This window comes from Cyclopterus lumpus, chromosome 3, assembly GCF_009769545.1.
Source record: "Cyclopterus lumpus isolate fCycLum1 chromosome 3, fCycLum1.pri, whole genome shotgun sequence".
NCBI classification, from domain to species: Eukaryota; Metazoa; Chordata; class Actinopteri; order Perciformes; family Cyclopteridae; genus Cyclopterus; species Cyclopterus lumpus.
Window position 1 is genome coordinate 581274 of NC_046968.1, and position 144179 is coordinate 725452.

At 43.2% G+C, this 144179-nt stretch overlaps 7 protein-coding genes across 11 annotated transcripts in view; 4 read left to right on the top strand and 3 right to left on the bottom strand.

Moving 5' to 3' along the window:
• Positions 1 to 811: 811 nt before the first annotated feature.
• chsy1 (chondroitin sulfate synthase 1) lies at positions 812 to 49509 on the bottom strand. 5 transcript variants are annotated; one of them, XM_034563071.1, is made up of 4 exons: positions 49240 to 49497; positions 48750 to 49102; positions 44915 to 45410; positions 812 to 3841 (listed from the first exon to the last, which is right to left on the bottom strand). In XM_034563071.1, the coding sequence occupies exons 2-4, from the start codon at positions 49058 to 49060 to the stop codon at positions 2252 to 2254; spliced, it is 2397 nt and encodes a 798-aa protein (XP_034418962.1). In that variant the 5' UTR covers positions 49061 to 49102; positions 49240 to 49497; the 3' UTR covers positions 812 to 2251. The 5 variants fall into 5 exon arrangements, with proteins under 5 accessions (XP_034418962.1, XP_034418952.1, XP_034418937.1 ...); XM_034563061.1 differs by having other exon boundaries at positions 49198 to 49497; XM_034563046.1 differs by having other exon boundaries at positions 49194 to 49497.
• Positions 49510 to 52984: 3475 nt separating this feature from the next.
• On the bottom strand, positions 52985 to 62416 carry selenos (selenoprotein S). The gene is made up of 6 exons (XM_034528380.1): positions 62150 to 62416; positions 57901 to 58032; positions 56575 to 56681; positions 56408 to 56497; positions 54371 to 54443; positions 52985 to 53605 (listed from the first exon to the last, which is right to left on the bottom strand). The coding sequence occupies exons 1-6, from the start codon at positions 62250 to 62252 to the stop codon at positions 53526 to 53528; spliced, it is 585 nt and encodes a 194-aa protein (XP_034384271.1). The 5' UTR covers positions 62253 to 62416; the 3' UTR covers positions 52985 to 53525.
• Positions 62417 to 63154: 738 nt separating this feature from the next.
• snrpa1 (small nuclear ribonucleoprotein polypeptide A') lies at positions 63155 to 70237 on the bottom strand. The gene is made up of 9 exons (XM_034563256.1): positions 70028 to 70237; positions 68873 to 69020; positions 67881 to 67959; positions 67458 to 67504; positions 66917 to 67019; positions 66578 to 66657; positions 66132 to 66207; positions 64652 to 64745; positions 63155 to 63825 (listed from the first exon to the last, which is right to left on the bottom strand). The coding sequence occupies exons 1-9, from the start codon at positions 70107 to 70109 to the stop codon at positions 63686 to 63688; spliced, it is 849 nt and encodes a 282-aa protein (XP_034419147.1). The 5' UTR covers positions 70110 to 70237; the 3' UTR covers positions 63155 to 63685.
• A 28200-nt stretch (positions 70238 to 98437) lies between these two features.
• LOC117750945 (mucin-5AC-like) lies at positions 98438 to 116509 on the top strand. Its single transcript, XM_034562412.1, has 31 exons — positions 98438 to 98633; positions 98793 to 98852; positions 98979 to 99240; positions 99635 to 99749; positions 99980 to 100070; positions 100151 to 100257; positions 100789 to 101017; positions 101767 to 101892; positions 101990 to 102107; positions 103790 to 103928; positions 104421 to 104525; positions 104974 to 105043; positions 106288 to 106425; positions 107307 to 107471; positions 107555 to 107649; positions 107756 to 107882; positions 108386 to 108641; positions 108882 to 108934; positions 109327 to 109430; positions 109583 to 109734; positions 110828 to 110966; positions 111629 to 111739; positions 112125 to 112304; positions 112428 to 112667; positions 113147 to 113303; positions 114002 to 114130; positions 114396 to 114546; positions 114660 to 114703; positions 114793 to 114929; positions 115021 to 115031; positions 116455 to 116509. The coding sequence occupies exons 1-31, from the start codon at positions 98438 to 98440 to the stop codon at positions 116507 to 116509; spliced, it is 4062 nt and encodes a 1353-aa protein (XP_034418303.1).
• A 1359-nt stretch (positions 116510 to 117868) lies between these two features.
• On the top strand, positions 117869 to 125660 carry LOC117750952 (mucin-2). The gene is made up of 4 exons (XM_034562426.1): positions 117869 to 121131; positions 122013 to 122083; positions 123107 to 123290; positions 125644 to 125660. The coding sequence occupies exons 1-4, from the start codon at positions 117891 to 117893 to the stop codon at positions 125658 to 125660; spliced, it is 3513 nt and encodes a 1170-aa protein (XP_034418317.1). The 5' UTR covers positions 117869 to 117890.
• Positions 125661 to 127599: 1939 nt separating this feature from the next.
• On the top strand, positions 127600 to 132343 carry LOC117750960 (intestinal mucin-like protein). Its single transcript, XM_034562436.1, has 8 exons — positions 127600 to 127690; positions 127803 to 127846; positions 128540 to 128662; positions 129465 to 129560; positions 130500 to 130628; positions 130784 to 130823; positions 131501 to 131624; positions 132130 to 132343. The coding sequence occupies exons 1-8, from the start codon at positions 127660 to 127662 to the stop codon at positions 132341 to 132343; spliced, it is 801 nt and encodes a 266-aa protein (XP_034418327.1). The 5' UTR covers positions 127600 to 127659.
• A 9524-nt stretch (positions 132344 to 141867) lies between these two features.
• Positions 141868 to 144179, top strand: part of LOC117750967 (mucin-5AC-like) — a 19495-nt gene continuing 17183 nt past the window's right edge. Inside the window, exons 1-3 of the mRNA XM_034562451.1 lie at positions 141868 to 141950; positions 142624 to 142665; positions 142754 to 143012. Of these exons, the coding sequence (XP_034418342.1) occupies positions 141875 to 141950; positions 142624 to 142665; positions 142754 to 143012 (377 nt within the window). The 5' untranslated portion in view covers positions 141868 to 141874. The remainder of the gene's footprint in view (positions 141951 to 142623; positions 142666 to 142753; positions 143013 to 144179) is intronic.

Genomic DNA, 144179 nt, shown 5'->3' on the forward strand with positions numbered 1-144179 from the left:
ACAGGACCAGGCGAGGTTCACATCACAGCTCAAAGGAATCAGCACGGGAGCCACACCCCTGTAGGCCGGGACCAGCCACAACACTTTGTCAACATAAAAGAAAGTCCTTTATAAAAAGAGACAGTGATGTCTGACTTTAGCTGGCCGACCAGAGTGCTGCTCCCATTTCAACCCACTGGAATTAAAGGCCAGTTCCCACTTCACCCATCACAAAGGCCTGGGATAGATCCAGCTTTTGTGTTTACTCTCCTTTATACAGTCACACACACAGTCACACACACAGTCACACATACAGTCACACACACAGTCACACACACAGTCACACACACACAGTCACACACACAGTCACACACGCAAAACACACCGTCACACAGTCACACACAGTCACACACACAAACACACCGTCACACACAGTCACAAACACACACACACCGTCACACAGTCACACACAGTCACACACACAAACACACCGTCACACACAGTCACAAACACACACACACCGTCACACAGTCACACACAGTCACACACACAAACACACCGTCACACACAGTCACAAACACACACACACCGTCACAGTCACACACAGTCACACACACAAACACACCGTCACACAGTCACACACAGTCACACACACAGTCACACACACACAAACACACCGTCACACAGTCAGTCACACACAGAGTCACACACACAGTCACACACAAACACACAGTCACACACACAAACACACCGTCACACACAGACACACACAGTCACACACAGTCACAAACACACAGTCACACACGCAAACACACCGTCACACAGTCACACACACAAACACACCGTCACATAGTCACACACACCGTCACACACAGTCACACACCGTCACACAGTCACACACAGACACACACAGTCACACACACACACAGACACGACTGTGCAAAACTCTTTGGTGATAATGAGTTTGAGAAAAGCAACACGGTAAAACACCATCCAACAACTGACATGGTTATACAATCTTTTCAGACAGTAGAAGTGGAGCCTGCAAATTCAATAAATAAGACAGCAAAATATCAATTGCAGATATAAAATCCAGCAGTTGGGTTCACAGAAATAAAAAAATAAAATAAAAAAGATCCAGGAGAAACAACAGGGTTGCGTCATATTACCAAACCCATACAAGCAAATGGAAGAAAACCATTGTAAATGAAATGATGTACTGACACGGCCCTTAGAAGTCATCGGCTGTGGTTACACTCGTCTTATCAATGTGACTTTTGTCAGGTCAACTCAGCCGTGACACTTCAGTGTGACTGCCCCGACAGGGATACGTTGTGTGGTCAAAGGGGTGGCTGTAGAACGATGGATAAAGACATTTCATTTTCTGCAAATGTTTCACAATAAAAGTCCCGTTATTTTTGCTATTTACTCTTCCTCCTTGCCGCATTAGGAGACTTGTTTTATTGAAGAATAGTTGCCAACAAAGCTCCCCTAATTCAGTAATAAATACATTTTCTCATAAATTCTTCTAAGAAAAATCTCCTGTGTTTTGTTATTTAAAAGCAGCAAAATCAGAAATCAAAATGTAGGTTAACAGGACTCAAGACAGCAGGTCTCAGCAGGGCTCCGGCCTGGATCTCCTCCTCTGCTCTCCTCAGGAGAGGAACTCTGGTGTGGGGGGGAAGACGATGGAGACCTACGTTTGATAAACTTTCTGGATCCACATGCTGTCCACACTCACTGAGACCTGAATGCAAAGCCAGGCCACCTCGGCATCCTGATGGGATTCCAATACGAGCAAGGGAAACATTGAAAAGACAAGTGGAACCACGGCCACTGAGATAGCTGTGATCTGAGTCATTTATGAAATGTTGTTGACAATCAGTCTTTTGTAAACATTCACAATCAAGAGTTGAGTTATATTTGGAGCACTGATGGCCTGAGTATGGACCACCAGTCTGTTTTCTGCAAGACAAATGGGATATTCAAGGGCCATGACGGTGTACTTCATGTCACAGGCAAGAGGGGCCTCGTGACCTTGCTGGAATCAGGCTCACAAAATATTTCATTGATCATTAATCAATTATGTAATTCCATACTAGAACGCAGACCTTTTTTTTTTTTTTTTTTAAGACATATTTTCAAAATATATCCATGTGAAGTCTTTCGTTTCAGTAAAAAATAAATTAGGTAGTGAAAACACCACGCAGTGAGAAGTAAGCACAGACCGGGTTAACTTTTCAGTTTATGACAGTCTGCAGCCCGGCTTTTCTCACGCTGTCCTAACTGAGCCGTTATTGCTGGCCAGTCTCCTGAAGCCGTGGTCGTTCTTCTCCAGCCAGAGCTCGGCTAGCTGCTGGGTGGAGCCGTGCGACGAGGCCTTGGACCCCAGACACATCTTATATTGCTTTGCCTCCAGGTTTGGGTCACATATGACGGGGTGGTGAACGTGCACTATCCCTGTGTCTGTGCTTCTGAACAACTTAATCCCAGACTGGACAAATTTATTAAAAAGGTCCACGTCCTCCAAACCCCACCCCTGTATAGAGGTATCAAAGCCTCCAGCTCGAACTAAGTCCCCCTTGTAGACACAGACTATCCCGAAGCCGTAGTTCCTCCACAGACCCGTCTTTGCGGTGAAGACGTAGTGGTTGTTGCTAGGGACCTTACCAGCATACACCACCTTGGGGTCATACTGGCTGAAGATGATGGGGAAGTAGGTCTGCTCCCCCAAGGCTGTATTGGTCCGACAACGCTTGAGGAAGTCACTGGTGAAAAGCAGATCCACATCACAATAGAAGAGCAGTGAATCATTGGAGAAGTGCAAGGAACCCACTTCCAAAGCCAGAGCCCTGGAGAAGGAGCCGGTGACGGGCTTTATCTCCATCTCGGCCCGAGGATACTTCATGTGATACTCCCTCATCAGCTCCACCTGCTTGACCCGCTCTGTGTTGTCTGTGCTGAAGAGCAGGATCAGCAGCTTGACGTTCTGGTTTGGGATCAGACAAACTCGTTCAAAGTTAGCCATGAAACGCACAAAGATGTCATAGCGCCCCGACAGGGGTACCAAGATGTTGACTTTCTTCTCTTTTGGTTCCCTCTGGTCCTGGCCAGAGGTGGCCAGCTTGAAAGGCACCAGCATCTTGAGAGAGTTGGACAGAAATGAGAGTGAGTCTGAATCCTTGTTGATATGGCTGGCAAGAGCTCTAGCATCCATCTCCCCCTCCTCTCTGAACTGGATCTGGCTGAAGGTCTGCTGCAGGTAGGCATGCCTCCTCACAGGAACTGTCATGGTCTTTCCTTTGTGCTTCTTGTACAGCAGTAGCAGATCGAGCACATACTCTGCCCCGTATAAGGGATTGACTCTCCGGTAGCCATACTGGATTTCTTTGAAGTCAATGACCCGCCCTCGCGTCTTGGCATTGGCATTGATCATCTCCATCACTTGCATGATGATGTCATCCAGGGCTTGCCTTTGGGAGGAATCCATCCCGCGGCGGGGCGGCTGACTGTCAGAGGATGAGAACAGGTACTTCCCTGTCAGGAACTCCCACTCCAAGACCTCCTCTCTCTGCCGTGGATGGAAGCGCATAAAGGAAGGCGGCATGCCAAGCTGGAGGTCCTCTCGACTGGGCTCATTTGCTCCGTAGCGTCCCATCTGAACGATCTCCCGGTGGAGCTGAATGGTTCGGTGGCGCAGGTCTGCAATCTTCCGGCTGAGCATGTAGCTGTGTAGGCGATATTGGTAAGGAGGGTTCTTGTTGGGGTGGAGGGTGATGGCTCTATGGATCTTGCTGTTGTGGAGGTCTCGTATGTAGCCCTTCTTATTTGGTTCATAGTTCTCATAGAAGAGCTGCTGCATCTGTGGAGACAAGGCATGGGTAGTGTTAGTGCCACTGAGACCATGTTCATTTGGAACACTGGATGCTCATTCAAATGGACAAACATCACTGTTGCGATGTCTGCACCGAACCACACAGCTTAGTAATGACAGATGAAGGTGCAGGTATGACCAGCAATTTCTGTTCCCAGCTGCACTCAAAACCCATGATGTTGCAAGAACATGATAAGCCCCTTGCTGTAAGTACCAGTCTGTTGAGCTACAGGGCTTCAATAAAAGTGCTTCTACAGGATATCCGGCAGCCCACCCAAAAAGTGTGCTCAGAGCCGAGAGAATAGAACAGGCACATGGTTGTATTTCACTCAATCATCAATGCAACAAAACATGCCAGTAAGGAAGACAGTATGAGCAATTTATCAAAAGCCACTTGAACAACTGGAACATAAATGTGTACGGATTGTAAAGTCCTCTGAGGCAAATTTGTGATTCAGGGATATACTAAATAAACTGAAATAAACTTGCCAAAAGACTTTGACCGATACGTCTGCACTCAACTCCCTCAGTGGTGTTTTTTGGTGGATAAAATGTTTTTGATGGATCAAAAACTACTTTGCACAGATACAAAACCAGAAGAAATAATGAACAACAATTCACATTTCCAACACAGTTTAACACAGGTGATCATCCTTTCAGAAAGATGTTTAGGAACCTGAAAGCCTGTTCTTGACCAGGTAACATCCTCTCTGAATAATAACACCCACAGGAAGAAGAAAGTGTCTTCTCGTAGAACCACTCCACCAGAAATGAAATTATTTTGACCAGGTTTGGTTTATAACAATTTCCCTCAGCTGCTGGGCACCGAGGTGTTTGATCTTGTGTTTTTCTTCAAAAGGGCAAACTCCAATATGTGCTGTTGAAGATAATCATAATGACTACAGTTATTGTTTTCTGGAAAACAAATATGACGACGACTGCCAAACAAATTGAAATGGAGCAACAGGTAATCACATTTGTGCCACTCACTTTTATTGGGTATCGATTGTTCCTCACACTCGGGGACCTTGACATTGTGAGCGTGGGACAAGCTTTCATGCAAACTATTTCACAACTTTTCTATCAGTTACAGTCCTCAAATTGAACATCAATCTAGATTTATATTAATTTCTAATTTACTTAGTACCTGTAAAGACACACATCTTTCTGCAGCGAGCAGGTGGCCCACATGACCCGTTTCCTCTACATATGGAGCATGTTGTGCTAGTTGTGAACTGCTGCGTGAGAGCTAAACCATCTTAATTGCATATTACATACAAATGACATACATACTTAATTGCATACAATTGAGCCTAATTAGCAATGTTTCTTAAAATAAGTTGAATTCTTGTGTAGCAGCCGGCCTGTCTGCAGTTAGTCTTCACATCAGCAGCAGACGAGGAGGATGAGTGTGATTCAGCTTATTGTCCAAGGACACTATTGACAATGTAGTCAATAGGAGCTTAAGGAAAAACAACAGTATGTAAACCTAGTCAAAGGGTTATGTAGCTTTTATACTAATGTTAAAAATGATTATCGATCATCATGTTTGGCCGATCTGAGTGTGTTAAACAACAACAACAACAACAGCAGCTGCACAGTCCATTGCTGGCAACAACTGAGTGAGTGAGTGTTGACTGGATACCTGCTGGAGCTTTACGAACCTACTGTTCCTCAAATCGCAAGAGGCTGAATGTGTAAACTTGCTTTGGAGCTGCTGGCAGGATCTCACGTGGCCAAACGGCGTTGAAAGTCTAATTTGAGAAGACGCTCTGGAGGCAGCCACAATCCCAAGGGAAAGCGTTACAGGGAATAGGACAGGACAGGTCTGAGAGCGAGGGAACCTGAATGCTATAACATTTAGAATTTGGTGGGTGCCATGCCATTTTCATCCTTCTGATAGATAGTCCAAAGAATATTCTATTGAACAAAATCCCATATGTCCGATTGGCCATGACCAAGAAAATAAATGCTCATTGTTTCAAAGGCCCACTGCCCTTTGAATGTGACAAATATGTCAGTGTCCCAGCATGTGGACACGGTCGGGTGAAACTCGGGAGCACAGTGTGGTCACAATCATTCAGCGACTGTAAACACTACGACTGTATCGAATGTCATTCAAGCCTTAAGTGAGGGTTTTGAATGACAATTTGAATGTCTATCTTCATATTTTCTGACACACTAAGTAATTTATGGTGCTGTTAGAAATGTTACATTGTAACGTTAGTATATCCAGCAAGGGACCTGCAGCCTGTATAGTCTGCAGAGCCGTGAAGCTCTCACTGTTACAGAGAGCGCAGTTTGTTACTTTATTCAAAAAGCACCAAATTAAACACAGAGCACTCTATGGGTCCAATACACCAGCACATCAGTGGGAGGAACAGGTCTTGAGGTATGTGAAGGACACACAGACAGACATAGATTCCTTAAAGTCAGATAAGCTTCTAGTTACTGCCCCAGGCTTTTGCCTGCATTTGTTTTATTGGGACAGAGAGAGTGGTTTCCCTCCCCACAGTATTTGCTCAGCCTAGTTCATGTGTTGGCTCAGACGGTCTCCAGCAGGGTAACACCAGCCGGTCCTCAGCTGACAGCCAACGGGTCAGGATGTTTATGGCTCTCTCCTGTGGTTTCACCATCATTAGGACACGTCCTAATTACATGACCTCTACTTTTGTGGTCACCGTTGCCACTTATGATTCCTTAGTGCAATTTGTTCACAGTCATTAACCTCACAAAATCCCTGCCCCAACTCCAATGGTTCTCTAACAAAGGCAAAGGTAAGTCAGCTGAAGCCGTTGTGCTTCATTTCAGACACTTCAGTGAAATAGATCTGCGAGCTGATGAGGCGGAATGGCTGCCCTAAGATTGCATCATGCTATTTAGGTTGCGTTCGATTTAGAATTTCGGAAGATCAACGTGTTAGTTCCAAATTGGCTTGAGGTCGACTGTTTGATACAGTAACTGCAGTTTCAGCGTACATCTCCACTACTGTAAGCCAAACAAGTCAACACAAACACAACAGCACCGTAATATTAGGTTATCTGAAGGAGACGCTAACCCAATGACCACAACGCAAGTCCATGAGAAGGATCTGTGCTGTGGTTACAGACCCTAAATACACACTGCTACGTGCCATCCATCCTGGCAACCCTTAAGACGCACTAAGGACATCCAGCTGGAAGAAAGGTCTTTATAAACCAACTACGCCGTTCACCATTCAACACATACTAAAACACAGGAAAGGTGATCTGGGATTACTGTTGGTTCCTCAATTTATTACCCAAAATCACAAACTGTGACTATCAGGATTCACAGTGTTCAGTCAGCTGTTTAAAGCAGTGTAGTAGTTTAAATGATGCTCCAGGCACACAGTGAAGGACATGCACGTCAGCCATCAGCTCAACACACTGCGATGTTTGGATGCACAAGGAACCATGAACCATGGACATGCAGGCAGAGGAAGTGAGCCTGAGGCTCAGTCCGAGCAGCATGCCGGCTGCGCTGCCTGGGTTTAATCTGCAGGACAATGGGCCCTGGCTGCCTCGGAGCGGGCCATGCAAATCTAATTGAAGACGGCATTATGCGGCTGTAATTGTCTCTTTTTTAAGCGAGGGTTGTCTGTCCAAACTCAATTCTAAACTCAGGAAAAAGCTTGTCACACCTAAGACAGCTCCACAACAGGTCTGTGCTGATGTGTGTGGTGGGAGGAGGTTTTACCATCAACAGCATCGCGACAACAGACGACTTCATCAATGATAGCCATCTAAGTAGTTGACCTTTGAAGACGGAATATAATGTAACGAGTGGACATCGGGCAAGACACGGTCCATCCCCAGAGGACTGGGAAGAAGATCTGGGCTGACGGGCCTCATTCTCACTGCCCACAACTAAACACGGCGGGTAACACTTCCTGTATCCTTTCAAATCAAAAGCCCTGTAGCATTTCAGTGGACAGGGTCCCTTCTTTTCCTAACGAGGCTTTCATTGTGAAATGTGTTGAGGACGATTCAGTGCCAGTTTTCATATACTACGACTGGCTCTTGTATGTTACTGCAAAATACAGCTTGGCGGGGAAATTACCACACATGCATGAAATAGGACAATAACACATTAGAGGATTCAACCAGAACAATGAGTTGTTGAAAATGTTTCAAATTAAAGCAAAAGATATACATATTATGCTTAGTTTGCATGCACATTGTATGACAGGCCCCAAGAATGTATCTTCATAATAGGTTTTATTATTTATCCTTTAGTTAAGTGGGGTCTTTATTGTATTACAGGGTCTGTAATGGAATAAAATATTGGTTTCTTAACTTCATGTGAGGTGGTTCCAGTATGTTTAAGCACCATTTTCAGCACATTGATGATTATTGTTATAATATTGTCAATGTTTGTATTGTCCCATGCCAATTTGCAGCTGACAATGCCCATTCTTTTTTGAAAATACAGTAAGAAATTAAAAGTATTAAGTGTTCGTTAAACCTTGATGGACACAGAGGGGCCATGGAATGAGGGAGGGACAGGTGAGGAGAAAAAAGAGAGGAGGCAAGTAGAGGAAAGAGAGAAAGACCCAGATCTGCCTGAAACACCAAGGTTCAGTTCTTGGTTGTACTGTACTTCAAATGGTTTCACATTTTATTTTTGTAGGCACTATTCCTTTAAAAAGGTCATGGAATTTAATACAAATGTCATCTTCAATCACCCACATACAAGAATTACAAACAAACCGTGAAACGTGGAAAGGGTGCTGATATACTGTGAAGGAGCACTTCAGAATGAAGACACAGCAGTGTGATATGAACAGTGTGGCTGCAGCACAAACCATCCCATCCATCCATTTTCAATACCGCTTATCCTCATTAGGGTCGCGGGGGCGCTGGAGCCTATCCCAGCTGACATAGGGCGAAGGCAGGGGACACCCTGGACAGGCCGCCAGTCCATCGAGGGCACATGTAGGGACATACAACCATTCACTCTCACATTCACACCTATGGGACATTTAGAGATCAATTAACCTGCAGCATGTCTTTGGACTGTGGGAGGAAGCCGGAGAGCCCGGAGAGAACCCACGCTGCCACGGGGAGAACAGCACAAACCAATTAGACTTAATTTACAATGAACTTCTCCAGCTTTTATTTCATGTCTGTTTGTGTTTCAACTATAAAATGTATTTATGTTTCCATCTGAAACCTTTCCAGTAACATTCTGCGAGGCCAACAATAGTCTGGCCTGCACACCCCTGGGAATGTGTAGACATGCCTTAGTCCAGTCATTTCAATGATAAGCAAACAAGGAGGGTGAGATTAGTTTAAAGGAGAGAATATAATGCCCAATAATAATAATAATAATAATAATAATAATAATAATGCATTTTATTTGTAAAGCACTACAGAGCCAGTAGATAGTTAAAAACAAACTATAATAGAAAAGAAAATAGCTGGCAGTGATTTAACACAGTCAAAAACGCCTTCCTGAATAAAAAGGTTTTTAGGCCGGTCTTAAAGAGTCCAGGGTCTGTGTTCCTCTCACGTGGTCAGGGAGACTGTCCCATAAGCAAAAGGCCGGTCTTAAAGAGTCCAGGGTCTGTGTTCCTCTCACGTGGTCAGGGAGACTGTCCCATAAGCAAAAGGCCGGTCTTAAAGAGTCCAGGGTCTGTGTTCCCCTCACATGGTCAGGGAGACTGTCCCATAAGCAAAAGGTCTTAAAGAGTCCAGGGTCTGTGTTCCCCTCACATGGTCAGGGAGACTGTCCCATAAGCAAAAGGTCTTAAAGAGTCCAGGGTCTGTGTTCCCCTCACATGGTCAGGGAGACTGTCCCATAAGCAAAAGGTCTTAAAGAGTCCAGGGTCTGTGTTCCCCTCACATGGTCAGGGAGACTGTCCCATAAGCAAAAGGTCTTAAAGAGTCCAGGGTCTGTGTTCCCCTCACATGGTCAGGGAGACTGTCCCATAAGCAAAAGGCCGGTCTTAAAGAGTCCAGGGTCTGTGTTCCCCTCACATGGTCAGGGAGACAGTCCCATAAGCAAAAGGTCTTAAAGAGTCCAGGGTCTGTGTTCCCCTCACGTGGTCAGGGAGACTGTCCCATAAGCAAAAGGTCTTAAAGAGTCCAGGGTCTGTGTTCCTCTCACATGGTCAGGGAGACTGTCCCATAAGCAAAAGGTCTTAAAGAGTCCAGGGTCTGTGTTCCCCTCACGTGGTCAGGGAGACTGTCCATAAGCAAAAGGTCTTAAAGAGTCCAGGGTCTGTGTTCCCCTCACGTGGTCAGGGAGACTGTCCATAAGCAAAAGGTCTTAAAGAGTCCAGGGTCTGTGTTCCCCTCACGTGGTCAGGGAGACTGTCCCATAAGCAAAAGGTCTTAAAGAGTCCAGGGTCTGTGTTCCTCTCACGTGGTCAGGGAGACTGTCCCATAAGCAAAAGGTCTTAAAGAGTCCAGGGTCTGTGTTCCCCTCACATGGTCAGGGAGACTGTCCATAAGCAAAAGGTCTTAAAGAGTCCAGGGTCTGTGTTCCCCTCACGTGGTCAGGGAGACTGTCCCATAAGCAAAAGGTCTTAAAGAGTCCAGGGTCTGTGTTCCTCTCACATGGTCAGGGAGACTGTCCCATAAGCAAAAGGTCTTAAAGAGTCCAGGGTCTGTGTTCCCCTCACATGGTCAGGGAGACTGTCCCATAAGCAAAAGGTCTTAAAGAGTCCAGGGTCTGTGTTCCCCTCACATGGTCAGGGAGACTGTCCCATAAGCAAAAGGTCTTAAAGAGTCCAGGGTCTGTGTTCCCCTCACGTGGTCAGGGAGACTGTCCCATAAGCAAAAGGTCTTAAAGAGTCCAGGGTCTGTGTTCCTCTCACATGGTCAGGGAGACTGTCCCATAAGCAAAAGGTCTTAAAGAGTCCAGGGTCTGTGTTCCCCTCACGTGGTCAGGGAGACTGTCCCATAAGCAAAAGGTCTTAAAGAGTCCAGGGTCTGTGTTCCCCTCACGTGGTCAGGGAGACTGTCCCATAAGCAAAAGGTCTTAAAGAGTCCAGGGTCTGTGTTCCCCTCACATGGTCAGGGAGACTGTCCATAAGCAAAAGGTCTTAAAGAGTCCAGGGTCTGTGTTCCCCTCACGTGGTCAGGGAGACTGTCCCATAAGCAAAAGGTCTTAAAGAGTCCAGGGTCTGTGTTCCTCTCACATGGTCAGGGAGACTGTCCCATAAGCAAAAGGTCTTAAAGAGTCCAGGGTCTGTGTTCCCCTCACGTGGTCAGGGAGACTGTCCCATAAGCAAAAGGCCGGTCTTAAAGAGTCCAGGGTCTGTGTTCCCCTCACGTGGTCAGGGAGACTGTCCCATAAGCAAAAGGTCTTAAAAGAGTCCAGGGTCTGTGTTCCTCTCACATGGTCAGGGAGACTGTCCCATAAGCAAAAGGTCTTAAAGAGTCCAGGGTCTGTGTTCCCCTCACGTGGTCAGGGAGACTGTCCCATAAGCAAAAGGCCGGTCTTAAAGAGTCCAGGGTCTGTGTTCCCCTCACGTGGTCAGGGAGACTGTCCCATAAGCAAAAGGTCTTAAAGAGTCCAGAGTCTGTGTTCCTCTCACATGGTCAGGGAGACTGTCCCATAAGCAAAAGGTCTTAAAGAGTCCAGGATCTGTGTTCCCCTCACGTGGTCAGGGAGACTGTCCCATAAGCAAAAGGCCGGTCTTAAAGAGTCCAGGGTCTGTGTTCCCCTCACGTGGTCAGGGAGACTGTCCCATAAGCAAAAGGTCTTAAAGAGTCCAGGGTCTGTGTTCCTCTCACATGGTCAGGGAGACTGTCCCATAAGCAAAAGGTCTTAAAGAGTCCAGGGTCTGTGTTCCTCTCACATGGTCAGGGAGACTGTCCCATAAGCAAAAGGTCTTAAAGAGTCCAGGGTCTGTGTTCCCCTCACGTGGTCAGGGAGACTGTCCATAAGCAAAAGGTCTTAAAGAGTCCAGGGTCTGTGTTCCCCTCACGTGGTCAGGGAGACTGTCCCATAAGCAAAAGGTCTTAAAGAGTCCAGGGTCTGTGTTCCCCTCACATGGTCAGGGAGACTGTTCCATAAGCAAAAGGCCTTAAAGAGTCCAGGGTCTGTGTTCCCCTCACATGGTCAGGGAGACTGTTCCATAAGCAAAAGTCCGGTCTAAAGCGTCCAGGGTCTGTGTTCCCCTCACATGGTCAGGGAGACTGTTCCATAAGCAAAAGGCCGGTCTAAAGCGTCCAGGGTCTGTTGAGTCCAAGGTTGTGTGGCCTGAATTGATTTGATGAGGCACCAAACAAAGACACGGTGCACCTTGAACAGGGCCAGGTCAGAGGTCGGCTGTACTCATGGGTCGTCCTGTAACCACAAGGTACCCGGTTCCATCCCCGCTCTTCCCATAGTTCATGTTGAAGTGTCCTTGACCCTGAACCCCCAGGTGCTCCCCGGATGCTTCACTGCAGCCCACTGCTCCTTAATAACTAAGGAGGGGTCAATGCAGAGAAGAAGTTACCCACGGGGATCAATACAAGTGTACATTTCTATTTCTTTCTTTTCATGATTTTAGAAAGACAGCAGCAGGATACGAGAACAGAACAGGCTCAGTGTTCCCAAACAGAGAGGAGATCAGACTCACTCCATTCTGGGCTCATACTTCAAATTCAACTGGTCACGACACAAATGGCTCTTTCTACTTGTAGGCAGGGGAGAAAGAGCATTTCATCAACTCTTTTCCTCCATGAGCAAGAGAAATGGAAATATAAAATGAAAAACCTGATTAAAATAACATAACGATTCTGTCTACAATATCAGACTGAATCCTTTCCCTGCCAACAGATGAAATCAAAATGAATCAAAGGAAATGTTTTCCTTGTTAAAGTTATTACCAGCTGACATATCATTGCTAGTTGCTGTGCTGGTTGGCAAATGCAATATTTTCCTTTATTGTATCATAGAACATATTCACTTGGCTACAAACTGCTAAAAAGAGACATTTCAGGTCCAAATTTATATTCCGGTTTCCTTCGTTGGAAATTGACCAAATAGAAAAACAATCATGCTGAAAGATGGCGGACTTTCCCAAGCCTCCTTCCTTGTGAGTAAGCAGGCTGTGTTGTTCTGGTGGAGAATGCCCACAGGGTTCTGACACACGCACAGACATGTTCCAGAAGTATCCCACTTATGCAAATCACAATCACTTCATGCTACCTTGCCGGATCCATCCTCCCAGTTCCCTACTGAGCTGTCTGAGCAGCAGCCTGATCAGAGAGCAAATCAAATCAGAATGTCAAGGAGAACAAGTTCAAAAGGGAAAACATTTGAAGTCACTATATCAGATCTTTGGCAGTTGGATGCACTATTGATCTCCATTACTCCACAGTCAAGTTCCAGTTAGGTTATTGCTGGACTCAACACATTGGCAGGAATCCCAGTTCACAGACCAGCTGGTTGAAATGTGACCGAGTAACACTAGCCCCTCCTCCAGCTACTTCCCTCCACTGTTTCCATGACAGCATTACCTCTGAGCCCGTATCCACCAAACCCAAACCGTTACAGTAAAGGATCATCATTTTTATCTGCCTATACATTTATTACACTGCAGTACGTGATGGGAAGTAGAGGAAGACATTAAGGCTGGATTAATTAAACCTGATTAAATCATAGTTTAACTTTATGTTTAAATAATTTTGCGCCAACCTTTCAACTATATAAGATTAAATGTAAGCCTCTTTAAAAGCCACTTTAGTTTTGACTCGTAGATTACATTTAATTGTTTAAACTTTAAACTCCAATTCAAGCTGTGATCCAGTGTCACCTGTAAACGTCCACCTGAGGAGGGTTGGCTTTTGAAACAACCTGCAGTGCATGATGCTGCTGAATGTCTCTCTGGATGTGGGTTCAGCAGGAAACTGAACAGGAAGATGAGACCACGCCCCTGTGCTGTTGTCTGACATGCATCTTCTACTGAGAAAAGAGAGCTTCTCTGCTGAGTCATCATGAGTAACGCTAACCAGCGGACCTTTTAGCAAACAAAGTAACGTTTTGTTCAAGAACAGAGCGGCCACGGTAGAGCCTGCTTACCGGGCCCGACAGCGCACACATGGATGTGTTTTTAATATTGATTAAACCAACTTGAATTTACTAAATGTAGTCGTATACATCCGAGTGGGACGGACCCTCCGGTCAGACATCATGTGTTGCACATCACATAAAAAGTTGATGACTTTGATAAGTGCCATTATCTGAATATGAGCTCTTATTACTTCAGCATGCTTAGAGCTGAAGGGGGAGTTTGTGTGACAGGACTGGTGACAGGGAGCAGAAAGGGCCCTTTGTTCCCTCTATCCAGATGTCTTCTTTAGCTCAGGCTCCAGGGAGAGATGGGAGATATGCACTGTTACGACTCAATTACAGAAGAGAGTTGAGACAGCGTTGAAAAATAAAGAAAGATGTCTCACAGTTCTCAGAAAGAGAAAGACAACTGGAATTCTGACAGTAAAGTCTGGATTGAGAAAATGTATGAATTGACAAAAAAGTGACTTCACTAGAAGAGTTGTGCACCCCTTCATCACCTCTTCAACAGCATGCTCATCCCATTAAACATAGCATCACGACGTGTTTCATGGCTTCAGAGACATTCATCACATCACCACTGCTGCCATATGATTATCTATCGTCGCCCTTTCATTTTTATTATCTGTCTTCTATCTATGTGTTTGACATCGTCTAGCCTGAAACGGAGACACAGGGACACCGGGCCTTTTTGAAAAGTTTAGAGAAGTTCAACTTGAAACGTACACTTTCTTTTTGTTGGGGCCAATTGAAAAAACAACAACAACCCTCAGACATCTCATCTTGATCCTCATGACACAGTACAGCCCAAACATCCCACTACCTGGGGGACTCAGGGGACCCACTGGGTTTCTGATCTGACGTCAGCCTCTAATGGACATGGACTCTCTTGATATCCCTGTGCCAAAATAGAGGATATCAGGCCTGAGTCAAATCCCAGGTAATGATGACGTAATAACATCTTCTGTGTAAGTAAAGAATACCAGGTGGATGTTTTCAATGTACAATATGAATACAATGATGCTGAAGTTGTTGGGTTGGGGGTGGGGGGACTTCCAAAACCAATAATCTTACATCCACGCCCACTTTAAGCCGTGATTAATCAACTGTGAGGAGGTCAGGAGGGAGCCAGTGTTTGAACTACTTCTGTCACTTTTCATGTGAACAGAGTGCAACAGTACAAATGTCTTCAAGGAGAGCCTGTCGGAACACGTGTGTCATTATTCCCACAATCAAACAATTCCTCTTTCCTTAAGTCTGCCCTGAGGAGGAAATACAGCCAAGCACCTCGAAGGTGTCAAGATCAAGAGCATCCCGAAACACATGATACAGGCTTTTCTGCATGTCAGCATGAACCCAAAAGACCTGCCCCAGTCATCCTATTGGGGACAATCCATTCTTCAAAGGGAGGCAGTGGTTGCTCTGAGTGTCACCAGCACCAAAAGGACAGTATACACCGTTAGGGCTGTCACAATAACTGCAATATTGCAATACACAAGCTGCAGGGGATGGCAACCGACCATCACACCTGATCTTAGTTTATGAATGCTTTGCTACAAACGGCAGCAGTGTGATGAGGTGCACATTATCAGCTGGACAGAATATTTTCATATACAGAACATAGCAGAAGATGTGTCAAGCTGCTAGGTGGACACTATTCACAACATTACTCTGTACTCGACCACAAAAGCAGAACTAAATGCTTGCTTCACTTCCGTTTCAATGGAACTGCACTGGAACCGTTACAATCCGTCAGCTACCGGAGCATTCACCGCCACTAACAGACGTCTTCATCACCCTGTATTGGTCCGATGGGCCCCCTGCTACTACTCCCAATACATCCCATTGTTCATGTTTCTGAATCTTTTTTTTAGCGATGCCAGCATATTCCCAGGACTTGTGACTACAATGATAGACCAAACTGAATTAACTTCAACTCTCCTTTACCACTCAGCGTTTGGATGTTTTAGTAGCCAACTGCACAGTTCCAACAAAATGATGCTGATATGAAATCAATTCAATGAAATAATGAGGGTTTTAGAGAATTACTGCTGCTGGGGCACTGTGGTGTACAATCTGGACGCATTTCAATTATCTTGATACTGGGCAAACACAGAAGTTATGATATAACATCCTATGAAGAAAGACAAAAAGCAGAAAGAACACAGGCAATCCTCATTACTGAGCCCGGCCTGTTGTCAATTTGATAAATACAATAACGACTGTTACCAGTAAAGTGCCACCACGTCAGTCCTCTGCCTGGCCGACAGAAGTGGTTACTCAGCACTACAAGCTGGACTTTAATCCAGCGTGAAATGGATGAGGTCCCACAGCAGCTCCTCGTCATTCTGAGAGCAGCTGCTTCATTACCATCTTCATCACTACCCTAACCCTGCCTCCAGACGGACGGAGCATGGGCGGATCACAAACTGCTTCTACCATCAAGGCACAGGCCTAAATTAAAACCTTCCAAAAGGGAAAAAACTACCCAATCCTGGTCAATTTCAATGTTTTATTGTTGGAGGTAATTATAGCTGTGCAGTGGGCAGCAGCATACTTGTGGAGTCCTGGTGGTCCATGGAGCTAGCATTTAGTGAGTGCCGCCCAAGGAAGCTGGAGGAACAACAGGAACTGGGACGTGGGTGTAGGAAAGCTCAGAGACAAGTGTTTCTACACAAAGTCCTCCACTGAAAGTGAATATCTTCAAGCAAACCTCTAATCTGCCTCCCAGTCCCTGCCCTAAACAATCCCCCCATTCCAAAAGAAAATCTCCCTTCCAAGTCTAATTTCTCCCTCTGCCTAATTAGAGCTCTTATCACAGTGTGTGTCAACGAAGAGAGGAAGTGCATGAAACAGCATCTGCTACACAACAGGGCCTCAGTGTGGCAGCAGGCAGCTCCATCCTGTCAGAAGATTAACATCTTGTTGGTTCTGGACTTCTGATAGTCTGTATTGGGTCTCCTATTTGAATCCTGATCTGAAGTGTCTGGCAGAGGCAATAGAGAGAGAGGGACACATTCACAACACATGAATGAAGACACACATGAAGCGGTGTCAACGCAATGACTTCACAGGGTTACTCTCACTTTTCCAGGTTTTTCAGGACTGTGTACATCCTAGACTTTGTAATGTAAAGTACTAGCTGATCTAAGTAAATATGTCATGTCCCAGGTCATTTGATATAGAAGCTACATGAGAGGGTTGCCTATAAGCTTGATTAAGGTTGGGGAGCTGTAGAACTGTGTCAAATGACATCTGGGAATAACATCTTTCAAATTCTAAATATATTTTCCTAAAATGTCTCACTGTTTTCTGAGCTACACCACCCACTGTAAGCAATGCACATCCAAAACCTGTTAAGGGGGGACCAATAGAAGACAGACTGCAATGACTTAAGACATAGTCTTGTAGTTGGACTAATAAATGGGACATATGGGAGCTAGTGTTTTTAGTGTGAAACCCACTATCCACTATGCAACAAATGGATTGCAGATTAATTCTGCAGATCAATCCATCGTTCAACCAAGACCTCCTGCTGTAAACGCAGGTGTCTACAGTAAGAATTCCACATCTATCTCACTGTTCCTCATGATGTCCCATCAACGCTGTGGATGATGTGCTAACACATTCACAGCTGAGGTGAGGCTGATGGTGAGAGACATGTGTTTGTGCCCTGAGGTCCATACAGCACCATGCTCAGTACCCAGCAGGAAAGAACGTCGAAGTGGAGCAAGCTCTCCAGTTCTAGGAGTGTTCGGGGGGAATTCAGCTGGAGTCCCTCCCAACAACCCTGTGGCCGGCCCAGGGGGGACGGCGGGAGTGGAGCCCTAATTACAACCCTGTACCTGTTTGATCCCACCGAGAGCATGGCCGCCCGACCCCCAGGTACACGGAGCAACAGCTGTACGCTGATGGTTACAGCTCATGGTCCAGATGTCACCACTGACACATGCAGCAGGTCTGGGAAACCTCCCAGCAGCCATGTGACGGCCACTGCCACCACCACGGACAGTTTCACGAGCGCCTTCTCACTAACATGTGAATCTGGAGAAGAGCTTTGGTTTTGATGACCGGAAGTTTTGTTATTCTGTTTAGTTTCATGTCACATGGCAACACAGAGATCGTTTCCCCCAAAACTGACTTCAATGTCGATCTGTAAAGAGTTTACCAACTATTCAATTTCCCCACAAACTGAGGTGAGAAACTCAGATAAAACTAAAGCTGATCAAGCCCGATCCACTTTGGTTCATGCAGAAATGTTAAGCTCCCTCTGTAATAACTGGCACCCAATCTGAAACACGTGCACACGGGACCCGAGTGTGCTCAAATGAGCTAGCCTCTTGTGGCTGTGTGCAGTTCTAGCAGGTGAATAATCCTGACAGTGAGGGGCGAACCCCACTAGCACTTGGACCTAAAAGATGAACCAGACATGCTGTTGGAATTTCAAGATATATACTGATTATTGAACCAATACATGAACCAATACATGGAGAGACTGGATCAGTCGATTGGCATTTCAGGTACCGCACTAAGTTGGTTTAAATCCTATTTATCAGATCGATCTCAATTTGTATTTGTAAACGATGAAGCCTCAATGACCACCAACGTTAATCACGGAGTTCCACAAGGTTCTGTGCTTGGACCAATTTTATTTACCTTATATATGCTTCCTTTGGGCAATATTATCAGGAAACACTGCATAAACTTTCATTGCTATGCAGACGATACTCAATTATATCTATGTATCAAACCAGAGGAGACCAACCAGCTCGCTAAACTTCAAGAATGTCTTAAAGACATAAAAACATGGATGACCTGCAACTTCCTGATGTTAAACTCAGACAAAACTGAAGTTATTTTACTGGCCCTGAACACCTCAGAGATCAATTATCTGGTGATGTGGTTTCTGTAGATGGCATTGCCCTGGCATCCAACACCACTGTAAAGAATCTCTAGTTATCTTTGATCAGGACTTGTCCTTTAACTCCCACATTAAGCAAATCTCAAGGACTGCATTTATTCATCTACGTAACATTTAAAAAATCATCTTGTCTCAAAAAGATGCAGAAAAGCTGGTTCACGCGTTTGTTACTTCCAGACTAGATTACTGTAACTCCTTATTATCAGGCTGCTCTAATAAGTCTCTTAAATCCCTCCAGTTGATCCAGAATGCTGCAGCTCGTGTACTCACAAAAACTAAGAAAAGAGATCACATTACTCCTGTATTAGCTGCTCTGCACTGGCTCCCTGTAAAATCAAGAATCACATTTAAAATTCTTCTCCTCACCTACAAAGCCTTGATTGGTGATGCACCATCATATCTTAAGGAGCTTGTAGTACCATATTGCCCCACTAGAGAGCTGCGCTCACTAAATGCGGGGCTACTTGTGGTTCCTAGAGTCCTAAAAAGTAGGATGGGAGCCAGAGCCTTCAGTTATCAAGCTCCTCTTTTATGGAACCAGCTTCCACTTTCAGTCCTGGAGGCAGACACAGTCACCTCATTCAAGAATAGACTTAAGACTTTCCTCTTTAATAGTGCTTATAGTTAGGGCTGAATCAGGTTTGCCCTGGTCCAGCCCCTTGATATGCTGCTATAGGCTTATAGGCTGCTGGGGGATGTTTTAGGATACACTGAGCACCTATCTCCTCTTCTCTCTCTCCTTATGGATGAATTTACATCTCTCCATTGCACCTTATTAACTCTGCTTCCTCCCCGGAGTCGTTGTGACTTCACGTCTCATAGGGTCCATTGGACCTGGAGGTGTCTGATGCTGGTGAGCCGGCCTCCTGCCCTGGCCCTGCTGATGCCCCGCCCCCCCTCCTCTCTACCTCCTTCTGTTTCATGGATTGGAGTTCCATTCATACATTGTCATATTCATGTAATGTGTTTATATAACTCTGTAACTCTGTTCATTTTGTACACATGACATCTATTGCTTCTGTCCATCCAGGGAGAGGGATCCTCCTCTGTTGCTCTCCTGAAGGTTTCTTCACTTTTTTCCCTGTAAAACGTTATTTTTTTGGGAGTTTTTCCTGATCCGATGTGAGGTCAAAGGTCAGGGATGTCGTATGTGTACAGATTGTAAAGCCCTCTGAGGCAAATTCGTAATTTGTGATATTGGGCTATACAAAATAAACTGCATTGAACTACTAAAGCTGGAGTGGAAAGTGTGCCGCTCTATATACTGGTTTTCCTTTTGGTCTCTCTCTCCCCACAGTTATTAGTAGTAGTATTTTTGCTTGAAATGTTCATCCCTATTGGCTTCTAGCGGGAGGTTAGTAAGCAAACAGAAGAAAAAGACTAAGTAATCACAGCTTGGCAGCATATCTACAAGCGTGTGTGTGTGTGTGTGAGAGTGTGTGTGTGTGTGTGTGTGTGTGTGTGTGTGAGGGAGGCTTACTGGAACCAAAACAACACAAATTTGGCTGAGGGTTAGCTGATGGGGAAAAGAAGAATAAGGAGACGGTGTGATTCCCGTGATGAGTCCAGCTGACACACAGACCTGCTGTGACTCCCTTGTTGCCCTGACTCACTGTGACTTAGTCTCCCTCTAAGTGTGGTTACACTTTTCAAATCTCCGCACAGACAACGCTCGCTGCAGTATTTGTGATGCTTAATGCAGAGCCGGCCGGGGCAACACGTCTCACATGTGCTTCCTCCAGACACACACCACAGTGTTCTCACGCTATGCTGCGTTACTGCCGGGTAGGGTTTGGGAGCGGAGGTAGGGAGGGGTTGTATTTTGGACTTTGTGTGTGCAAAATGTTAAAAATATTAACAATGAATTGAACAGTTTGGAGACATTTTTAACAACTGAAATGATATTTGTGTGTTTAAAACAGAGTGAAGTAGTAAAAGTTTCCGGTATTGTTCTAATGTGAAGGGCAGCCACGCCTAACCCTGCTGACTGGCTTATATGAGCAGGAGAACATTGCTGCTGCTGCATGGATGCAGCTGACAAACAGCTATTGCATTATTAGGCGATATGAAACATTAACATTTTTACATTCGTCAACATGAAGCATACAAAACAGTAAATTAGTACAGTCATGTTGCAGTTCATCAAGTCCAAGTCTGTCCAAAATGTCATCACGTCGTCATTTTATTTGATTAGAAATCTGTGTGAAATTGTCATAATGACCAGAATAATGAGTGAATTATGACAAAAAGCTTGTTTTGTGGGTCACAGTGACCTTCATCTGTGAGCCCAAGTGCATCTTTGAGCGCTTGAAGAAATTCACTGTAGTCGTTCCAGACGGACAACCCCAAATCATAATTTTACACTTTACCACAGATAATCAAATAGGAGCAGGAAATAGCTGTACAGTATAGGTAACACTGTGAGATGCAATGTGACTGCACTAAAGTAACAAACGTATGTGGAAACTAAAGAGCTCCATGTTAGTGGATCACTGGCCCGTCTGCCTCATAAGCTTCATCCACACCTTCCCTTCAACTAGCCACGGTATGTTCAGAGGCACAGCTACTGCAGAGCACAATACACAAAGGCCCAGTGTAATGAGGTCTCCTACTTCCTAATGACATATTGTTGTAAGGAAGTGTGTGTGGTGCCAGAGAGTGCATTAGCTGGAGCTCAAGAGGAAGAAACCTCTCATTGTTCTGAGGAAACATCCAACAGCCACAGTAAATAAACTGCAACACCTCCGGTGCATGTTTGTATTAGCCTGGCTGTTGATCTCAACACGTGCAAACACGTCTCTTCCGTCTGAGCCAAATGTCTGAAATCAACATGATATGTAGTGTCAATGTTTGCCATTTTAACCGCCAGCAGTTAGTTACAGTTTGTTGTCCTCTCTCTGTAATGACCAGCATTACACCGAGTAGCAACAGAACAGAAATTGGTGGAAACGGCAATGAGAGTTGGAGAGAGGAGTGCAGGCCTCGTTACAGATTCTTATGTTGGAGTACAAAAAACATAGCTATGTGCCATCGTCTTAAAGATGTTCAATGTCACGGCTAATGCTAGGTATCCTTTAAAGCATGACAATGCCCGTGCCGCTATCCTTCAATGATTCCATACGTTTTATGGCCGACAGGCATGTTGCGGCCGATAGCTCCAATTCTGCTACATTTTTGTTTTAATTCGTGGGCTGCATTACTGGAGCATGCATGGCATTATGACAGAATACACTCATCAACATCAGAGAAAGGAGAGTGGGGATTGAAGTGATTCATGGGGAGCAGACCATGAGACGATCTCTGCCCAAAGCCCAACACCCAGCCTGACCCGTTGGACCAAACTCCAGAGTTTGGACATCTGGACCAAAGCGGACTCAACTGGCCCAGGAGATGCAGCAAAGCCAGGATGGAAGCAAAATTGCGCAACCCTGTGCTCTTTTTAGATTCACAAATTCCAAAAATATATATTTTTTAAATGTTTACTACTAAAGAACAGATCCTGCATTTACGTTTTTGTCATGTAAACAACCACGTACCTATCATCAGGGCACTGCGAGTGAGATCAGGCTGGAGATGTAATCACATAAAGTTGTACATACATCTGTCCTTTTTAGACAGAAAACACGTGTTACATTACGTCATACTTAGTGAAGCATGTCAGTAGCTCTCCCTTCAGCCAGCTGCCACCTTATTTGAACAAAAGAAGCACTTTTAGTGGACGTGGAGAATTGCTTGGACACATGATGATTGGTGGAAATGCATCAGTGATACATGGCTCTCAGGAGGAGAGACACGCAATGAGTCTCAGTATGTGATGAGCCAGTGAGTTGAGGTGTGGCATGTATACAAGGGTGGACTCCTGCTGAAAAAAGAGGGCTAACAACAACAGTCACTTATTCATTTCTGGACTGGAAGGGGTATTTGGGGGGGAAATGTCTCCAGCAGCATTCTAACCCGACATGTAACACTAAGCTAGTCGTAGCTAGAGGTAGAGCATTAGATGGAGATAATAATGCAATAAAGAGAAATGAGGGCATTGGCAAGTCATTAAAGGAAAGGTTTAGTCTGTACTTTAAAGGAGCAGCAGCATGAGGTTTCATTTGGAGTCCAAGTCGCAGTCTGAACACATCCTTCCACATGGATTAATAATAGTGTTGGGTTTTCTGCAGACATTCTGAGGCAGGGAGAAGTGCAGGCCCTACAAATTGTGGTGATGACTTAAGATTTCCTTTCAGTCAGTCGATTTCTTGCTCCCATCCTCTGAGAAGAGGCCACTTTTCCCATGACAATCCTATTGGTCTCCCGGCCTGACTAAAAGTGTCTAGTTTAGTTGCAGACTATCATGCCTTGCCTAAGGACAGACTGACTTCCATGTTGCTTCTCTAACCATGGACACAGAAAGTGACACTTCACAATCCAACACTGAATTCAATCCCTGCTCCATTTAAAGTGTGGGGTTTGAGGATTTACCTCGTTATAACCTTTTCTTTTTTTAAATAAACCTGTGGATTTGGTGACATGACTATTTCCGCTGAGGAGAGCAGAGCGGAGAGAAAAAGGAGTGAGAAGATGGAAAAAGTTGGAGCATTTCTAGACAGTCTGCACAGGTCAGAGAGGAAAAAGAGGGACAGTGAGGAAGCTGTAGATGGATTCATTTGTGGAGTGAGGAGAAACGTCACGATATATGTCATTATCAAGTGGTATAGGCTAGGAGAGAGGTTGCTCACTCCCTCTCCAGTGGAGCTGCAGCCCCCTCTAACCCCGGTCTGCAGGCTGTAATAAAACCACAACATTATTAAACCAGCTCATGCTGACATGTCAGTAACAAAGATGTTTCGTGTGGATACAATCTAGAGCTGTTGAAATGACTCATGCCTCAACTAAATGTCTCACTGCCTCAAAAAAAGGTAGAAGCCAATAGAGCTGGTGCCAGTTAAAGAGGTTTGCCCTGGTCCAGCCCCTAAATAGGCTGCTGGGGGATGTTTTAGGATACACTGAGCACCTATCTCCTCTTCTCTCTCTCCTTATGGATGAATTTACATCTCTCCATTGCACCTTATTAACTCTGCTTCCTCCCCGGAGTCTTTGTGACTTCACGTCTCATAGGGTCCATTGGACCTGGAGGTGTCTGATGCTGGTCAGCCGGCCTCCCATTGGCCCTGCTGATGCCCCGCCCCCCCTCCTCTCTACCTCCTTCTGTTTCATGAATTGGAGTTCCATTCATACATTGTCATATTCATGTAATGTGTTTATGTAACTCTGTAACTCTGTTCATCTGGTCACATGACATGTATTCATCTGTCCATCCGGGGAGAGGGATCCTCCTCTGTTGCTCTCCTGAAGGTTTCTTCCCTTTTTTCCCTGTGAAAGGTTATTTTTGGGGAGTTTTTCCTGATTCGATGTGAGGTCAAAGGTCAGGGATGTCGTATGTGTACAGATTGTAAAGCCCTCTGAGGACAATTTGTAATTTGTGATATTGGGCTATACAAAATAAACTGAATTGAATCATAGAAATGTCACAACAAATGAAAGCGTGCTGGCACTACACTGACAATGTACCATATCATCTGCCTGCTGGAGCATGCATCTCAGTCAACAGAGAGGGGGCTCATCAATCACATATTCAGGCCGAGTCAGACTGACAAAGTCAACATCAGGGACATAATTCAGTCAGCACAAAGTCAGCTCCATGCTTCACAAGGCCTAACAAGTTTCCAATGGCCTTCCATTTCTGTCCGACAGCCTCCCTCTGCAGCCTTGGGACTGCCAACCTTGCCCCTAAACGATTCATCGTCTAAGAATGAAATCACTCTGAGCTATGTCACACCTTCAAACTCCTCAGCCCCCTGCTGATGGAATCCTCCTTTGGTCGTATATGGTACAAAGGGGTGTTCTCTTTAAAAATGGCCTAAAAGATTAGGGTGCACTCTTTTGATACATAGGTCACATGTTCAGTCATGCTACGTTTCACAGTACTCAGGCATGAGATTGGCAAAGGTCCCAAAAGCAGCAGGATATGTGGAGGGTCAGTCCCTGAGAATACCGGAATTAACTGGTGGTTTACTGATAGATAAGCACTGATAAATGTCCTCCCACTAACTCAGTGTTAGTTATGTTATTGAGGTAGAAAAAGGTCAAATAAATACAATATCGTTTTGTTTTTAAAGCCACACACACACACACACACACACACACACACACACAACAAAGACAACAGCTCATAAACCGACCAAGTGAAGTCCAGAAATTAACTTAACACAGCCAACAGTGAGAGATGCTGCTCAAAGAGCTACCCAGTAGGGTTAGCACAAAGGCTAACCTAGTAGGGTTAGCACAAAGGCTAACCCAGTAACCTTAGCACAAAGGCTAACCCAGTAGGGTTAGCACAAAGGCTAACCCAGTAACCTTTGTGCAAGAGTTAACCAAGTAGCACAATGCACACCCATTGAGCCAGAGAAAGATGGCGACTTCTAACTTGTTGATATCCCAGCTGGAGATGCGAGGCTTACAACACTTCAGCGCTCCCAGCGGCGGTGCTAATAGGCACAGTAAAACAGCTAGAGGGTCCTTAGTTCTTGGGGAGTCCCCAGAACAGTTTGGTCCAAGAACGCCTCAAGTTACTAACTACTAGTGTTTTGCTATTGGTTTATTTTCCTGTGCAGCTTTCCTACCTTAGCAGACAAAGCACTCTACAAGTTGTCTCTTGTTCTACATCACTATGATGTGAATGAAGTAGGTTTTAGACTGTTGGACAAAACAAGACATTTTGAAGATGTCTCCCACTAAAATCCTAAAATGAACGAGTTACTGATTGATCGATGTGGAAATACTGCACACTGAAGCATGCCTGAGGACAATCGCCCCCCCTGTCTGGGCCCTGATCCCTTCCTCTCTCTTAGGCATCCTCACCTCTCCAACCATTCCTGTAGCAGCAACCTGAGCCCTCCACCCAACTCCAAGCTGCTGCAGCTCCCAGACAAAGACAGCCTTCTCATCCCACAGCCGCACACAGCACAAGGAGGAAGGAGTTCTTCTCCTTGCACTGCATATGCATGAGCGCACACAGTACACTCTTAACCCCTACATCTTACTTTTCTTCCTGTCACACTGAGGGATAACTGTGTTCTTTATATTATTAAACCTCAATCCGCAGATCTTCTTTATGCCCTCAACATGTGGGGAGGAGAGTAAGCTCCCTGCACACATAAACCATCACCAGACTAGGTTATCACCCACCAGCTTGGCTAAGACACTAGCTTGTCTAGAAGAACAATGGAAGAGAGCTACAACCCACATGTTTTCTGCTAATCCTCAGGGAGGAAACCAAGACAGGCCACAAGTAGCTGCACGGCCCATATACAGTAGGAGTTTAAACAAAGGCTGTTTCTGACAGCAACATGCTCACTTAAAACTCAGAGCCTCATGTAAGAACCACTCACTCCAACAAGAGCCCCACACATACAGGACGTTTGGGGCCGATTCAGACATTAGGGAATAAAAATAGTTCAGATAATGATATATCGTATGCGTTCTGTGAGGATCTATTGTTACGGGCGGGGCTTAAGTGTGTGTGTGTGTGTGTGTGTGTGTCCACACGGAGAGGAGACTGTTGGTTCTGAAAACGATGGTAACTCCTGAAGAGGTTAGCTTAGCTGCTGCAATATTATCAGTTCTATCAGAATTGGAGAGTATTTATTAATTGAAAGACCACTGAAGACTTTTCTACACAGAAAAGATGTTTCTCTCTTCTCCAGACTGGCTTCAGTAAGAGTTTGATTGACAGATGACAAGTATTTTCTGAAAGTGCCTGCCCTTTTCCAACAGTTTCCAACGACGACTTCTCAGACGGTGTAACAAACCATCCCGTCGGTCAGGTCAGAGTGTCGTAGGAGTCATGCGCAATTCGTTTTTCACTAATGTATTTTATTATTCTAAAGCAACTTTGAGTATGTAAGCCTTTAAAATGTACACTTCATATTTATGTTGACATCATCCTGTTTGATAATTCAATATTATATATTTCCGAATGCATTCACAGCCTAAAAATATAACAAATCTAAATTGGCTATTTATGCTGTTGTATAACACAACAATATATACAACAGCATAAATAGCCAATTTAGATTAACGTTCAATAATGAGTCAGTCATCAACCTTCTGTGACAAAACGTTTTTCCAATGAAATGGACATGTACTATAAAAGTCCATTTGAAACCAGTTCATCTCCAGTGATAATGCTGGGTCACCTGAGGGTCGCACTAACGGCCCACTGCTCCCTTAATTATGCTACTGTCTTTTATGGATGTCCTAAAGCTGGACTTCATGCTCATTTACAATTCTCATAGACAAGCTCATTGACACACAGGTGACATTTAGATAGTGATCTGAAGAGTTAAGACAAGAATACCAACATGTTCTTGCATGAAGTCCAGTCTTGAAGACAATACAACCATTTGTCTGTCTGGACAGATCTGCTCAGTCATGGTACAAGCTGATGACTTTTTTCCACCATGACCACTCTGACTTGACAGAACAGCATCTGGGTAATATGACCCTGAAAGCTGAGATAGTCTTATCTCCTCAGCCTGCAGCACAGCACTGGCAATATCCATCAAGGACGACATTTCTTCCAATGTGACCTTCACACATTGGCATCGCCGGGTCTACGCAAGACAAGCCTTCCAAAGCAGTTCAACTGGCCAGTGTGATTACAGGCTGCATGAATGAATGAGAGAGAATAAATAAATAAATAAATAATTATATATATATATATATATATACACACACACACACATACACATACACACATACATACACACACAGTGACTGACCCTGTTTCAATAAATTAAGTTATTGATACTGCTCCATCACTGTGGACATGTGCAGTGCACATATTGTTCCTCCTAGTGAATGACAACTACAGTTATTCAATATAGTCAAACCAGTATTGATGTTCCTGCAGACCCCGATTACATTCAGTACACAAACTGTGGCATTGGCCCTCTGTCATGTGCATGGACCAATGTTGACACTGAACTGTGGAGTCAAGTTGTCTGTAAGTGACTTCCCTTTCTGTCTGTATGCCTCATCGTGTGTCTGCGCCTGTAAATATTCAGATCCATGGACATCCCTTGGCTATTCAGGATATACCACTAACTGAACTCATTGACTGGTGAATCAAACACAAAATTCAGGAGCTGCTGCTGACATGTGAGGGTATGGTGCTTGTGATCTCGCTGCTGCATTACAGGCCGGTAAGATGAACCAAATCCAGTTTTCTCCTACATTCAAGAGTCCCTTCAAATTGTATCTGCATTAGACACTAGGTTTCACACTGGGGTTGTGATAGACTACCCTGTCAAGGACAGCTGCTGCCGTCTGTGTCCACGCACACGAGTAGCGCTAGATCGGTGCCGCCTCATGATCCAGGGTTGACATGCAGCCACGTGCAGAATGCACGCGATGGAGATGGAGACCAGCGGGCCGATTGGTGAGCGAGTTGGTCACTGGTCAGAAAGTTGACACTCATTCATTCAACGTGGATCGTTACTCGTACAGTCGTTAGCCTTGAAAGTAGAGTTCGGTACCCAAACATAAACCCAGGACAGCAGAAGAACGAGGAGAGAGAGAGGGACACCTGTAGAAAACAGAAAGCAAATGGAATCTCTGTTTGCTACAGTGAGGTTTCTTAAAAGAGCAAATGATTGTTACCATTTCAAAAGATATCTTTAAAATCATGTAGCATCATGTATTGAAGACGTGAAACTAGAGATTGAGACCATAAACCCATGTTTACTGAGGGAATACATTAAAAGAAAAGTAGAGTCATTTTCTATAGACTTCTATACAACCAGAGGAGTTGCCCCCTGATGGACATTTGAGAGAATGCAGCTTTTAACCAAGAAGCATTGCTCACACACACACACAGACACACACACACACACACACACACACGCACGCAAACTATAGAAGTACCAAAAAAGGATGATACAGATATCTAGATATTAGTCATGTAGATGTGTCCTTGGGCAAGGCACTTAACCCCACATGTCTCCTTTAGCTGTTCTACAGTGTGTGAATGTTAGTTAGTCCTGATGGACAGGTGGAACCTTAGCTCCTCCCATCAGTGTGTGAATGTTAGTTACTGCTGATGGACAGGTGGAACCTTAGCTCCTCCCATCAGTGTGTGAATGTTAGTTACTGCTGATGGACAGGTGGAACTTTAGCTCCTCCCATCAGTGTGTGAATGTTAGTTACTGCTGATGGACAAGTGGAACCTTAGCTCCTCCCATCAGTGTGTGAATGTTAGTTACTGCTGATGGACAAGTGGAACCTTAGCTCCTCCCATCAGTGTATGAATGTTAGTTACTGCTGATGGACAAGTGGAACCTTAGCTCCTCCCATCAGTGTGTGAATGTTAGTTACTGCTGATGGACAAGTGGAACCTTAGCTCCTCCCATCAGTGTGTGAATGTTAGTTACTGCTGATGGACAGGTGGAACCTTAGCTCCTCCCATCAGTGTGTGAATGTTAGTTACTGCTGATGGACAGGTGGAACCTTAGCTCCTCCCATCAGTGTGTGAATGTTTGTTACTGCTGATGGACAGGTGGAACCTTAGCTCCTCCCATCAGTGTGTGAATGTTAGTTACTGCTGATGGACAGGTGGAACCTTAGCTCCTCCCATCAGTGTGTGAATGTTAGTTAGTCCTGATGTGCAGGTGGATCCTTAGCTAAAAGTTGAGTGGTCGGTAGACTAGAAAAGTGCTTTACAAGTACAGTCCATTTAGACATGCCTTCTAACATCCGTGTTAAACCCTCTGCACACAACAACATGCAGCATGCAGGTAAAAGGCTGTGATGATGTGAACATGAAGTGGTATCAGTGCCAGCTCCTCTGTGATCCATCTCTGAGGAGGAAACACATGGAGGAGGACCTGTATGGTCATTGTAAGGCTCTTAGAAACTAATCTGCTCTAATTGGATGCTGGAGGCTTAGAACCACCACTGTGATCGGCTGTGATGGGTGTCATGGTGGATCGAGCACGCTGAGTGGAGCAGCCTCAGGGCTCCTGTTGCGGCTCTGCCAGGCCCGGCTGCCTGCTTACCGCCCATTATGTCATCTTAAAACTGGGAATGCAGCGAGCAATATTTTCATTATGAATTAATTTACTTGTCATTTACCGATTGAACAAAATCTGCTAAAGCATCTGAATGGGCTACACTAGTGACTGAATTGGAGATTAGGGCTGTTGTGCTAAATCAGCATCATTGATGAATACAAAGATGGAAATGCATCTACGTCAATATTCTTTTATACAAACAGTTTTTGCTGTCGTCCTTGGAGCTGCTAAGTGCACTCATTAAGTCATCAAGTGGTCTGCCCGCTCAGATTCCATTGAGTAAGTGTTTGCAGAACCGTAGGCCAAGTCATTGTATGATGCAGCACAAAACCAAACAAGATATGCAGCACGGGTGTGCTGCACCCGGACAACCTCCATGCCACCCTTTGAGGAAAATAAATGGTTCAAATGAAATGACTTATCAGTGCAATAGTTGGTAGATTAATAGATGGTCGTTAGTGACAGAAATGTTTTGAACTGATCTGAAAATCATACATTTTTAAAGTGATCCTTAAGGAACTGAGGGACAGTCAGACTCGGTCGCCATAAACCAGAGATTAGTTAGACCTAAGCAGAGAACAGCAGCACTGACACTGACACATCAAATAGATAAGTCAACTCACAGTTCAGATCTGCTTCTCAAAGCATTACACTTTAGTGGCAATAGGAGACCCTCCGGGGATCAGCTGGACTGTCATTTGTACCCAGTCTGACTGGTCTAGGGTCAAGTCTTGGTTACAAGGAACTGAGTGGACCTGTAAAGATAAACTGCTTTGGACTTCGACTAAAAGCCTTATCACTACGTATCTGTCTAACAACTTATTATGTCAGTGATGTAGCCAGATAACCATAATTCACATTTGGCAGGGCCTTATTATATAGTATCATATCTCCAAGCTGTGAGGGGGTCAGTGCAGCTGTTCCTGAGTAACACAACATCTGGAGGGGACGCTTGAGATGTCCTATGTGACACTGACATTTTGTCTCTATACACACACACGACATGAAGATTGAGAGAGAAATTATTATTTTACTTTAGTAACAATGCAGCAAAGACCAAGTAAAGTGACGTTGGGGAGATAAGGATATAGAAAAAGATCCTAGCTCAACCATTTCATACATGATGTTTGAGCAAACATGCACCCAGTGTTGTAAAGGGGGCCCCCAACCCTTAACGGCTCTTCCACTGTGCGTGCTGAAGGGGTGTGAAGATGGCAACTAACGTACAGCTAACAAATCCTCATTAAATGCATGGTGGGCTCCAGCAGAGGAGAAGAGTCATCAGGAGTGTAGTGAGCCAACACATACTACTCACACAGGCTCCAAACTCAAGTTGACAACATGGAACCGCAACAATAAGTGCATGTTTAGAGGATGTCGGCCGGCGGATCGACATAGACAACAAATACATCCTGGCATGGCTGGATAAAGATTAGGGCTTACTGGTCCAGGCGCTCCCCCAATGTAGGCCAACGTCAGCAGGAGAGCTTAACTCTGCTTCATCTGCTGGGTGGACGAGGAGCAGAGAGAGCTGCTCTGAGACAAGGGGGAAGAGCGCTGGGATAGTCATTTATTCATCCACGCAGTTACTGAATATACCAACATAGGCACAGACCGTTGGTTTGTGTTGAACTACAACAACCTACAACTGGCTCTTTCACAGTGTTTCACAGGCTATTCAATAGATGTCATGGTTATATTCATACACCACAGGAGGAGTACTAAACTACCCACAATCCTAACATCTTTATCATTGCTGCATGGAACTCGCAGTGACCATGGAATCGTTTACTGGTAACCGCTAGTGAGGGTCCGTGCTCGTACAAGCTGCTCTATGGTGACTGCTCCCAGAGTTCAAATCGCACCAACATTTTCCTAATATTATTATGTTGGAGAACCGGTCTTCATTTTAGATTTAAAAAGGTTCATTTCAAAGTTGTCATGAATTTCCAGAAGCGGTCGAATTACCAATCGCTGCCAACAAAATGGGTTTTAGACTGAATATTATTCAGAAAAACTTCATCTACTGCGACTCAAAACAAAACCTTAGTGGCATTAAATACCGTAAGTATATGACATGCAATAAGGACTAAGTGTCACAGAGCAGTGATGCACAGGCAGAGGGCTGTAGCAGAGGTGATAATGGTTGAACAGCAAAATGAACAAACAGGCAGGGAGGTATATTTCATGGACAGATCCAAACCTTCGTTCCTCACACAGAGGCACATCACAACTACCTGAGACGCCTGTGCTGGGACAACTAACATGTCTAACATTCCAGGCATGATGCATGCCCCTGGAAACCCTCCAAACAAACAGACGTTAAACTTGGAAGGTACAACCGCACAAAACAAAGTCCAAGAAAAGTATGCAAGAGTCAGAAACATGCAGGGGCAAAGGGCAAACAAGTCAAACACATAAAAGCAGAAATAAAACAACCACAGAATGTCAGAGTTCTCAGGTTGCCATTGGCAACCATTTTGAGAAATTGGCAACCGATTCTTGCCCTTCGGCATCCATTATCCTTTTTTCTGTGAAAAAATAGGGACAGCATACTGTAAAATGTGCCGCCCAGTTTCTTCAGCTGTGTGAGAGGATCCAGCTGAAGAGGATCCGGACTGGCTGGAGGTCATCTCAGAGTACCGATGATGGACACTTGAGGAACAAGACTTCAGTGCTGAAGGGACAACTGAGTCAGACACTTTTAGAAGTTGGTGTCCCGCAGAGGCCCTTAAAATCTCAGCGCAACCTTTATTTTTCCTTCTAAATAGAAGAGTATTATTTTTAATAGTGAAGAGTATAGTTTCCAGTATCTCAATTCCTCCAGTGTTACAATACAACTTCAAACAATTATATTGGAGCCTAAATTGTGCCAGAATCAATCCCTTTTCATTTGTGGCTAACACGCATTACAAAATCAGCACCTTTACACTTAAAATAGAAGTAACCGTATACATCAGTGTGTTATCAAAGGTAAGATAATACAACCCAAGATGCCACACAACAAGGAAACGAAACACGAGTAGAGGGGAGCAGCATCGTTTACTTCTCTTCCTCCAGTCAGAATACAAAGTGCAACTTCCCAGTGATGCTGCTGCTCCAGGCCTGAATACGAACTCTGACATCAGTTTGTATCCACCACTGTGAGGCTGTGCTTCTTTAATGCATGCGATATTGCCCTTCAGACCCTATTCCAAACAACAAGCCTGTATCATGAGTATCGTAGGGCGTCTACATTTCTGGAAAACTCTCCAAGAGAAGTAAAGCGTAGGAACTTGGAAAATGTTGCCCAATTTCAATATAAAATTGTACATTTAATAAGGGAAAATGGACAGGTGTTATGGCATGGGTTGGTTAAAAGTATGCCCATTACATTAATTGTATCATTGCATTCAGTCAGTCAGCAGTGCATCTGCTCCCTGTTCGGGAACACACACACACACACACACACACACACACACACACACACACACACACACACACACACACACACACACACTGATGGCCACGATAGGGTGCATCAGAATTCAATGCAACATTCTAATGTCAATATATCTAAACTGTCTGGGGTTGCATTTCGTTCGAATGCACATAGAAATGATTTCTGCAAAGTTTTGGGGAAATTCATTGAGATTTAGGAGGTGCAACACGGCATGTGAAATTTTGAAAATTTGCATTGTGGGGTGTATTCAGAACTCCAATTGACAACTGCACAAGGCTGACAAGAAAATGCCTCGAACCGTGACAAGGCTCCGATAGAACCGGGGCGCTTGGCATGCAGTCAGTCACACACGGATTACACGGCACTGCTGGTAACGTCCTGCAGTGGTAAAAGCTGATGTGCCGTTGCACCTCTAGATCACCATGGATTGCAACAATATTTTGCATGCGTTGTAACAACATGAAATGGAACACTGTTAGCACCCAGACAGATCAATATGCTGGAAATGTGTATTTTGATGCACCCTAGGCCATGTGACACAACCATCAACACAAGCTGATGATGTCACAGCCTCCTTCGACTCTGTGGAACAATGGAATGCTCTCTGCATGGAATACTAGGTAGAAGAGACAAGGTCACTAAGTGGGGTATTAGTATTACAGCAGAATTGCAGCCTTTAGGGTGCTGAACAGTCAAATTGTCCTTATTTCCTAAAATAATGCATGTGGTGAAATGAAAGCAAAGGGGCATCCTGCAAATGGAATGTCTCATGCTATATGTTATTTAGAGTCCTCCTGTTCAGAGGTGCAACACGTGAGTAGGGAATGAGAGGTCATCGTCTGATCTTTTGTTGTGCTCACAACATTAGGCTATTTAACATTATATTTAGCTTTATTTCATGCAAACCAGATCAACTGCTGCTGGGCTCCAATATCATCTCGAGTCTTCATAAATGCTCCACTCAACTTGCCGTGAGTAATGTGCTCCAGGTTTGGTAAATGTCTCCGAAAGTCTCCACTCTTCCTCGAGGAAGGAGAGATATTAGATTAGAAAAAGTTAAGATTGACTCAACAAAGGTACTGTGAACACCAATATTATCACTGCTGTAGAAGAATTGAAGAAGAACAGGCACACAGCACTATATGACCCCTGTGAATATCAGGCTACTGCCTGTGTTTCTGACCTTAACGATTACAGACTGTTGGAGGCCAATACTGCAGGATTCATAGCTGTGGTCATTTAACGACTCATTCATTTCATTTGACAACTGTCTGAACTTCCTTTTCCACTTCTCACATTTTGCAGCCCTACACAGAAAGCTGTGGGGCGTTCACACAGTTTTACCAGTGCAAGACCTCTGTGTGGCCTAACAGTAAATATGGACAAACCCTATTTGGCCATTTAGCACCCAAAGGCCTCACTTAGGCATTCAGTAAAATGACCCTCATGTAATGGCACAGAATAAATGTGTTAGTCGAGTTACAGAACCGAACGGTGGTGTAACGAGTAATACAGATAAATAAACGTGCAGGGATAGCAACTGCACTGTGTCTTCATTTGTAAAAGCCGAGCAGCTGAGGAAGGTTCTGGTTGATGCATCAGTTTGGGTTCAAGCTTTTAAAAGATGTGTTCTAGCTCACTGCGGATTCTCCATATTGCTTTAGGGCCCTTGACATTAAAAGATTGAAGCAGAAACACATAATGAGGGATAATGACACCAGGCAGGAAGCTGACAACCGCTCGGTCCAATTAAGCAAAGTGAAAACACCAAAAGCTGGAAGTCTATTTATTGCCTGCATGGCCAGTCCGAAAGCATTTCAACAAACAAGTATGTAGTGGCATTAACAAGAGAATAGGGGCCTTTCAAATCAAAAGCAAGAAACAAATTAGTCAGAGCGAATGTTCGGCCATTAAATTAGGGCTATTTAAAGTGAACAGATGAAGGCATCCCAGCCAGAATAGGAACGGGAGTGTCATACAGCCATATGGAGATCGTGGTTAAGTGAAAGGACATGCTCCATACTAAAGATGCGAGCCATATCAAACATCAGGCCAGCAGGATTACTACACACACACACACACACACACACACAATCAAAGGCAGGTCACAGTGCACGTTGGTTGCACCCCCGCTAGAAGTCTAGCCAGTTGGTAGAGAAACAGATGGCTACAGCATGTTGGAGCATCGTAGAGCTGGTTGTGTTAGGGTCGACAATGTGCATCCATAAACATTGATCTTTTTGGGCAGTTTCCTCATTCGTATTTATGACTTGGGTGGTGACGTGACTGGCATTTACAAGATGAAAACTGGTAGTTAAAGTAAATGTCTCAGTATGCTTTAAACCAATTAATTCATACAACATGTCTGATCATGTCCAAAACCTTTTTTTTGTGGTCTTTTTTTCAAAGCAAGCGCTCGACGTCTGCTTGAATAAGGGCTGGGTATTGTTTGAGTCAAGGACGATGCCAGCAGGGCCACAATATTCGACTATTCGTTCATTGGTATTCCGTTCTTTCAATTTTGGGATTTGGATATTTCCGTTGTCGTTTCTTAACCTCAGCGGAGCACGGAGAAACGTCGCTGTACTTGAGTCAGCGGGGACAGAGTACCCCTGGAATCCTCACTTCCAGATATAGTTTGACTGCAGAAGCTTACAGGCTACTTGGTACAGGGTTCTTCGGTAGTGCTGCATCTCCGTCTGATCGGAGCCTAGTGCTTCTTTCCACAACACTGAGCTCCACAAGGAACGCTTTCTGCTGGAATGTAGTCACGTTTAGCCTCGGCTGAAAGCTCACCATGGCAACAGAAATTGATGGCAAAAGCAAAACATTTAAGCCAAACTAATTTGCCAGAACCATAAAATACATGAAAAACACATTTATCAGACAAGAGGGCTGCTCATCCGACAGGAAAACAGTTTAATAATTGAGACTCTGGCCAGTAGAAACCAGCTGTTATACCGTAGCTCTGGACTCCTTAACAGCAATCATGAAAATCATTAAATTACACAGGAAATGATCTACATTTTGGAAATTAGACTTTCTTTGAATGACATCTCTCTCTATACACAAGGAGATAGAAAGGAGACTACACTGGACCTGGTTCTGGGCCGAGGCTGACTCTGCAGTCAGCAGATGGCACAAAGAGGCTGGCCCTCCCACTGGGATGCTGGCCAGGGTTTTAACGAGCCCACTTACCAGAATGGCTTGATCAACCCACTTCTGGGCTAAACTTGTTGGGATGTTGGGATGAGCAAACCCCAAACCACACCAGGCCTTAATGGTCCTGCAGGGTGTCCACTGTATCAGAATAACCTGGATCAGACAGGTTTGAAAAGTCTCTCCCATTATTACTACTCTTGGAATGAAGCTGTGGACTGTCCAGTGTCGGCACTTAGCCTCCTAAAATTGTCTGTTTTTATGTCCTCTATAATAACAGTCAGTGCTTACCCTGGGCTTTAATTCTAGACAGGACTTTGTCAGAGTTGAAAAAGGGGGAGAAAGAAACAGAAACTGGGCCGGGAGGAGGAGGAGTCCAGCCGCATGACTAAGGCCTATGGTGGCAGAGCTTTAGAGTGCCAGTAAAAGCCAGCAGCTTTGGCAGCAGACAGGCGAGAGGAAAAGGCTTCTGGGTACGAGAGAGGGAGAAGGCAGAAAGTCCAACTGGAAGAGAACAAAGTCTGAGGGACAAGAAGAGCTGTTCCCATACTACTGCACACGTTTCAAGACAATATCAGGTTTCACAGACGGGTCTCCTCGTGACAGAGCTGGACACAAAGACAGGCGCTCTCTTCACAGTGCAACACCCATTACCATCCCCCGGGTGTCATTTCAGATAGGATTTAATATGGATATGTAGCATGGGCGACTGTGGGTCAGTGGTTAGCAGGTCTGTCTTTCAATCAGGGGGTTGGCGGTTCAATCCCCAGCCTGGTTGTTGTGTCCTTGAGCAAGACACTTAACCCTGTAGCTGTGTCTACACTGTATGAATGTAAGTCGCTTTGGATAAAAGCGTCAGCTAAATGACATGTGATGTAGCCCAGTGGAAACAAGTTATATTAAATAACAAGTTGCGTTAAATAACTATTTATGTAAATAAGGTAACTTGTTAAAGTTATGTAAATAAACCATATCGAATGGGTTAAATTAAGTCTATAAAAAAGTCAAAACTGTGGCTTTCTGAATAGAGAAGAGAAAAGAAAAACGTCGGCATTCTGCTTGAAGAGTCCTGGCAGAGCTGGTAAGCATACAATTAGAGTGGAAAAAAGGGAAAGCAGGAGCATGAGTTGGCAGTGGGCTGGACACAAAGGAGGAGCCTGGCTTGCACTGCAGTGACAGGGCCAGGCCGGCCCAGCGGAGGGAGCCTCAGCCTGGGATGATGAAGGAACTGGTCCGGTGAAAAGCTTTCCAAAAGTCAGACACAAACGGCCTCATGCAGGAACATCGTCTTATTCTTATCCTGAAACTCATGTCGTACCAAGTCACATTCACCAAACGTACGTTTCAGCCTGATAACGTGGAAATGTGCACTCGGGACGTGACGGATGAAGACCATGAAAAAAATGCTAAATACTTGCCGGAGAATATTTGACATCAACACTATTCATATTGGCTTATTTGCAATCCTTTTTCAATAAACGGTTGGAATTGATCTGTGCAGGCAGAGGACCAACCGGGGTCCTACTGACCCAGAGCAGCGTCTGTCTGAGGTCAACTCTTATAAAGCCCAAACTAAGGAGTGAGATTTTGCCGGGTAAAGGTATGCAAATAAGAATCTGGCAGATGATGTTGAAATGGTCAAGATGGTGTGTGTGTGTGTGTGTGTGTGTGTGTGTGTGTGTGTGTGTGTGTGTGTGTTGTTCTGGGGGAGGCTGGACCTTTCTTGCTCCCTTCAGACAGTAATTCATACTGTTGGGGTGAACGCCTGCTGCAGAGGTCCCTGCTCCTGATGTCCCTACATTTCAGTGGATTCCAGAAAGCATATTGCCTCATGTTTGTCAGTGTTTGTCAAAGCTTGTCCCACTAGTGTGGAGAAGACAGCTGAACTGTGCTTTGACAACATAAAGGATGCATATAGATATATGCGATATAGATATTATAGGTGAAACAGATCACAGTGCTGTCCAACTTGTCCCCTCAAACAAGGAGTGGAGAAGCATCCAGATATGGAACGTCTCAGAGAGGGATGTCCCAACCAGTCCTTTGAAATAGGGCTTCCCTGATAATGAGTTAGATCGCATACTAATATTTACCTAAAAGGTGTGTGACACATTGATATGACAGCTGTAGGCTTTGAAATTGTTTTTTTACAAGTAACTTAATAAAAACACTCAAGACCTGGTTCAAAACTATAAAGTTGATAAGTATGAATTATTGATACCAGAAAGTTTAACTGGAAGAATGCAACCCCTAAAATTGACATGACGTGATTTACGAGACAGAAGATCACTCGGTTGGACTAAAACACTCATGAGGCCCTTCGGCTGTCAGGCTCAGGTGACAAACGACCACCGAGAGGAGGTTTGTGACACAAACATCACACCAACAGATGATCTGAGGTCAGTTTGAGGTTTATATTTAAATGGACATAATCTAAGCTACGACTAGTTAGAATTAGTTTGGAAAGGCCTTGATTAATGATCTTAAAAAGGATCATTTGCAGGAACCCTTTTAGGATCTCGGGAAGATTTGACCTGATGGTCACCAGCAGAAAGAATAGTGATTTACCTGGAGGACCTTCATATCCACTATGGACTGGTCTACAGGACCAGACAGCTATGGACTGGACTACAGGACCAGACAGCTATGGACTGGACTCCAGGACCAGACAGCTATGGACTGGTCAGCTATGGACTGGTCTACAGGACCAGACAGCTATGGACTGGACTACAGGACCAGACAGCTATGGACTGGTCTACAGGACCAGACAGCTATGGACTGGTCTACAGGACCAGACAGCTATGGACTGGACTACAGGACCAGACAGCTATGGACTGGTCTACAGGACCAGACAGCTATGGACGGGTCTACAGGACCAGACAGCTATGGACTGGACTACAGGACCAGACAGCTATGGACTGGTCTACAGGACCAGACAGCTATGGACTGGTCTACAGGACCAGACAGCTATGGACTGGACTACAGGACCAGACAGCTATGGACTGGTCTACAGGACCAGACAGCTATGGACTGGTCTACAGGACCAGACAGCTATGGACTGGACTACAGGACCAGACAGCTATGGACTGGTCTACAGGACCAGACAGCTATGGACTGGTCTACAGGACCAGACAGCTATGGACTGGACTACAGGACCAGACAGCTATGGACTGGTCTACAGGACCAGACAGCTATGGACGGGTCTACAGGACCAGACAGCTATGGACTGGTCTACAGGACCAGACAGCTATGGACTGGTCTACAGGACCAGACAGCTATGGACTGGACTACAGGACCAGACAGCTATGGACTGGTCTACAGGACCAGACAGCTATGGACTGGTCTACAGGACCAGACAGCTATGGACTGGACTACAGGACCAGACAGCTATGGACTGGTCTACAGGACCAGACAGCTATGGACGGGTCTACAGGACCAGACAGCTATGGACTGGTCTACAGGACCAGACAGCTATGGACTGGTCTACAGGACCAGACAGCTATGGACTGGTCTACAGGACCAGACAGCTATGGACTGGACTACAGGACCAGACAGCTATGGACTGGTCTACAGGACCAGACAGCTATGGACTGGTCTACAGGACCAGACAGCTATGGACTGGTCTACAGGACCAGACAGCTATGGACTGGTCTACGGGTGAAGGAGTACTAGTTAGTCCTCCTTCACGCGTTGTGATGACGTTTAGTTGAAGATGCATAAAATTCACTAGAGGGCTATTTTCTCATTTTTATTCCGTGAATCAAAAAGGTTAACATATCTTAAGCTTGTGTTAACCACAGACCTTATTTCAGACATCTAACACACATCCAAAAAACCCATTGACTTCGAAACGCAAGAACCAGAAGTGCAGAAAAGCTGACTGTTTTTGGACTAATTCCTGCAGCTCTCTATAGCGCTTCAGGGCGTCCACTCGGTGTGCTTCATCATGCTGCGTGTTGTGATCTCTTACACAGCTCCTGCCAGGGCATCAGAGCACACGGCGTAAATCGAAGCCGCTTAGGCCCGACGAATCAGGCAAGTTTCAACTGCAGCTGCAGATGTAGCATAATGCTTGGACAGACACACTGCTGATTTCATCGGGCTCTCACTCCATGCCGACCACCACAGGTTAAGTCTGAAACGTTAGTCAATCAGGGAACCGGAGTACGTCCACCAAGTCACTGGATGCCCAGTCAGAAAACACAACTATCGTTGGAAAAGCAGCTATAGTTATGAACTAATTAAATAAAAGGAAGTAAGAATAAGAGTGTTCAAACAACTGGTGAAGAAGCAAAAGGTGTTCTTCAGAATGGGGGTGTCAGCAGCTCTCAGTGCGTTTGGGGCTGGAGGCTAAATAGTTCTTCCACAGAGATGTAAAACCAGACACAATGGCCTGCGGGGTCATGACGTTAAGTGGTGGTAACGGCAGTTTGTGATCTCCTCTTCACGGCTGCAGGGGTTTAATGAATATTGTGCCTAATCCACTGAGGGCCTCTGGGCAGAAGCACAGACTGTGATTCATGCTGTGCTAATACTTTGTGTTGATTACAACAGAACATATTATTGCGTACCAATCATAGACTGTCAACAAGAAGAGGACGTAGTCGTCTAATGTCCCGGGTTCTGAAGCTTTGAGTTCAGAATTGTGTCCGTCACCATCTTGGAGTTTTGCAACCAGTGAAGAGAAGTGGCCACATGTGGACTGCAGGGGAGTGGTGTAGAGACGACGTATGAGGCTGTGGTAGCGGACATGAAACCTAGAGGCCTTCCTCTCGTGGCAGTATCATTGCATCAAACAGAAATATTCTCCATGTATCTGCTTTAGGCACATTTCTATTGTCATCTTTGAAATAAAGTTCTGTCAGAACAATACTGTAGAGTGCATGCACAACGTCAGTTTGTTCAAATGTAATACATATATATTTTTACAGTAAATTACCTAATTATTATACCTTTGCTTATTGTTACAACATTAAGAACATCATATATATATATATATATATATATGCGCACTGTGAGTACCGCTGCTTCCTCTTAAATGTTAGATACGCAAAGAGTGGAGGAAGCAGTAGATTAGGTATGACATCATGCGCAGCTGGCTGTCAAAGGAAGACCAGTGGTATTTGTACCAAAATGGACAAAGTGAGTTGAGATGGGAAGGGATAAATGTGAACGCAGTTAATCCTGAAGAAAAGAGGCAGTACGGTGAGAGCACAATGGTGCGGTTGTTGGCAGGAAGAATGTGCATGAAGCAGTGCAAAGGGAGAGGGCTTGGTCGGCCTGCAGGCCACTCAGGAGAAGTTAGGATTAGGAGGTGGCCTCAGCAGTGCAGCCTTGTGATTCCCATCATTAGCCGTGTTGGAGCTTGTTTGTGCGCTGGCATGCAGGATGGTGTTGGAATGGTCTCAGTGCTTCTGAAGAAAGCAGGTTACTGCTCCCCTCAAGCACGTTATGACCACATACAGTAAGCAGGCCACAGACCTGTGACATTCATTTAGTCTTTGTTCAGATATCATAAATCATATAAACCATTGTAACAAACCAGATCCTGAAATGAAAGGTGAGATTCTGAGCCATGAATGAGAGAGAAGTAAACGTTCTCATGGAAGTAGTTTAACATGTATAGCTACTGTACATCTTTTGAAAAAATTGGTTACAGTTGTACTTTGAAAATGCTGTGTCTATAGATTCCTTTTTTGTTTAATGAATTATAAAAAAGAATTTAACTTGGAGCAGTGTTTTTTAAACTGTGTTATACTGCATACAATACATTTCAGAGTCATCTGTACTTCTAGGCATGACTGTGCTGTTTCCATAGAGGTGCAAGACTTGTATATTGCAATGCGAAGTGTATTGTACCCAACTTCCTGCTGAATGCTGAGGCGCAGATACATGTGCCGTGTTGGTAGGGGGACACAAAGGCCTCAGGACTTTCATGTGAACGTGACTCAGCCGTTTGTGTCGGAGAGGGACTCCATAGTGTGCCACTAGCATGCAGATCAAACATGTCAACTAGAACAAGGGCTTACGTGGTAACTGAGGGGTGCAGCAGATTGAGATAGGACTAAGTATCAGAAAAAGCCCACCCGCAGTAATGAAGACGTTTACAGGTTTCGGCTACTAGACCAATACAATCTCCCAAAGAGTCCCCATCCTGCATACCAGTGGACTGCTGCAGCCACACAGCCTGCACTTCATGCTGCAGAGCTGGACTTCAGGCTAATTCAGCACTCTGGCCTTGCATTTCTGTTGATTTTTGAATCGTGAGTGTAAACATGGTGGGGCCTACTTTTAGAACCATGCAAAGGCCCTGCTGAGGAGAGACAGAGGAGAAGCACACATAGCTGAGAACATACCATACCGTACACAGATCATCATCATCATCATAATAACACAGGCATAATAAAAAGCAAAGCGCTCAGTGTGCAGAGACAGGAGGGGGAGGGTGTTGTTTAGCAGCAGCCAGATATAAGAGCATGTTGAGGCATCGCTCATGAGTGGGTGGCTGACTTCCTGTGTCCTCGTCTGGCATGAGCACCGTCTGCTGATTAGGCATGGGACGATGTGAAAGTCATGTCATGATTATTCCTAAATGAGTGGGATTCACGATATTTTTCTGATAATCAAAGTGCTTAAAACCCTTTGAATGGGACTACAACATACTGTTTCCCTTCACCTCACATTATAGAACTAATATTCGTAATACGTCACAGACACGTCTTTCTTTAGTCAACATCCCGAACAATCTTAAATCAGGTAATCATGAATCATAAGGTCCTCCTGCATTGATAAAAGGATATACAATTAGAACACTCTTTATTCCATGATAATTCCTGGAGTCTTTGAATCAGGCTCCATGTTACACAGCTTTTTAGAGTCACACATGTGAAATTCCTGACTATCCCCATAATGGAAAGTCTCCACCATCATCTTATTGTGAGCGATGACTGAGCGCTTCTCTAACAAAGGGATCAGGGGGCATTTATTATTAATGATGCAAGTCGGTGCATTGGGGCCATGATCTTAATCTATCTAAGGCACCAACTTTATCAGTATCAAATAAAACAGACTATATTTAACGCTGAAGGCAACCACAATGTACATCTGTCTTGACACCGACTGTCTTTACCATTACTTCAGTAGGAAAGGGTCAAAGACAGACACCGTCCTCCTGCTGGGGACTGACCTCTGGCCAATTATTGTCAGAATGAAAACCAGGATCCTTTCAAACACTTTACAATGTACGCACACTGAACAAACACTTTTCTAACAGCGGGCTGTGAAACTGAAAACCAGCTAGGTGTTGTGGTGGAACAGATGAGATCTCCTGTGATCCGTTCGTAGCAGAGGGCTGATTCATGTGAACATCGGCCACATGAGCAACAGGCCGATGTCACAGCCAAGTCTGGACATGTCAGAGAACACTCCTCTTTCGTTCTTCACCCTGCTGTGATCTCGGATCTGATTAGCATGTTTGCAGTGACAACACTCACACAAGTGACACGTCTCAACAATGACTAAATGCTGTCTGCTCAATCAATACCAGCGCTGAGCTGCTGTACCCCCACAGCCTAAACCAACACGTGACAGTTTTTTTCCACCCTTGACTTATATGGAGATTGATGAGAGTAGAATATTTGTGTTTGCGTGTCTCAGCAGTGACTATTGTGTGAGAGATTAATGCACAAGCAATCAAATCACTTGAAAGCTAACATACGTGAGTGTTCCACTATCTAGACTACACAACACCATGCTGCGTAAACATCACACAGCAGTGAAGGGAGAACAGTGAGTGTACCAGCCAATGGAACGCTATTCTGGGAGGCCCAGGTCAAAGGTCAGCCCACAGGTCAGGACCACCACGCTTCAGAAACAAGGATCAGTGTGACCATATGGCGATCATAATTCAATTACAAAGAGATCAAATCAAACAGACTTTGACCTCTTACTGTTCTAAAAAAACAACACATTTATCCAGCGAGAAAACAACAAGAGGTAAAGCTAGAGATGCACCTATCCGTCAGCTGATTGGCTGATCAGCGCCTTATAGACAATGTTTTGCTGGACAGAAGTGCTGCATGATGGTTTTATGTCAGCACAGACAGTGATGTCACAGTCCCACATGCTGTGTGTGTGTGTTCAGAGTCATGACGATGAAACAGTGTCAGAACTTTAAGGGATATTTAACGTTGCTTCAAATAATTGTTTAACACCAACATGCACCTGTGCCTCTCTTGTACCCCTGCCTCAGTGTGAAAACCTCTGGTGGGCACATTTCATAACTCAATACGTTTCTATGTTAGGGTCCTTAGGTCCTCAATCCAAAAGGGGTTCTGAGCCAACGACATAAAACAATATGAAATGGGAACCAAATTAAACTCCCTTACCTCATAGGACCAGACACACTGGACCCCGGCAAACCTCCTGACACACCGGCCCACCTCCACATCCTCATGGGTGGTGTACATCTCCTGTACACACTCTCGGATGTGGGGCACCATCCTCTTGAGGACCTCGCGGCTCATGATGACCCCTGGCCCCCCCATGCAGAAGTTCTCTCCGGGCTCCAGGGCCAGTTTCCCCAGCTCGTCTCGGGCTCCCATGCCCGTTTGGCCCAGGAAGATGGCCTCGCTACTGTTGAGGCTGCGCAGGAAGCCCTCCAGCTTCTCACTCTTGATGTAGACGTCGTCATCGGCCCTCATGAACCACTCGTACTTGTCCAGGTAATGGTCGTGCATGTACTTGAGCATCATGAAGGACTTTTTCTGCGGCGGGTACGAGTCATCCACATTCCTCAGGGCCACTATGGGAATGGGTATGGAGGTGTCAGAGCCCTCACTGGAGAAGAACTCCACACGACCTGGAACGGTCTGTGCCCATGTCCTGTAAAACACACAGAGAGAAACGGATGGAGTCAGAAAACATGCAGTGCAATTATGTGTAACATGTAATAACAGGAACATGTAATAACTGGAAAACACATGCATATCTATCTAGCATACTCATATCCGCTCTGCACTTAATGCTACTTCTCGTGACATGCCGAACTGCTTTAGGTTGTCTCCCTTCCTGGACTCTACACAAAGACATTTGAGCTGAATTCTGATCTAAATGGTAAAAGCTGAAAAACAGACGCAGTAACAGACGATTCTCTGTGTTTCTGTGCATACTATACTGGCTGTAAAGTACGCATGCAGGTGTGGTCCACATGTGCAGTCGGCCTCTTTCAAGAGCGTAAAGTCTGCAACATAGTCTCACATTCTGGACACTGATATGATCAGCTGATGAAATTCAAATTAGTTGTGGACAGCACAAATGAGGCTTAACAAATCTACTGTGCATGAAAGTTAGCTGTCAATGTGTTGAGTTTGAAGATTCTCTTCAAAAACATTTTGTCACATCCAGACAGCAAGAAATAAAATCACACACACACTCAGACTAATAAATGCAGATAATAATCTGTATCTGTTGCAGGACTGTATGATCGTTTCCTCGGCCCAGATGAAAAGAGTCTACCTGTGTGGACTCTACCTGTGTGCTCAGAGTCTAACCAAAGACATATTTGCTGTTAATAAATTTAGTTGATGCAAGTGTATCAAGATATCTTGATAAATGACGTCATCACAAAACAATTCCATTGAAAGACAATAGTTTATCGTATAGATTTATCGCCCAGGCATACTTTGGAGGGAGGTCCAAAAAGACACCAGCAACATGTGTGTTTGTTTGTGTCCAGTTATTCTAACAATACTAATAAATCCAGTAGTATTTGTGTTCAGTTATTCTAACAATACTAATAAATCCAGTAGTATTTGTTTGTGTCCAGTTATTCTAACAATACAGTGTTTGCTTCCAGTGGTTTGACGGAAGCTTTATTTCTTAATTTAAACAATTCAACCTAACGGAGTAGACAAAGATGCCATCTCCTTTATCACCTGCGTGCAGCACTAACAGTATGCTCTCCTGACGCAGTGACACCGCATCGAAGAGATAAACGGCTGATAGAAACCCTCCCGTTATTTTCAGCTTATAGTGAAGTGTAATCTGCCAAGACAGTCGTAATCACAGAAATATCCCGCTGTGAACTTATTAACCAGCGTGAGAAGCTGCAGCCGAGTGGGAGGATTGTCACTGATAAAGCTATGAGAACTTATGGGAACTGTTTAGAGTTCTGAGAAACGGCGACACTGTCCTTTAACATGTCAATGCAACGAACACTGATTTGTGGTTCTTCCTCTACTAAAGTACCAACAGAAGCAGAAGGGAAAACTAAGAATTAGTGACCCGAGACATAACGGGAATATTCTTTTTTGTATTCCTCAGTATGGGTCAATACGGGGTGGTGATCTAATGTTAAGAGGACAAAGGGCTGCAAAGATTACAAATTGTTGTTGAGAAGTTAGCGCCACACTGGTTCCCTCAACAAAAAGCCAATGGGATGTTTTGTTCAGCAAGATAATCTTCACAAATGAACCCCACTTTTATGACTCCTGAAGTGTGAATGCAATAGTCAGAAGTAAAAAGCATAGAGACTGTATGTAAAAAGGTAAAAGGCTAAACACACCTGTGTCGGCTATAAAAGGAACTCCACCACGGTCACATGACTTCACGTCTCCACCCCGAAGCTACAGGAGGACTAGTGTTCTAGTGAGGACGTTTAGTCGTCTCCTTTAGACTCTTGTTAGAAACCGCCTTTATAAAAAGACACATAAAAGCTTCTACAGTCACCAAAGGGGTATTTACTGAGCCATTTTATATCGTAGAACCAAAAGCTTTTAAATCTCATCAGCTTGTGAGAACCACAGATTTATTTTAGGTATTTAATCAAAAACCCATTCAAATAACCCCCTGACTTTGAGACGGGGAACCTGAAGAGCAAAAATGCTGACTCCTTTCTGGATTTCATTCCTGCAGCACTATTACTCATTCAATGCATTCACAAAGATCACACACGTCTGCCATGTAGACTCAGTGCTGCATTCCCTCTTAGCCCACATGATAATTCCAGCAAAAGCTTAAAATAATACACATTAATTCCAACTGTGAGGCATTTTGAAAGGAAATTGGAAGAACTGTTGTTTTAACAGAATAAACAGCTCATCTGTGAGTACTGCTGATGGACTGGTCATTGATAGCGCAGTCCAGATGGGTCCTTATTGAAACTAGAAACCCAGGAGGAGGCTTCACAAGACAACCATCTGCTCTCACAAGCTAGAAATCTGCTTGTCCAAGCTGTACTTGGATTTCTTTGAGGAAAACTCCATCTTATTTCTAGAGGCTTAAACATAGCAGGAGTCAACAATGACTACATGAGTCATGAGCTTCTGTCTGAGGTCCCAGGAGATGTGCAGGAGAAACATCAGCTCCCCTCTAAAGAAACAAGCAACGCTGTCAGTCTGACTAAGTGTAGTGCAGTGAGGACATGCCAGCTCAGTCAGATGGGACCATCAGGTGGCTGAGGATGTGAGGAGGTTTGATAAGCCCTGGTTGGCATATGGTCTACGTGAAGCCCCGCAGACATTGTGCAGGACCAGCACACTCTGACCTAGTCGTTTGGAAGACTATCAACAAGTCATTGGTAAAGAAATACTGTCCAACATTCTGACTGAACATATTTGGGTTTTTAGACTGATAAAACAAGCCATTTGGAGACCTGGGGCTGTGTGAGACTGTGCTCATGTCATTTCTCCATTTCCTGATATGTTATAGGCGAAACGATGAAGCCATTAATCAGCAGACTGATTGACAACGCACGCAACTCTGTTTGTAGTTCTAACCCAAAGACACCAGCTCTGTCCGGCTGAAGTTTGGAGGAATGGGTCTAAAGTCTCGAAGAAGACGTGTAGAGATGTCGATTTGATGGACGCCTGAACGAGAGAAAAGACACATGCTACGATGCTCAGTGTTTACATCGTGTAGCTTCAATGAAGAGGCACGATGGTCCGGACTGAGTCCCTGACCCTAACGCTCACACCTGGTTCCATACGTGGTCCTGTGACGTCCCTTTAAACGGCCGACACTCGGCAGGCCCCGGCGGGCAGGACGGGCCAACGACAAAGAAATACCTGCTGCTAGCTAGCTGCCGAATAAATAACGTTACATGGCCGGAGCCCTGGAGCGTCTACGACGGAGCTAACCGTTAGTTCGGCCCGTTACCCTCCGACAGAAAGACCAATGGCTCATTGGGGGGGAATCTGCATTGTTCTCAGACATGTCACATACCTATGCGCCGCCACGGCTCGGCTGTTCAGGTATTTCTGAGCCGTCATGACACCAACGAACAGGAACTTATTGGACCGGGGGCCGGGCTTCTCTGTCGCCGGTGGACCGTTATCTTGCGGTGGCCATAGCACTCCGCCGTATTCCGTTCTGTGACCCGCGTTCAACCCACAGCCGGCAGGGTTTGCCTTCCGTTTCTGTCCAGCTTTCTTCAACTCCGTCGCCTTGGGTAAGATGAGCCTGGAAGCCAGCGTGAACCCGACCACCAGTCCCAACAGAACACTAAACCATGCTCTTCGGCTTCGACCTGCCATTCCCCAAAACTTCACCAGCTCACTGTGTATCCTCGCTGTGTCCTAAAAAAAACAGCAAAGTGATAACCAAAAGTAAATTAAAACAACAAAAAAGAACGGTAGGGCTCCTCTGTTTCCAGAAAACCGGACTCACACACACTCTCTCATAGTAGAAAAGCCCTTTTCTTGCAGTTGCCTACGTAGCATCACAGCGGTCTCCTCGAAGCTGCCACCTGAACCGTTCTCCGCCGCAGCTTCGTCTGCTCATCAAGCTGTCGGTCCTGATCGACCATCGGCACACTTCAACGCCGATCGACAAATGCAGCAGCTTTTTCCTTTGCCTTGAATAGCGGCCCCATTCTCACCATTATCTTTCCATTAGAAGAATGTCGGACTGTCGAGATTGCTGATTGCGAAGGGGGTTTAACCAAGCAGTGGTTTGACCCAACGGCTTTCCGTAGAAGCGCTCTGAGTGGCTGGCTTGGTGGTTCGTGGGTGAACGTCTTCGAGGAGGGAGGGGCCAGAAATGCGTTTCTCGTTCTGCATTCCCATCTCTTTCTAAAACTCTTTCATCAATGTCATTTATAATAATAATTCATGTCGCTTGATAGGCACGCAAACTCGCCCAGGTAATATAACGAGCATAAGCAGGACCATCTGCTTCTTATTTTAACTTTGTTTCTGAGAAATGATGCGCTATCAGTCAGTTTGGTTTGGTCAACGGCGAGAAATACTACAATACCCATGAGCCTCAGCCGCCGTTGCCATGGAGAACAATCCAGTCTAAGGTACGGTAGCAAATTCAAAACGCGTCGACGTTGCTGTTGCTAACAAAACACGGCGCCATAGTTGCTGAATTCAACTAAAATAGTAAATAACTTCCATCCATCGTGTGCCATAATTGAGCTCGGTGTTCGCCGAATCTGTCAGAAGTGCATCCTGGGAGTCGTAGTTTTAAACTTTCCCCATAGACAGTTCCCAATGACTCCCCTCCCATCGAAATTTGATTGAACGGTGCTGCGTTTACGTTATCTGGGAAAATCCCGTTGCACAGGATCACTAAACCATCTGCAACCTAAAATTGGTTGTCTATAAACTTCTCTGTGACAATTCTGTGTGTATAATGGAAACACCGATACTACAACAATTATGATAATAATAGTTATATATCTCTGATGTCTATAATAATTGATTTCAATGTACATTATTGCATTAATATTTATTATGACACCAGAGTGTATTATGGTCGGCCACTGTTTAACCAATTCGTGGCTCCCTGGAAGCTCAAATGGACAGCAGAAATTTAAATAAAACCGCAAAAAACATTATTTACATTATAAACAAGTACTGTGAAGCAACTAAGACATGTATTGTGAACGTGTAACAATACAATATAATGCATATTATAACAATGTGTTTTATTCTTTATTTTTGTGTGATATTAAAAATTGTTTGTTGTTTATTTGTTTTGCAATAGCATATATACTTTCGTGCTTCATGAGAAAACATCCCAAAAAAGTATTTTCCGACTACAACATCCTCTGTTCTGGAGCGCCCCCATGTGGACGGTGTAGTGATCTGCAGTTGTTGGTGTTGTGTTGTCATATTTCGAGAGAAGATGAAGGTTTAAAAAAAAAAGGTAAAATCGATCAGAATTTCTCATGAATTACTTGTACATGCACACGTGTGAACATTCATAAGCACTGTTTATACAATATTGTCGTTATTAAGGCTCAAATTTGAATGAATGTTCGGAGGAGGGGGCATTCAATTATTACCTCATGAAATGTAATTTACAAATATGCAGAAACAAAATGCCTTTGGGTTCCCAGTTGTGTTTATTAGTATGTTGTTTCTAATGGAGGCCACAAGAAACTAATCCTTTAGTTTCTTGTTGATATGGTGTTTCAACACCTGAAAGTACACTGAAGCGTGACGGGATCCTCACTGGCAGGTGTCTGTCCCACCTTAGCACCAGGAGACCAGGCAACCAGGCTGGACTACCAACAGGCAGCCAACTGCACCTGCTGGCCACTGGCTTCCCCGATTGAACACACTCCATTCTAATGAATCAGCATCTCCTCTCCAAAAATAAAGATGACAGACAGTCAAATCTGGCTCATTCATTATTATGTTATCCTGTGGTCGGTCTTTGTCACAATCCAGTTCTAACTCTCGTGTAATAATATGTTTATATTGGGCCAACTGGTTTTCCCAGAAAAAATTGACAAGTGAATACAAAAAACAACCTTGTAACGGGGAAAAAAAAAGGTAATAAACCTTCTGTAGAGCAACAGAGGAGGATCCCTCTCCCCGGATGGACAGAAGAATAGATGTCATGTGTACAGAATGAACAGTTACAGAGTTACAACACATTTAAATGAATATCTCACCCATAATTTATTAAGCTAGACAATTAGAAGGGCATTTTCTGTTGGTTTTTAATAATAAAAAGGGTGTTATAATTATAACCTAAATTGGTGAACAAGGAACGAGAATAGAGGACTCTAGACGAGAATACAAATGGGAGGGGACAATAACAAACTGAACTGTTTCAAGGTCCTAAAAAAGGATTGTCTGCTTGGAAAGTAAAATGCTACTAAATCAAAGATTGGGCAAGTGAGCTGCTAATTCAATACTGGACATTGCTTTTCCTGGAGCTGATGACTGAAGTGGATAAGAAGTGAGTCATTTTGCTCCCTTCTCGCCTCGGAGCAGGACTGATCGGGCTCTCACGATAAATAGAGGTGAGAGCCCGATCAAGTGAGCGTTTCAATTATGCTGGAAACAGGAGTGGCATTTGAGGATGTGGGCATAACTCCAGATTCATTCAATTAAATCAAGATTAAACAAGAGTCAACATTGACTTTGGGCAAGTAGATTTATGAACCACTTCCCCGACCGGGCAATAAAAAGCAAACATATGTAGGTTGCATCCTGAATGTATATAACAACCATCTTTGGTTGGAGGAAAATAAAATGATGAGCCATTATGTTCAAGACTGCAGATATTTTCTTTAGATTAGCTTCACTAACAGTTCCACTTGTTTTATTGTATAAAACCAGAGTATGAACCAGCTCTTTGATAACCTGTTATGTCATCACAATGTATTGGCTTTACCCGCAAACAATATCTGATTGCAAGAAGCCTCTCGTGACAGGTAATGAAAATATCAATGCTTCGTGGGGCAGAACTGCACAGGCAAATTATGGCAATTGTGTATCTCTAAGTTTTTATTTTTTATCTGAATGTCTGAATATGGAAAACAAATCAAGACCTTCATGCTTAGACCTATACAGCTCCACAAAACCAAGCAGGAGGTTTAGCTTGAAGCTACAGACGCACGTCTTCGAGGCCACGAAGACTCCAAACCACCGGGATCAGAGTGTTGCTCACTGCTGGCACAAGACTATCAAGTACAAGTCTGGGGAAGCATAGTTTTCAGAGGTTAACCAGCAGTGAATGAATCTACCAACAAGTAGTGTGTGTGTGTGAGTGTGTGTATCAGAGTGCTCCATTAAACACACAGCAGTGATCACACACACACACACACTTTAATCTGCTATGACTTACTCCCACATGTCCGGCTGCTGCCACAAATATGCACGAGAACAGAGGTTCTCAACCTTTTGAAACGTAAGGCCAACTTTTTGATCCGAAAACAATTCTTATCTTTAAAAATAAATATCTTACCATTTGGCAGTACCCCTGGGACAACCTGAGCCTGCTCCTTTAGAGGACTTACACTGACGGTGAGGAGTTGCCCCGGGCGATGACATCACAGCCCGTTATTGTAGCCGAGGAGTGTTTGTGACCAACTCCTCTTCTGTGTTAATATCAGTGAGAGTTCCTGGACACAAGGTAGAGCTTCCACCCTGCATGGTGGCCTTCACTCCACCTTCAGGTGCTTGTGGAGTTCCCAGCTGGACAAATACCAATACCAATACCCGGGAGCATATCTTTATTCCCTACAAATGTGCGTATACAGTGTAAATATACCCTTCTTACATTTTGATCAAACTGTTAACTATATCATCAGAATGGACTAGTTCTTGTAACCAACCACATGTCCACCAGCATCTACAGTAGGAACATCAACTTTATATATAAGCTGGTTACAAATGTCAAAATATGTGAGAAGAAAAACACTGACTGTGAACTTCATCAGCCAAACCTGCTGGTTACATACCGATTACAGGAATGGCGTCATTACAAGCTTTCAATTCCCAAATTAATGATTCCCTTTGATGGTGAACAAAGCAGAGGGATTAGAGAGTAAATAACAAATCAAACAGGAGAGATGCACTTAATGATGCCAACTGATCCACACCCACTAGAAATATGGAGCAGGTTGAAAAAACTAAAACATCTTCATGATATATCTTAGGGTTAGTGATATCGTCAGCTTGGTTTAGTCAGTCAGTGTACACCAGGATGTCAGCGGTCAAAGGTCAACCAGACCAAAGCCGCTGACCCGCTTTACCCTCATCCACCAGATGACGGCCCCCTCCTGCCAGGCCTCCAGGCGCAGGAGCTTCCTCCCTGTCCGGTCAAGGGGTTGTAGTCTGAAACACAAATTATGATGAAGATGTATGAATTGAAATGCTCATTGTGTTGCGAGCGTGTTGATGACCTCTCCATGTGACTGGCACAAAAGTGGAAGCATACAAATATCTGAGGAAGTGTCATTTAACCGAAATGTCTCACTAGAGACGAGAATCAGAAGAATCTGTTGGTACAAACAAGAGAATCTGTTGCTTATGACCAAATGATCAATCTGTTATCCGTGTCAAGTCCTCCCAGGAAGCCTAAACCAACTTATCGTAAGTAAGAACACATAGGACACGGACAATCGCCGGTTGTGTCCACATGTGTGAAAGGGAAAAGAGAATACAGCTACACACAGCCTGGCATGGCCTGGAACATCCTGCCGCTCAGTGGTTTAACGGCTAACCTTGCAGCAGTGTCATCCAGGCTCCAGGACTACGCTGTGACATCAGTGTTGGGGGATCAATTCTAGTCATTTTATTTTGTATAGCCCAAAAATCACAAATTTGCCTTATAGGGCTTTACAATCTGTACACATACAGGTGTGTGTTTACAGGTCGAACAGAGCCCACTTCTGGAGTTACTCTTTAGTGTGTGTGTGTGTGTGTGTGTGTAGTCTTGTACCGTGGGTCTTGTTTGTCTAGTGGAGTGCTGTTCTGGACGGATATACCATACAGAGTTTACAATCTTTCATTTCCTAATCATTTGAATGGTTGATCATTCACCGTAAGGTTTAAAATGACGTAGTGATATGATGACTCATCCGTCTGTGAAGTACATACCCGCACTGCGAAGTGGCTTCTTGTCCGACTTTGGTTTCGACGCGGTTGTTGACGAGCTGGCCTCTTCAGTGGTCTGCAGTGATATGCATTCATCAGAGATTACAGTCAGGGACTTAGACCGGGACCACACTGATCCGTTTCATGTGGTTTGTCTTACTTAACATCCTTTACAACCTTTGACCAAATCACAGGCTCATACAAGCAGTCCTCTGAAGCAGTGATCCATTAGAGTGATCTCAGAGAATCAGAGGAGGACGAATGGATCTTGAACCTGCTGACACCCAACACCACGCGGCCATGTCCGTCTGGTTCACAAAAGTCTTCAAAACACGGAACAGCTCTTATGTGGTGGAATGTTTGATGAGATGCCAGCAGGGACTGAGTCATGGTCTATCCCATTAGCATCTTAGCATGCATGCACGGAAATACATTGCTCCATGTTCCCTAAACCCGTACGTTCCCTCACCTCTCTGTTCCCTCAGCTCTCTGTTCCCTCAGCTCTCTGTTCCCTCAGCTCTCTGTTCCCTCAGCCGGTACGTTCCCTCAGCTCTATGTTCCCTCAGCCCGTATGTTCCCTCAGCTCTCTGTTCCCTCAGCTCTCTGTTCCCTCAGCCGGTACGTTCCCTCAGCTCTATGTTCCCTCAGCCCGTATGTTCCCTCAGCTCTCTGTTCCCTCAGCTCTCTGTTCCCTCAGCCGGTACGTTCCCTCAGCTCTATGTTCCCTCAGCCCGTATGTTCCCTCAGCTCTCTCTGTTCCCTCACCTCTCTGTTCCCTCAGCTCTCTGTTCCCTCAGCTCTCTGTTCCCTCAGCTCTCTGTTCCCTCAGCTCTCTGTTCCCTCAGCTCTCTGTTCCCTCAGCTCTATGTTCCCTCAGCCCGTATGTTCCCTCAGCTCTATGTTCCCTCAGCCGGTACGTTCCCTCAGCTCTATGTTCCCTCAGCTCTATGTTCCCTCAGCTCTATGTTCCCTCAGCTCTCTGTTCCCTCAGCTCTATGTTCCCTCAGCCCGTATGTTCCCTCAGCTCTCTGTTCCCTCAGCTCTCTGTTCCCTCAGCCGGTACGTTCCCTCAGCTCTATGTTCCCTCAGCCCGTATGTTCCCTCAGCTCTCTGTTCCCTCAGCTCTCTGTTCCCTCAGCCGGTACGTTCCCTCAGCTCTATGTTCCCTCAGCCCGTATGTTCCCTCAGCTCTCTCTGTTCCCTCACCTCTCTGTTCCCTCAGCTCTCTGTTCCCTCAGCTCTCTGTTCCCTCAGCTCTCTGTTCCCTCAGCTCTCTGTTCCCTCAGCTCTATGTTCCCTCAGCCCGTATGTTCCCTCAGCTCTATGTTCCCTCAGCCGGTACGTTCCCTCAGCTCTATGTTCCCTCAGCTCTATGTTCCCTCAGCTCTATGTTCCCTCCGCTCTCTGTTCCCTCAGCTCTATGTTCCCTCAGCCCGTATGTTCCCTCAGCTCTATGTTCCCTCAGCCGGTACGTTCCCTCAGCTCTATGTTCCCTCAGCCCGTATGTTCCCTCAGCTCTATGTTCCCTCAGCTCTATGTTCCCTCAGCTCTATGTTCCCTCAGCTCTCTGTTCCCTCAGCTCTATGTTCCCTCAGCCCGTATGTTCCCTCAGCTCTATGTTCCCTCAGCCGGTACGTTCCCTCAGCTCTATGTTCCCTCAGCCCGTATGTTCCCTCAGCTCTATGTTCCCTCAGCCCGTATGTTCCCTCAGCTCTATGTTCCCTCAGCTCTATGTTCCCTCAGCTCTATGTTCCCTCAGCTCTATGTTCCCTCAGCTCTATGTTCCCTCAGCTCTATGTTCCCTCAGCTCTATGTTCCCTCAGCCGGTACGTTCCCTCAGCTCTGTTTCCCTCAACGCGGTGTCATGCCATTGCTTCACAGGCCCATTATTCTGAAACCCCAATACTACAAAAAGTGTACAAAATAATAATCAATAGTTTGAAGGGATACAGTCATGTACAAATGGGTCCACAAGAGTGAGCCAGGCTTCAGATTCAAAGAGCTGTAATAAAAGAATAAAGCTTTCAACACTAAACTCACCTGAGACGGTTTTGCACTTCCTTTGTAACTTCTTCCCTGTTGCATACTCTCCCATATCTCTATTTTCTGCCTCCTCTTCTCTTCTTCTTGCTGTTTACAGAATACACCACATTCAGTTGGTCTGCCATCATCTCTTAAACATTTCATTTGTTATTTCACTGGGGCACCTGTCTTTGTTTCTCTTTGAAGATGTCAGCTTTGGCATCAAGCTCCTCTTGCATCTTCATGCGAGCAGCTTCCATGGCTTCTTGTCTTTTTGCCACCAACGCTGCATCTTTATGAACAAACAGTAGAAATCATGACACGCAACCTTTCACACACATGTTTTGGATTTACATTCCATGTATCTGGTCTGGTGTCACAGAAATAGTTGATAACAGGTAAACCTTTAAATTTACAATGCTCCAACCTTTCAGGCTATCATTCATCAAAACACATGTGGGAGGGGCAGCAGGCTGCTCATACAGAAGGGAAGGCGTGAACATATAGTGTATGTGATGAGGGGACACAGGAACAGAGAGAGAGGTCTCTGCTAGGAGAACATCGCAGCAGTTTATCTTAGAATTGTTTGTGGTATATTAAAAAATCATATTTGGAACTAAATAATTACTGACCCAATGAAATGCTACATTGTATGTCAGAAACCCGTCATTAGGAGGAAGTTGGGCCTTGCGTGCTCTCATTAATTTAGTATGCAGTGAACACATATTTTGTTGGTTTAAAATGTATTCAATAAAAATGAACTCCTGGTGTTCTTTACCTGTGTTTTGGAAGAAATAACGGGCGTAACGGACAAACATTTTCTCTTTAGATGAGTGCCGTGCAGTTAACCTAATTCATGTCGATGTGAAGAGAGGCTTGTGTGGATTTCCAAAAGAGAATGATGAAGATTAAAAGAGGCAGCAAGGTAAACACTGCCAATGGGACACTTAGTTTATTCAGTTGGCTGTAAAGTATATCAGACTTTTGTGAAAAGACTTTTTATTTTGGTGGCAGCAAGGAACTTGTTGGTGGATTGATTCACATGGAACACAAAAGTGAAATGTTTGAGTTTGTCCGGCCTTTTGCAGGACAAATGGAGTGTTGTGTTGTTACTGTCTCAGTGTTTCAGAAAACATGCAGTAAATGAGAACACTGTAATAATCAACTGATAAGCTACAAAAGCAGAGGCACTAACTGGCTTCCTGTCTCCGTGGAGACATTGCCACGGCACGTGTCGTGCATCAAAACACAGACCCAACTAACAGATGAGCAAAATTGTTGCCAACTATTTCTATAAATCGCTTTGAATCAATTTAATTGATTTGTTGTTGCAGCCCTAGACTGGAACCACAGTATCTACCAGATGCATCCATCAGATGAAATCACTGAGCTTTCTGAACTATCATATGAAGTGTGACTTGTACAAAGTGTGATGTTCGTGGCCCTTGACCCAGTCTGTCCTTTGTAGCAGGTATGGATGTAAACGGGTCCTGGGAGGTGCCGGTGCTGACCTTGCAGTGTTTGTTGGGGTGAGCTGCTGGAGCTCTGACTGGATCTCCTCTTGCTCAGGTGCTGGATGAGCAGGTAGACGACAACAGTCCCAACCAGCAGGTACCATCCATACTGGGACAGAAGCTCTCCTACTGTTGGAGGCAGGAACAGCTTTCTTTATATGCCATGTGCGAGGCATGACTTTACAATTAGGGTTTAATACCCCACATTTATAAAACAAAAATCTGATGAGATATTGGTTAAGTTACGAGAAACTATGGTCACTCATAAATCAAACTAGGAGGATTTCCAGCTCCTTTGATGACATTAACCCATAAATATAATCATATTTATAGGGTCAGATATTATAATATAATAATAATTATAATCACAATGTATCCTTTATTGCCATTTGAGATACTGTAATACTGTACATATACTAGAGTGTGGAGGAAAACAATTAGATTGATTAGATACAACCACGTTCCTCCAAGTAACGAGTTGGTAGAAGACGTCACGTTATGTCACCAACGTCAGTGTAACGTTCACAACTAATTGCTAACTACAAGTGTTAGCATGCGAGCGTGTGTCGCTAACAAAGCCAAATTAGTTTACCGCTAACGTTACATAAGTAGTAGTAACGTTACATAAGTAGTAGTAACTCTAGTTAAATACGTAGCATCAGTAGTTTACAGCTAGTTGAATGCGTAGTTAGTTAGTAGTTTACCTCTAGTTAAATGAAAAGTAGTAGTTTACCTCTAGTAAATGAGATGTAGTAGTTTACCTCTAGTTAAATGAGATGTAGTAGTTTACCTCTAGTTAAATGAGATGTAGTAGTTTACCTCTAGTTAAATGAAAAGTAGTAGTTTACCTCTAGTTAAATGAAAAGTAGTAGTTTACCTCTAGTTTAACAAGATGTAGTAGTTTACCTCTAGTTTAACAAGATGTAGTAGTTTACCTCTAGTTAAATGAGATGTAGTAGTTTAGCTCTAGTTAAACGAGATGTAGTAGTTTACCTCTAGTTAAATGATGTAGTTGACCTCTAGTTAAATTATGTAGTTTACCTCTAGTTAAACGAGATGTAGTAGTTTAGCTCTAGTTAAACGAGATGTAGTAGTGTACCTCTAGTTAAATGATGTAGTTGACCTCTAGTTAAACGAGATGTAGTAGTTTACCTCTAGTTAAATGATGTAGTTTACCTCTAGTTAAACGAGATGTAGTAGTTTACCTCTAGTTAAACGAGATGTAGTAGTTTACCTCTAGTTAAACGAGATGTAGTAGTTTAGCTCTAGTTAAATGATGTAGTTTACCTCTAGTTAAATGATGTAGTTTACCTCTAGTTAAATGATGTAGTTTACCTCTAGTTAAACGAGATGTAGTAGTGTACCTCTAGTTAAATGAGATGTAGTAGTTTACCTCTAGTTAAATGAGATGTAGTAGTTTAGCTCTAGTTAAATGATGTAGTTTAGCTCTAGTTAAATGATGTAGTTTACCTCTAGTTAAATGATGTAGTTTACCTCTAGTTAAACAAGATGTAGTAGTTTACCTCTAGTTAAATGATGTAGTTTACCTCTAGTTAAACGAGATGTAGTAGTGTACCTCTAGTTAAATGATGTAGTTTACCTCTAGTTAAATGAGATGTAGTAGTTTACCTCTAGTTAAATGATGTAGTTTACCTCTAGTTAAATGATGTAGTTTACCTCTAGTTAAATGAGATGTAGTAGTTTAGCTCTAGTTAAATGATGTAGTTTAGCTCTAGTTAAATGATGTAGTTTACCTCTAGTTAAACGAGATGTAGTAGTTTACCTCTAGTTAAACGAGATGTAGTAGTGTACCTCTAGTTAAATGATGTAGTTTACCTCTAGTTAAACGAGATGTAGTAGTGTACCTCTAGTTAAATGAGATGTAGTAGTTTACCTCTAGTTAAATTAGATGTAGTAGTGTACCTCTAGTTAAACGAGATGTAGTAGTGTACCTCTAGTTAAACGAGATGTAGTAGTTTACCTCTAGTTAAACGAGATGTAGTAGTTTACCTCTAGTTAAATGATGTAGTTTACCTCTAGTTAAACGAGATGTAGTAGTGTACCTCTAGTTAAATGAGATGTAGTAGTTTACCTCTAGTTAAATGAGATGTAGTAGTGTACCTCTAGTTAAATGATGTAGTTTACCTCTAGTTAAACGAGATGTAGTAGTGTACCTCTAGTTAAATGAGATGTAGTAGTGTACCTCTAGTTAAATGATGTAGTTTACCTCTAGTTAAACGAGATGTAGTAGTGTACCTCTAGTTAAATGAGATGTAGTAGTTTACCTCTAGTTAAATGAGATGTAGTAGTTTACCTCTAGTTAAATGATGTAGTTTACCTCTAGTTAAATGAGATGTAGTAGTGTACCTCTAGTTAAATGATGTAGTTTACCTCTAGTTAAACGAGATGTAGTAGTGTACCTCTAGTTAAATGAGATGTAGTAGTTTACCTCTAGTTAAATGAGATGTAGTAGTTTACCTCTAGTTAAATGAGATGTAGTAGTTTACCTCTAGTTAAACGAGATGTAGTAGTTTACCTCTAGTTAAACGAGATGTAGTAGTTTACCTCTAGTTAAATGAGATGTAGTAGTTTAGCTCTAGTTAAATGATGTAGTTTACCTCTAGTTAAATGATGTAGTTTACCTCTAGTTAAATGAGATGTAGTTTACCTCTAGTTAAATGATGTAGTTTACCTCTAGTTAAACGAGATGTAGTAGTGTACCTCTAGTTAAATGAGATGTAGTAGTTTACCTCTAGTTAAATGAGATGTAGTAGTTTAGCTCTAGTTAAATGATGTAGTTTACCTCTAGTTAAATGATGTAGTTTACCTCTAGTTAAACGAGATGTAGTAGTTTACCTCTAGTTAAATGATGTAGTTTACCTCTAGTTAAATGAGATGTAGTAGTTTACCTCTAGTTAAACGAGATGTAGTAGTGTACCTCTAGTTAAATGATGTAGTTTACCTCTAGTTAAATGATGTAGTTTACCTCTAGTTAAATGAGATGTAGTAGTTTAGCTCTAGTTAAATGATGTAGTGTACCTCTAGTTAAATGAGATGTAGTAGTGTACCTCTAGTTAAATGATGTAGTTTACCTCTAGTTAAATGAGATGTAGTAGTGTACCTCTAGTTAAATGATGTAGTTTACCTCTAGTTAAATGAGATGTAGTAGTGTACCTCTAGTTAAATGATGTAGTTTACCTCTAGTTAAATGAGATGTAGTAGTGTACCTCTAGTTAAATGATGTAGTTTACCTCTAGTTAAATGAGATGTAGTAGTGTACCTCTAGTTAAATGATGTAGTTTACCTCTAGTTAAATTAGATGTAGTAGTGTACCTCTAGTTAAATTAGATGTAGTAGTGTACCTCTAGTTAAATGAGATGTAGTAGTTTACCTCTAGTTAAATGATGTAGTTTACCTCTAGTTAAATTAGATGTAGTAGTGTACCTCTAGTTAAATGAGATGTAGTAGTTTACCTCTAGTTAAATGATGTAGTTTACCTCTAGTTAAATTAGATGTAGTAGTGTACCTCTAGTTAAATGAGATGTAGTAGTTTACCTCTAGTTAAATTAGATGTAGTAGTGTACCTCTAGTTAAATGAGATGTAGTAGTTTACCTCTAGTTAAATGATGTAGTTTACCTCTAGTTAAATGAGATGTAGTTTACCTCTAGTTAAATGATGTAGTTTACCTCTAGTTAAATTAGATGTAGTAGTGTACCTCTAGTTAAATGATGTAGTTTACCTCTAGTTAAATGAGATGTAGTAGTGTACCTCTAGTTAAATTAGATGTAGTAGTGTACCTCTAGTTAAATTAGATGTAGTAGTGTACCTCTAGTTAAATGAGATGTAGTAGTTTACCTCTAGTTAAATGATGTAGTTTACCTCTAGTTAAATTAGATGTAGTAGTGTACCTCTAGTTAAATGAGATGTAGTAGTTTACCTCTAGTTAAATGATGTAGTTTACCTCTAGTTAAATTAGATGTAGTAGTGTACCTCTAGTTAAATGAGATGTAGTAGTTTACCTCTAGTTAAATTAGATGTAGTAGTGTACCTCTAGTTAAATGAGATGTAGTAGTTTACCTCTAGTTAAATGATGTAGTTTACCTCTAGTTAAATGAGATGTAGTTTACCTCTAGTTAAATGATGTAGTTTACCTCTAGTTAAATTAGATGTAGTAGTGTACCTCTAGTTACTGCATCATTTAATACACTGTTAGTTGCTCTTATCTTTGTTAACATGTCACGTTACCAAGCAGGCTCAGGGAACTCAGGTCCTGGTTGTTGAGGGGCGCCTTCTCCACCCGATAAGGCGACTCCTCGTCGTTGACATCTGTGATCTCCACGTCGTCCATTCAGTAACGCCGTCTGTTGAATATCGTATCGAACTATAATATATATCCCGTGTGCGCAGCAAACGTTATCGGCTCTTGAGTTACATGTCGTGCTGGGAACCCTTCCCCGTGTCCGCCATCTTTAGTCATGAACGCAACGCAGCCTTTAGGTGACGTGTCGGCGTCGTGTTGCGTTTCCGTACCGCTGGAAACTAGACAACTGTTCCACAGGCGGTATCTTTTTTTCTCCACTTGACTATAGGCTAATAAGTCATTTTAGAACATAGTATGTTGATCTGTATACATTTCATTTTTGATTTCACTTTACTTAAAGCAAACAATGGCCACTTATGTGTATTGTTTATTTAAACCTTTATTTAACCAGGTGAGTCCTATTGAGATTAAAAATCTCTTTTTCGAGGGTGACCTGGTCAAGACAGGCAGCAGCTTAAGAAATAGTTACAAACAAAAAACACAGAACAAGACAAGTTAAAAGAAACTAAAAGTTAAGACAGTGACATAAGAGTTCTTTTAAGAAACATTGACATTTTTGGGAACCTGCCTCCATTCATTCTATATTTAAAACCAGTAAGTGTGTTATAAGTTACAACCAGTGTGTGATTCACTTTAATATTGCTCACTACACAATTATCATTCATTACATTGTATATTTGAAATTCTAAAACATGATCCTTGCAAAGAAAATTCTGTATTTATATCTACAATAGTGCCATTACCATCCCTACTCTGCATTTGACCCATCCTTAGTTATTCCACTTTCAGTCCAGGAGGCAGACACAGTCACCTCATTCAAGAATAGACTTAAGACTTTCCTCTTTAATAGTGCTTATAGTTAGGGCTGAATCAGGTTTGCCCTGGTCCAGCCCCTTGATATGAAAAAAAAAAAATAGCCATCCACAAAGAGAATTCTGCAAACAATTTTATTTTTTTATGAAAAAAACTAAAACAATTGTGTAGTAGAAATTAGTTTACAGTTCGATACAAAGGGCTCTATAATTGTTAATCTGTGAAAAACTACAATAAATTGACTGATTTAATGTTGTAAGCATGACAACTTCCAAGGATACCAGCCAGAACATTACAAACCAAAGCTCTTATTGCATTTATGTAAATGTAGGCTTCAGTGATCTATGAATCATGCCCCCCCTATGAGTCACTAAAAGTCAAAGCCAAGCTTTTAGCATTTTGATTGCTATCATTTTAAAGCCGTTGGCGTCTACAACTGTATGGAAGTGCGATGCCGATCATAAACACAGGACATTGGCACACAGATGGACCGCATTCAGCTGAGTGTCCACTGACCGTTTAAACAAATCTGGAGAGTAACATTAGAAATTTAACTTTAATGTATAGCATTTGACCAAATAAAAGCCCTGGTATAAGCATGTTCAACTCAAACAACATAGAAAATAACTAAACATATTTCCAGGTATTCAGGAGCCATTAACATGTGGCTCTTGTTCCATGTCTTCATCCTCCTCTTGGTCACCCTTATTCATCTCCTCTCCAGAACCTCCATCCATATGTGCAGTGTCTTCCTCTTCCTCCTCTTCCTCTTCCATCCCAGCTGGACCTGATTGACAAATTAACATACACAATCTATAAATCTCAAATTACAATGTTAAGAAAAAACACGTTCAGGTGAGGCTAAAGCTGTCGGTATCCTTTATTATTTTCATCATCTCTGCCAGGAGACCATGTATTTGGTAAAGTGTGCATCTGTATTCGTCAATGGCTAATCTCACCTACTACTGGCTCCATCTGCCTAATATATCTCCTGATTCATGACTTCATGGCCAAGGATTTCTTTGAGTTGCATTCATTTACACGTTTTGAGGACAGACATCTTTAATTTTCCATGGTATAGTTAATGGGATGATCAAAGTCCAATTTGTGAGTTGTAATCTTGGGCTATATCAATAAAACTGACGTGACTATTTGTATACAGTTTAAAAAAGAGAAGTGTTTTACAAATGTGTTAATTTGGGGGAAATACACACTTTAATTGGTTGTATTTTAGGCATATAGGAGTATGAATATTTGCTAGACAGAGCCAGAAAGTAGCACACAGTTCTGCCTAGTTTGTAAAATGTAGATTGATATTTTTATTCTGTGCCTGTTATTGGGCATCAATCTCACATTTACACGTGCATGACACTTGCAGTATGTGCAAATACACATCTTAGTCCGTTTCCTAATACTTTGACTTCCTACTCTGCTACTGAGGACACGCATCTAAACCCCCCCTAAAGCTCTAATTGGTCCCAACTGCAACAAGTCCAAAATCTGTTGTGGAGGACCAACCATAACCTTTTTGAACAATAACTATATCAGGGACTCATTTGTCAGGAGTCATTGCAGTATCAGTAGAGTTGTGGTGTTGTCTGATCAGCACTGACCTTGTCTCAGCTCTCGTCCTGGGATCTGACCAGCCTGCAGCATCCCTTTCAACCTCTCCACCTCCGCCAACGACGAAGCATTAGCGATGGCATTCTGAAACGCAAACAGACTCAAGTAACTCAGCTGATGCGGCCTGACAAAGTATTACAAATATGTTTCAGGGATCATTTTACAGTCAAGCTAGAGATGTGAATTTAGTAGTAACGGAGTTCAAACTAAAAGCAACCAAGCACTGCCTTCATATTTAAAGTGATGTCATAGCGACTCACATTCAGTCAGTAAATAAACATGAATAAATATTAAATAAATTTCACTAGTGTGAATAACTAGCCAACAAACTTTCTAAAGACTGACCTTGTCTCAAATCATACCATTGTCACTTCAAAATGACAATGGTATGATCATACGCATCATAGAGTTCAATCGAATAGTTGTCATTTTTGTAAAAATATGATATAAATATCGGGACCTAGCCTAAAATAGAGATATTTTATATAAGCCATATGAACTAAGAGTGCAATTATGGCCTTTGTATTTGATGAAGATGCCTCCTGGTCACAGAAATGGCTAAAAGCGGCTGTGTGGTGGGATGCACTACCAACGAGGTCAAGAACCCAGAAATACTTTTTTAATAGGCTGAAGAACCAAAAGACTAAAGCTACAGCCAATAAAACGTGAGGCAGCAGCAGGAAGAACGAGAGCAATATGGACGTGACAGTTTCAGGAGAAGTGTATTTCTGGAGGTTTGACACGAGTGAGTGGAAGGAGGTTCAATCTGAAAGCTATGCAGTAGTGTGTGTGCTGTAGCAACTACAGGAACTTGCTAACAGCCAACATGGCCCTTCCCATCATCATCCGAGTTATCAACGTCGACATGGGGGCTGAGAATACTCGGACATGATGAAAGCTCGTGTGTTAGCTGCTACAGGCTAGTTCCTGGTCCAGCCGTTGGGTGCTTATCGTTCTCCCTCTGGCAGGTCTGGTTTTCAGAGTCATCAGTCAGTCATCCAGCCTTATTAACAATAATGTTCTGCAAGGTTTTAATCAACCGCTGCAGCGCCGTCCTGTCCAGAGTCATGAACATGCCAGTTGGTAATTCTTCCTTTGCTCCGCTGTAAAGGAACATGGCAAGGGGACCTTTCCCCCTTTGTTACCGTTTAAGAATGCTCTGGCTCTCTGGACACCAGACTAACATGTTTCAGAGCATCCACTAAGAAAAGGTCCACGGTCATCGAGCAGGAGTGGACGATCGAGGACAGTTACAGCCAACACCAGAGATCATCTTTCAGTTAACTCCACCCTCAAAGATAGTGAATCCACCTCAAGTTTAGCTGGATCATTTAATGTCTGTTCTTTCGTTAAATACCAAACATTCGGTATCACAATTTCAATGATGAGGGATAGAAAGTAAAAGGTCAGCTCTAAAAACATCAAGTCCCCAAAAAACACACTGCCAACATTTTAAGTGCCAAAGCGAACCTTGATGGCTTCCACATCTGCTTGAGACGGGCCCGTCTTCTTCTTCTCAAGCTGCGCTGCCACTCCAGGAGTGAATCTGAAAGGGACACACCTTATTTAGACCACATGACACACATGGGCTTCTCAGACCTCTCAACCAATGTAGTGCTCCCATGTATAGTATCTTTTCTTGACTCAGATAAACTGATACATTGTCCACAGACAGCAGTCCTGAGCAACACTGTGGGGAACGTTTCTGACTTAGGTTTAACGGTAGGGTGATTATTACCTTCACTGTGGAAGGTATGGAGGAGTAGGGGAAGTAAACATATTTGTTTATCACTGTGTATTTTGATGTACACTGATATTTTAGTGGTGACACTTTTTTAAATATACATTAACCCGTTCCATCAGCCAGGATCCAGTGATTCTGAGGAGCTGCTGTCCAACGTGGACTTTCATCTTACGTTTTTGTTTTCCTGGCAATATCCTTTGCAAGTTGAGCACCTCGTTTGCCTTTGAACATTTTCTCTGCCTCCTGGCGTTCCTATAACAATATCACACAGTTAAAGTGAAAACCCTCATGCAGTACAGACTGAGCTTCCTCCAAGGGGGGTAAGGCCAGGAGACGTGCAATTCACCAGAAGAAAAAAGTTTAACACATTGGTAATAACCACTGTAACGTTTAAAAAAGGAAAAGGCCATACCACTGTTCCATCACCAATACATTTGATCTGTGACTTGCACCTTGCATGTTTTGCCATGTGCATCTCACATGGAAAAACATGCCTGCTCCATGCACTTACCTTAAGTTTGACCTTCTGGAAGTCGAGCACACGGATCTGTGGGATTTTGTTGATGACATAGAGCCTGTAATGCTTCTTGTTTGTCACTGGATTCCTTAACAAGCTGGGAATTCAGGGATTATTTCAAACATGTATGGTTAGAGTTCAGCGGTGCACAAGACAGTTCCATATCCAAATTATTTTTGAAGACAGATGAAGCCGGCCGTTTTGTTCGGCCAACCATGACGCACTGAAAGTCCTCACTTGAACCCCGTGAAGACGGGTTCTGCTTGCGATGCAGACAGAATGAAGTTCACTTTGTGGTCATGAGTTTGTTCTAGTACCACTAACCCGAGAGATCACAGTAACATAGCAGTTTGAGGGGCAATTATAACGCCATCAGCGTAATCTTGTCAAATTTAGTTTCTGGCAATACATTTGAAACAGATAATCATGGTTTAATAAATTCATTAAAAAAAAAGAAACAGTCGGGAGACGCCACAGCGGTATTGGAGGTGTGTTCACTTTTGTGATTTCCCCGAGATTCATATATTGATCATACCTGAGAAGGCTCAACGTCTTCACTGTGGCCAGCGGGTCCAAGTCACCCTACACATGAAAACAATATTGATTCAGAAAAACACTATGGACAGTATTTGACCACCTATGAGGTCACATTAAACACATACAGGGGGTATTTGTTACTATTTGAATGAGCAACTAAAGACACTTCAAATAAAGGGAAAAGAGAAATATAACACTTGTGAAGTGTATAACATGAACAAAAAATGCTATTGCAACGTATTGCGTTTTTGCTGGCAGAGGTGAGCAGTAAACTCTACTCTGGATGACATTATAGTAACTACAGGACAACAGTGTGGACAAAATCTTCAGGAGGTAAGACGTATAGAGGGTTGTTATTTTCCATCAAACTTGAGAATATTTATATTCTTTAAACATGAATAACGAGTCCAGATGTACTCACCAGCTCCTGAATGTTGTTGTTTGTGAGAACCAGTTCTGTCAGACCCTGCAGAGCGTGCTCCAGATTCTCCCCTATGCGACTGGAGAAACATTTCATGAAGTTACAAGCATACAGCCATGTCCTGGCTGGGCAAGTACACTGTGACCAATTTAAACAAAAGTGGTCACAGTGTCGGCAGCATTTTGTTTCTTGATGAAACAAAAATAAAGCATGGTAGCCCCGTCTGCTGACAGCTATGAAGTCACATTTAACCCATTCATTAATAAAGGGCATTCATCAGATATAGGAAGGCAGACAACCATCTCAGTAGAAAGCTTGACTTGTACCGGTCCACTTCTCAAAGGTAGCTCGTTTCCCCCTAAAGACAGAACCACAGAGCTGACTAAACTCAATTACAGCAAAACGTTTATGCGCCTGTAGGAGACTTTAAATTGGAGGTATTTGGAGCTGCGGTAAAAAGGAATTTCCACGTGACAAACATACAGGAACATGTTTCTTTGAAGAGCACGTGGTGTAGTGGCCAGCTAGCGTTTGATTCCCGCTCTGGGCAGTCTGTGTGGAGTTTGCATGTTCTCCACATGACAGCAGGTTCTCCGGCTTCCTCTCAGTCCAAAGACATGCAGCTCAGGTTAATTAGACTCTAAATTGCCCATAGGTGTGACTAACGAACTGTCCAGGATGTACCTTGCCTTCGCCCAATGTCAGCTGGGATCGGCTCCAGCACCCCACGACCCTGAATAGGATAAGAGGTTCGGATAATGCTATGTTTCTTTATTGTGAAAGGCAAGAATGGAAGGAGTGGACCTGGTCCATGTTGTCTCGGTCAAGGTTAAAGCAGTAATAAAGTTTGCCCTGGAGCGGACTACTAAGCCCTTCTGTGGTTTCATAAATATAATGAGTGATCTACTAGAAAAATCAACCATGTTCGAAAATAGTGTGAAATTATTCATTACAGAAAAAATAAATAATCCAGCTAAATCCAATAAACTTACCAAATCCTGTTGTTGTTCATAAGCAGTGTTTTCAGTCTTTTGAGCAGAGGAAAGCCGTCCAGTTTTCGGACTTCATTATCAGAGAAGTCAATCGTGTCAAACTGGTCCAATGTCGCTCCAAGATTTTCAAGCACTGGAATTTTATAACCTATGGGAGGTGAGAAAAAAAAGAAAGTCCGGGGGGGGGGGGGGGGGGGGGGGGGGGGGGGAAACTTGTTCATGCTCCTTGAGAAATCATTTATTTGTGTCTCCAGAGATCAGTATGATGAGGATGGCGTGAGACTGACACGGTTTTATAGAACACCAAGCGGTCTCCATTATTTTCATGAAAATGGTATAGCACTTATGGTTGATAACTATACAGAAGTGATTAAAAAAAGTCAAAATAGCCATACTCTTGTCATAAATAAAACCAGTCACATCTTTCATTTGCACAGTGAAGGTTACAGCTGTGAGACAACAACAGTGATATGCTGTGTATTCAAAACCGGGTTATTACATTATGGAAGTGAATGTGCATCCCATGTGGGAACTGGCAGTAAAATGCTTTTTTAAATGTTGCTCATGTCACCGTTACAGGTTGTCATGCAGCTGACACACCAATGATAACAGTGTGTGTGTGTGTGTGTGTGTCATGCGATCTGTACACTCTTCCAACCCGATGGGTTTTAGAGGAGTTGGTTGAACTCAATTTCAGATGTTACCACCGTCACCATCTTTGGCATTCACATTTGTCAAGACTATCGTCACTGCATGTTTTTCTGTAAGAAGCCATTCATTTTCGCATTATACGTTGGTCCATTGTGACCTTCCTCCTCCCAAAGCTGACACGGGGACACACATCCAGTCACTACGGGCACGTTACACGCGAGAAGCACGCACACCTCTGCGACACGGACGACGTAGAACACAGCACGCGCCTGAGGACGCTCCCGTGGTTACGGTTAACGTTACCGCTAGCTGTCTTACTCTCGGACCGTACATGGTTGTTAGACCACGTGTAACTTGTAGTAGTCCCCACAGACACGGTGCTGCTTGTAGTGGAGTACAAACACTTCTTTACGGAGTTGGCGCGAGGCCCGCGTGAAGCCGAGCAAGCTAACGCTACGTGCCTAGCGCTCTAACGTCCACCGCTATGAAGGACCGTGAACTCACCTCGTAAGTCCAACTCCCTGTCTCTCACTGGGTTGGTATATTGAGCGGCTTGCTCAATCAGCTCCGCGGATAACTTCACCATGTTGAGGACAAGAACGGCCGTAACAGACCAACTGCTGCTGCATCAACCGTCCGACGCTACAAACACGCTGCTGCTGCTGCTGCCCGGAACAAAGGCAGCTCCGCTCTCTCCTCATACGAACCCTCGTTATATGGTCCTAGCGCCCCCCAGCGGAGGGAGGACACTCCTGTTGCAAGGCAGGCAGCGATACTTTTTACTACATTATAATTAGGGTCCGAGCGACTGACCAAGTCAGTCCGAGAGGACCCTATTGAGTTTGTTAGGGTGAACATTGGGCGCATTTTGGGGTGTTTGCGAGCGACGAAAACCGCTCAAATTTGGCACGCTTGTCAGGCTTGGTGAAAATAGCCGTCTGATCAAGGAGTCACATTTTTGTAATTCATAGTTGCTCTCTAGCGCCCCCTAAAACTTTGACCGGCGACGCCCCTCACCCAGAATGTCCGATTGACTTGAAATTGTTCACACATGTCCATCTCCACCTGCTCTACAGAAAAGCCTCTCAGACCCCTAAGGTCCGCCTACTTAGATTTTTCGCCATTTTGAATTTTGTGAAAAACACTTAATGATCGAAAGACATGCTGCAGGTTAATTGATCTCTAAATGTCCCATAGGTGTGAATGTGAGAGTGAATGGTTGTATGTCCCTACATGTGCCCTCGATGGACTGGCGGCCTGTCCAGGGTGTCCCCTGCCTTCGCCCTATGTCAGCTGGGATAGGCTCCAGCGCCCCGCGACCCTAATGAGGATAAGCGGTATTGAAAATGGATGGATGGATGGATGAAAAACACCTAATTGACTTTCTTAACTACATGCTTGGTCCAAATCAACAAAACCTGATATCAATCAAATCATTGAAGCCAGATGACCTAGAATATGTCAACCGTTTATTTATATCTCATTGTGGTAAGGATCTATGGCCCAATGAACATCTTAGGGGCGTGTCTTGTTTTTCAATGCTTATAGCGTCAACACTATTGGGACTAATCACTCAAAAACATTTTCCTAAGTGCACATGGCATGCCTTAACTTGCAAAAAAAATATTGTGCGATTTGAACATTAGGGGGCGCTACAATAATTCGCCAAAGTTGCCTATTTTTCGCGTTTTTAGTTCGTTTTTGGCACTTTTTGCCGTTATACATTTAACGTTATCTCCCACAAAAAAATTCCGATCGACTTCAATCTTCTTTCCAGGATGATCAGAAGGCCTTGAGGATGATTATTCTGCTAAAAAACGTCGCTTTCAATAATTCTCACTTGTCGTTAAAATAATTCCAATAAAATCCCACTTTCTGTTTTTTGTTATGCTAGAGACTGTTGCTTTAACTAAACCAATCTTTCCAAAGATAATCATCCATGATGCTAGTCAAGCCCTGAACACATTTCCACAAAGAAACATTTGAAATTGTCATTGGAACACCGACTAAAAAAATAAAATGATGAGTTTTAGACAACAATATTTCCTAGTTATACGAGTTCCGATCAAATTTTGTCAGCAAACTGGTGGTGCAGTGGGATAAACACCTGTCTTGGCTGTTGGAGTTGTGTGTTCAAATCCAGACAGGGCAAATTTTTTCATCACTTTTTTTTTTACCTTTAATTTACATGACGTGGTCTAGACTTCACGTAGAGACACATGATGCATGTATTTGTTCACATTCTCAGAGCGCCACCTACTGGCTCAACTGGACTTGCTCTAATCTGCCCCAAACTCGTCGTGCTTGTTACAAGTCGCGGCCTGAGGATATCGACAAGCTTATTTTCAGTCACAGTCGATGCGCCACCTACTGGTGAAAAAATATCGGGGTTACGCAACAAACGGTAAAACGCACGACCGGCGGCCCCGCGTTCTCGGCCGAGCGGGTCGGCGCCCCGTTGGCGCCCCCGACCAGCGCGGGTGAGCGAGGACCCGTTCATCGCTGCTCGCAGCTTTAATTAGAATTAGAATTAAAATAATTGTGTGTGTGTGTGTCTGGTTTACTGGTTTAATTGACCTAAAATGTGCCTTTTAAAACTTACCTTTTGTATCTAAGATTAACGTCTTTGTAGTCACATCCAGTCATCCATGTATATAGGTCCATCCATCCGTCTATCCAGCTTGTGTTGTCGCTGTTGTACTATGAACTATGACCTGAGATGTGTGTGTGTGTGTGTACCAAAACAAAGCACCACTGCTTCAAACACACACAGGGGGGCAGAGTTCAGTCATCACTCCTGTTGATATCACCAGTGAATTTGGCTTTAAGTTGGCCTTCACATCAGGATTAAGTAGAATTGTGAGAACGTTTTGAGAGTATTTTCATTGTATGCCACTGTCTACTATATTTCAGATGGGAATACTGTACTTTTTACTTAACTGCATTCATTTTACAGGTATAGATACTAGTTACCTTTCAGATCAAGATTTTACAAACAACACATGTGATTAGTGTTTAAATATGCTTTAGATCTAATTACCCCATCTCTCCCCCAAAGCCAGCCATACACGACCCTGTAAAGCATAAGCACTTTAGATGAAGGATGTATGGATGGACGTTAGCATCACACTGGTTCCCTGGACCAAAGCCAATGCAAACATATGGAATACTTATATGTTTTGTTCAGAAAGATCATCTTCACAAACGAACACCATTTTAATGATTTTTAAAGTGTAAATGCAATCAGCAGAAGTAAAAAGCTAACGTCAGGCTAGAAACCTACTACATCATGCTCTCACACAAAGAGGCTGTGAGGACAGACTAGTTGGTGTGGTGACGTTAGTCGTCTCAATCAGACACTTGTTAGCAACCGCCATAAAAGCTTCTAAATTCATCAGAGGGGTATTAACTGACATATTTTATATTGTAGAACAACACTTTAAAATCTCTTAATCTTGTGGTAACTAAAGGCCATATTTCAGAGGTATAACTAAAAATATATTAAAAGAAACTTCTATCCTCACATTCCTGTTTCTGCCTTTATTTTGAAAAAAGACACTATTCCTAATAAAGACTTTACAATTGAATATTCCATTATTATTTTCATTTACATGCACAGTGCATATTCTGATTAATGACCCCATGCCCAATCCTCATCCCTGGGGCCGGTGAATCCCACGTCGGCACCATTTACCGCTGTGTTTGACGGGTCGATGCCCGCCGGTGGCGGACTTGTTTGACTACGAACACAAGTCTCAGTCCTTCATGATGCTTAAAAGTAGGTGTGTTTCTCCTAATGTGGGCTTTTCTTTTGGGCATGCCTCCAGCTTTGCAAACTATTGATTAGTTTGCAAACTTGTTAGAACTGGTAGTAAACAGGAAAGAGGCTATGTCTCGCAAAGTGCCACAACAACCCCTATTGATATTCCGAACGCACTATATACCTGTCCAAAGATAAACTCCTCAAACATGAATAATGTTGTCATATGCCACATGTCTCAATTGTAAAATGTTCTATTTGAATAAGGCCTAATTCAGAATAGCCCAAAATGATATGATGTTGACAAATCAAATTCTGAATATTGTCATATTCAGAATAATAGTGGAACATGAGTGTGCATGTAAAACCTAATCATTGGCTTCAAAACCAGGAACCAGAAGTTAGAAAACGCTGACTCATTTCCATGCACTCTTTAGTACTTGGACTACTGTGCTGGCGAGGCTGTTTCTTCTTGTGTTCAGATCCCCCTCTGGTTGTTTCACTCCTGGGGTTTCACTCTCTCACAGCACCACTCCTGCTAGACAAACAGCAACACTCAGCATCGCCCAGAGCTGTCAGTCCAACCGGATGCTCTGATAACAGCTCATACACATACACGTTTGGCTTATCGCTCTCGCATGCCAAGAGCAACCAAACCCGTGGCTTCTGCATTCCACAGCAAGCAGTCTTTCTACTAGTTGCAGTTACACTACATAAAGTACAGCAGTGTTTGATCTATGTGTGCTGTATTTGATCTCTACCACAATGCTCGATGGAAGCTGTTGCTCATACAGTAACATAGAGCAGAGGGACAAACGCCGTGGCACCTCTCCAGAACAGTGGCAACTGCAACATTTTGAGCTTGCTTTGTCTCCCAGTTTGGCTTTATGCACCACAGGGCAACTTTCATAGGAATAAACAAGAGCCCGCGTCCAATGCTGTATCCATTCACTGAAGCCATGTTTGGAACTTGTAGCTCATTTAATAGAGGTCTTTTCAGGCTAATTTTAGACACCAAAAGAACTAAAGCTCCTTAGTTGTTGCTTTGCAGCATGACGTGCGCACATTTGATGACTGATTCAGGCTGAGCCTTAATTGTCCAACAAGAATTAGTGAAGTGAAGCAAACATCTGCGGCAAGCAGTTAGGATTTCCGCTAACAACAAACATGCTAATGTTAACTATCAGTCATCTATAATAATTCCAAAAGATGTGCTGCAGCTTTATTTCTGTGTGCCTTGGGGAATAGTAAATAGTTTGCCTAAGTCTGTCTGTAACTGTCTTGTTAGGGCCCGAGACCCGACGTAGTCGGTCGAGGACCTATTGTTTTCGCTATGTTTATTATTATTATTCTTATGCTGGCACTTTGCAAGGGGAAAAGAGGGGGTCCATAAAATGCGCCTAATTAGATTTTCCGCCATTTTGAATTTTGTAAAAAACACGTTTTTTCCATTTTCTCCTAAACCCTTGGTCCGATTTTCACGAAAAGTCCGGAGCTTCATTATAGGTCCAATGTCATCTGAGGTTATGAAAAGATTGTTGGATTTTAAAAATATAAAACTTTGTGCGTTCGGACATCTTTCAAAGTTACGCCATTTTCCATAAAAATGTAAGTTGTTATAACTCGGCCATACATAGTCTAATCTGCTCCATATGTTTTATATGGCATGACATACTGACCCTGAAGACATCTATATGATAATTTTGAATTCAAGTCATAGCGCCACCTAGTGGCACATTTTTTAACTTTTCCTCACGCTTTGGCGAGTTGTAAAACAGTGTACTTCTCCTGGAGCTTAAACCCGATTCATTCCAACGTCGGGCAGTGTGATCTTGAGACCTTAGTAGTCAAAATTATGAAAGGATTTTAAAAATATAAAACTATGTGTGTAGGGCGCGACCGCAAAGAACACCATTCGCCATGAAAATTTAATTTTTTTTTAACTTGGCCATACATTATGTAATCTGCTCCATATTTCTCACAGGTCATGACATACTGAAGACATCCATATGTTAATTCAAATTCTAGTCATAGCGCCCCCCACAAATATTAATGTAAGCAGCCCCAGTGCTATGTTTGGCCTACATGTCTAAAACTTGGTAGGCATATGTAACACATGTAGACGAAAAAGAAAGTCTCTTGGGACCATGCTCCAAACTGTACCGGAAGTCGGCCATTTTGATTTCGGTGTGATTCTTTTCATAATTTAGCCCATTCCTCCTAGGCAAATCATCGGATAGGCTTCAAATGTGGTCAGTGGTCTAAAATCCTTGGTGATTAAAGGTTTTCAAAATCTTGTTTCGTGCAAGGCTGTTGCCGTGACATTGACACTTTGCCATGAAGGCAAAGAGGTTTTGGGGGGCTAAACATGCTCAAAACACACCCAAACTTAGCACACACATATACTGTCTTAAATGTAGTTGTATGATATGATTTTAATCCTTAAAAATTTCAGTCCAAAAAGCAGCTCTCGCAGAAGGTTTGAGATAAATATCAAAAACTTGGTAGGAGTATGTAACACATATTGATTTAAAAATAACTGCTCTAAACTGTACCAGAAGTCGGCAATTTTGAGTTTTGTGTGATCTTTCCGTTAATTTCTTTTTAATTCCAGGCTAAATTGCCATGGTTTCCCTGTAGGTGGCGTTTTGACTAAATATTTGCATGATAGTGCCATGTTGATGTAGTTGGACTTGAATGAAAGTTAACAAAACAGTATTGTCATTTGCTTTGACTTTAATTTAGAGTTTGATAGTGCCCTCTACAAATATTAATTTGTAAAAATCAGGAAAAAAACCCTGTAACTCATGGACGCTTAGTCCGACAGTCAAAGACACTCTGCCGCACGAACCGGCGTCCAGCAAGTACCCTCGACGGGCGTGAATTGTCGAGGGCCCGATCAATGCTGCTCGCAGCTTTAATTAGTAGTTGTAATGATGAGCTTGTGATAAGAGCTTTTAATTCATCGCTAATATTATGTTGCATCACTTTCAAACAACTGGATTTATTCTAGTTTATCACCAACCCTACATTTTACAAGATTACCGTAGAACACCTCATGATAACCTTATAATTTACATTTGCCCAATCATCATTTTCACTGAACAGAGCCTGAATGCATCATAATGTAACTGAACGTACCCTTCGTTCTCCTTCTGTCAATTTAAACACTGATTGGTTGTTTATAATGTAACATTATTAGAGATCAGATACTAGAAAAGCATGAATGGTGTCCTGATCACTAAATATTGGCGGATAACGACTGTCAGTAAAACTTTATTTCACACTGTAATTAATCCGCAGTTCACTTGCGTTCCGAAATGCGAGTGAGCCATCATCCGCAAAACCTCGGTCAAAAAGGCCGGCGCCTGGTATGTATTGCTCCTCTATTCGTATTGCTACGGTAGTCCAAAAAGCACGGCGATAGACCTATATTTAAGCAATAATTTGTCAAAGAAAACATTATTTTGTACATTATATGAAATCCAATGATAATACAATCTGAGGATCCACTACTGTACTGTTTTTAATTGAAAAAGGGTTCAAACAAATTACAATATTACCTAATAATAATATTTGATCTGTAATAAAAACATTTCCTTTATTGGTTAGCAAACATTTCCACTAGAATCCGGTTCATGATGCATTAGCCTCATCATTATTGCAATATCATAATATTCATAATTTCTGTCATATTCATTGATTGTGTTGTAACTCTGTAACTCTGTTCATCTGGTCACATGACATCTATTCTTCTGTCCATCCGGGGAGAGGGATCCTCCTCTGTTGCTCTACAGAAGGTTTCTCAACTTTTTCCCCGTGAAAGAGTTTTTAATGTTTTTCTTGGGGAGTTTTTCCTGATTCGATGTGAGGTCAAAGGTCAGGGATGTCGTATGTGTACAGATTGTAAAGCCCTCTGAGGAGAGTTTGTAATTTTGGGTTATGTGCTAATCTCAATATGTACTCATTTCCAGAAAAAGAACCCTTTAAATAATATCCATACACACAATTAGCCTCACCATTATTTCAATTGACATAATCCTTTCCAGTGTGGATCTGTATGTGATCAGTAACACAATTGAACTTCATAACAAACAAACTGTACTCCTTTCCTTGCATTATGTGATTAAAATCCCGAAGGCAATATGGGATAAATCATACCGCATCATGGAATAAATAGACCGAACACAATACGTGATAAGTAAACACCTTATGTTCTTCCAAAATATTGAATGAGACAACTATGAACTGTGGTACCTGCCTTGGCGTTATATTTTGAGTTAAATCATGGTTTTACTACTGAAAAGCAGCAGCTAGGAAAATAAATTCTGGCAAAATTCAATTGCCTTTATGCATTTAAAGTGTCACAATAATTCATCAACTTCCATTTCCACAGGTAATTAGGGCCCGAGACCCGACGTAGTCGGTCGAGGACCTATTGTTTTCGCTATGTTTATTATTATTATTCTTATGCTGGCACTTTGCAAGGGGAAAAGAGGGTCTAGGCCTAAAGTTGCATACTTCAAAATTCCCACACATATCAGGATCGGTGAAAATACTTATCTGATTGGGGTTTCGGAAAAAACACGAAAAAATTAGCTCGGTGGCGCCCCCTTGTGTTGGAAAAGCTAATACTTTTTTCCAGCAATGGCCAATTGACTTGACATTTTTTACACATGTTCACTTGGACCTGCTCTACAAATATGTTCGGGGGTCCATAAAATGCGCCTAATTAGATTTTCCGCCATTTTGAATTTTGTAAAAAACACGTTTTTTCCATTTTCTCCTAAACCCTTGGTCCGATTTTCACGAAAAGTTCGGAGCTTCATTATAGCTTGAATGTCATCTGAGGTTATGAAAAGATTGTTGATATGACGTTGCGTTCAGAAAATATAGGCCAATTAACATCTAGGGGGCGTGGCCTAATATTTAAAGACCCATAACTTCCAAATAACTTTGTCCATCCTCACCAAATTACTAGCATATGTTCACATTGTATCCCTTAACCTACCCTGATTTTCGTAATATTTAAACATTAGGGGGCGCTGCAGTGAATTTCTCAATATCGCCATTTTTAGCCTTTTTTCGCGTTTTTTTTCACTTTTTTGGACTAGAGACCTCGGCAATGAAAAGTTATCAAAGGATTTTAAAAATATAAAACTTTGTGCGTTCGGACATCTTTCAAAGTTACGCCATTTTCCATAAAAATGTAAGTTGTTATAACTCGGCCATACATAATCTAATCTGCTCCATATTTTTTATATGGCATGACATACTGACCCTGAAGACATCTATATGATAATTTTGAATTCAAGTCATAGCGCCACCTAGTGGCACATTTTTTAACTTTTCCTCACGCTTTGGCGAGTTGTAAAACAGTGTACTTCTCCTGGAGTTTAAACCCGATTCATTCCAACGTCGGGCAGTGTGATCTTGAGACCTAAGTAGTCAAAATTATGAAAGGATTTTAAAAATATAAAACTATGTGTGTAGGGCGCGACCGCAAAGAACACCATTCGCCATGAAAATTTAATTTTTTTTTAACTTGGCCATACATTATGTAATCTGCTCCATATTTCTCACAGGTCACGACATACTGAAGACATCCATATGTTAATTCAAATTCTAGTCATAGCGCCCCCCACAAATATTAATGTAAGCAGCCCCAGTGCTATGTTTGGCCTACATGTCTAAAACTTGGTAGGCATATGTAACACATGTAGACGAAAAAGAAAGTCTCTTGGGACCATGCTCCAAACTGTACCGGAAGTCGGCCATTTTGATTTCGGTGTGATTCTTTTCATAATTTAGCCCATTCCTCCTAGGCATATCATCGGATAGGCTTCAAATGTGGTCAGTGGTCTAAAATCCTTGGTGATTAAAGGTTTTCAAAATCTTGTTTCGTGCAAGGCTGTTGCCGTGACATTGACACTTTGCCATGAAGGCAAAGAGGTTTTGGGGGGCTAAACATGCTCAAAACACACCCAAACTTAGCACACACATATACTGTCTTAAATGTAGTTGTATGATATGATTTTAATCCTTAAAAATTTCAGTCCAAAAAGCAGCTCTCGCAGTAGGTTTGAGATAAACATCAAAAACTTGGTAGGAGTATGCAACGCATAATGATTTAAAAATAACTGCTCTAAACTGTACCAGAAGTCGGCAATTTTGAGTTTTGTGTGATCTTTCCGTTAATTTCTTTTTAATTCCAGGCTAAATTGCCATGGTTTCCCTGTAGGTGGCGTTTTGACTAAATATTTGCATGATAGTGCCATGTTGATGTAGTTGGACTTGAATGAAAGTTAACAAAACAGTATTGTCATTTGCTTTGACTTTAATTTAGAGTTTGATAGTGCCCTCTACAAATATTAATTTGTAAAAATCAGGAAAAAAACCCTGTAACTCATGGACGCTTAGTCCGACAGTCAAAGACACTCTGCCGCACGAACCGGCGTCCAGCAAGTACCCTCGACGTGCGTGAATTGTCGAGGGCCCGATCAATGCTGCTCGCAGCTTTAATTATGAATTGTATTTTTTCATATGGAAAATTATGATTATGAATGCTGCAGGTGGTGGGGGTCAATGTGTCCACCATCCCCTGGATCACTGACTACCTCACAGGCAGACCACGGTATGTCCGACTGGGCCGTGTGCTGGCTGTGATGGTGGTCAATGATGTTGGAGCCCCACAGGGAACTGTTCTGTCTCCCTTCCTGTTCACCCTGTACACCACTGACTTCCAGTACAACTCAGGGTCAGACATTCTCTGGTGGCTCTGCAGTGGTCTGGTGTATAAAGGATGGACAGAAGGAGGAGTACCAGGCAGTAGTGGATGACTTTCTGGAGTGGGCCGGCAGAAATCACCTGCTTCTGAACGTGGCCAAGACCAGAGAGATGGTGGTGGACTTCAGGAGGAAGACGACAGCTCCACAACTGCTGAGAATTCTGGGAGAGGATGTGGACATGGTGGAGGAGGATGTGGACATGGTGGAGGAGGAGGATGTGGACATGGTGGAGGAGGATGTGGACATGGAAAAGGAGGATGTGGACATGGTGGAGGAGGATGTGGACATGGTGGAGGAGGAGGATGTGGACATGGAGAAGGAGGATGTGGACATGGTGGAGGAGGATGTGGACATGGAGAAGGAGGATGTGGACATGGTGGAGGAGGATGTGGACATGGAGGAGGAGGATGTGGACATGGTGGAGGAGGAGGATGTGGACATGGAGAAGGAGGATGTGGACATGGTGGAGGAGGATGTGGACATGGAGAAGGAGGATGTGGACATGGTGGAGGAGGATGTGGACATGGAGGAGGAGGATGTGGACATGGTGGAGGAGGAGGATGTGGACATGGAGAAGGAGGATGTGGACATGGTGGAGGAGGATGTGGACATGGACAAGGAGGATGTGGACATGGTGGAGGAGGATGGGGACATGGTGGAGGAGGATGTGGACATGGACAAGGAGGATGTGGACATGGTGGAGGAGGATGGGGACATGGTGGAGGAGGATGTGGACATGGTGGAGGAGGATGTGGACATGGAGGAGGAGGATGGGGACATGGTGGAGGAGGATGTGGACATGGTGGAGGAGGATGTGGACATGGAGGAGGAGGATGTGGACATGGTGGAGGAAGATGTGGACATGGTGGAGGAGGATGGGGACATGGTGGAGGAGGATGTGGACATGGTGGAGGAGGATGTGGACATGGAGGAGGAGGATGTGGACATGGTGGAGGAAGATGTGGACATGGTGGAGGAGGATGTGGACATGGTGGAGGAAGATGTGGACATGGTGGAGGAGGATGTGGACATGGAGAAGGAGGATGTGGACATGGTGGAGGAAGATGTGGACATGGTGGAGGAGGATGTGGACATGGAGGAGGAGGATGTGGACATGGAGAAGGAGGATGTGGACATGGTGGAGGAGGATGTGGACATGGTGGAGGAGGAGGATGTGGACATGGTGGAGGAGGATGTGCACATGGAGGAGGAGGATGTGGACATGGAGGAGGAGGAGGATGTGGACATGGTGGAGGAGGATGTGGACATGGAGAAGGAGGATGTGGACATGGTGGAGGAGGAGGATGTGGACATGGAGGAGGAGGAGGATGTGGACATGGAGGAGGAGGAGGATGTGGACATGGTGGAGGAGGACGTGGACATGGAGAAGGAGGATGTGGACATGGAGGAGGAGGATGTGGACATGGAGGAGGAAGATGTGGACATGGAGGACGTGGACATGGAGGAGGAGGATGTGGACATGGAGGAGGAGGAGGATGTGGACATGGAGGAGGAGGAGGATGTGGACATGGTGGAGGAGGACGTGGACATGGAGGAGGAGGATGTGGACATGGAGGAGGAAGATGTGGACATGGAGGACGTGGACATGGAGGAGGAGGATGTGGACATGGAGGAGGTGGATGTGGACATGGAGGACGTGGACATGGAGGAGGAGGATGTGGACATGGAGGAGGAGGAGGATGTGGACATGGAGGAGGAGGAGGATGTGGACATGGTGGAGGAGGACGTGGACATGGAGGAGGAGGATGTGGACATGGAGGAGGAAGATGTGGACATGGAGGACGTGGACATGGAGGAGGAGGATGTGGACATGGAGGAGGTGGATGTGGACATGGAGGAGGAAGATGTGGACATGGAGGACGTGGACATGGAGGAGGAGGATGTGGACATGGTGGAGGAGGATGTGGACATGGAGGAGGAGGACGTGGACATGGAGGAGGAGGATGTGGATATGGAGGAGGAAGATGTGTACATGGAGGACGTGGACATGGAGGAGGAGGATGTGGACATGGAGGAGGAGGAGGATGTGGACATGGAGAAGGAGGATGTGGACATGGAGAAGGAGGATGTGGACATGGTGGAGGAGGATGTGGACATGGTGGAGGAGGATGTGGACATGGAGGAGGAGGATGTGGAGGAGGATGTGGACATGGAGGAGGAGGATGTGGACATGGAGGAGGAAGATGTGGACATGGAGGACGTGGACATGGAGGAGGAGGATGTGGACATGGAGGAGGAGGAGGATGTGGACATGGAGGAGGAGGAGGATGTGGACATGGTGGAGGAGGACGTGGACATGGAGGAGGAGGATGTGGATATGGAGGAGGAAGATGTGGACATGGAGGACGTGGACATGGAGGAGGAGGATGTGGACATGGAGGAGGAGGATGTGGACATGGTGGAGGAGGATGTGGACATGGAGAAGGAGGATGTGGACATGGTGGAGGAGGATGTGGACATGGTGGAGGAGGATGTGGACATGGAGGAGGAGGATGTGGACATGGAGGAGGAGGATGTGGACATGGAGGAGGAAGATGTGGACATGGAGGACGTGGACATGGAGGAGGAGGATGTGGACATGGAGGAGGAGGAGGATGTGGACATGGAGGAGGAGGAGGATGTGGACATGGTGGAGGAGGACGTGGACATGGAGGAGGAGGATGTGGACATGGAGGAGGAAGATGTGGACATGGAGGACGTGGACATGGAGGAGGAGGATGTGGACATGGAGGAGGTGGATGTGGACATGGAGGAGGAAGATGTGGACATGGAGGACGTGGACATGGAGGAGGAGGATGTGTACATGGTGGAGGAGGAGGATGTGGACATGGAGGAGGAGGAGGATGTGGACATGGAGAAGGAGGATGTGGACATCGTGGAGAAGGATGTGGACATGGAGGAGGAGGATGTGGACATGGTGGAGGAGGATGTGGACATGGAGGAGGAGGAGGATGTGGACATGGAGGAGGAGGATGTGGACATGGTGGAGGAGGAAGATGTGGACATGGAGGAGGAGGATGTGGACATGGTGGAGGAGGAGGATGTGGACATGGTGGAGGAGGATGTGGACATGGTGGAGGAGGATGTGGACATGGAGGAGGAGGAGGATGTGGACATGGAGGAGGAGGAGGATGTGGACATGGTGGAGGAGGATGTGGACATGGAGGAGGAGGAGGATGTGGACATGGTGGAGGAGGACGTGGACATGGAGGAGGACGATGTGGACATGGAGGAGGAGGATGTGGACATGGAGGAGGAAGATGTGGACATGGAGGACGTGGACATGGAGGAGGAGGATGTGGACATGGAAGAGGAGGATGTGGACATGGAGGAGGAGGACGTGGACATGGAGGAGGAGGATGTGGATATGGAGGAGGAAGATGTGGACATGTAGGACGTGGACATGGAGGAGGAGGATGTGGACATGGAGGAGGAGGATGTGGACATGGAGGAGGAGGATGTGGACATGGAGGAGGAGGAGGATGTGGACATGGAGAAGGAGGATGTGGACATGGAGAAGGAGGATGTGGACATGGTGGAGGAGGATGTGGACATGGAGGAGGAGGATGTGGAGGAGGATGTGGACATGGAGGAGGAGGATGTGGACATGGAGGAGGAAGATGTGGACATGGAGGACGTGGACATGGAGGAGGAGGATGTGGACATGGAGGAGGAGGAGGATGTGGACATGGAGGAGGAGGAGGATGTGGACATGGTGGAGGAGGACGTGGACATGGTGGAGGAGGATGTGGACATGGAGGAGGAGGATGTGGACATGGAGGAGGAGGATGTGGACATGGAGGATGTGGACATGGTGGAGGAGGATGTGGACATGGTGGAGGAGGATGTGGACATGGAGGAGGAGGATGTGGACATGGAGGAGGAGGATGTGGACATGGTGGAGGAAGATGTGGACATGGAGGACGTGGACATGGAGGAGGAGGATGTGGACATGGAGGAGGAGGATGTGGACATGGTGGAGGAAGATGTGGACATGGAGGACGTGGACATGGAGGAGGAGGATGTGGACATGGAGGAGGAGGAGGATGTGGACATGGAGGAGGAGGAGGATGTGGACATGGTGGAGGAGGACGTAGACATGGAGGAGGAGGATGTGGACATGGAGGAGGAGGATGTGGACATGGAGGACGTGGACATGGAGGAGGAGGATGTGGACACGGAGGAGGAGGATGTGGACATGGAGGAGGAAGATGTGGACATGGAGGATGTGGACATGGTGGAGGAGGACGTGGACATGGAGGAGGAGGATGTGGACATGGAGGAGGAAGATGTGGACATGGAGGACGTGGACATGGAGGAGGAAGATGTGGACATGGAGGACGTGGACATGGAGGAGGAGGATGTGGACATCGAGGAGGAGGATGTGGACATGGAGGAGGAAGATGTGGACATGGAGGATGTGGACATGGTGGAGCAGGATGTGGACATTGTGGAGGAGGATGTTTTTATTTTGTTTCTTACGCTTACGTCATCTCTTTTTTAAAATCTCGTTCTAGCTTTTATTGTTTCTGTCTTTACCATGTAAAGTGCCTTTGAATACCTTTTAAAGCGCTACACAAATAAAATGTATTATTATTATTATTATTTATATTTTTCAATGACAGGTCTGTGTGTCAGGTGGGGACCATTCTTTAAGCATTTAAGTATTATGCACCAGCTGCTACTTAAGACTGGCCGTTGCTGTCACTTTGCCAATGTTGACAAGTTGCATTGTGTTGCTAACACACAAGTGAGAGCACTGAACAATAGAGGGAACAGGTTTACTGTGAGTAATGACTATGTTCATGTCACTGAGACTGTTCAGGAGTGAGGCTAATTCACTTGTTGACCCTATGCCAGCCAAACGTAATGACCAGACCCAAAGACCTTTGATAAACTCTGGAATGCAACAATGTTATAAATCAATGGAGCTCATTCAGAGTCTACATAATGTATATGGCTTTGGATTAATAATATATCAATTAGGATTTTTTTAAAGAAGTTTTAAAGAAGGCATTGTACAATGGGTTAGAAAACATTAGGATAGTCACACATTTTCAGATCGCAGTCTGTATCACAGCGGATCCCTATTCGAGTGCAACGATGCTGAAAAGAGCATTTGGCCTGTGATTCTTTAATTCAATTTAATTCAATTCAGTTTATTTTGTACAGCCCAAATCACAAATTTGCCTCAGAGGGCTTTACAATCTGTACACATAGGACATCCCTGACCTTTGACCTCACATCGGATCAGGAAAAACTCCCCAAAAATAACCTTTGACAGGGAAAAAAGGGAAGAAACCTTCAGGAGAGCAACAGAGGAGGATCCCTCTCCCCGGATGGACAGAAGAATACATGTCATGTGACCAGATGAACAGAGTTACAGAGTTACATAAACACATTACATGAATATGACAATGTATGAATGGAACTCCAATCCATGAAACAGAAGGAGGTAGATAGGAGGGGGGGTGGCGCATCAGCAGGGCCAACGCGAGAGGCCGGTTCACCAGCATCAGACACCTCCAGGTCCAATGGACCCTATGAGACGTGAAGTCACAACGACTCCGGGGAGGAAGCAGAGTTAATAAGGTGCAATGGAGAGATGTAAATTCATCCATAAGGAGAGAGAGAAGAGGAGATAGGTGCTCAGTGTATCCTAAAACATCCCCCAGCAGCCTATAAGCCTATAGCAGCATATCAAGGGGCTGGACCAGGGCAAACCTGATTCAGCCCTAACTATAAGCACTATTAAAGAGGAAAGTCTTAAGTCTATTCTTAAATGAGGTGACTGTGTCTGCCTCCCGGACTGAAAGTGGAAGCTGGTTCCATAAAAGAGGAGCTTGATAACTGAAGGCTCTGGCTCCCATCCTACTTTTTAGGACTCTAGGAACCACAAGTAGCCCCACATTTAGTGAGCGCAGCTCTCTAGTGGGGCAATATGGTACTACAAGCTCCTTAAGATATGATGGTGCATCACCAATCAAGGCTTTGTAGGTGAGGAGAAGAATTTTAAATGTGATTCTTGATTTTACAGGGAGCCAGTGCAGAGCAGCTAATACAGGAGTAATGTGATCTCTTTTCTTAGTTTTTGTGAGTCCACGAGCTGCAGCATTCTGGATCAACTGGAGGGATTTAAGAGACTTATTAGAGCAGCCTGATAATAAGGAGTTGCAGTAATCTAGTCTGGAAGTAACAAACGCATGAACCAGCTTTTCTGCATCTTTTTTGTGCCTGATTTTTTAAATGTTACGTAGATGAAAAAATGCAATCCTTGAGATTTGCTTAACGTGGGAGTTAAAGGACAAGTCCTGATCAAAGATAACTAGAGATTCTTTACAGTGGTGTTGGATGCCAGGGAAATGCCATCTACAGAAACCAAATCACCAGATAATTGATCTCTGAGGTGTTCAGGGCCAGTAAAATAACTTCAGTTTTGTCTGAGTTTAACATCAGGAAGTTGCAGGTCATCCATGTTTTTATGTCTTTAAGACATTCTTGAATTTTAGCGAGCTGGTTGGTCTCCTCTGGTTTGATCCATAGATATATTTGAGTATCATCTGCATAGCAATGAAAGTTTCCTGATAATATTGCCCAAAGGAAGCATATATAAGGTAAATAAAATTGGTCCAAGCACAGAACCTTGTGGAACTCCGTGATTAACGTTGGTGGTCATTGAGGCTTCATCGTTTACAAATACAAATTGAGATCGATCGGATAAATAGGATTTGAACCAACTTAGTGCGGTACCTGAAATGCCAATCGACTGATCCAGTCTGTGTAATAGGATGTCATGATCAATGGTGTCGAACGCAGCACTAAGGTCTAATAATACCAGTACGGAGATGAGTCCTTTATCAGCACTAAGGTCTAACAAGACCAGTACGGAGATGAGTCCTTTATCAGCACTAAGGTCTAATAATACCAGTACGGAGATGAGTCCTTTATCAGCACTAAGGTCTAATAATACCAGTACGGAGATGAGTCCTTTATCAGCACTAAGGTCTAATAATACCAGTACAGAGGTGAGTCCTTTATCAGCACTAAGGTCTAATAATACCAGTACGGAGATGAGTCCTTTATCAGCACTAAGGTCTAATAATACCAGTACAGAGGTGAGTCCTTTATCAGCACTAAGGTCTAATAATACCAGTATGGAGATGGGTCCTTTATCAGCACTAAGGTCTAACAAGACCAGTACAGAGGTGAGTCCTTTATCAGCACTAAGGTCTAATAATACCACTACAGAGATGAGTCCTTTATCAGCACTAAGGTCTAACAAGAGCAGTACAGAGATGAGTCCTTTATCAGCACTAAGGTCTAACAAGACCAGTACAGAGATGAGTCCTTTATCAGCACTAAGGTTTAACAAGACCAGTACAGAGATGAGTCATTTATCAGCACTAAGGTCTAACAAAACAAGTACAGAGATGAGTCCTTTATCAGCACTAAGGTCTAACAAGACCAGTACAGAGATGAGTCCTTTATCAGCACTACGGTCTAACAAGACCAGTACAGAGATGAGTCCTTTATCAGCACAAAGGTCTAACAAGACCAGTACAGAGATGAGTCCTTTATCAGCACTAAGGTCTAACAAGACCAGTACGGAGATGAGTCCTTTATCAGCACTAAGGTATAACAAGACCAGTACGGAGATGAGTCCTTTATCAGCACTAAGGTCTAACAAGACCAGTACAGAGATGAGTCCTTTATCAGCACTAAGGTCTAACAAGACCACTACAGAGATGAGTCCTTTATCAGCACTAAGGTCTAACAAGAGCAGTACAGAGATGAGTCCTTTATCAGCACTAAGGTCTAACAAGACCAGTACAGAGATGAGTCCTTTATCAGCACTAAGGTTTAACAAGACCAGTACAGAGATGAGTCATTTATCAGCACTAAGGTCTAACAAAACAAGTACAGAGATGAGTCCTTTATCAGCACTAAGGTCTAACAAGACCAGTACAGAGATGAGTCCTTTATCAGCACTAAGGTCTAACAAGACCAGTACAGAGATGAGTCCTTTATCAGCACAAAGGTCTAACAAGACCAGTACAGAGATGAGTCCTTTATCAGCACTAAGGTCTAACAAGACCAGTACAGAGATGAGTCCTTTATCAGCACTAAGGTCTAACAAGACCAGTACAGAGATGAGTCCTTTATCAGCACTAAGGTCTAACAAGACCAGTACAGAGATGAGTCCTTTATCAGCACTAAGGTTTAACAAGACCAGTACAGAGATGAGTCATTTATCAGCACTAAGGTCTAACAAAACAAGTACAGAGATGAGTCCTTTATCAGCACTAAGGTCTAACAAGACCAGTACAGAGATGAGTCCTTTATCAGCACTAAGGTCTAACAAGACCAGTACAGAGATGAGTCCTTTATCAGCACAAAGGTCTAACAAGACCAGTACAGAGATGAGTCCTTTATCAGCACTAAGGTCTAACAAGACCAGTACAGAGATGAGTCCTTTATCAGCACAAAGGTCTAATAATACCACTACAGAGATGAGTCCTTTATCAGCACTAAGGTCTAACAAGAGCAGTACAGAGATGAGTCCTTTATCAGCACTAAGGTCTAACAAGACCAGTACAGAGATGAGTCCTTTATCAGCACTAAGGTCTAACAAGACCAGTACAGAGATGAGTCCTTTATCTGATGCAATTAGGAGGTCATTTGTAATTTTCACCAGTGCTGTCTCTGTGGTGTTTTCTAAATCCTGACTGAAACTCCTCAAATAAACTATTCTGATGTAGAAAGTCACACAACTGATTTACGACTACTTTCTCAAGGATCTTAGAGAGGAAGGGAAGGTTAGAGATCGGTCTGTAGTTAGCCAACACCTCTGGATTAAGAGTGGGCTTCTTCAGGAGAGGTTAATTACAGCTACTTTGAAGGAATGTGGTACATGGCCTGTTAGCAAAGACACATTAACAATATCCAACAGAGAGGTGCCAATTAAAGGCAACACGTCTTTAAGCAGCCTCGTTGGGATGGGGTCTAAGAGACAGGTAGACGGTTTAGAAGTAGAAACCGTTGAGGACAATTGGTCTAGGTTAATGGGAGAAAAGCTATCCAAATATACACCAGGGCATACAGCCGTTTCCAAGGCCACTCCTCTTGATGACAGATCGGCAGTAGTTGAGGGCAAGAGATCATCAATCTTGCCTCTAATAGTTAACATATTTTCATTGAAGAAGTTCATGAAGTCATTACTACTGAGGTCTATAGGAATACACGGCTCCACAGAGCTGTGACTCTCTGTCAGCCTGGCTACAGTGCTAAAGAGAACCCTGGGGTTGTTCTTATTTTTCTCTATTACTGATGAGTAATAGGCTGCTCTGGCATTACGGAGAGCCTTTTTATATGTTTTAAGACTATCTCGCCAAACTAAGCGTGATTCTTCCAGATTGGTGGAACGCCATATACTTTCGAGCTTTCGTGAAGTTTGCTTTAGGTCGCGGGTCTGAGGGTTCTACCAGGGAACAAACCTCCTTTGCCTCACTGTCTTCTTCTTCAGTGGGGCTATCAAGTCTAGTGTCATTCTCAGTGAGCCTGTAGCACTATTGACAAGATGATCAATCTGGGACGGACTAAAGTTAGCACAGGAGTCCTCCGTCACATTGAGACGTGGTATTGAATCAAATGCAGAAGGAATCTCTTCTTTAAATTTAGCTACAGCACTGTCAGTTAGACATCTGGTGTAGAAACTTTTGACTAACGGTGTACACTCCGGGAGTATAAACTCAAAAGTTATGAGGTAATGGTCTGACAGAAGAGGGTTCTGTGGGAAGACCTCCAAATGCTCAATGTCAATGCCATATGTAAGAACAAGGTCGAGGGTGTGGCCAAAGCAGTGAGTGGGTTTCTGTACTCTGACAGAAGCCAATCGAGTCCAACAATGAGATAAATGCAGTACTAAGGCAATCATTATCAATATCCACATGAATATTAATATCTCCTACAATAATAACCTTATCAGTTTTAAGGACTAAACTTGATAAAAACTCTGAAAATTCAGATATAAATTCTGAATATGGACCTGGTGGCCGGTACAGTATAACAAATAGAATTGGCTGTAATGTTTTCCAGGTTGGATGTGAAAGACTAAGAACAAGGCTTTCAAATGAGATGTAGTTTAGTTTAGGTTTAGGATTCATTAATAGGCTTGAGTCAAAGATGGCTGCTACTCCACCTCCTCGGCCGGTGCCTCGAGGAATGTGAGTATTGATATGACTTGGAGGAGTTGATTCATTTAGGCTGACATATTCTTCATGGCTCAGCCAGGTTTCAGTAAGACACAATAAATCAATGTGATTGTCTGATATTAAATCATTTACTAATACAGCTTTAGATGACAGAGATCTAATATTTAGGAGTCCACATTTAATTATCCTGTTTTGTTGCACTGTTGCAGTAGTGATGTTAACCTGTATGAGGTTATTTTGTATGACTCCTCTTCTGGTTACTTTTGATTTAATTAATTTAAGTGGCCGTGGGACAGACACAGTCTCTATAGAGTTAAGGTTAAGGGTGGGTAACTGCTCTAATGGAAGTGCAGAGAAGGGTGGAAGACTACAACTCTGCTTCTGCTTCCTGATCTGAACTCTGGGTCATGGATTAAGTCCGCTAATCAACTTCGCCATGTTTGCAGAAATGAGACGCGCTCCATCCCAAGTGGGATGAATGCCGTCTGGACTCATCAGATCAGGCTTTCCCCAGAAAGTCCTCCAGTTATCTATGTAGCCCACATTGTTTGCTGTGCACCACCTGGACAACCAGCGGTTGAATGACGACATGCGGCTATACATGTCATCATTGATCAGATTGGGGAGAGGGCCAGAGAAAACTACGGTGTCCGACATTGTCTTGGCATAAGTACACACCGATTCCACATTAATTTTAGTGACCTCCGACCGTCGGGAGTCATTACCGCCGGCGTGTATTATAATCTTACTGTAACTACGCTCATCTTTAACCAGCAGTTTTAAACAAGATTCAATGTCGCCCGCTCTGGCCCCCGGGATGCATATGACTTTGGTCCCTGGCTTCCCTATCTTCACGTTTCTGAGTATGGAGCTACCTATAACCAGAGTGGGTTTCTCAGCGGGTGGGTCGCTGAGTGGGGAAAACTGGTTCGAAACGTGAAGAGGTTGGTGGTGCTCAGTGGGCTTCTGTTTAGACTTAAAACCCCTTCGAACAGTCACCCAGCCATCCGGCTGCTCGGGGGCGGCCGGGGGACAGCTAACAGAGGCTAATGCTAAAGGCTCCGATGATAATGTACCATTATCATTAAGGGAGGCAGAGGAATAGCTATACATGACATTTAGCTGACGCTTTTATCCAAAGCGACTTACAATAAGTGCATTAAACCATGAGTCCAAACTCAGAACAACAAGAATCAAGCAAGTACAATTTCTTCAATAACGTTAAACTACAGAGAACTATCCGTACGTGCCATTTAAGTGCTACTAAAGTGCTAAACAACAAAGTGCTATCGGTAAGGGACATTTAAGTGCTACTAGAGTGCTACTAATAATAATAATAATGCATTTAATTTATATAGCGCTTTTCATAATACTCAAAGACACTTCACATAATACTACGGCTCTACCCTCCCTATTCAAGGTATAGTCGAAAAATATGTGTTTTTAGTTTGCGACGGAAGATGTAGAGACTTTCTGCTGTCCTGATGTCAATGGGGAGCTCGTTCCACCAATGAGGAGCCAGGACAGCAAACAGTCGTGACTTTCTTGAGTGTTTAGCTCGAAGTGAAGAAGCTACAAGCCGATTGGCCGAAGCCGAGCGAAGTGAACGGGCTGGGGTGTACGGTTAGACCATGTCCTGGGTGTGAGGTTAGACCATGTCCTGGGTGTGAGGTTAGACCATGTCCTGGATGTAGACCGGACCCGATCTGTTCGCAGCACGGTACGCAAGTACCAATGTTTTGAAGCGGATGCTGCGGCCACCGGTAACCAGTGAAGGTCGCGGAGGAGCGGAGGATTGTGGGTAAATTTCGGGAGGTTGAAGACCAGTCGAGCAGCTGCATTCTGGATGAGCTGTAGAGGTCGAATGGCATTAGCAGGTAGACCTGAAGGAGGGAGTTACAGTAGTCTAGATGTAAGATGATCAGAACCTGGACCAGAACCTGGACCAGGACCTGTGAGAAGAGGTCGTATTCTCCTGATGTTGTACAGCATGTACCTACAGGAGCGTGTTATTGTGGTAATGTTGGCAGTCAGGGAGAGTTGACTGTCGAGCGTCACACCGAGGTTCCTGGCAGTCGGAGTCGGAGCCAACACTGAGTTGTTGAAGGTAGTAGTCAGGTCGTGGGTGGGAGAGCCTTTTCCTGGAAGGAGGAGAAGTTCAGTCTTGTCCGGGTTAATTTTCAGGTGGTGAGCGGAGATCCACTGAGAGATGTCAGTCAGACATCCACTGAGAGATGTCAGTCAGACATCCACTGAGAGATGTCAGTCAGACAGGCAGAGATTCGTGCTGCTACCTGTGTTTCAGATTGGGGAAACGAGAGGATCAGTTGAGTGTCGTCAGCATAGCTGTGGTAGGAGAAGCCATGCGAGAGAATGACAGAGCCGAGAGAGTTGGTGTACAGAGAGAAGAGAAGAGGACCAAGGACTGAACCCTGAGGGACCCCAGTAGTCAGAGGACAAGGCTCAGACACAGATCCTCTCCAGGTTACCCGGTAAGAGCGGTCGGTGAGGTAGGATGAGAAGAGTGAGAGCAGAGCCTGAGATACCAGGTCCTGGAGGGAGGACAAGAGGATCTGGTGGTTCACTGTGTCAAAGGCAGCGGATAAGACTTCTGACCTCGTCTAAAATTAATTTGTTAACCTGTTGCACTGTATTTGATTGAAAATCAAATTGAGAAAAGGTGATTCTGTCATTCACTCACCACTTAATCAACACCATTTATTTAGTATGTGTACAGATTGTGAAGCCCTCTGAGGCAAATTTGTAATTTGTGATATTGGGCTATACAAAATAAACTGAATTGAATTGAATTATTTAGTTGCAGACCCAGTTATTGTTCATGGATTAATATTACCGCAGTGTTGTGTATTGAATAGGTCAATCATGAGTAGAATGCATGATCTAATCCCTTCCACGATAAAATACACATTTGTAGTTTATGTTTCTGAAAAGACAAGACAAGACAAGAGGGACACCCGATTGAATAGGCTGAGTTCAGTATTCAATGCTGTTCAAATTGAATTCATTGAGATTTTAAACGATCATTTACCGTGTGAACTAAATCTTCTGTGACTTACCATATCTTTTACAACCAACTTGTGGGCCTTATAAATAAGGAAGATGCACCAAATTGTTCACACCAGACTTTAATTCAGTAGTTACACAATGAGACTCTGTACATTGTGTTTTACATTCACTATATAGAAGAAAACCTGCATTTGTCCCTCTAAATTATATATAGTAATGACACATACCGTATTCAAGTATGTCATGCTACTGTAGCTCATGGCATATTTGTAATCAATTTATATTATGTTGGCATAACTCACTAGTCCTATTCCCTAACAATGTAAAATAAGTCTGTATGATAAAATCTCCAATGATTTTTATACACATGATTTCATGCTAGCCTTATTTTAATTTGATCAAGTATTTACTGTGTGAAATAGAATTTTTCAAAGAAAATCCAGGTCAGACCACAAGTGCTGCATTATTGAGATTAGGCCCAACTACGAAGTCTCAACCCAGTTATCACTGTTGGTTAAAGGAGGTGAACGCTGTCCAACCATCCAATATTGTCACATTTCAGGTTGACTCAGATCTATTGTGCAACATTTTCATTTTACATTCTAGTCAGAGCCAACGCTACCACTAAAGAGTGATCTTTTAATCTCTTGGCTTGTTTTAAAGCCCCTCTGCTACTATCAGACAAAAACAATATGCCAATGGGTAGTACAATTCATTTCATAAAACTACATTATTTGTCTTGTCATTCACTACAATTTGTGACAAGTTTATCATCCAGGTCGAGGTACTATGTATTCTTCAGAACAACAGCCCTCTCGACTCAATAAGAGAGAGAGTGAGAGAGAGAGAGAGAAAGAGACCAAGAGAGAGGGAGAGAAAGAGAGAGAGAGACCAAAGTCGTGAATCAGAAGAATACCATTTTATTTTCCCATTGTTTCACAGTGGGTATTTTGTACAAATAAACATATCCACACCTTCTTTCCAAACCTGCGTGAAGGTACCGGATTTTTAATGAATGCAGTCCAAGGCATCCTTCTCTCTCTGTGTCTGTCTCCGCTCGGCCACTTACATACAAGTTAATAAAACCACACAACAATGTCACAACACACTCTCTGCTGCTTTGTATCAGATGCTGAAGAGTGCCACATGACGTATGCCTAAGATTGTGACAAAGCGGCGGTGTCCCACTTGGAAAGGAGATTGGGCTGCACACCCTGCTTATTTGTGGGTTACACCTCTAAGTGGGGTCCCACACAGCAAAATAAAGGCAGAGAGCAGGATCTGACCACCACACACTCAAAGTGGGGTTATAAATTATGATTGAGAGGTGTTCTTTTTTGTATCAGTCTATACATTGTTTCGGAAATTGTTGCATAGTATACCTTTAAGTAAACTGCAATTAGCATCCTGTGGATCATGTGTGTGCATTCCCGCAGTATGTGTTTGCCGTTTGCACATTTCTTTGTCAGCGAACGTAATGAAGCCACCGACACCAGATCCATGCCGCGTAGCAAAGTTAAAGCTAGCTGGCTAACCTTAGTTCGTCTTATGGTGGCTATGCATTGCTCTCTGCTAGTAGAAAGCAATCCTTAATTATACCATTTTGTTTGTATCTTAAATAATTTATTGTTGGCTAAAATCAATACTGTTTGAAAAGATACATAAGTTAGTATCATGGATCACGTTCACCGCTGAAATAATTTGCAAGCTAGTCAAAATTCCCTCAGATAGTATTTTGACAACGATAACGAGTAAGCAAGCTAAGGTTAGCCAGCTATCTTAGCTCGCTTATCTTAAATTCACTGCATGGATCTGGCATTTGTTGCTTCCTAACGTTAACTGATAAAGTATTTTATAAAGGGCAAGCTGGTTATTATGGAGCCAACAGTCAAAATAAAATAGAGGAACAGATTGTTCCAAATACGATGAATGATTCACATCCAATGACATCTTCAACCTGTGACTGGCCCAAACAGCTGTCCACACTTTGCAACCACCTAAACACACCACTGCATCCTGTTGCACTCACCTCACCATCTTAAGTGTATCGAGTTGTATCTCCCACCCAGACTGGACGCCCACCTACCACCAACACAGGTAACAACAACAACAACAACAACAACAACAACAACAACCATCTGAGAAGGCTGAGAATGCAATGATATATGTATGGTTCAAATATCTTCATCGAGTTCACAGGAGACACAACTAGTTTTGGCCTCATCAACAACAATGATAACCAGTATAAAGTGCAGAGGTCCAGCACCTGGCAGCGGGGTGCACTGACAACAACCTTACTCTCATTACCAAGAAGAGCTCATTGTGCACTTCAAAGGTGGCAAACACACTCCCATCTCTATCAACATACAGAGGTTGAGTGTGTCGCCAGCTTTAAGTGTCAGGGTGTCCACATCTCCAAGGAATATCTTTGGACCCTCAGCACTTTGACCCTAGTGAAGAAGGCTCATCAGCGTTTCTTCTTCTGCAGGAGACTGAAGAAAGCCCCTCTGTCGACACAGATTGTAGTGAACTTCTACCGCTGCACCATCAAGAGCATACTCATCGTATATACAATATATATACTTTATTAGGCGCACCTGTTCAATTGCTCGTTAATCACATGGCAGCAATTCAATGCATTTAGGCATCTAAACGTGGTAAAGACGACGTGCTGAACTTCAAATCGAGCCTCAGAATGGATAAGAAAGGGGAATTAAGTGACTTTGAACATGGCATTGTTGGCGGTGCCAGACGGGCTGGTCTGAGTATTTAAAAAACTGCTGATCTACTGAGATTTTCACACACAACCATCTTTAGGGTTTACAGAGAATGGTCCAAAAAAGAGAAAATATCCAGTGAGCGGCAGTTGTGTGGAAGAAAATGCCTGGTTGATGTCAGAGGTCAGATGACAATGGGCAGAGTGGTTCGAGATAATGGAAAGACAACAGTAACTCAAATAACCACTCGTTACAACCAAGCTATGTAGAATACCAGTTCTGAAGGCATAAGGGGATCCTAATAAAGTGTCCGGTGAGTGTGTGTATATATTGTTGTCTCAGTACCTGCTGTGCTGTTCAAATCTGATCCGATCTAATCTAATTTTATGTCATGTTCATTCACGTCTTTCTCAACCAGTTGCGAAAAGGGGGCGTGGCTTATCTCTGTGGCTCTTCTCCGTAAAAACAGTTCTAATTTCCTTCATCCACCACGGAAGAAATAACCGCTAGTTCTGCTTTATACTTGTTGTGGACATCCCATAAACGTGGGAACATCTAACGCCCTGGTGTTTGGGTTCATAACATCACCCGTAGGCTCACACAGCTCGGGGAGTTTCACCGACTCCGCCTCAATAACTTCCGCTTCCAGCGCTACGAGAGCAGCAGCAGCCCAACGGGCGGAGCATCTCAACGCTGATTGGCTTTGGCAACTTCGCAACTTTGCGTCTATTGCAACGCCCCCGGCGAAATTCGCAAACATTCGCGTCTCTGGCGTGAAACATTCGCAACGCGTTTGGTGTGAACGCCCCATTAGGAGCTAATGTTTTTGTTTTACAGAACATTTTATGAAACAACAGGTTTCAAATAGCATGACTGAAAACAATTGCGGATTTGTGTTGTAAATGCCTGGGCAACACCCATGATGCTGTGCAGTACGCAGCAGACCCTATTCAAGCAGCTTCATAATCTCACTTGGGTGGATGGTAAAACAATATTAATGGATCTATAATGAATTCAAGTACTTTCCATTCATGTTGAGTAACTTTCTATTGTTAAAGATGACTGATGGTGATAAGAAAAACAAAAGACACAAACTGTTAATCACTCAGACATTAGAACACACCTTGAATGGGTTTAATCTTTTGTCGCTTGAGTCAAAATATGATAACGCAAAGCCAATAAAACCCTGAGAGGAGTATTTAATAAAGCCTTTATTTGTCTTTAGCCATGTGTTCCATAATTGGTCATAAGGGTGGTCTATTATTCCCACAGGTCTAAATCAGATTTGGAAGTTGCGTGTATTCAAACCTTGAATAATGCCAAAGCTGTATCTTAAGCTCTGAGCCTGAAGAAAGAACTTTACTTTCCTTCTCACTGGTCAGTGAAACGCATGTTTGGCTTTGAGTTGCAGTTCTAAACAATGGTCATCCCCAATTCTTAAGGTTCCTCTGACATCGCAGTTGATGTTTTGAAGGGGATAGTTCAACCAAATTACAAAACAACACTTCCTTAGTGATGTGTCTCAATGCTGATTCTTGCTTAATGGTGTGTAGTTGAGATCGAAAATGAAGATGGGTGTGGTCCAAGCAAGGGCGTCGTAAGTAGGGGAGTAGGAAGTAAAGGGACCCTGCAATGTTATGTTTACATTCAGTGTTACAGCCAGTCAGTGTTTGACCTCAGTGTCCTTGAGGTCAAACATATCGCTCCCTCCTTATAAAATATTTGCAAATCTGATTTTAAATCCAGTATTGTTTAAGCTAATAAAAAAATAAAAAAACGGATGAGCACATCAACAAAAAAAAGCTCTATAGCACTGCTAGAGATCTAAAAGTGGTCATGCATATATAGTGTCAGCAGAAGGGGTAAATAATCACCAGGAAAAAGAACTCAATCACATACATACATGACATTTGATCTCTGCATTTACCTCACCCTAAGCATCAGGATACGTGAAGATGCTATGAGACACCCGGGGGTCAACTGTCTTGCTAAAAGACTCTACAACATGCTAATCCAGGCTAGGAATGGCCAACCTTGTGTTTTAGGGCCAATCCTCTGTAACCCCTGAGCCACAGTCAGCCCTGGTAGTAACTGTCTTTGTTCAAAGGTGGTTTTGAACTTGAATATGGATACAGAAAGTTATCAAACTGTTTGATCAAAGAACACTTCATTTGGACCAAGTAAAAACACAACGTTAACCTGGCTGTAATTGAGGACATCGATCGGGGGGCATAGGCCGTGGCCTTTACGTGCTAGTGTGTTTCCATCACAGATTTAAGGTGGACATCTGTTTGCATGCTCTGTAACCTCGCCCTTCATATTTATCAGTTTTTTTAAGCGTAGTGAACCAGGGACAATGGAAATAAATGGGACAAGCAAGATTGGCAGTCATGAATCACCATGTCAAGCAATGGAATTGCCACTCCCTCACCTGCCACATTAAGACCTTGCCCCTTGCTATAAAGAGCTGGGCCTCCCTTCCATCTTCCATCATCCTCAGAGATCCTGTTGAGAAGCAAATGGCTATGGCTAACGAGTGGCTGCTATGGCTGACGCTGGCTGCTGTCGTCGCTGCTTGGCACAGCGGTACTACATTCCATTCGGCAGCCTATCAATTATGACAAATGGGACTATTAGCAGTTCAAATGTTTATCCATGTGCTGCAGCCTTATTTTTTATTTTGTTCATGTAGTTTGAGATTTGATTATTGATGACTTGACAAATATCTCTTATTACTTTCAACAGAGGCAAAGTCTGCTGTGAACGTGTTCTCCTCCATGTCCCAGACTCCTGAGAGAATAACAGGTGAGCTTGTTGGTTAGCAACTGTAAACAGTTTCTTTATGTAGGCAATGTGTGAGTATTCATTCATGTAAGTGAAGGCCTGTATAAAGTACGGCCACTGTTGTGGTGTCATGTCCTGTCTTTGTAGGCGTGAGTCCCATCCACAACGGCCAGGTTTGCAGTACGTGGGGCAACTTCCACTTCAAGACCTTTGATGGAGATGTTTTCCAGTTGCACTCCACTTGCAACTATGTCCTGACCTCTTCATGCCGGAGCAGTTACAAGGACTTCAACATCCAGTTAAGAAGACAGGATGCTGGCGACCATTACACCATCAAAAGCATCATTATGAAGCTGGAGGGTTCCGTGGTGGAGCTCTCTGAGGGCTCTGTGATCGTTGATGGAACATTGTAAGTTTACTCTTAAAACTTTAAGTGCCTGAATAATGTGTTTCTTTATGTTGGATGGCACATATGAGTCATGTTTATGAATATCTCATAAAAACATTGGATTGCAGTGATGACATGATTAGTTGCCATGGCAACTTTAGGATGTTACCATACATATCTAATATTTTATGCTTTGTTTATGATGCTTAATGCAACCTGAACTTGAGAATCCTTCTTTGCTTAAGCAGTAGTTATTAGAAAGGCACGATCAGAACAGAAAGACATCAGCCACACAGAAGTTCTTCTACTGACACTGGTTGCTTCATGGTATCATTAAGGGCAGATACCGGTGGCTCTATGGGCTTAAGTAAAAATAATGGCCAAAACAATGTGACCTCTATTCTTCTTTTTGCAGAGCCATCCTACCATTCAGTCAAGGAGGAGTGCTCATCGAGAAAACTCCCACCTACATCAAAATCAAAGCAGCACTGGGATTAGTTGCTATCTGGAATGAGGAGGACTCTTTTCTGGTAGGATCTTGGATCTTTAGAAAAACCTGTTATGACCGTTATTGTAATGTCAAAGCTTTAAATTAAAGTATTACAGAGTGAGGCTTCACACTGAACACATTATATTCATGCTTTGTAATATGTGGTGTTACATTATCCTGGAGATCGAAATCAGAGTTCATTAAACAGACAGACTTGGAGAATGCTACTAATGCTGCTCCTGCTCAAGGTGATGCTTTGTGTCCTCACAGGTGGAACTAGACCGGAAGTACAAGAACCAAACATGTGGTCTTTGTGGGGACTTTAATGGGGTCCAGCTCTTCAATGAATTCTACAGTCATGGTACACTTTGACCCACTTTAACAAGTCAGTCAGTGTAGACGTGGCCACAAAGATGTTTATTTGATATATTATTCAAACAGGTGTGAAAATAACCCCAGTGGATTTTGCTAACTTCTGGAAAATGGATGGTCCAACTGAAAGCTGCTCTGACTACACACTGGAATCAACTCAACGATGCACCAACATGGTGAGGCTTCACCCAGTTATATGCGTAATGTTCTACATAATACTTTGTTGCACCATGGCCAGTCCCTGATTTCTTAGAGGTTGGCCCTCATGACGTGTGGTGTCAGTGAAGGCTGAATGCATCGGTAGCATCGGTGTGCTACCGATGGCTTTTCTCTGTATTGGGTAGTAAAGTAACAAGACTGAGTTTGTTTTGATAAGCTTACCTTTAGTCTGAATACTACCATGTGTCCTGGTACAAAAAACCCACTCCTCCTATTTGCACATTAATAAATGCAAATAGGAGGAGTGGGTTTTACTTGGCGGCCACATAATATAATGTAAAGTCAACCAGCTGCAATGTTATGCTTACATTCAGTGTCCTTGTGCTCAAACATTTGTCTCCCTCCTTACAAAATATTTGTAAATCTGTTTTTTTGTTACAATTATGACCGAATTGATGCGGATATGTTTCAGATTCTTTCCTGCCTAATACTACTATTGTTTCCTCTGTCTGCCTGCCTGTCTGTCTGCCTGCCTGTCTGTCCTGTAGAAACCTCTGTGCGAGCAGATCCTCACGGGGCCGGCCTTCAACAGCTGTTACAGTCTGCTCGACGTTGCCTCCTTCACTTCTGCCTGTGTTATGGACCTCTGCCACTGCCCCGATGGCATAGATGGACACGCAGACCCCTCCTGCCTGTGCAACACTGTGTCAGAGTTCTCCAGACAGTGTAGTCATGCCGGTGGAAAACCTCAAAACTGGAGAACCAAGGAGTTTTGCTGTGAGTAGACTTGTTTGACACTGAATATTGCATATCCCATTGGTAGGAGGGCTTGTCTGCACCTTTGTCCCTGGACCACGAACCACCAAAAATTACATTAGGATTAAAGAAATCCAAGAAAAGGCCAAATTAGAAAAAATGCCGTCAATGCTGAAGTTCTGTGAAGAAAGCTTTTCAAGAACATTGGTCAGTATTAAGAGGAGACTGTCAGAATGTTGCACACTTGGTGTCTTGGGTTTGGATATTACATTTGGATGTGGTCACATTTATATGTTGCAGCAGTTTTCTAATATTTATTTATCAGAATAATCAGAAGTTTATGGGTTATATCACTTAGTATCATTGATTAAAGATATTATGAACTTTGATGTAGAGCGTGTTTCTCCAAACAGGAACAAGCAGGACCAGGACAAGGACTAAAATGATCTCCTAACTTGCTAATTTGGAGCAAACTAATGGACTACAGCGTACACTTTTATATTAATATATGTTATTTAACACACACTTACACAGACCTGTCCGTCGTTAACCAAACGTAAGCTGAATCATAAAACATGAGGCCATTCATAATATGAGGTCAACCACACCCCTTCCCCAAGCGTAGGTGTTCTGTAGTAGGAGAGCGTGGGCAGGCAATTGAGGGGCTGGACCCCTCCCACAATAGGGAAGTGTGTGTGATTACATGCTCTGATTGAGAGGCAGAGAGGTTACGTAAGTCAAGTGGTAAAAAACATGTGATGTATTCACAGGGAAGTCATGTCCATACAAAATGGAGTACAAGGAGTGTGGCAGCCCTTGTGCCGATACCTGCTCCAACCCAGAGGCCAGCCACACCTGTGACAACCACTGTATCGATGGATGCTTCTGCCCCCCAGGTACAGCAGAGTAACACACACGCACACGCACACACACACATGCACGCGCACACACAAAAACGGTGTTATAACACAGTGGTTGTTGGATCCCTTTCAGGCATGGTTCTGGATGATTTGAAAGGAAAGGGTTGTGTCCTAATGAACACGTGCTCCTGCAGCTACAACAGCAAGATCTATGGGCCTGGCGAGTCCTACTCCAGTAACTGCAAAAAATGGTATGATGGAGTGTCAGTATGTCTGCATGTTAGAGGACCATTACGCATTATGGAAATTGTGTTAGTTTTCCAGAATAATTACAGTAAGTTTGTTTTAAGTCAATTTGAGGTTAAACCCCGTGATACACCATCTTGTTTAGAAATATAAAATATATATATATATATATAATAGTAAACACTAAACAATCAACAAACTAACACCAACAAGAACACACGCATACGGGATTTCACACAATCCCGAACCAAACACACTCCATTTGTTACTTGTTAAGTGTCATCTGCACAAAAGTAAAACGATGCCAGACAAATTAACATTATGTCTGTCAATCATTACATACTGGGATGATCTATGCACAACAAATTAAGATAAATACAATCCAAAACAAGAACAAGTACATTTGAAGTAAACAAGCAAAAAAGTCTGATGGTGCGGTGAATCAAAAAGAAGTCCCAGTGAAATGGAAGTGAGAGACTCTTTATCTTCTGTACTGTGAAACTCAATATGTGAAGGTGTAAGCAAATCCTTCACATTCAATTGGACTGCTAAAAAGTGGGCGGGTTTAGAGTTTAGCTGTTAGATTGTCTTTAGTGTTACTGTTGACTAACACACACACACACACACACACACACACACACGCACACACACACACACACACACACACACACACACACCTGCTCTGTGTCACTGCATTTCATAGATTAGACATCAGCTGCATTGTTTTGGAAATGAAAACATCTCATCTCTTCCTATCTCTCTCCATGTCGCTCCTTCAGGGCTTTTATGTGACCTCGATAGCCAGTTGCCCAGAGTTCCATTTGGTTGGATTGGATTAGTAAACACCCGAGTGCAGGCGCTCCTACTCAGAGACACAGTAGCTCCTACTCAGAGACACAGGCGCTCCTACTCATAGACACAGTAGCTCCTACTCATAGATACAGTAGCTCCTACTCATAGACACAGTAGCTCCTACTCATAGACACAGGCGCTCCTACTCATAGACACAGTAGCTCCTACTCATAGACACAGTAGCTCCTACTCATAGACACAGTAGCTCCTACTCATAGACACAGTAGCTCCTACTCATAGATACAGTAGCTCCTACTCAGAGACACAGTAGCTCCTACTCAGAGACACAGTAGCTCCTACTCATAGATACAGTAGCTCCTACTCAGAGACACAGTAGCTCCTACTCAGAGACACAGTAGCTCCTACTCATAGATACAGTAGCTCCTACTCAGAGACACAGTAGCTCCTACTCAGAGACACAGTAGCTCCTACTCATAGATACAGGCGCTCCTACTCATAGATACAGTAGCTCCTACTCATAGATACAGTAGCTCCTACTCATAGACACAGTAGCTCCTACTCATAGACACAGTAGCTCCTACTCATAGATACAGTAGCTCCTACTCAGAGACACAGTAGCTCCTACTCAGAGACACAGTAGCTCCTACTCATAGATACAGTAGCTCCTACTCAGAGACACAGTAGCTCCTACTCATAGATACAGTAGCTCCTACTCAGAGACACAGTAGCTCCTACTCATAGATACAGTAGCTCCTACTCAGAGACACAGTAGCTCCTACTCATAGATACAGTAGCTCCTACAATATCGTCAGCATAGTTTGTTCTAGATGAACTTGTGTGTGCTGACAGTGTGTATGTGTGTGTGTGCTGACAGTGTGTGTGAGAGTGGACAGTGGATGTGTACGGAGGAGAACTGTCCAGGAATGTGCTCTGTGGAGGGCGGGGCTCACATCAACACCTTCGATGGAAAAGACTACACCTTCCATGGGGACTGCTCCTACGTCCTGGCTAAGGTAGTTCACACACACACACACATACACACAGACACACACACACACACACACACACACACACACACACACACACACACACACACACACACACACACAGACACACACACACACACACACACACACACAGACACACACACACACACACACAGACACACACACACACACACACAGACACACACACAGACACACACACACACACACACACACACACACACACAGACACACCGTGTCACCATGACTTACAGTACAGACAAGGTTTGGAAATGGGTGTTGCTTCCAAATTGCTTGACAGGTCTTCTAACTAAACATACATTATTATACAAAGTAGTATGTGTGTGTGTAAATATGCTACACAACACAAATGAAACCCAAACAGGTCTGATGCCGCCACTGTCACTTCTTCTCCTGGCATTCTGAACCTGCGCGCTGCTCTCTGCAGGGATGTTGTGTGTGTTCAGCAGTTGTTGGACAGTTTTGTGTTGGTGTGTTTAGGACTGCACTGGAGCCCAGTTCGTGGTCCAGGGACAACTGGTGCAGTGTGGACTGACTGACAGTGAAACCTGCCTCAAGTCTGTTACCGTGGCTCTGTCTGGAGGGGCTCATGTGAGTATGACACACACACTAAACACTATTTACGAGAGCTTTCCATCCAAAGCTATCCAGCATTATTTAGGAAAGAAATGAGCAATTATTCATATTATCATATCTTATCTTCATATCATCTTCAATCAAGTTGTAGATTGTTGAATTATGTTTTTCTTACATTTCTGTACGCAGTTACATTTTTTTGGGAATCTTGGAACTAGATTGAGTCCATCACAGTGATTATCAATCCCACTTCTATGTGTTAACCAAAGGTGTTATCAAAGGGTATACATTGTTGCATGCTGCACATAGAATCAGAATTAGAATACAAACAAGATTAAAATGTGAAAAAGATACTATAAGAAATCCTGTAATATAAATAAAATGTTCAATGTAACTGTTTCAGTTTGAGAGACTGTACCGATGTCCATACTCACATCTGGTCCTCTGTCATATAAAGGTGATCACCATCCAGCCCAAAGGCAAGGTCTTTGTGAATGGCATCTACGCTCAGTTACCTTTCTCTGCTGGTAAGAGACACTCTACTGTACAGTCTTCTCTCTCCATCTGACATGTAGAAAAATATAGTGTTCCTAAATTATAACAATATACAGTATATTTGTCAGTTGAGCTGAATGACACACACTTCAATTCGGTTCCTTTCAGGCTTCTCAGGTCCTGAATAATTCACTGCGAGGCTCAAACTACTTTTACATACTTATTGTTGTTCCTTCTATGAAGTGAAACACTATAAAACACAACACATTGTGGTTGGCGTCACTGCCCTGCCGTTATTATAGAAACCCTGTGGGCTTGTCGGTCCGGTCACACAGCTGTCCTGGTTCAATCTATTGAGAACGTAGTGAAGGTGTGAGGCGGTGCACGGGCAGAAGCCACGTGCACCGCCTCGTGGTACCTCAGCCTCGATTGTCAATTCTGATGAACATAGTTGTCAGTGGCTGTGGGGGGGAAACTAATAAGGACCAATGTCCTGGTTGCTGTACTAGCAACCCCTACTGGAGAGAATGTGTTAGTGCCAGTGTCTTATGTGATGAATTTGATCTGCTGGCGACATGTGAGGTCACTCTCTCTCTGTCACCTCAGGAGCATGCCTATTAAAGCGAAACCACACACAATTTAAAACATGTATACATGTTATTTCTCTGGTCTAAGAAGGTCCAAATATATATCAGTAAACATGAACGCTCTCCCAAATCCAAAAACTAGAATGCTTAAAGTATGAAACTGCTCCAAAGACAATAGAATGAAATAATAAAACACACATTCTATTGGCTGACAACAATCTCTAATTCCTTGTCTGTGGATCAGCCCCAGACTTTTATACATGATGAAATCACAAATTGGAGTTTAATTATCTGCTTTCTGGTTTTGATAGAGAATATCTCATGTTCACAAATATTGATCAAACTTACCCAGGCCATGGAAATAACGTATTGGAATTCTTAATTTAGGTACCGTTCTGCCTAATATGCTAAATAATTGCAACATTTGTAAATAAAACACATTTTAAAAACCTCACCCAAACCCTAACATACATATTAGCATGAGCTCAGTAATATCCCACTTCATCAGCATCATTTTCTAATCAACATCCAGTTGCTGTTTCCACACAAACCATCTTTACTGCAGACCCAGCACCATTTCATTTCACTTTCAATATGCTTTAACTGTGAGCTACTTGATGGGCAGGTAGTCATTCTGTGTCCTCCCTTTCACTCACCCTCCCATCTTCACCCTTTCTCTTAACCCACAGCTGGGATCTCAGCCTTCCAAGCGTCCTCCTTCTACCTGCTGGTGCAGACGTCTGTTGGTGTTCTGTTGGAGGTGCAGCTCCAGCCAGTCATGCAGCTCCACGTCACAGTGACCAGTGAATACCAGGCCAAGACCTGTGGTACGTGGACTAAAATGACCTGTATGTGCTCTCTGGAAGCATCAAACAGGATGGTGTCATTGATCTCTACTGGTTGTTGCAAACAGTGAATATGTGAATACAAGGGTTTGGTTAACAAACACAACTAATCCAGAACTCAGGCATACATTGTGAAAGAAAGTCAGTGTTACAACATAAACAGCATGACACATGATCATATCAACGTATCCATCAGAGGAGGGAAGTGGAAACACACTGACTGAAAAGAAAGTCATGAATTAATTAATAAATACCATAACCATGAGTGATAAAAGCTAGAAAGGATTGTGACATAAATACAAGTTAATGTAGTACTGGTTGTCTTAATATCTTATTTGGTATTTTGGTAACACGTGCAATGCTACTTATGTCTATAAGGCATTATAAACACACTCAAACATATTTATAACACCTTTTAACAGCAAACTTAACACATACTAAAGTATGTTTTTATCTTAATACTTATTATAATTTCCATAGCTGTAATGCATCATAATCACTGTTATAATGCATTATATTGTGATAAGTTACTCTAAGTGATCATTGTTTGCTTTAAGGAGAAACATACATTATATCAGTATAAACATGATAAGACTATTTACAACGCATTACACAGTTTTTAGTTTTATGTTTTTTAAATATTATATTGATAATTACACGTAATTAATAAAAGAATGGCAATTTTGTAAAAACTGCAAAACCCGAGTGGTTTACATTTTTCTCTGGAGCCACTTCACGACTAGACAGACAGTCAGACCCTCGTGACCCTCGTGACCCTCGTGACCCTCGTGACCCTCGTGACCCTCGTGACCCTCGTGAGGGTGTGAGAGGACCCTGACGTTACCTGATGTGTCCGCCTGCAGGTCTGTGTGGGAACTTCAACAGTAACCAAGCGGATGACTTCCTTAAGCTCAGTGGAGTTCCAGATGCCACGGCAACCGGTTTCGTCAACAGCTGGAAGACACATGCTGCTTGCCCCGATGTGAAGAGCAACTTTGAGAACCCCTGCAGTCTGAGTGTGGACAATGGTAGGTCTGACTCGTTTCGATTCTGTGTTATCACTGTGGGTTATTTGGATTGACTGATGTTGGGCTTTGTTTGTCAATCACAGAGAAATACGCCCAGCACTGGTGCTCCATGCTGAGTGACCCCGAAGGAGTGTTCGCCTCCTGTCACTCAGAGATCAGCCCTGACTCGCACAAAGAGGTGAGGCTCACAGCTACAGCTCTCACATCTATTTCTGTGCACCAGTCTGCAGACCTTGAGGCGTGACCTCGCAGTGCACTGCTTCTTTTATTTTCTCCTGTCACAGAACTGCATGTATGACAGCTGTAACTGTGAGAACAGCGAGGACTGCATGTGTGCTGCGGTCTCCTCGTATGTCCATGCATGTGCAGCTGCAGGAATCCAGATGAGCGGCTGGAGGAAGACCATCTGTGGTGAGTGCAGAGCGATTGTGAAACAGAAGAACCTCAGACAGCTTCTTTCTGGGACCAAATGAGTAACATTACCATTAGCTTAATAAAAGAGAGTGAGACGCGCCAGATACACAAACAGATCACACGGCTTCATCACACATTTTAATACTAATCATTTCCATGACTTTTTAGGGATGGGATATAGAAATAGACGGAGCTGGTACTAGAAGATGCAGCCCAATGTACTTAATACATGGATATAAATATATTATCATGCCATTTACAGTTCGCCAGGTATTTCATAAGATTTCACATTTGCCCCATTGGATTGGATGATATTTTGTGTCGCCCCTGAGGGCAGGACCAGTCATCTTTCACAGAAGACAACACATTGTGAATTTGATATGTATTTGGCATATAACAAGATGAGTGAACAATTAGGATTTAACTCTGGAAATGTATTTTTCATTCACTGGGTCTCAGTCTCACAGTTGTTCACTGACTCTGTGGTCTGACCTCCTCAGGGAAATATGCCAGCTCCTGCCCCCGCACCATGGTCTACTCCTCCAGCATCACGGCCAGCAGCCACACCTGCCGCTGCATCAGCAGCTCAGACCTCAGCTGTCACTTCTCCTTCCCACCCATCGATGGCTGCGTCTGTGCAGAGGGAACCTATCTGGACGACGCTGGGAAGTGTGTCCAATCTCAGGAGTGTCCCTGTTATGACGAAGGCTCCGTGGTGCCTGCCGGACAGGTCGTCAACAAGGACGGGGTCATGTGGTATGTACATCATGTATTAGTAGTGATGCATATGGAATTCAGAAGGTTCAAATGAGTGTACTTTACAGCTTTTATCTGACTCTAAAAGCCCAATTTCACTTTTGAATCTTCACTCCTTTTATTTAGTCAATATGTGTTAATTGTCTAATTTTTGTGATATACTGAAAATATGACAAATGTTTAAACAGTGTGCTGCAAGGATATAAATGTGAATGTATTTTTTTTACATTTCTCCCCTAGCACCTGTAAGGAGGGCAAACTGGGCTGCATTGGGGAGTTTATTACACAACCATGTAAGTTACATTGCAGCTGATAAGTAGCAAGTGTTAAATGACTTCCTGATAGTAGCATATCAACTCAAACGACTGTCCAGCTGTGACACATTAAAAGCTTGAGCAGTGGTTGCCTGCCCTCATAGCTAAAATGTTATAGCAGAAGGCTACATATACACATTCAGAATCTAATATGTGCATTTTGCTTCTGTCCTTCCGGGGCGAGGGATCCTCCTCTGTTCTTACCTTTTTTCCCCTGAAAGAGTTTTTCCTGATCTGATGTGAGGTCAAAGGTCAGGGATGTCGTATGTGTACAGATTGTAAAGCCCTCTCAGGATCATTTGTGATTTTGGGCTATACAAAATAAACTGAATTGAATTGAACAAAATAATTTCCAAAATGTCTTTTCTCAGTGGCCTGTGCTCCTCCCATGGTGTTCTTCAACTGCTCTGCTAATGGTCCGGCTGCAAAGGGAACGGAGTGTGAGAAGAGCTGCAACATATTAGACATGGCCTGTGTGAGTCTGAAAATACAGATTATTAGTTTCAATCTAGATGACATGTTTGGATGATCTGATGTTTGTACCCCCCCCCCCCTCCTCCTCATGGGCCACATGTACTTTTTATATTTTGCCCATGCTGTGGATTGTAAATGGGATCTATTCTGCAGGTGACCACAGCGTGCGTGTCCGGCTGTATGTGTCCATCTGGGATGGTGCTTGATGGTAAAGGCGGCTGCATCAAGCCAGAGGCCTGTCCCTGTGTTCACAACGGTGTCTCTTACCAAACTGGACAAACCACCAATGTGGACTGCAACATCTGGTAGGTATATTACGAGCAGTTAAAAATATGCAGCAGGTACATCATTACTTTGTAAAGAATGTAAACAGCAGCAACAAAAACAATTCTCTGGTCAGATAATATGGTTGACATCTTCCCATTAAAAACTCAACATGAGGAAAACATTGTCCATCAACTTTGACTGGTGTTTGAGCACCAAGCATCACGATGTAAACACAGTCCACCTCCTCTCGTCCCACTGGAGTCCTGTGCTCGGTGCTGTACAACAGTTTGCCCATCAAGTGCTGCTTGATCCACAGTGAAGCCAGGTTTCTGTAAAGATGTGGGCTCAGTAGTCATTAGCATCACGTTGCTGGGTTCTCCTGAAGTCTTACTTCATCCATCTTATTTTCCTGCAAGCAGGCATCAGACAGCCAGGAGCATGCAGGGTAGGGGAGTATCTTTAGGTCCTAGCTGGACTTATTTGATCGTGCTTTTATTGAATCCATTTGATCTTTTTCTTTGGCGTCATGGTTTGGAAACCTGTCTTTAAAGAACAGAAACTCTGTGCATCAGATTGTGAAATGGTCCAGCAAGCTGATTGGTGAGGCACGACTTAGTCCAGAGTCCCTGAACACCACACAGATAGAACGTAGCCGGCTCCATGTTAAGGGACTCCTCCCTTTGCACAGGGAGCTTCAGCTCCTCCCTCCAGACGGAGGTCTTTAGTACCACATGCAGAACAAAGACGTATAAAACCAGCTTTGTTCCAGCAGCCACCATGCAGGTGAACACATTATTATTATTATTATTATTATAACTGCACTTATCTGTAGCGTTGAGTACTTTTATCGTGTTTGTCCGGTTGTATGTGTTTGTTGTAATCTATGTCGAGATGGATGCCTCGTTTTCTACTGTTTTCTACTGTTCTCTACTACTCTACGGGTACTAATAAAGTAACCAAACCAAAGACTAGCTTAGCTCCCATCTCAGATCTCCTCCCTCTCCTCCCTGCAGCAGTTCGGTGGTGTTTGGTCCAGCAGCTCTGGCTAGGTGGTTGGCTGTGGGTGGTGATCGTCTCATGGCGTGTCTTTTGTTACGAGCCTGAAGCGATCTAATGCATATCTGTTTACAGCACTTGTAAAGACATGAGGTGGCAGTGCACTACCAACCAGTGTGATGGAACCTGCTCGGTCTATGGTGCTGGACACTACATGACTTTTGATCAGAAGCGCTTCACCTTTGATGGCAGTTGCGAATACATTCTCACTCAGGTATGAACACACAATAGTTGTTGAACAGAGTCCTCTGTGAGAAACTTCCTCCATCACTTTTGACACCTGCTCGATGCTGGTATACAGTAGTTATTATTATTATTATTATTTAGCTTGTGAGAGAGTCATGTAATATGAAGTGCTTATGTCATACATTAGAAGTCAATCATCAACTGTGAGCTCCATGGTTCAGGACAAGAGCGTAGGTTTCATTAAACTTTGGGGGAAGGGGGGGTGGGACCAGGACATTTTCAACACTTCATTTCCTGAATTCTGGTAACTTGTTCTGCACTAATTTATGGTAGAAAAGTCTTTATATGTGTGAAAGCAATAACAAATCGGTTGTCAGGCAATCTGCATCTCTTTCAAATGTGTATTCTCCTGTCGATCAACTTTTCTCATTTAAAATATCTCTGCTGAGTTAGCAAACATGTAGCCATGATTTACTCTTTCCACCTCTTTTCTATCTTTTGTTTGGGCAACATAACTTCTTTAGAGTATTTTGAGTGCAGCCTTTCTTTAGTAACTGCATCTTTCAGGATACCTACATCCCATATCTCGGACCTATGAGAAAGGGGAGAAACAGTGAGTCAATCGTCAAGCAGAGCCACTAAAATTGATGATTTGTATTTTGTATATATATGTGTGTGTGTCTTCCTCAGGACTACTGTGGCAGTGCTCAGAGTAATGGAACCTTCAGAGTGCTCACGGAGAATGTTCCATGTGGAACAACAGGAACCACCTGCTCCAAGAACATCAAGATCTTCCTTGGGGTAAACAGTCAATATAAAACATTTCAAAAGAACACCGGCATTGTCATGACTCAAAATAAAAAGCTGAAATTCAAGATAAAATCCCAAAGGTACACTGATGTGGCGTTTCTAGTGTTGAGTGCAAGATTAACCCGACTTGCTTTGTAGAGAACGTTTGGCTCTCATTGAAAAAGTCCAACTTGGTGTTTCCACACAATCAGACACACATGTGCAGGCTCAAACCACTTGATTTGTGAGGTGCACCATGTTCATGGAATACAGCAGAAAAAGAGGAGCTCCTTATATTATACCTGCATATAATGTGGACACTGGCTCCAGTGACATTTGCTCTGAGATGTTGAGATGTGAAATGTTCAGTATCTTGTCCATTTCTGTCCTTTTGTAGAATGCAGAAGTGATTCTAACAGAGGGAAGCTACCAGCTGCTTCTGGGTGGAAATGAAGAAACCGTTCCATTCCAGTTCAGCACTATGGGCATCTACCTGGTAATTGAAGCCAACAATGGACTCATTTTCATGTGGGACAGGAAGACCAGTTTGTTAATCAAGCTCAGCCCAAAATACAAGGTAACCCTGCAATATATAAAGGCTTTTTTTTAAATGTGACTACAATTGATTTGTTTAGACAGCAAAAGGCAAGCTTTGATATATAAATTGACCAACATGACATAAGAGCTCTACTTTTTCCAGGGTCGTGTATGTGGACTGTGTGGCAACTATGACGACATTGCAAATAATGACTTCACCACAAGAGGCCATGCAGTGGTTGTCAACCCACTGGTGTTCGGTAACAGCTGGAAGAATTTGCCAAGCTGCCCCGACGCTCACAGCATCACCAACCCCTGTACAGCCAACCCATACAGACAGGCCTGGGCCCAGAAACAGTGCAGCGTTATACAGAGTGACGTCTTCTCAGCCTGCCACTCTATTGTAGGTTGTTGTTTCACTTTTCTCTTGTATTTTCAGGTCAAAAGGTCAATTTTGTTCAGAAGAAATCACATAACCTAATAGGCAGATTGCCATGAATTAGCAAATGGCTTTGTTTATTCTACTTAAGGACAGAAACCCCATGTGACTATTGTAAACACAATTGAACTAAACACCGAAATGTGTATTTTGGATTGTTTTCGTTCAAATAGTCTGAATCAACACATGTTGTTGAACCAAAACAGTGCATGAAAAACAATGTTCTCTTCATACTCTTTTTACACACATTTTAAGAACAGAGTTATTATTTGCACAAAAGTATCAAAAGTACTCATTGCCCTTATTCAGTGTTAAATTATTATATATGTTTATTGTGTTGTTTCATCTCTGAAAAGTGTAACATATTCTATAACCTGTTTGTTTGTTAAGTAATCAGTGACTCTGTTTAATTCATTAGCGTATCATCATACTCTTCCCTGTAGGTGGATCCTGCTCCATTTTTTGATGCATGTGTGTTTGACTCATGTGCTTGTGACACGGGAGGAGACTGCGAGTGTTTCTGCACTGCTGTGGCTGCTTATTCTGAATCCTGTAATCAAGCAGGCATCTGTATACCATGGAGAACCCCGAAGATCTGTCGTGAGTAACCAAGATGAAACATTCCATTTCTAAAAGCAACAATGACCACGCAAAGTTCATACAGTACATCTGAGCTAAACGTATTTTTAAGATAAAGGGAGAGAAAAGTAAATTACATATGTCATAACTTGCATCAATAATGTATCAAATATAACCATTTGTTATCAGTGATAACTATATTTCTTTCCTCCGCCTTTTAAAGTTTAAATATTAAACGATTGTTAGAAATGTTGAGATCCAGGTCCCATATTTTTCAAAATACAACATATTCATCATTCGATTTACTGAGGAGTCAGACTTTCTTTTAGAGATCACAGTTCTCAGGTCTGTATTTTGCAGCAGATTCTACCACAAAGAATGACTTCACTAGATCAGTAACGCTATGAGTGATCTGCTGGAATCTTTTAATTGTGTCAGTGAAATGCTACATACTATGTATTACTGAGAAAATTATTTAAAAAAAATTTCAGCAGTGATTAATGAATATGAAATGCTGGCTTCACCATTTCAACAGGAATAATATGATAGAAATTTAGAGGAAATAGAGACAATAACTACAAAGAAATTACATTTTGTTGAACACTTACCATAAAACTGTAAGCAGACATAAACCGCTAGTCTGGCTCTGTTTAAAGGTAAAATAGTCCTGAAGAGTCCAGTCTGGACTATGCCTATACTAAGTAGTATTCTTTGTCCAGCTCTTTTCTGTGACTACTACAATCCCCCTGGTGAATGTGAATGGCACTACATGCCATGTGGATCTCCTTGTATGAAAACCTGCAGGAGCCCGTCAGGAAGCTGTTCTACAGAGATACCTCCACTAGAAGGTATGCCATAATATGAGGTTTTTAAAACTTGACCTAATCTCCAATCAAATAAATTCAAGATTACACATTAACTGGAATTTTTACATTGGCTGTATTTTTTTAAGTTATCTTTAAGAAGTTGCTTAATAATATCACTCATTCAATGCCAAGTGAACACACAAAAAACATATTCAACCGGTGATAACCATGGTTTGGCAATAATAATGACAAGAATTAAGGAACCAATTTCTTGCAATGAGTGAACAGACATTTGTTTTTAAATTAGGTTGCTATCCAAAATGTCCTTCTGCACAACCATACTTTGATGAGGATAAAATGACATGTGTTTTGAGAGAACAATGCGGCTGCTACGATAAAGAGAAGAGACACTATAATAATAATGACAAGGTGCCAACAACTGAAAACTGTCTTACATGGTAGGTATTGCTTTCATAACATGACCCAAACAAGATTATATAACATTGTGACAGGAAATGAAATGGAAATTAGTTCAAACTGACAAATATATTTCACCATTTCTGTCTTGAAGTACATGCAGTTCAACGACCATCCAATGCCATTACGATGCCCAAGGTATGCAAAGACTGGGAAAGATTGTGGGTTGTAAAAATACTAACTTTTGTTAATGGTTAATTATGTTAATAATACATCTCTCTTTGCAGCCTGCACTTGCACATATCATGGAAACAAGTATCCCCCTGGCAATACCATCTATAACACAACCGATGGACATGGTAACTGCATCACAGCAGTGTGTGGGAAGAATGGTACCTTGGATAAGAGATCATATCCATGCCCAGTAACTACTCCGACAACACATAAGCCCATTACAACCACTACTGCAGCCAGCCAGTCTTCAACCACCTTTGTTTTTACATCAACCACACCAGGTATGTGCAAAGTATGAAGTCATATTTAGCTGTATACTGTAAGCTTTCCTACATAACCAACACTTATATTATGTGTGTCCACAGAGCCAACTACAACACCTCCAATTTCAATCACAACACCCCCAATAATTCTTACAACTAAACATTTTACAGAAAAACCTTGTTCGGAATCATTATGCACCTGGACATATTGGTTGAGTGCAGACTACCCTGAACATGGTCTTGGAGGTGGGGACAATGAAACCATCAAAAACCTCATCCATAAAGGATTTAACGTCTGTGAGAAACCAGTGGAAGTACAATGCAGGGCTCAACACTTCCCCAAGATACCAGTAGACGAGTTGGGACAAAAAGTTACATGTAATAACGAAGGACTTGTGTGTAGGAACATTTTACAGTATCCTCCAATATGTTTAAATTATGAAGTTAGGATAAAGTGTTGCAAGACAATGCAGTGCAGCACAACACCAAGTGTTACTTCCACAACTATACAAACTAAAATACCTTCTACAAAGACCGCCACACCCTCTACTACAGCAGAAGAAACAACAACTCAAAATCAAACTACTACATCTACTAACACCTCTCCCACAATTCTGATCACAACTCAGCCACAAACAACTTCTAGGACAACCATCCCAGGTCCTATTACAACTGAAACACCAACAACAACTCAGCCACCCACAACAACTATGCCAACCACCACAACTCCTTCCACAACAGTGCCAACTACAACACCTTCAACTACGCCAACCACCACAACTCCTTCCACAACTGTTCCAACTACAACACCTTCAACTACGCCAACCACCACAACTCCTTCCACAACTGTTCCAACTACAACACCTTCAACTACGCCAACCACCACAACTCCTTCCACAACAGTGCCAACTAAAACACCTTCAACTACGCCAACCACCACAACTCCTTCCACAACTGTTCCAACTACAACACCTTCAACTACGCCAACCACCACAACTCCTTCAACTCCTTCCACAACAGTTCCAACTACAACACCTTCAACTACGCCAACCACCACAACTTCGACCACAACTGAAACACCAACAACAACTCAGCCACACATTACTACATCTTGCCCTGAGGGACACAATATTTCATGTAAATGGTCAGAATGGATTAATGTTGGCAAACCCACATCAGGCCCTGATGGTGGGGAAGATGAATCCATCCAGAAGACAATCTCAGCTGGTCAACTTGTATGCTCTCATCTTAAAGAAGTCCAGTGTCGAGCGGTTCTTTACCCGTACATACCCATATCACTGGTGGGTCAAAATGTGATTTGCAATAAAGATGTTGGTTTCAAATGCATCAACAAAGAACAAGGGCTTCAGCAACAGTGTTATGATTATGAAATCAAATTAAAATGCTGTTGGTGTCCCATTCCATCAACTCCTTCAACTCCTTCCACAACAGTTCCAACTACAACACCTTCAACTACGCCAACCACCACAACTTCGACCACAACTGAAACACCAACAACAACTCAGCCACCCACAACAACTCCTTCCACAACAGTGCCAACTACAACACCTTCAACTACGCCAACCACCACAACTCCTTCCACAACTGTTCCAACTACAACACCTTCAACTACGCCAACCACCACAACTCCTTCAACTCCTTCCACAACTGTTCCAACTACAACACCTTCAACTACGCCAACCACCACAACTCCTTCAACTCCTTCCACAACAGTTCCTACTACAACACCTTCAACTACGCCAACCACCACAACTGCGACCACAACTGAAACACCAACAACAACTCAGCCACACATTACTACATCTTGCCCTGAGGGACACAATATTGCATGTGAATGGTCAGAATGGATTAATGTTAGCAAACCCACATCAGGCCCTGATGGTGGGGAAGATGAATCCATCCAGAAGACAATCTCAGCTGGTCAACTTGTATGCTCTCATGTTAAAGAAGTCCAGTGTCGAGCGGTTCTTTACCCGTACATGCCCATATCACTGGTGGGTCAAAATGTGACTTGCAATAAAGATGTTGGTTTCAAATGCATCAACAAAGAACAAGGGCATCAGCAACAGTGTTATGATTATGAAATCCAATTAAAATGCTGTGGGTGTTCCATTCCATCAACTACGCCAACCACCACAACTTCGACCACAACTGAAACACCAACAACAACTCAGCCACCCACAACAACTCCTTCCACAACAGTGCCAACTACAACACCTTCAACTACGCCAACCACCACAACTCCTTCCACAACTGTTCCAACTACAACACCTTCAACTACGCCAACCACCACAACTCCTTCAACTCCTTCCACAACAGTTCCAACTACAACACCTTCAACTACGCCAACCACCACAACTTCGACCACAACTGAAACACCAACAACAACTCAGCCACCCACAACAACTCCTTCCACAACAGTGCCAACTACAACACCTTCAACTACGCCAACCACCACAACTCCTTCCACAACTGTTCCAACTACAACACCTTCAACTACGCCAACCACCACAACTCCTTCAACTCCTTCCACAACTGTTCCAACTACAACACCTTCAACTACGCCAACCACCACAACTCCTTCAACTCCTTCCACAACAGTTCCAACTACAACACCTTCAACTACGCCAACCACCACAACTTCGACCACAACTGAAACACCAACAACAACTCAGCCACACATTACTACATCTTGCCCTGAGGGACACTATATTTCATGTGAATGGTCAGAATGGATTAATGTTGGCAAACCCACATCAGGCCCTGATGGTGGGGAAGATGAATCCATCCAGAAGACAATCTCAGCTGGTCAACTTGTATGCTCTCATCTTAAAGAAGTCCAGTGTCGAGCGGTTCTTTACCCGTACATGCCCATATCACTGGTGGGTCAAAATGTGACTTGCAATAAAGATGTTGGTTTCAAATGCATCAACAAAGAACAAGGGCATCAGCAACAGTGTTATGATTATGAAATCCAATTAAAATGCTGTGGGTGTTCCATTCCATCAACTCCTTCAACTACGCCAACCACCACAACTTCGACCACAACTGAAACACCAACAACAACTCAGCCACCCACAACAACTCCTTCCACAACAGTGCCAACTACAACACCTTCAACTACGCCAACCACCACAACTCCTTCCACAACTGTTCCAACTACAACACCTTCAACTACGCCAACCACCACAACTCCTTCAACTCCTTCCACAACAGTTCCAACTACAACACCTTCAACTACGCCAACCACCACAACTTCGACCACAACTGAAACACCAACAACAACTCAGCCACACATTACTACATCTTGCCCTGAGGGACACTATATTGCATGTGAATGGTCAGAATGGATTAATGTTGGCAAACCCACATCAGGCCCTGATGGTGGGGAAGATGAATCCATCCAGAAGACAATCTCAGCTGGTCAACTTGTATGCTCTCATCTTAAAGAAGTCCAGTGTCGAGCGGTTCTTTACCCGTACATGCCCATATCACTGGTGGGTCAAAATGTGACTTGCAATAAAGATGTTGGTTTCAAATGCATCAACAAAGAACAAGGGCATCAGCAACAGTGTTATGATTATGAAATCCAATTAAAATGCTGTGGGTGTTCCATTCCATCAACTCCTTCAACTACGCCAACCACCACAACTTCGACCACAACTGAAACACCAACAACAACTCAGCCACCCACAACAACTCCTTCCACAACAGTGCCAACTACAACACCTTCAACTACGCCAACCACCACAACTCCTTCCACAACTGTTCCAACTACAACACCTTCAACTACGCCAACCACCACAACTCCTTCAACTCCTTCCACAACAGTTCCAACTACAACACCTTCAACTACGCCAACCACCACAACTTCGACCACAACTGAAACACCAACAACAACTCAGCCACACATTACTACATCTTGCCCTGAGGGACACTATATTGCATGTGAATGGTCAGAATGGATTAATGTTGGCAAACCCACATCAGGCCCTGATGGTGGGGAAGATGAATCCATCCAGAAGACAATCTCAGCTGGTCAACTTGTATGCTCTCATCTTAAAGAAGTCCAGTGTCGAGCGGTTCTTTACCCGTACATGCCCATATCACTGGTGGGTCAAAATGTGACTTGCAATAAAGATGTTGGTTTCAAATGCATCAACAAAGAACAAGGGCATCAGCAACAGTGTTATGATTATGAAATCCAATTAAAATGCTGTGGGTGTTCCATTCCATCAACTCCTTCAACTACGCCAACCACCACAACTTCGACCACAACTGAAACACCAACAACAACTCAGCCACCCACAACAACTCCTTCCACAACAGTGCCAACTACAACACCTTCAACTACGCCAACCACCACAACTCCTTCCACAACTGTTCCAACTACAACACCTTCAACTACGCCAACCACCACAACTCCTTCAACTCCTTCCACAACAGTTCCAACTACAACACCTTCAACTACGCCAACCACCACAACTTCGACCACAACTGAAACACCAACAACAACTCAGCCACACATTACTACATCTTGCCCTGAGGGACACAATATTGCATGTGAATGGTCAGAATGGATTAATGTTGGCAAACCCACATCAGGCCCTGATGGTGGGGAAGATGAATCCATCCAGAAGACAATCTCAGCTGGTCAACTTGTATGCTCTCATCTTAAAGAAGTCCAGTGTCGAGCGGTTCTTTACCCGTACATGCCCATATCACTGGTGGGTCAAAATGTGACTTGCAATAAAGATGTTGGTTTCAAATGCATCAACAAAGAACAAGGGCATCAGCAACAGTGTTATGATTATGAAATCCAATTAAAATGCTGTGGGTGTTCCATTCCATCAACTCCTTCAACTACGCCAACCACCACAACTTCGACCACAACTGAAACACCAACAACAACTCAGCCACCCACAACAACTCCTTCCACAACAGTGCCAACTACAACACCTTCAACTACGCCAACCACCACAACTCCTTCCACAACTGTTCCAACTACAACACCTTCAACTACGCCAACCACCACAACTCCTTCAACTCCTTCCACAACAGTTCCAACTACAACACCTTCAACTACGCCAACCACCACAACTTCGACCACAACTGAAACACCAACAACAACTCAGCCACACATTACTACATCTTGCCCTGAGGGACACTATATTGCATGTGAATGGTCAGAATGGATTAATGTTGGCAAACCCACATCAGGCCCTGATGGTGGGGAAGATGAATCCATCCAGAAGACAATCTCAGCTGGTCAACTTGTATGCTCTCATCTTAAAGAAGTCCAGTGTCGAGCGGTTCTTTACCCGTACATGCCCATATCACTGGTGGGTCAAAATGTGACTTGCAATAAAGATGTTGGTTTCAAATGCATCAACAAAGAACAAGGGCATCAGCAACAGTGTTATGATTATGAAATCCAATTAAAATGCTGTGGGTGTTCCATTCCATCAACTCCTTCAACTACGCCAACCACCACAACTTCGACCACAACTGAAACACCAACAACAACTCAGCCACCCACAACAACTCCTTCCACAACAGTGCCAACTACAACACCTTCAACTACGCCAACCACCACAACTCCTTCCACAACTGTTCCAACTACAACACCTTCAACTACGCCAACCACCACAACTCCTTCAACTCCTTCCACAACAGTTCCAACTACAACACCTTCAACTACGCCAACCACCACAACTTCGACCACAACTGAAACACCAACAACAACTCAGCCACCCACAACAACTCCTTCCACAACAGTGCCAACTACAACACCTTCAACTACGCCAACCACCACAACTCCTTCCACAACTGTTCCAACTACAACACCTTCAACTACGCCAACCACCACAACTCCTTCAACTCCTTCCACAACTGTTCCAACTACAACACCTTCAACTACGCCAACCACCACAACTCCTTCAACTCCTTCCACAACAGTTCCAACTACAACACCTTCAACTACGCCAACCACCACAACTTCTACTATTACTACACCGACCATAACTGAAGTAACAGGAGAAACCTCACCTCCAGTTACTCAGTATCACGTTTGCCGTTGCCATCATAATGGTACAGCTTTCCCCCCTGGTAAGTTCAGTTAACTAAAGACGCATGTTTTTTAACCAAATTTATTTTGCAGTTTAGCCTCACCATTGTGGATTTCAGAACACAACACATAATCTTTGTTGGCATTGTGCCTGTGCAAAAACCTGTATCCCACGTTAATTTATCAAGACTTGAGAACCTTATTTTACATTCAGCATGTATTAAACCACCCAGATAGTTTTATTGAACAATTAATGTCATAGAAAACTAAAGTGTCATTTCTCTGATTAAGTACAACAGATTCAGGGCGATCAGAAAGATTGGAATACAATAGACTAACTTTTAAAGGAAGGTGAATGGCTTAGTTATTACAATTTGACCCATTTCATGTTGATAATCTTGATGACATTTCTTTTGTAGATGGAGCAAAAGGGGAGGCAGAATAATTCTCAGAGCTGGCTAATTAGCTAGATAGTCTCCCGAGCTTCCGCCTGCTGTTTTCTTGTCAAAGGAGTTTCTTAGCAGAGAGGAGTGAGGTATAGGGCATGAAAGAATATGATGAAAGAATAGCTAGCAAGCAAGGTAGCTAGCAAGCTAATTAACCAACTACTAACTTAATGTATTTTACATTTATTTTAATTAATTGTATTCACGGTATAGTTGGAAAAGATGTGTTTTCAGTTTGCGACGGAAGATGTAGAGACTTTCGGCAAACAGTCTTGACTTCGTTGAGTGTTTAGCTCGCAGTGACGGAGCTACAAGCCGTTTGGCAGATGCATGTATATCTATGTGATACACAGTAGGCCTCGATACTGCATACATATGTGTGATAAAGATAGCCTCTGTAATAAAGTAAATCACATTGTGATATATGACTAGTGGTTGTTGTATGTTTCAACAATTTTCTTGTGTCAAATTTTCAGGTTCCATTGTCTACAATGAGACGGACCATGATGGCCACTGTTACACAGGATACTGCAATGATACTTGTCATGTAGTACCCAACCACCACCAGTGTCCTCCTCATATTGACTGTTTAACAATATATGGTCCAAAACAGGTACTTCTTTATTTCTATTCCATACATATTTAACTTGCAATTGTTAAGGAGTAATGCTCAATCTTTAAAATGGGACCATTACGTTTGCTTTGCTTGACTAATTAATAGAGTATTCCATATATACCAGCCTTCTCTTTGTTCTATAATTCCACTCTATTGTTGTCTTCATAGGATGGTGAAAGTTGGAAGGTTAGTAACTGTCTTACAGCAACATGTGTAAATCACCAAGTGATCTATACTCATACAAAGTGTCCAACTCTCAAAAAGTTAGTGTGCGCAAATAATTTCCCTCCTATGAAAGTGCTGGATGATGATGGATGCTGCTTCCAATATGAATGTCAATGTAAGTCTGACCACCTAAAACCAATTGGTCTGCACTATCCTAAAGTGGAATAAGTAAATGTATTTTACCTGTAGCAATGTCTTATTTGTAGTTATTTAAATGTTACTGATTATTTAATTAATAACTACGGATATTGTGTCAGATGATCCCAGATTACTTGAAATGTTATTTAAAAAATATTGTATTTGTGTCATGTGAAGGTGTCTGCTACGGTTGGGGAGACCCCCATTATGTCACCTTCGATGGAACCTACTATGATTTTCAAGGCAACTGTTCCTACTGGCTGGTGAAAGAGATCATGCACAAATACAACTTCAGTGCTATGATTGATAACTACTACTGTGGTGATGGCGTGTCCTGTCCTCAGTCCATCACCATCGTCTATCAAAGCTACGAGATCTTTATTATACAGAAGGATATCAATGGCAATTTCACAAATCAGGTATTTAAACTTTTTTTCATTTTTAATTAAAACTCGAGCAGCACTAACCCTAATTTATAAAACGTTCTTTGTTTTGTAAAGAAGGGGTAACTGCAGGTGCATTGGACTTCACAAAGAAGTTTGTAAATGGTTATTTCTGATGTTTGTATCACATTGTTTCTTTGTTTTTTAGATTTTTGTGAATGACAAGCTTGTAAGTCCTGCATACCAGAATGATGACCTCCGCATTATCACCACCGGCATTGATACAGTGCTTGTCATCCCTAAAATAAAAGCCAAGATCACCTTCTCAGGGCTCATTTTCAGTATCTACCTGCCCTATAGTGAATTTGCTGGCAACACCCAGGGACAGTGTGGTGAGTCCTGCAGTAGAAAGGATGTTGAGTTTGAACAGCAGTTGATAAATTTCAGGCTTACCATTTGAATATGTTGTGAAGTTAATACTTAACATATATAACCTATTGTAGCTATTTGAAACATTACGCAATCAATGAGATTTATAATGAGGGTTTCTCTAGGCACGTGTGACAACAACCGGACAAATGACTGCAGGTTGCCCAGTGGCAAAATAGATCCTTCATGTCCTGACATGGCACACAAGTGGCAAGCTAATGACAGCTACTGTGAACAAGTTCCCCCGACACCAACACCGACACCATCATCGACGCCATCACCGACGCCTATCTGCAATACAAACATCTGTGAGATCATCAAAAGCAGGTAAGAGGAACAGGGAAAAACAAGCAAGAAATTGCACCGGACCCTTCCATCGGAAAAGGAAACTAGGATATTAATTAGACATATGAGTGTTGTAATAGCCATTTAGTAACAGTGTCAAATAAATGCTACTAATAATAAGAGTAGTAGCAATGAATGTCAAGCAGGGCCATGGCAGCAGACACGACCACGGTCCACAGAAACCTTTGAGGGAAGAAAGCACAAAGAGTCCATGGAAGTTGGTAATGTGCATTATTGTGACAGGATTGTATACAGATGGTGAGGGGGAGGAGGAAAGACAAGCTCAGTGTATCTTAGAAAGTCCACCAGCAGTCTAGGCCTATAGCAGCTTATCTAGGGGGGCTGGTCCTAACTAGAAACCTGAGCCAGCCCATAAGCGTTATCAAAGTGGAGAGTCTCAAATGGGGTAACAGGGTACTATGATCTCATAGATATGATGGTGCATCACCAATCAAGGCTTTGTAGGTGAGGAGAAGAATTTTAAATGTGATTCTTGATTTTACAGGGAGCCAGTGCAGAGCAGCTAATACAGGAGTCATGTGATCTCTTTTCTTAGTTTTTGTGAGTACACGAGCTGCAGCATTCTGGATCAACTGGAGGGACTTAAGAGACTTATTAGAGCAGCCTGATAATAAGGAGTTGCAGTAATCTAGTCTGGAAGTAACAAACGCGTGAACAAATCCTTCTGCATTGTTTACATTCAACCAGGTGTCAGTCCCAACTCCAATGTAAACCCATCTTCATCACTATTAGACGTTCAGAGCAACTGAGTGTATAAGGAGGGAGGAAGTGTGCGTGGAACGAATGTGAGGGGTGGTGGAAGGGTCAAACAAATGGACTTTCACCCAGGAGACCACTGTCTGTGTCCCATGTGAAACCAAGCCAACATTGACTTGTTTTAACATATTGTTGGAAAGCTCTCGTACTTAACTAATGCCAGTTATGTAACATGCATACTTATTTTACATATCAGACGTACTTATTGTAACCCAAACCACATTCCTAAGTCTAACCAAGGAGTTTTGTAGAAAGTAAACCTAAAAACTAAGACTACCTACGTTGAATATATATGCATTAAACAAGCGCAACATGTTTCCTGTGAACACAAAGGTTTATTTTGAAAAGACACTATTATCAAAGTGAGCAAAATAGAAATTAAACAATTGTTTAATCATAACATCTGATCAGACATTAGCAGAAATCTCTAGTAAATTAGGAAACAGATGTGAAAATGTTTTAGAAAGAAATTGGGCTAGCATCAGCCTATAAGAGAACTGAACACATTCTTCCTTCATCTCAGTGCTCTCCAGCTCACCAATGCTCATCAAATATCACTGTGGCTCTTTCAGTCACCGTTGTGTTATCTCTGAATAAAGCCACAACAGCATTTAGATAACAGACATGTCTCTCTGAATGACAATACAATATTACTTTAACAGATAGATGAACTGTTACAGATTACATGGTAGAAACGGCCTTATTAGACAAGTTAGACTCCAGCTTTGAAACACACTTGACATGTAACACATTCCTGGTTTAGTCACATGTCATGATAATGAGTAATGATGCATTAGTTTCTGTAAAGTATCCATACTGACTATAAATCCCATGTTCCCCAGTGTGTTTGAAGCGTGTCACAAGATCATTGACTACAGTCCATTCGTCAAGGCCTGTGAGTTCGACGTTTGCCACCTGCACATTAAGCACATTGGCTGCACCAGCATACAAACCTATGCTGATGTCTGTGCTGAGGCTGGATTGTGTGTTGACTGGAGAAGTGGCACCAAAGAAGTCTGTGGTATGTAACCAGAATATGTGATGTTAAAGTCAAGCACTATTACTATTGCTTATCATTTCCCTGACAATACAACAGCAATGATCTCAACTAAAAAACATGATATGTTCTCTCTTCATTTCTTAATAGAATTCAAATGCCTGAGTCCCAAAGTCTATCGGGCCTGTGGCCCTCAGGTGGAGGGTACCTGTGAATCCTGGTACAGTAGTTTACCAACACATTGTTGTTGCTCATTTCAGTCAATCCATTTTCATTCATTAATGCTTTGATTTACATAGAACATCACGGTGTGGCCTTCACATAATATATCGTTGTGTCTGCAGGTACAACCAGAAATTCATCTATTCTGTCAATGAGTTCAGTGCCATGACAACCATGCAGATGGAGGGTTGCCTCTGCCCAAATGGAACCCACCTCCTCTCTTCCAGCTCTAATGAATGTGTACCCACCTGTGGTAAGAGCAGCTAGTGGTGCTGTACGGCAACAGCTATGTTGCGTTTAAGAATGTGCAGCACTTTTTGATGGCCTTTTGAAGTCAAAGTCCTGTTTCTTATTCTATCGTCATAATCACAAGTTTATAGACACAGTTAGTATCCTGTAGTGAGGAGGAAAGTAGAGGTCAGAGGAATCAACTGCTAGCTTTCCATTCCGTGTGTGCACTGACATACAATCCAGTGTTCACACCCAGTCCTGACAAAGACGGATGGTCAATTATGGAGGGATGTTTGTTGTCATTCACCGTTTTGCATAAATATCAACTGTCCACTTTTCTTATGGTTAGTTAGACTGCACACATATACTTGTTTCTGCATTGCTCTGTTTGCCCCCTTTAGTATGTCTATTTAGCTCAAGGCGGAGCTCGACTTGTAGTGATTTAGGAAAGCTGAGACACAAACTACTTTATGCTTTATATGTTTCTCTTCATAGAAATTTGTCAGCTGCCAAATGGAAAATGGAAACTGGTAAGTACTTTGTCTCCGATCCCCTTTGACAGGCCAGTACAGATAGCATACCTCCTACCATCATTTTGCATAACCATTGTGTCCTCAGGCCAATTCAACATGGATAGAAGACTGCAAGGAGTTTATATGTGAGGAGGACACACTGCAGGTCACCTCCCGTCATGTGTCCTGTCCAGCACAGCCATCCCTCAGCTGTGACCAGGAGGGTCAGGTCAAGGTCACTGACACAGTCGGCTGCTGTCAAAAGGAGAAGTGTGGTAAGTCAGCACCAAGAAGGGAGCAACTCCTAATACGGTAGTCAATATATTCTGTATTTAAGTGTCCATAAAAGTAGAGATGAAATGAATAAAGCAATTTTCACCCCTTTAAATCAAATCCCGTCATATTGTGTACTTATATCATAATCCAATGATCTTTTCTTTTTGTAAAACAAGATAAGTGTGCTTATGTGAGCTTGTTCTGAACAATATCAAGCAGTAATATTATGACCTCCATCCATCAATCAATCGGCAACTTTTACCAACAAGAGAGGTGTGTGTGAGGAGCCACAGTCCTCTGGTTATGAACCAGTTATGGAAGCAACTGGAGTTCTAACTATGTCTGTACGTATTTATAACCAAATATAAATATGGAAGATTTGAGATGATGAAATGGGACGACTGGTGTTTACAACTAGATTACTTACGGCAGGTGGTTCGCAGGAGGCCAAGGTAAAAGCGTGATAAAAGCCTTGGACATTGTACGTACAGTACAGTTATTTATCTAATGACCAGCGGTGACCACAACGTGCTCTTTCCTTGTCTGTTGCAAAAAACCAAGGCCCTTTTAAACATTCAGAAAGACGTATTCCTCAGTGAAAGAGCTACTCCGTGCTTAGTTACTGGTGTGAACAATCCCGACTGTGGCTCAGTGGAGAGCAGGGTCGTCCTTCAATCGGAGGGTCGGCAGTTCGATCCCCAGCTCCGCTAAACCATGTTGATGTGTCCTTGGGCAAGGCACTCCCGTAGCTGTTCTACGGTGTGTGAATGTTAGTTACTGCTGATGTGCAGGTGGCGGGTGAATGATGACATGTTGTGTTAAAGAGCTTTCCGTGGTTGGAAGACTAGAAAAGCGCGTTTCACGTACACCCCATTTCCTATTTACCGTTCCCTCCTTCCTTCAACAGGGTGTAATGTGACGCTGTGCCCGGCTGCCCAGGCCTGCCCTGTTGGCTATACTGTGAACATCACTATGGGAGTCTGCTGTTCCAATGTCACCTGCGGTAAGTGTGCTATGCTTGTGCATGTTACTGTAACTGCATAATCAGGTGTCATTGTTGCCACTGATTGTTGCATCATATTTAAAATGTGTTGGTTGTTCTCTTTCATTCACAGTGATTAAACCTAATGTGTGTGTTTTCCAAAACCACGAATATCAGGTGAGACCTCACATCAAGCACGTCAAACTGATGTGTTCTATAACCTAAATCTAAAATATGTGTTCCGTGTTTATATCACATTTTTAGACACAATAACTGGTGGTAATGGGGAACAGTTGATGGCCACGTTTTTTAGATTTACATATGTCTTGTCGGCGAATAATAGGCCATGAGTTATGGCCAAATGGTCAATTGTTTTCCTGTACAAATACAGGAAAACAATTGACCATTTAAATGTATGATGCTGTTTTATTGCCATCTACAGGTAACAGCATATAAAACAGAAAATGAGTTACAGTCTTGTACTACATTGGTTGATTACTAATGACAGAGTGACATTTGGGTTTTTGTTTGGTTGACTTTTTACAAAAGTCCTCCCTCCCCCCCACACTTTTGTGATGAACAGTTGTCCTGTGTTGTACTTAATCTATTTGATTTTTGCACAAAAAATAGTGTTGATGGGTGGAATTTGTAAAAAGAGTGGTGGAAAAGGTTAAATTCTGCAAAGAAAAGAATGTGTCCAATACTCTCTCAGTGAATCCAAGGGGAAAAAATGACCTTTATTGCATTATGTCCCCGATTTATATGACAAACAAAGTGCTTTATTAACAAAAATGTTTGCACTAGATCTGTTGAGAGCTAATAAGCAGGAGTATGTGTAGCTGTTGTGACCTTTTCACCTTGTCCATCCAGGTCGGAGACCTGGTGCCCATGAAGCCATGCGACAAGTGCAGTTGTAGTGAAAAGACAAATCCCAGCACCCAATTCCACACAATAGAATGTCAGCCGACACCATGTGACACACACTGCCCTCTGGTAAGATGAGTCCCTCTCTGTCTCTCCATCCCTAATCACTCAGAAGCTTATTCTACAGTCTACTTATTAGCACATTCATTTCACATTTTTTTCAAATCAAAAGATAGCACTGGTATTATTTATGTATCTGGCACTTTAGCCCATAATAACTGACCTCTGACAGATCTGCTGTGCTCTTCTTTCAGTCTGCTTTTATTGCTGCTGGGAATGAGCAAATAACAGCAAACTACATCGATACACCAAACATTACATTTGTACACATCAATTGAGCAAAACTATTGTGTTCAAAAGAGCACAAGACAAATTAAGGAGAGATCATTGTACAAGTTCCAGTGGGAGATTTAACAGTAAATGAGTTGTGGCTGAGTTGGATAAGGGAGTAGACCACTAAAGTGTTTCATTCTACAGAGCTGAGCCTCTGACCTACAGGAACATGTGAGGGCAAATTCAAACTGACCATGGTTCAGGTCACTATTTCAAAAGACTCCCCTAAGACCCTAAAATCATGACCTGCAGAATGTTTCAATCTTAAATGTGGTTCATGGGGACATTTTAAAGCACGCACACAGATTTAGTCTTTCAACCACACACATTAGTCAAGGCTGATTTGAATTGGCAATTTAGTGCCATCGGAAGTAATGGAAATATGAGCTGTTCTGTAAACTCAACAGAATACTGATCTCCACCCCGAATCCACTTTGACATTAACACACTGTACAATTAGAGTCACCCAGAGCTTGTGCTGGTTTTACATGCTTGCATTTTGTTTGTATGCTAAGTTTGTCTTTGTGTCTCTATTCAGGGTTATGAGTATCAGAGCGTCGCTGGTCAGTGCTGTGGGAAGTGTATCCAAACCAGCTGCATTGTCACGCTGTCAAACTTCACCAAGACATTATCGGTTGGTATACTGTATGTGTGTGTGATGCAGTGTTGGAGAGAGCTAAAGCAATTACATTGGATATATCTAACAGCTCTACCGTCTTTTAAATACAATAATAATGCTACAGTATTTGTTCTTTGTACTTAATAATAATAATAATAATAATAATAATAATGGCAGCTCAAAAATAAAGCAAGTCACTCAATATGCATTTGAAGACATTTTACAGTTGGTGTTCATCCACCAGGAGTTGTGGCATCTCCACAGCGTACTAGAGAGAAGTAGATTGAACAGTATCACTACATCATTGGATTGAGTATCATTTCTACTTGTGTTCTTTTTTAAATGTACTACATGTTAAGGAAGTGCATACTTTGCAAATCACCCTGGTGGCGACGGGATGATATGATTACCTTTGTTAATCAAGGCTCAAGTCTGAAATATTTATTAACTATTTAAATTGTGTAGACAATTTACTAAAACATACAAAACCTCTGGTATGTCCCTTTAAGTTTCTACAAGTTTAACTTTCCATGTCACTAGAATCAGCAGAAATCAACAAGAGGTGAAGTGCATCTTCATTTGATGACATCACAAATAGAAAAAAACATTTCAGACAAGACAACGTGGAAAAATGGAAGAGGAGGTTACATGTGCTTCAACTGCCTCACAAGGAATACCAGGCCTGTTGCCCAAGTTGTATCAGGAGAGTCAGTCCAACGTATGCTGGAGAACAAACACTACCAGAAGACTAACTTCTATCCAGCATCTTTATCAGTCAACAAAAGAGAAAAAACAATCAAAAATGTCAACATTTCTTTCTTAAATGTGTGGGCTCCATTTTGACCAAATCTCTGAAGTCTTTTAGGGAGGTAAAAGAGCTCAGGAGCAATCCACAAATGTTCATATGGAGATGATAGTGGCTCTGATCCAAAATTCTGTTATGTTATTCTTTAGCCTGGCGCCATTTGGACTCCTGAAGATAATCCCTGTGTGAAGTTTGAGTGTGTGAAGATCGCTAATCAATTCATCACCATAGAGGCCAAGATCACGTGTCCTCTCTACGACCCCAAAGAATGCATACCGGTGACTACACACACACACACACACACACACACACACACACACACACACACATACACACACACACACACACACACACACACCTGCAGTCTGATGTGGTCCTCTACAAAATGAAACATGAATACTGATACTGATGTGCATGTGTGTGTCTCCTCCAGGGAACAGAGACCATAGCTCCGGACGGATGCTGCCATTTCTGTATGTATTGCTTCCATGAGTTTTTCATACCTGCACGCTCATGTGGCCTGACCACTCTCTCTGGTTACACAAACCCAGGATGTCCATTAGAGCTTTTAACAATCACTATGTGTTGGTCATAAGACAGAATATGCATGATGAAGGGATCTGTAATACATTACAATGGGCCTTGCAGAAATGGTCACCAAGTCTTATAGTTGAGATGAGCCTCTTCATTGATTCAGCAGTTAGTTTTTGTATTGGGATTGGCTCAGCAGGCTCAGTTGGATCAGTTTGACTTCTAAAAACAAACACAACACTGAACAAAGTCAACTTTTGCTTCAGGGTTGCTCCCAAGAAAACCATGTTTAATTGTTTTTGCACCACAGTCTTCCGTTGGTATTAACATATCTTCAGTGGCCCTCAGAGCTCACCGCACTGAAATTAGACACAACAAAAGCAAATGGGAAAACATTTCCACTAACTTGACGACACAAGAAAACATCTTTACGAGACAAACATGTCTTTTTGTCGTCTAGTTGGTGAAGCTGTTTCTTTATTTCTTTTATAATACTATATATTATGTGTCTGTTTGCAGTACTTTGAGCTCTCTTGGACACCAAACAGATTCTATGATCTGTAAATCAGGTCAAATGAAATGCTTTTCCCTCTCAACATGCTTCTCTTGCCTGCCTCAGGTATTCCAAAGGGTCAGCCATGCAACATATCCACCACTACTGTGTACTTGGAGAGCCAGGGCTGCCACGCCAAAGAACTGGTCAATGTGACATCCTGTAGGGGATCATGTGGCACCTTCACCTTGTGAGTCCCCCTCATGTCTTTTACTTGTCATCAGTGTCAGTGGAAAATATTCCACGAATTAAATGAAATTGAAAAAACGAATGGCCTTTAACAGTGTAGCAGAGGCCGGAGGTATCCTGACTTTTACTCAGTTATGTATTATTTGCACGAGGACAATAACAGGTAGCGTTTGCCCTCCCCATGCTACACACACAGAACATAAAAACATATCTTAATTGGAATATAAACAATACAATTAGATACATGTAAAGTCTCCAGGCTCAGTAGTACTAACCACAAGCTGGAAAACTGCTCTTTATTTGTGAAATTGTTGGAGTGCTCCTTTAAATCATCAGACATGATTAAAACTGAAACTACAGATTGAAAAACAATCAGTTCTGTATAAATGTGCTTTATATCATATAACGACCATATGGAGGAACTTTCTAAATGTTGTAGCTCTGTAGTCCTACATTCGTCACCTCTCTTTTCCCTTTCTTCACGCCGTCTTTCTCTCTTTCGTCAGCTACTCTACCAAGATGAGGTCCTTGGAGCACACCTGCTCCTGCTGCCAGGAGGTGGCTGCATCTGAGAGGAAGATCCAGCTCTCTTGCCCTGACAACACGGAGATCAGCTACACCTACATCCACATCGACACCTGCGCGTGCCTCAAGACAGAATGCTCTGTGCCGGGCCGCAGCGAGATGGCAAACGTCAAGTCACGTCGACGCAGGAGATGAGACAATCATCTGCATACATCATTTCTGTATTTATGTCTAATGTTTTAGCGTACTTTTAACATACTTTTTAGTTTTAGCTTGATCGGATTATAAACCCACACATATCTAATTAATAAAGATCTTACTGTAGCTGCAGACTGTTTTTGTTTGATTTCTTTCTGCATGCAGTGTCTCTGAGTGTGTATGTGTGAGTGTGTGTACATAACTATCCACATTTGACAATTCACAACCCTTTTCTTTGAAGTAAAATGAAAACATTCGTTTTGACTATGAGCTCCTGAGGTAGAGCGTACTCCTCACTACTCTCCCCCAAGTCAATGGACTGTCGTGCCTCACATGTTCACAGTGGATTTTCATCACGGTTCATTCCAGCATCTTTTCCATCACTTAAATGACAAGTTGGAAGAAAACAGCAGATGTTCTTTGAACATCAGAGAGCACATTAAAACTACAAAGTATGCAGAAGGGACAAGTGAAAAAAACCTTCATTATTTTATTGATTTTTTAGCCTTGATTGATTTGAAGAATTATTTAAACTGCACTAACACTTTTGAAGATCATATTTATTCTGAGTTCTTTGAACAATTAGAATTTTCCCAGAAATGTGTAATTTTTATACAACGGACAAGTTGCTGTACTTCAGGCCAAGTAATTACAGATTTGACCTTTTTGTCACTATTCCAATAGATAAATATAAATAATTTTGAAATCTTTAGTTGTGATTCAAATTCCATGAGTAGTAATAGAAAGAACAAAAGATGCTAAAACTTAGCCTTATACTTCGTTGAGAAGCCCCTTCATTCCAAGAAGCCTCCGATCCATCAGCGCATGGTTTATGGGCTCATTCTTACATAACAGAAGAGGGTGCTCAGAATCAGAATTGTAATTCGGATTGTATGATTGAGCAGTACGGTTTATTACCAAGTACATTACACATACAATACATTTGGCTCGGTGAATGGTGCATAACAGTAAACACAGTGCAATAGACAACAAGGTCCCTGAAAGCTGCAGGTCTGCTCAGACCCCAGGTCACCAGATGGTTAATGAGGGCGGTGTCATCTGCAAACTTTAGGAGCTTGATGGATGGTGACTGGAAGTGAAGCTGTTGGTGAACAGGGAGAAGAGCAGAGGGGAAAGAACGCAGCCTTGGGGGGAACTGATGCTGATGGACCGAGAGGCGGAGACATGTTTTCCCAGCTTCACATGCTGCTTCCTGTCAGACAGGAAGTCTGGAATCCAATTGCAGGTGGAGTCGGCACGTGTTGCTGAGAGCTTGTCATGCAGCAGAGACGAGATGATGGCGTTAAAGGCAGAGCTGAAGTCCACAAACAGGATGAAGTGGAGGGCCATGTTGATAGCGTCGTCTACAGACCGGTTGGCCCTGTACACAAACTAATTATGGGTCTATAGTTTATCATTCTAAATAACATTGTCTTTTCAAGGAAATACATTTGCATCGTTGTTTCATGTTCAGCTAATCTGATCTGATACAAGCCTGTTTAGGTTACACTAGCATGTCATTTGAACAAAAATTCGTACTTTCAGTACCAAATACATTTTTTTCCCTTGCTTCCTTTCGAAGAATTCACAGTAACAAATATCCATTACTTACTATGAAATGATATATTAATTTGTAAATATTAACGATAAAATAAAATGCAGTTTATTGTTTTACAATGTATTCTAGCTTGAAGGACTGAAGTCTTACGAGAAGTCCTGGAACTGGAATGCATTGAGCTCAACCTTGGACACATAAAGATAGACGTATGAGCTTTTTGAGGACAATTGTATCAGCCACATTGTGGTTATTTATTATCAAATGATGTGTATGTGTGCCTCCACCTTAACCTGTGTTATTATCACACATTCAGCTGAGCCCATTAATTAAGAAGCTGTGTGAGAAGTCTATCACCTTCATACATCCTGTTTCCAGTTTACTTCCCAACCCTGAGTATTTGCCCAAAGACTTGTGGGATAATTATCAGACAGAAAGATCATAGCAACGCTGTGATGATAGAGCAGCCAGACACGACACTGGCTGCCACACGCAGTCATAGACAAACACTCCTAGTGTGACACAGTGCCTTTGGGCGAGGCAGTACCACACAGCACACATCCCCACGTCAGATCCTTCTCAAGCCAATGAGTCTTCACTTTAAGCATTATCTATAGAGACTAACTTATGAAAGCAAATTCTTAACACCAAGTGATTAGAGTGTAGTTGTAAAGGACTAAATCAGTATATATATTAATGTGTTACATGAAAAAAAGAAATCCCATATTCATTTCAAATGAGTCAGATCATTTCACTTGAGGCCTTTTTAAGCTAAATTGTTAAGAGGAATATATGACCATGTTAGATTTTAAATATTGATGTTGAATATGTGTGACCTGCCAAAAAAAGGTTCAGCTAGAGTAACTCATTCAAACATGCAGATGTTAATGAAGAACTATACTGATGTTATATACGTACATTTTTAAGAGTTATGGGCAAGTGGTGTCACGGATTGGCTGGGAGCCAAGGTTTCTCTTTAGCACTGTAGCCAGGCTGACAGAGTCACAGCTCTGTGGAGCCGTGTATTCCTATAGACCTCAGTAGTAATGACTTTATGAACTTCTTCAATGAAAAGATTTTAACTATTAGAGGCAAGATTGATGATCTCTTGCCCTCAACTACTGCCGATCTGTCAAGAGGAGTGGCCTTGGAAACGGCTGTATGCCCTGGTGTATATTTGGATAGCTTTTCTCCCATTAACCTAGACCAATTGTCCTCAACGGTTTCTACTCCTAAACCGTCTACCTGTCTCTTAGACCCCATCCCAACGAGGCTGCTTAAAGACATGTGGCCTTTAATTGGCACCTCTCTGCTGGATATTGTTAATGTGTCTTTGCTAACAGGCCATGTACCACATTCCTTCAAAGTAGCTGTAATTAGTTTATTTGAGGAGTTTCAGTCAGGATTTAGAAAACACCACAGCACAGAGACAACACTGGTGAAAATTACTAATGACCTCCTAATTGCATCAGATAAAGGACTCATCTCTGTACTGGTCTTGTTAGACCTTAGTGCTGATAAAGGACTCATCTCTGTACTGGTCTTGTTAGACCTTAGTGCTGATAAAGGACTCATCTCCGTACTGGTCTTGTTAGACCTTAGTGCTGATAAAGGACTCATCTCTGTACTGCTCTTGTTAGACCTTAGTGCTGATAAAGGACTCATCTCCGTACTGGTCTTGTTAGACCTTAGTGCTGATAAAGGACTCATCTCTGTACTGGTCTTGTTAGACCTTAGTGCTGATAAAGGACTCATCTCCGTACTGGTCTTGTTAGACCTTAGTGCTGATAAAGGACTCATCTCTGTACTGCTCTTGTTAGACCTTAGTGCTGATAAAGGACTCATCTCCGTACTGGTCTTGTTAGACCTTAGTGCTGATAAAGGACTCATCTCCGTACTGGTCTTGTTAGACCTTAGTGCTGATAAAGGACTCATCTCCGTACTGCTCTTGTTAGACCTTAGTGCTGATAAAGGACTCATCTCTGTACTGGTCTTGTTAGACCTTAGTGCTGATAAAGGACTCATCTCCGTACTGGTCTTGTTAGACCTTAGTGCTGATGAAGGACTCATCTCTGTACTGGTCTTGTTAGACCTTAGTGCTGATAAAGGACTCATCTCCGTACTGGTCTTGTTAGACCTTAGTGCTGATAAAGGACTCATCTCTGTACTGGTCTTGTTAGACCTTAGTGCTGATAAAGGACTCATCTCCGTACTGGTCTTGTTAGACCTTAGTGCTGATAAAGGACTCATCTCTGTACTGGTCTTGTTAGACCTTTGTGCTGATAAAGGACTCATCTCTGTACTGGTCTTGTTAGACCTTAGTGCTGATAAAGGACTCATCTCTGTACTGGTCTTGTTAGACCTTAGTGCTGATAAAGGACTCATCTCTGTACTGGTCTTGTTAGACCTTAGTGCTGATAAAGGACTCATCTCTGTACTAGTCTTGTTAGACCTTAGTGCTGATAAAGGACTCATCTCCGTACTGGTATTATTAGACCTTAGTGCTGATAAAGGACTCATCTCTGTACTAGTCTTGTTAGACCTTAGTGCTGATAAAGGACTCATCTCTGTACTTGTCTTATTAGACCTTAGTGCTGATAAAGGACTCATCTCTGTTCTGGTCTTGTTAGACCTTAGTGCTGATAAAGGACTCATCTCCGTACTGGTATTATTAGACCTTAGTGCTGCATTCGACACCATTGATCATGACATTCTATTACAGAGACTGGATCAGTCGATTGGCATTTCAGGTACCGCACTAAGTTGGTTTAAATCCTATTTATAAGATCAATCTCAATTTGTATTTGTAAACGATGAAGCCTCGATGACCACCAACGTTAATCACAATAATAATAAAGAAATACATGCATTATACCCCAACATCCATTCTAGTATCAAGGCCACGAAAGGAGAACAGAAAGGAGCGCACACACTCTGGAAATATCCTGAGACTCTAAGGAGTACGGGGTGGTACGGACAGTGTGACTCAGGTCAAAGCTGACTCAGCATAAAAATAGGAAAAACAGGAACCGTGCCTATTTAAGAATAGACTTAAGACTTTCCTCTTTAATAGTGCTTATAGTTAGGGCTGAATCAGGTTTGCCCTGGTCCAGCTCCTCTCTACCTCCTTCTGTTTCATGGATTGGAGTTCCATTCATACATTGTCATATTCATGTAATGTGTTTATGTAACTCTGTAACTCTGTTCATCTGGTCACATGACATCTATTCATCTGTCCATCCGGGGAGAGGGATCCTCCTCTGTTGCTCTCCTGAAGGTTTCTTCCCTTTTTTCCCTGTGAAAGGTTATTTTTGGGGAGTTTTTCCTGATCCGATGTGAGGTCAAAGGTCAGGGATGTCGTATGTGTACAGATTGTAAAGCCCTCTGAGGATAATTTGTGATATTGGGCTATACAAAATAAACTGAATTGAATTGAATATATATCCACTGTATATATATATATATATATATATATATATATATATATATATATATATACGTATATATACGTATATATATATATGTATATACATATATATGTGTATATATATACATACATATATATATATACATATATACATACATATGTGTATATATATATGTATATACATATATATATATACATATATATATACGTATATATATATATATATATATATATATATATATATATATATATATATACATATGTATCAGGTCAGGTCAGGTATGGGGCCATGCGCCAAGGCAGCGCGTTGCTGCGTCCACCTTCTGACGGTACTCCCGGGGTCTCCGTATGGCCATCCTCCAGGCGGACACTCGTCCCAGCCCGATCCCACCAAAGTAACGATCAACCTGATGAAGCCACGAGGCACATGGGCGACCCCTAGGTCTCCTCCACCCAACAGGATTTCTCAAAGAGAGAATCCTGTGGGCCGGGTCAGCCTCAGGGAATCGTGCCACATGCCCGTAGTGCCGCAGCTGGCGCTCTCGTATAATGCAGGTAACATACCTCTTCCGAGTCTCCCAGAGTAACCGCTCATTAGGTACAAAATCCGACCAGCGATACCAAAAGAGTTCAGTCTTCGCCTCAGGTTACTGGTTAGCGTCCAAGTCTCACACCCATAGAGTAAGACCTAAAGACGCGGACCTTTGTCCTCTTGCACAAATGCCGAGAACGCCACACACCCTAATCCAGTGAGTCCATCACTCCCCAGGCGCGGTCCAGACGTTGATTGACTTCCTGACCGCATCCAGTAGAGACATGGACAACACTGCCTAGGTAAGGGAATGTCTCCGTGACCTCAACATTCTCGCCACACACAGGAACAGACTCGACAGCCGCATCCAAGACATCATTGAATACCTGAACCTTGGTCTTGATCCAGGAGATACGCAGTCCCAGTGGTTCCGACTCCTCACCCAGCAACACGAGGGCCCCAGTGAGAACATCCAATTACTCCGCGAAGATGACTGCATCGTCGGCAAAGTCCAGATCTGAAAATTTGTCATTACCAAAAGAAACCCCGCAGCCACTTGCCACCGACATCCTCCCAAGTATCCAGTCCATGCACACGTTGAACAGTGTGGGTGCTAGGACGCATCCCTGACGCACCCCAGTATTTACTGGGAAGAAGTCAGAGATAGTGTCTCCACACCTCACCGCGCTCACAGCCCCGGAGTACAGATTGGATATCAGGGTTAGCAGCTTTGGGGGAACTCCGCGCAGCTCAAGGATCCGACCACAAAGCGACCCGGTTCACCGAGTCAAACACCTTACGGAGATCAACGTAGGCTGCAAGCAGGCCCCGGCGAAACTCACGCAGGCGCTCAGTGAGGACCCGAAGCGCTAGAATATGGTCGATCGTTGATCTCTTGGATGTAAAGCCAGACTGCTCCGGGCGCTGGTGCGCGAGCAGGTGCTGGCGAATCCTGTTCAGAATTATCATCGCCAGAACCTTGCCTTGTACAGAGAGCAGCGTCACACACCTGTAGTTGTTGCAATCCCGGCGATCACCTTTCCCCTTCCAGAGAGAGACCACAAGGCTCCTCTTCCAGTCGGTTGGGAAGATCTCCGTACTCCAAACAGAGCACAGGACTGCATGCAAGGACACGAGTGCCGGATCACCTCCAGCCCTGAGGAGTTCAGAATGGATACCGCACACTTCAGCCGCCTTACCCCCAAATCGGGGGGTCCGCAGGCAGAGGCACAGCATCCATATCATCCAATCCACGAGACGGAGCGTCCGCCTGGTAAAGACGCTCAAAGTATTCGGCCCAGCGGGCTCTGACCTCAGACTCTTCCGACAGGAGTCCACCATCAGCCGCTCTCACCACAGTACTGCGAGGAGAAGGTTTGGAGGCACGTAATGCATGGATTCCTCCGAAGGCGGTGACCCTCGACCATCTCACAGATTCCTCGCACATATGCCTCTTTGTCATTCCTCACAGCACGTACAGTTGCACGTTTTAGCTCCCGATACAGACCAGCTCTGCCGCCAAGTCTAGCCCTGCAACTCTCCTCAATGGTTCCCATAGTCCCCGAAGAGAGAAACCCCCTCCTCGACCAACGCGAAACTCCAAGGCACTCGGCCGCCACTTCCAGAGTTTTAGTCTTGAAGGCCGTCCACTGTTCCTCAGGGCCACCCGAAGCACCCAGCCCTCCAAGACCGTCCCCAAGCCTGCGGGCAAACTCCCCAGCTACCCCCTCGTCCCGGAGCCTACCAACATCTAGTTTGCCTGGAAGCCGATGACCTCGCGGACTTGAGTCGCAGCCCAAGAGTCGCAGCCCAAGAGTCGCAGCCCAAGAGTCGCAGCCCAAGAGTCGCAGCCCAAGATTTGCCACGACAAGCCTGTGATCAGTGCAGAGAAACTGAGCACTCCGAAAGACTCTGCAGTTCCGCAGCAGTCTCCAACGACCATCCACAAGCACATGGTCGATCTCCTTTGCCACGGTGCCAGTGTTTGAATACCAAGTCCAGCGTCGTGGCTTAGAACGCTCGAACCAAGATCCAGCGATCCTAAGCCCTCGACCTTTAACAGAGTCAAGGAGCATAGAGGTGCTTTCATCCCTTAGCCCAGCCATGGGGACCAACACATGTTTCGTAGCCAACTCTGTCAGTACCGGACGACGCATTGAAGTCTCCCAGGACAAAAAGGGTGTCCAACCATCAATCACCGAATTGAGTTTGGCGTAGAATGCCTCCTTCACGGAAACATCACTCACCCCGGTCGGAGCATACACAGAGACCAGAGATATCACCCCTAAGGAATGGGTAATTCTCAGCCTCATGATACGCTCGTTGACAGGAGTGACCTCCGCCACCATCGGAGCCAACCGATCGGCAACGGCCACAGCCACTCCCTGGGTATGGTAGCCATCGGATATCATATATATACATATATATATATATATATATACATATGTACACATGTATCCATATATATACATATACATATATACATATATGCATATGTATATAAAAAATTATAATAATTAAATGTTGTTGCTAATTATTAACATATCCCCTAGTGTGAAATCAAAATCCACATTCAATACATTTTCTGTGTTCTCGGTGTTACTTAAATTGGCTCCTAGGATTGACATCTGCGGGCTGGACAGGAAGAATCCATGAGCGGGCTGGTGGTCGTCTGGGTCGGTACGGCTGAGACCAGGGGGTTCCGAAGGGGATCAGTGGGACTGAGGCTGATGAAAGCACAGGTTTGTCAGTAGTAGTTGTTCAGTGTGAGAAGACAGAAGATCTGGCGAGGAGTGGAGGGAGAACTGGGGTAGATATACTGTGGTCCTCGATGAGTGAATGGGTTGCATGTGTGCAGGTTAATTGGCCACATCCAGGCAGACACACACATACACCCACACACAGGACAAACGGGGGTCCAACGCGAAACACACAAAAGGAAAAAAAGACAGGATGGGAGGAGGGAGAGGCACAGCAGGGACCATGATATAGGTCATTATTGACACAACACAAACAAAGCAGAGCAGAGTTATTTGCATCAAAGATGCACCACAGGATGCATATCCTGGATTGAGGGAGCTGAGTCAATGAGGATTATTTAACCTGAGACATCAACACATATCAAATAATCCTTCATACCTCCTTAGAGCAACACACGTCATGTTTACATCTGAACAATGTGGCCTATTGTGTTCAACACACACACACACGCACAGACACATATGCACACACGCACATGTTCACACACACACATTCATTCACACACACACACACACGCACTCACGCACGTACCCACACACATATACAAACACACACGCGCACACACTATTTCACACAAATTGACAGGACAAGTGTTAAGACAAAGCTCATACAGTCAGGTTTCATATATTGAAGAGGTATTTATATATAAATATATATATATATGATATGTATATGTATATATATATATACACATATACATAAAAGAAAACATGTTTCGAGTAGACAATTGGCTTTTTAAAATATTACACCCAAAACGATGTAACTTCAGAAAGGCTCCATCTTATTCAGCCATTTAACCCATCATGCCATGTTGGAATGGCTGTGGCTCAGAGTTAGTGCGGGTTGTCCTTCAATCTGAAGATCGGTGCTTCGATCCCTGTGTGTGTCCTTGTGCAAGACACTTAACACACAAATTTGAGTGGACACATGAAAGGCGCTATCCAAGTTCTTCTACCATTTACCAAGTTGGGTGAACAAGCTACTCGGCGCAGTGATAGAAGTGATGATGGGATAACAATACTAGTAAAAGCTGGTAACCATGTGTGTGTCAGGTATTTATTTTATATGTAATTGACAACCACAAGGAATATATCTGGAGCTGGACCTGCCTCTCTCTCTCTTCTCTCTCTCTCTCTCTTCTCTCTCTCTCTTCTCTCTCTCTCTTCTCTCTCTCTCTTCTCCACCTGTACCTTTATAAAGGGATTTGTCCTCCAGGTGAGCACTTTCACAGTGGGTCAGTCCTCAGGACCAAACATGGGGACCACGGGACTTCAATCCACATCATGGCTCGTCTTCCTGACGCTGCTGGTTGGCTCACTGACTCAAACTGGTGAGTTATTACACGAAGAATGCTTACAGCTTCACACTTATTGCATACAGTATAATTGGATGGTGTGAGCAGAAGTTAATATTGGTGTAAGCTGAAGGAAAGAAAACGAGATATTTAACATCTTTCGATAACTTCTACATTTCCTTTACATTTGTCTACAAATTATAATAGGTAATAGGTGAAATACAAATAATACTTGTTATTATATGTTTTATATCTACAACAGTGCATTCGTGCCCAAGTGAGGCACTAACTCATGTGGTCTGAATAGCATTTGTTTAACATATTCGTCTACACGACTCATATTGACTTTCATTACTAACATTACAGTATCTTACCGTTTATTACATTCCTGTTTTTACATTTTGTAATTAAATGTTAAATATACCAACACAGCCAAAAAATATATATTCATTTCAACCATCCCAGTCAAAAATCCTAAATCCCAACAAAAGTATCGAAATAATGTCTAACGGTTCAAACTAACTCTGATTGACCGAGCAGATGGTTTATCAAGGATAGTGGGGTGGCCAATCAGATTTCAGGGGTGTCCTATGCCACTGTTTACTGAGTGTACGCCTCAGTGTCAGAACAAGCTGATACAGAACATCTGGTACTTACTGTGGGAAACATTTCTAAATGTAACATGGATTATTTCTTCCCTTTACTACAGTAACCATCATTCCTTCTCTACAGACACTAAGCCTGAGTTCAGGTAACTGTGCAAATTCCCCAAATAGATTTTTGCTCAACTCTTCATGTTAATTAAACAGATGTTTTGACATGTTAATATTGTGTTGTAGCTGATGCAAATCACATCGGCCAAGTGTGCACGACTTGGGGACAAAATCACTGGAAGACCTTTGATGGACATTTCTTCCAGCTGGCCTCAAGTTGTAACCATGTAGTGGCCTCCCAGTGTAAGGACAGCTACGAACATTTCAACATCCAGATGAGGCGCAAGACAGTCAACAATGTCCCCACCATCAGCAACATCATCATGGTGCTTGAAGGAACAGTGGTGGAGCTCTCCAAGAGCTCAGTGACCGTCGATGAAAAGCCGTAAGTTAGTCATGCATCCCTGAGACACTGTACCGCATATCTTCCGTGTTGCACCCTAAGATCTCTGTTTTAGATATTTACATTCAGTACGTTAGTATTAGGGCTGCATGGTGGTGCAGTGACTAGCAGGGGGCCCAGCTACAATCCCCGATCCCAAGGATCCTGTGTGGAGTTTGCACGTTCTCCTCGTGGCAGCGTGGGTTCCCTCCGGGTTCCCCGACTTCCTCCCACAGTCCAAAGACATGCAGCTCAGGTTCATTTGAGACTGTAAATTGCCCGTAGGGGTGAACTGGAGCGTGGATGGTTGTCTGTCTCTAGATGAGCCCTGTGATAAACTGGAGACCCGTCCAGCCTTCTCACAATGTCAGCTGGGATCGCTCCAGCGCCTCTACGACCCTCAATAGGATAAGCGGTTTGGATAATGGAATGGAACCATAGTTTTTTTAATTACTAGAAATATGTTCTTTACCTTGAAAACACTAGTCCGGCCATTTGTTTTGCTAGCTTTCAAACACATGCCTCAGAGGATAGAGGTTGCTCAGTAGTCATGGCGATAGTTAACTTTATAAACTATCTCGATCCGCAATTTTATTCGCTGAAAAAAAGTGTAATACGATTTAAAGCTTTGAAAAAAGCAAATAAATTGACTGTTAGTGTTTTAGATTCTTTAATTCTTTCCCAAGCAGAAAAAGATCAAAGATGAAAATCCATTGACTACAATAAGACTCATAGATACGTCTTTACCCATCTTTACTTAGGTATTGATTTTTAATGTATGTGATCATCATTCCAATAATTCTGGTGACATACAGTTTTGCTCGTAGAAAAATGACCTCAATCCCAATCAAAACGCACCAGTTACTTGTTTTAAAGTCTTGAATTAATATTATCCATTCCAATGAACAGCTTCCATCTTCCACCCAGTTTTATATAATTACTGGATGTTAAATGACCAAGTTTGATATCAGCTCAAATTAAAGATGATAAACCTTACTGGTTGCTGACGATGAAGGGTTTTAGGGCCGTGAATGTGCATCAACAGAAAGGGAAGCACTGAAACAGAGTATTTGCTCTCGCCCTAACCCTGGTTACAGCTGTGTCTCTTTAAAGTCTTTAGGCTGTGCGCATTGCATTTCAGTATATACCTCATCCTATCTATATGCCTAA

Coding starts and splice junctions, on each gene's coding strand:
- chsy1 (XM_034563054.1), bottom strand. CDS start 49,060: ATGGCAGGTCGAAGCCGAAGAGCATGGTTTAGTGTTCTGTTGGGACTG. Junction 45,411..48,749: donor CGAGCCGTGGCGGCGCATAG/GTATGTGACATG, acceptor TGTGTTTTACAG/GACATGGGCACAGACCGTTC. Junction 3,842..44,914: donor AGTGTGTCTGGTCCTATGAG/GTAAGGGAGTTT, acceptor TTGTCTCCACAG/ATGCAGCAGCTCTTCTATGA.
- selenos (XM_034528380.1), bottom strand. CDS start 62,252: ATGGACGACGTGGAGATCACAGATGTCAACGACGAGGAGTCGCCTTAT. Junction 58,033..62,149: donor GAGTTCCCTGAGCCTGCTTG/GTAACGTGACAT, acceptor TGCCTCCAACAG/TAGGAGAGCTTCTGTCCCAG. Junction 53,606..54,370: donor GAAGCCACTTCGCAGTGCGG/GTATGTACTTCA, acceptor TTTGTGTTTCAG/ACTACAACCCCTTGACCGGA.
- snrpa1 (XM_034563256.1), bottom strand. CDS start 70,109: ATGGTGAAGTTATCCGCGGAGCTGATTGAGCAAGCCGCTCAATATACC. Junction 69,021..70,027: donor CAGGGAGTTGGACTTACGAG/GTGAGTTCACGG, acceptor CACCTCCCATAG/GTTATAAAATTCCAGTGCTT. Junction 67,020..67,457: donor AAGACGTTGAGCCTTCTCAG/GTATGATCAATA, acceptor CTGAATTCCCAG/CTTGTTAAGGAATCCAGTGA.
- LOC117750945 (XM_034562412.1), top strand. CDS start 98,438: ATGAATCACCATGTCAAGCAATGGAATTGCCACTCCCTCACCTGCCAC. Junction 105,044..106,287: donor TCAGTTACCTTTCTCTGCTG/GTAAGAGACACT, acceptor CTTAACCCACAG/CTGGGATCTCAGCCTTCCAA. Junction 107,883..108,385: donor CTGGAGGAAGACCATCTGTG/GTGAGTGCAGAG, acceptor TGACCTCCTCAG/GGAAATATGCCAGCTCCTGC.
- LOC117750952 (XM_034562426.1), top strand. CDS start 117,891: ATGCCCATATCACTGGTGGGTCAAAATGTGACTTGCAATAAAGATGTT. Junction 121,132..122,012: donor TGGTACAGCTTTCCCCCCTG/GTAAGTTCAGTT, acceptor TCAAATTTTCAG/GTTCCATTGTCTACAATGAG. Junction 122,084..123,106: donor ACTGCAATGATACTTGTCAT/GTAGTACCCAAC, acceptor TTTGTTTTTTAG/ATTTTTGTGAATGACAAGCT.
- LOC117750960 (XM_034562436.1), top strand. CDS start 127,660: ATGGGAGTCTGCTGTTCCAATGTCACCTGCG. Junction 127,847..128,539: donor TCCAAAACCACGAATATCAG/GTGAGACCTCAC, acceptor TTGTCCATCCAG/GTCGGAGACCTGGTGCCCAT. Junction 128,663..129,464: donor GTGACACACACTGCCCTCTG/GTAAGATGAGTC, acceptor GTCTCTATTCAG/GGTTATGAGTATCAGAGCGT.